At 40.5% G+C, this 143,547-nt stretch overlaps 6 protein-coding genes and 1 long non-coding RNA gene across 9 annotated transcripts; 4 read left to right on the forward strand and 3 right to left on the reverse strand.

Moving 5' to 3' along the window:
• The first annotated feature begins 295 nt into the window (after positions 1-295).
• On the forward strand, positions 296-46,132 carry GGA3 (golgi associated, gamma adaptin ear containing, ARF binding protein 3). 2 transcript variants are annotated; one of them, XM_070739942.1, is made up of 17 exons: positions 296-405; positions 13,566-13,650; positions 15,035-15,110; positions 19,956-20,054; positions 20,621-20,744; positions 22,225-22,328; positions 24,801-24,881; positions 26,933-27,070; positions 27,240-27,321; positions 29,734-29,850; positions 33,662-33,943; positions 35,672-35,739; positions 37,394-37,716; positions 39,427-39,653; positions 41,617-41,786; positions 42,216-42,326; positions 44,097-46,132. In XM_070739942.1, the coding sequence occupies exons 1-17, from the start codon at positions 366-368 to the stop codon at positions 44,205-44,207; spliced, it is 2,238 nt and encodes a 745-aa protein (XP_070596043.1). In that variant the 5' UTR covers positions 296-365; the 3' UTR covers positions 44,208-46,132. The 2 variants fall into 2 exon arrangements, with proteins under 2 accessions (XP_070596043.1, XP_070596044.1); XM_070739943.1 differs by lacking the exon at positions 24,801-24,881.
• Positions 46,133-46,529: 397 nt separating this feature from the next.
• NUP85 (nucleoporin 85) lies at positions 46,530-74,303 on the reverse strand. The gene is made up of 19 exons (XM_070739944.1): positions 74,142-74,303; positions 70,767-70,860; positions 68,781-68,943; positions 66,031-66,101; positions 65,214-65,257; positions 63,077-63,146; positions 61,690-61,811; positions 60,224-60,358; positions 57,742-57,864; positions 57,156-57,287; positions 55,160-55,266; positions 54,843-54,926; positions 54,409-54,474; positions 51,371-51,522; positions 51,167-51,284; positions 50,116-50,216; positions 49,279-49,430; positions 48,290-48,376; positions 46,530-46,730 (listed from the first exon to the last, which is right to left on the reverse strand). Exons 1-19 carry the CDS (start codon positions 74,172-74,174, stop codon positions 46,629-46,631), a joined length of 1,956 nt encoding a protein of 651 aa, XP_070596045.1. The 5' UTR covers positions 74,175-74,303; the 3' UTR covers positions 46,530-46,628.
• A 14,675-nt stretch (positions 74,304-88,978) lies between these two features.
• LOC139161171 (uncharacterized) lies at positions 88,979-91,876 on the reverse strand. The gene is made up of 2 exons (XR_011558078.1): positions 91,360-91,876; positions 88,979-89,434 (listed from the first exon to the last, which is right to left on the reverse strand). It is a non-coding gene; the product is annotated as an uncharacterized lncRNA (long non-coding RNA).
• SUMO2 (small ubiquitin like modifier 2) lies at positions 91,617-99,629 on the forward strand. The gene is made up of 4 exons (XM_070739947.1): positions 91,617-91,888; positions 94,326-94,457; positions 96,554-96,625; positions 97,458-99,629. The coding sequence occupies exons 1-4, from the start codon at positions 91,868-91,870 to the stop codon at positions 97,518-97,520; spliced, it is 288 nt and encodes a 95-aa protein (XP_070596048.1). The 5' UTR covers positions 91,617-91,867; the 3' UTR covers positions 97,521-99,629.
• Positions 99,630-101,554: 1,925 nt separating this feature from the next.
• On the forward strand, positions 101,555-120,686 carry JPT1 (Jupiter microtubule associated homolog 1). Its single transcript, XM_070739948.1, has 5 exons — positions 101,555-101,750; positions 112,037-112,182; positions 112,919-113,013; positions 115,670-115,691; positions 119,643-120,686. The coding sequence occupies exons 1-5, from the start codon at positions 101,695-101,697 to the stop codon at positions 119,807-119,809; spliced, it is 486 nt and encodes a 161-aa protein (XP_070596049.1). The 5' UTR covers positions 101,555-101,694; the 3' UTR covers positions 119,810-120,686.
• Positions 120,687-127,122: 6,436 nt separating this feature from the next.
• Positions 127,123-134,540, forward strand: NT5C (5', 3'-nucleotidase, cytosolic). The gene is made up of 5 exons (XM_070739960.1): positions 127,123-127,370; positions 131,301-131,401; positions 131,483-131,543; positions 133,312-133,426; positions 134,212-134,540. Exons 1-5 carry the CDS (start codon positions 127,185-127,187, stop codon positions 134,352-134,354), a joined length of 606 nt encoding a protein of 201 aa, XP_070596061.1. The 5' UTR covers positions 127,123-127,184; the 3' UTR covers positions 134,355-134,540.
• On the reverse strand, positions 134,351-141,439 carry ARMC7 (armadillo repeat containing 7). 2 transcript variants are annotated; one of them, XM_070739958.1, is made up of 4 exons: positions 141,290-141,439; positions 139,516-139,617; positions 139,185-139,328; positions 134,351-135,302 (listed from the first exon to the last, which is right to left on the reverse strand). In XM_070739958.1, the coding sequence occupies exons 2-4, from the start codon at positions 139,604-139,606 to the stop codon at positions 134,929-134,931; spliced, it is 609 nt and encodes a 202-aa protein (XP_070596059.1). In that variant the 5' UTR covers positions 139,607-139,617; positions 141,290-141,439; the 3' UTR covers positions 134,351-134,928. The 2 variants fall into 2 exon arrangements, with proteins under 2 accessions (XP_070596059.1, XP_070596060.1); XM_070739959.1 differs by lacking the exon at positions 141,290-141,439 and adding an exon at positions 141,128-141,274.
• Positions 141,440-143,547: the final 2,108 nt, after the last annotated feature.

Here is a 143,547-nt window from a genome sequence, read left to right on the forward strand (position 1 = left end):
CAGCTTTGGGGTCTCATTTGCCAAGGGTGGAAGCAGGGATTTAAGGGGAAATCTTTCTGCTTTTTTTTAAGGCAGAATACTCCCCCCCCCCCTCAACCACACCCGACGAACTTGAAAAGGTGAACCGGCGATGCGGGAATATCAATCCTAGCAAGAATAATGATAACCCGGTCACAGAAAAAGTGGTAGTGACCAACGCCCGCCGCCAGAGGCCGCTGCCAAAGGACGAGACGCGGACCTTCTCCTCTATCCCGCTCTCCCCCACACATAAATCTTTCGAAGGTTAAGGCGACGCCTTGTAGGCTCGGCGCAGCCGTGGCGCAACCTGATCGGAGGGGGGCGGAGTCTCCGAGCCAGCCGGCAACATGGCGGAGGCGGAAGGGGAAAGCTTGGAGTCCTGGCTGAGTGAGTAACCCTTGCCCTCTTTCCTGCCGCCGTGCAAGTGGGGCGGAGGGGGGGGGGGGGCGAAGTGGCAGGAGTCTCACTTTGCCTTGGGAGGAAGGCGCGTTAGGAATGGGTGGCGGGCGGGCGAAAGGCAGGGGAAGCGTTTGCAGCGCTCGGAGAGGAAGGCGAGTCGGGGGATCATGACCAGCCCTGGAGGGGAAGTCTGAGCGGGTGGAGGAGGGCGACAGAGCCTGCTGGCTTTGACCCCCATCGGCTGAGCATCGGGGAAGCGGGGAGTGGAAACGACGGCAGGATCGGGTTGAAAATCAATGTTCTGTTGCCTCCAAGGGTTCATCAGGTGGACGAAAGAAAGCCCACGGAGAGCTCGGCTGGTTGTCATTTACCTCCGCCCACCTTGGCTTTTCATGTTTTAGGCCAGTGGCCTCTTGCAACCCGACCTTTTGGTTCCTTCTGATCCAGAGCTGGTGTGTTGGTTGTTGTTTTGTAGCTGCCAGGAATGCTCTTAATAAATGGAACACTTCCTCTTCTCTGGGACAAAGTGTAATTTACTTCTTTGGCGGTATGCAAATTATGATAATATTGCGTGGGTTACAAATTAGATCAACTGTCATGATTTGGACCAGTAGAGCTTATCCTTTAGGACAGATTTGTGCAATTCTCAAATTAGGACTTCTATTAGGACCGGAATTGCCACTGCTAAGTGATGCCACATAGCTCCCAGCGACCGACAAGGGCCCACAGAGTTGGCCTTCTCCAGGTGCCATCAGTTAAACAGTGTCGGCTGGCGGGGTCACAAAGAAGGGCCTTCTTTGTGGCGGCTCCAGCTCTTTGGAACCAGCTACCCCCAGAGATTCATACTGCCCCCAATTTGCTGGCCTTCCAGAAAACTGTAAAGATCTGGCTTTTCCAGCAAGCCTGGGGCTGTTGATCAAATGAGGTATCATCTTGGTCCAACCACAAAAAATATGCATAGTTCTAATGAGTTTTTAAAAATTAATGTCTTTTTTTTCTGTAAGCCACCCAGAGTCCTTAGGGAGTTGGGCGACATATAAATCAAATAAATAAATAAATAATAAATAAATGTGGTTGTAAAGCAATGTGGTCATCATGTGACCCCCATCATTTAGAGACGACATTGCAAGCTATCCTGAGTGTTATGATAGCTCCAGTAGTGTGGGTCATTAGGTGGGAAGTATAGAGTGTCTTGCCTGTGTTAGGAGTGCTTGCATGAGAATCAGAGAGAAACCTTGAGAAAGGCTTGTGATCTTTCCGGCCAGTTTCCCCCATTGACTTTGCTTGTAGAAAAGGTAGCAGGGAAGGTTGCAAATGGCATTCATGTGACCACAGGGTTTTGTAACCAGTCATAGGTGCAACCTGGTTGCCAAGCCCTTCAGTTTTGTTCATGTGACTGTGGGGTTCTGCAGCGTCTGGAGCTTTGAGAACCAGTCATACGTCCCTTTGTTCAGCACCATCATAACTTCAAATGGTTGTAAATCAAGAACTACCTGTATTTTTACAGTACTGTTTTTAATTCATTTACTTCAGAATATACCCAAATCACTTCACCCCCTTCACTTATACAATGTTCCCATTTCCTGAAATATACACTTTATTTCTACTATCCTCTTTCCATTCACTTATTTGTAAGTTATTCACTAATACTGATTTTGGCCGTGTTGCAATTTTCTAGTTTTGTAATTTCCTATCTGGCTCTTTTCAGAGTACAATATGTTGTAAAGTTTTTAAATGCTACTGGAGAAAAAATCCTTTCCCCCCTCTTTCTACATTGAACTGCCAATGAGGTGTTACATTTTGCCTGTTGCAATAAAGTAGGGAAGATAGATAGATTTCAATATACAATATAGATGCTCAGTTAAAAAAAACCTGAATTACATTGGCAGTAGTTGAAGGCTCCTGCAATTTGGCATCATTAAGAAGTGATTTGTTTTTCAAGAGGGGGAAAGTAAAATATTCTATATGCATTTCTGTTAAATAACTATAATATTTTGCTTGAATTTTCTATGAGTTTGCATTTGCAAGTTTCCTAAGTAAATTATTTTATTGTTTAGCATAGAAGGGGCACAATGGCTCAGCAGTTAAAGACATTGAGCTTGTCAGCTGGAAAACTGACAGCCTGGGTTTGAAACCTAAGTGCTTCACAACAAGGTGAGCTCCCATTCCTACCCCAGCTCCTGCCCATCTAGCACTTCAAAAGCATGCAGATGAAAATAGATTAATAGGTACCACTTTGGTGGGAAGATAACTGTGTTCCATATGCCTTTGATGTATAGCCATGCTGGCCACAGAGAATGTCTAAGGACAATGCTGCTATTTTGGCAAGAAACGGAAGGTGTGGCCAAGCATCACACCCTAGAGTAGTGATGGCGAACCTATGGCATGGGTGCCACAAGTGACACGTGGAGCCGTATCTGCTGGCACCTGAGCCATTGTCTTAGCTCATCTCCAATGTGCATGTGTGTGCTGGCCAGATGATTTTTGGCTCACACGGAGGCTCTGGGAGGGTGATTTTGGCTTCCAGAGAGCCTCCAGGAGGATGGGGGGGTATTTTTACCCTCCCTCAGCTCCAGGAAAGCCTTTGGAGCCTGGGGAGGGTGAAACACGAGCCTACTGGGCCCACCAGAGATTGGAAAACAGGCTATTTTGGGCCTCCAAAGGGCTTCTGGGGGACGGGGGAAGCTGTTTTTGCCCTCCCTGGGCATTGAATTGTGAGTGTGGGCACTGATGCAGGCACAATAGTGTGTGCACACGCTCTTTCGCCATCTGAGGAAAAAAAGGTTCACCATCACTGCCCTAGAGTCAGTTATGACTGAATACCTGTTCAGCACATATTCATATTACATCATTCTTCCAGGCATATTTTAAATTGTAGAAATGGCATAAGGATGGGGAACAAATGGATGAGAGGTTTAAGAATCCAAAAGCTTTGGTTAGTCTGACCAAAAGTCAATCTGGTTCAGCATTCTATTTGTTACGGTACCGATAGCTACTGGTGCAAAACCAACAAGTAATACCACATATGACAGCACCTTTTTCAATTGTTACTCCCCATGATTGATAGTCTTACTGTTATTAATCTTGTAGATGGTGTTGCTTGGTAGACTTCGACATGCATTGCTTGCATGTGGTATGTCCTTAGTTTCCTCCAAATGCTTCACATACATTATGTCAAAGTGAAAAAAGATTAATGCTGTTATTCTCATATAGCAGACAGAAGTCTGATGCTGAGAGATAATTGTTTGCCGGTTAATGCTTGAATGGGAGATCAAATCACCAGAGAATAATAAAGCTGTAAGTTAGACAATTGTGAGAAAAAAGCAATTGCAAACTGGTTTTGTATTGTTGCCAAGAAGAAAACCCTGCATAGTTTTGTCCAAGTGTTCCCCAAATTGGCATTCTTAACTCAAAAACTGCTTTATCATTTTTAAGGCTGCATAGCAAATGTATTGTAAAAATTGGGTTGGAAGGCATGAATTTACATTGTTCAGCCTTAGCCAATATTCCTTATCACTCCTTTTATATATTGAGTCATGGGTAACTGGTAGAGCAATTAAGATGAAATTCCTTTATTGGGTAGGCCTCAGGAGGCAGATACTGGAACATCATTATCATTTATTGGAGCAGCTCTGACTTGCTTTGAGTTGGCATAGAAAATTAACTTCCATTCATTTTGATAGGAAGAAAGAATAAATTTGAAAAAACTCTACTTGATTTTTTTTTTAAAAACTTCTAGTTCCTACACCAGTCCCTCTCTTTCCTCTTATATTTCTTTTATTTTAACCCCACCTTTATCATAGGTAGACCTCAGCTAACAACCACAATTGAGCCCAAAATGTATGTTGCTAAGTGAGACATTTGTTAAGTGAGTTTTGCCTCATTTTACAACCTTTCATGACATAGTTGTTAAGGAAATCTTGGCAGTTGCTACCATGGTTGTTAAGTGAATCTGACTTCCCTGTAGACTTTGCTTCTCAGAAGGTCACAAAAGCTATTACAGTGATACCTCTACCTAAGAACGCCTCTACTTACAAACTTTTCTAGATAAGAAACGGGTGTTCAAGATTTTTTTGCCTCTTCTCAAGAGCCATTTTCCACTTATAAACCCAAGCCTCCAAAACTGTAACCGGAAAAGGCAGGGGGAAGCCTCCATGGGGCCTCTCTAGCAATCTCCTGGGAGGAAACAGGGCCGGAAATGGTGGGGAGAAGCATCCATGGGGCCTCTCTAGCAATCTCCTGGGAGGAAACAGGGCCAGAAAAGGCAGGGAGAAGCTTCTATGGGGCCTGTCTAGGAATCTCCTGGGAGGAAACAGGGCCTTCACCCTCCCTGTTGTTTCCCCAATCGCACACATTATTTGCTTTTACATTGATTCCTATGGGAAAAATTGTTTCCTCTTACAAGCTTTTCTACTTAAGAACCTGGTCACGGAACGAATTAAGTTCGTAAGTAGAGGTACCACTGTATTAATATGATCTCGAGACACTACAAGCATCATAAATATGTAGCAGTCGCCAAGCATCTGAATTTTGATCATGGGAATGCTGCAGTGAAAACTGTCATAAGTCACTTTTTTCAATGCCATTGTAACTTTGTAAGTCTGTTGTAAGTTGAGGACTACCTGTTTTTTTATAAATAACTCAAGGCAGCAAACATGCTTTACACTTCTTTCTGTTTATCTCACAACAACAATCCTGTCAAGTGAGTTGGGTTGAGAGAGTGTAACTGACCAGGTACTCAACTGACTTCCATGCCTAAAGTGGGACTTTAAATAGCAGCTTGCAAGACTTTTTTAGTTCAGGTCAAACATAGAAATAGGTGTTAATACTTTGCATACTCTAAAGTGTTATGATGTATATATGTGAACCAATTATCACAAATAAACATCACAAATATATTGTTCATATTTTATTAAGAAAATACTTAATGTCAGAGTCCAATACAGATGAAGATAACATCTGAACATAATTGTTCTTTTACTGCTGCAGGTCTGTGTTGCTTGCCTTAAATATTTCATTTTTTTAACAGTGTCCCTTATTTCGATTTCTAATTACTGGCAAATAATTTTTGGTTGTAATTGGAATAGGAATTCACTAGATTAAAAGCGAATGACTGTTTCCCATATTGTCATAACTTCATTTTTGATAACTAAATTATTTTAACTAAAATGATTACATAATTTCCTTTGGCATTCCTTATTCCTTGCATCTACCTTCTAAACTAATAACTAGAAAATAATTACTAACGTCAAAGATTAAAGGGAGAGGGAAAGAAAATGTGTATAAAGATGCCCAGTTTCTCTGCCTTACCATAGTTCCTTTAATTTAAACCAATCTTGAATTGTGGCTCACACTTTCTCTGTGTCGGAAACAACATTCCAAAAAAAAGCTATGGCTGTGACAAAAACAGAATGTCTGATTAAAATTAATTGCTTATAAAATAATGTACCCCATAAAATTAATAAAATCTCCTAACATCAAATATTCTGCCTCTCACCCACAAACCACTGTGACATAAGACACATGCCCACATTTTCCTCCTCTTTTCCAGCAGAAGAAGGGAAAAAAGCAGAATGGAAATGGGGTGAACAGTTGCTGCATTGGCAAGAGAAAGATGGGAGGAGGGGAAACTAAACTGGATGGAAATGGGAAAGGAGAAATCAGTAGCCTCACAGGGAATGAAATAAGAAGAGAGAAGGAGCCATGTTTTAATGTTATGAAAGAGTTCTATTCACCAAACACAGTCTTTCTCAAGTCATTTTCAACGCTGTCCAGTATTTTCAGCAGAACTGTTTCCTATGTACTGGAGCTTCTCTTTGTATAACTCAGTGCTTCTCAATTATTTTCTGTTATGTGCCCCCCAGAAAGAAGTAAACATGTCCCAACTCTTTGTTGGGATGATTGCTTGCAATACAGTGTTCCCTCAATTTTCGACCGCTCGTGAAAGTCAAATTTCCGCGAAGTAGAGATGCGGAAGTAAATTCACTATTTTTGGCTATGAACAGTATGACAAGCCTTCCCTTAACACTTTAAACCCCTAAATTGCAATTTCCCATTCCCTTAGCAACCATTTAGATTATTACCATGTTTATTTATTAAAGTTTATTTTAAAAAAGTATTTGTTAAAGGCAGACATAAATTTGGCGATGACATATGATGTCATCAGGCGGGAAAAACCGTGGTATAGGGGGAAATCTGTGAAGTGTTTTTTAATTAATATTTTTGAAAAACCATGGTATAGACTTTTCGCGAAGTTCGAACCCGCGAAAATTGAGGGAACACTGTATTTGGAACGTTTTTACTGAAAAAAACTGAAGCGGCTTATCAGCGTGATTGGGTGTAATGTGTTTGAGTGAGGCCTTAATTTAGTTGGTTTCATGCTGTCCACTGCCCACATTTTTTGACACAGTCAACATACCGGTCTTTCCTCGTCTCCCACCACAGTCACAGTGAAACCAAGCACTATATACGATATGCTTCGTCATATTTTCTTGTTTTAGCTTTTGGGAGACTTACGTTTGTGTCATTATCTCTGTCTCGCTCCTCCTTTCTTTTCATTCTTCTTAAATATTTTTCCACGGTGTCTCTTTAAGGTGCACTTCATGTCTCCTACTCTGTGCTGTGTGCTATTATTCGGTGCAAAAAAACCCTACTCTGTGGCAAAATAAAAAGCATGTTCCCCGAGGGTCATGTGCTCCCCTGACATCGCTCCGTGCCCTCCCAGGGAGGCCCATCCCACTATTTGAGAAGCACTGGTATAACTGAACATAGTTGTTTTGTCCTGTCTTCCGGTTCAGAAAACATGTTCAGTGGTTCTCAACCTTTCTAATGCCGCAACCCCTTAATATAGTTCTTCATATTGTGTTGACCCCCCAACCATAAGTCTAGCGCCAATTCTCCCAATAGACCTTTAAGCTGATTGGCAGGAAGGTTAAAGAGACACTCCCACTGTAAACGCCTGATTGGTCGGATTGTAAAAATAGGTTCCAAGGCGCCAGAATAGAAACTTTAGTTCCCAACACCATGGGAAATTTGTCTTTCCCCATAGTCTTAGGTGACCCCTGTGAATGGTCATTCGACCTCCAAAGGGGTCCCGACCCCCAGGTTGAGAACCACTGATGTAGATGATATTGTTACACATCCAAAAAACTCTTACTGTGACCACTAAACAAAGTTGTTTGGAAGGACTGTGTGGAAACACTTTTGTATTTCTAAAACAAAAACACTTTTAGATTCATTGCATCCATGTTCTAATATTGAAGTTTTAAAATAAATAAGGAAATGAAGAGGAAAAAGAAGTAAAAAAAATTGTGGTCCCTTTAAATTGTTTTTCTGGCATAGACATGATATCTGTTTGGTTTTGTGTGTGTGTGCATCCAGTTAATATTCATTTCATTCGCAATTATTCTCTTGACCCAGGATTATATATGTTTTTCTCATGGCTGTTTTTTTCCCCTTATTATCATTTTGTTCTTCGGGCTTAAAATTTAATCTCCAAACAATCTGTGTCTTTTGCTGCCATCATCAAATTCTTTCATGGTGTTTTAATTATTTTTTTCTCCTGTATTTCATGATATATATGAGACAATATAAATAGGTGGATTTGAGAGAAGATATTGAACAACATAGCTTTGTTAATGTTTAAATAAGATTTGAACTAAATGTAACTACAGTAATACCTCATGATACGAACTTAATTGGTGCAAGGAGGAGGTTCGTAAGACGAAAGGTTCGTAAGATGAAACATTGTTTCCCATAGGAAACAATGTAAAGTCAATTAATCCGTGCAACCAAAACCCCCCCCACAAAAAAACGGCTTTCGGCGACTGCTGGGAAGCCGCGCGGCTGTTTTAAAAGGTGACAGCCGGCCTGGGGGGCTTGCCAGCACCCCCCCGAACCCGGGTTCGGGGTTCGGGGGGTGCTGGGAAGCCCCCCAGGCCGGCTGCGACCTTTTAAAACACCTGCGCCGCTTCCCAGCTGTCTCCTGAAGCCGAACGCTAAAGCCGAACTTCTGCGTTCGGCTTCGGGAGACAGCTGGGAAGCGGCGCGGCTGTTTTAAAAGGTCGCAGCCGGCCTGCGGGGCTTCCCAGCAACCTCCCGAACCGAACCCGGGGTTCAGCAAAATTTTGCCTCTTCTTACGAACTTTGTTCGAGTTACGAACCGGCGTTCGGGAGGCTTCTGGGAAGCCCCGCCGCCCGGCTGTCACCTTTTAAAACAGCCGCGCGGCTTCCCAGCAGTCTCCAAACGCCGGTTCGTAACTCGAAAAAAGTTCATAAGAAGAGGCAAAATTTTTCTGAACCCCGGGTTCGTATCACGAGTTGTTCGTAAGACGAGGGGTTCGTATCTTGAGGTACCACTGTATTTAAACCAGTTAACATGGTTTATAATGAGATTCTTTTAATAGCACAAAATAACTGTGGGCTGTCAAATCCTTGCTTTACCTGCATTAAATGTATACTCATAAAACTCTCACTTTGACAGATGGAGATTTTCTAGGACTAGGATTTGAAGTTTTCCTCAGACACTGTCCTTCGACCCACAGCTCCTAAATCCCTCTCTTCTGTTTTCGTCTCCCTCTGGAATAAAAGCCCTGCCTTATGAATTAACTCAATTTCTCCTACCCAGTGATCACATTCTGCAGACTTGATACAGTACGTCTCTGTTCTGCATTCATGGTCTGGTTTTCAGTGCCAATTGTCTTTTGAAACCACAGTTGCTTAGAATTGGTTTCTTTTTATTGCAGGTTTTCTGCATTTGAACACAAAATGTCAATTATATTTCAAATTTAGGGTTGACTACTGCTCAGTCATCCTTTTTGTAATTTAGGAAGGCACCTTTTAATCACAGGTATCTGCATTATAATTTGCTTAAAATATTAAATATTTCTTGGTTTACCCACAGTAACATAAGGTTTGTGATGACTAACTTTTCCCTTTTTTGGTACATAATGGACTTCTTATGTCCTATGAGTTCTCAAGGTTTATAGGACAAGTTGATACTGTCTGAAGGATATTATTCAGGATAGAAAAAATGAAGTACCAGTAGTAGATAAAGTTTCTGCAGGCCAAGGCTAAACTCTTATGATAAAGGGACCTTGGAGTGTTCCAAAAGATCCCTCCCGACTGGAATCTGTTTAAAAACAACATGGAGATTTTCTGGATTTTAGCAAATCTCACCAAGAGATTGATTACTCTTCCTGCCAAAGTAATTGGATATGTTTTATCCCTGATGGGCCCTGCAGCTACATAGCTTCAGATGTTTTCCAAGCCTCTTTTAAAATCCACACGTCATAGAGATTTCTTGAGCTTCTGTGCCGGGTTGGGTGATGTTAAAAATTACGTTAAGCATATGATCTTGTAGTGGCATGTCTAACGCGTGTCTTATTCATTCAGCCAGGCTTCTATTTAAGCAAGCAGCCGATTGCCTGGATCCAGGATTTTTACTTCGTATATTTATTTTTTACAAAATATTTAGCTTACCCCAATTGATTGACTCAATGCCAGTATGATGACATTCACATAACGTAAGTGCATTAAGCATATGATTCTGTAGTGGCATGTCACCAGCCAGTCACCATCAATTTAATTAATTAATTAATTAATTTCAGGTGGGATATCCTGTCTGTATTGATGTTGCTCCTACTCCACTTTTTATTATGCTACACACTAGGAGCCCCTAATTTTTTGAAAGTCCATGGTCACGTATACAATTCTGAAGGTGTTGTTTGTATGCGTTCTCTCAACATTGATCCTACCACGGCATTTCTATCAAAATTCTGGGCTGTAGCCACCCACAGTTTTATTTTGCAAAAGTGCTTCTGGAGGTTTGCTTGGAGTCATTGAAAACTCAGGTTATGCTGGAGGTTAGAAACATAGAAACATAGAAGTCTGACGGCAGAAAAAGACCTCATGGTCCATCTAGTCTGCCCTTATACTATTTCCTGTATTTTATCTTAGGATGGATATATGTTTATCCCAGGCATGTTTAAATTCAGTTACTGTGGATTTATCTACCACCTCTGCTGGAAGTTTGTTCCAAGGATCTACTACTCTTTCAGTAAAATAATATTTTCTCACGTTGCTTTTGATCTTTCCCCCAACTAACTTCAGATTGTGTCCCCTTGTTCTTGTGTTCACTTTCCTATTAAAAACACTTCCCTCCTGGACCTTATTTAACCCTTTAACATATTTAAATGTTTCGATCATGTCCCCCCTTTTCCTTCTGTCCTCCAGACTACACAGATTGAGTTCATTAAGTCTTTCCTGATACGTTTTATGATTAAGACCTTCCACCATTCTTGTAGCCCGTCTTTGGACCCATTCAATTTTGTCAATATCTTTTTTGTAGGTGAGGTCTCCTGAACTGAAAACAGTATTCCAAATGTGGTCTCACCAGCGCTCTATATAGCGGGATCATAATCTCCCTCTTCCTGCTTGTTATACCTCTAGCTATGCAACCAAGCATCCTACTTGCTTTCCCTACCGCCTGCCTGCACTGTTCACCCATTTTGAGACTGTTGTTTGTATTGCGTTCTCTCAACATTGATCCTACCATGGCATTTCTATCAAAATCCTGGGCTGTAGCCACCCACAGTTTTATTTTGTAAAAGTGCTTCTGGAGGTTTGCTTGGAGTCATTGAAAACCCAGGTTATGCTGGAGGTTAGTGCTTTGTTTTACAACATTCCAGCATTCATCCAGCATTCATTTAAAGAAAAATAAAATAAAATTACTGGGGGGGTGAGGGGGAGGAGAGAAAATGAGGTAGGGCAGAAAGGCTGTCTGTCTCCAGGAAACATTTTAATAGATGTATTGATTCCCCTCAGCTGCCAGGTGTGACAGAATAAAAATCATCATGGAAGCACCTGGTGTTATTTCCCCCACCCCCTTCCTCTGTACACACATAGCTCAAATTATCTCAAACCATTTCCAACTAGCTTTCTGTTGTGGTTAGCTCTGGCCCAGCTTCTGCCCCAAGGACTGTGGATGTGGGGGAGACATCCACATGCTGCAGGCCTGTTTTGCCCCCTCCCCCCGTGGAATCTGCTGATGAAGGCTCCTCTGACCAAGAAGACATGAGTGACAGGGAGGAGGAGAGTGTGGCAGACAGCTCAGAAGGAGATCAATTATCTAGCTCCTCCTTGGATTCAGAACAGGAGTTAATGATACAGCCACGCATGAAGAGAGCGATGCATAGGCAACAACAACTGAGAGATTATTATCAAAGAAAATGAGGCCACCTGTGGTTGGGTGGGGCTGTGGTGATTAGTGAGGCTGCTATAAATAGCAGCAGGTGGGTTTGGCCATTGTGGAGGATTATATGATTGTTGTGTTTAGTGACTGCTTTACTGACTTTGACCTTTTGTGTGCTGATTTTTCCCCGCTTTGAAACTAAACCAGAGCAAAGTGTGTTTCACTTTGTGAAAGAAGAAGGACTGTGAATTGCCCCACAGCTGCAAGCTATGTATCACAGAACTGATAAGGGACTTGTACAAATTACCAGTTTGTTTGGAGACAAGTGCTCTTTGCTATACCAAAAGAGGGCTTGGTTTAAGTGACTTTTCATTATAAAGAACATTGTTTTGAATTTTCAAACGTGTGTGTGTCTGAAATTTGTATTTGTGAATTTTTGGGAGGATTCTACCAGAGAGCCCGACAGAACACTTTCTATATATCTCAGAGAATGATGTTTTGGGGAAATGATTTCTTGCAAATATTTTTTGTAGGTGGATGTATGTGTGTGTTGTGACAAATGCTGTTGAATATTGTGTAAAGCCCTGAAAGAAAAGTGCTTTAAGACATATGGAAATCAGTGTGAATCACTTCATTTCCAAATATTTGACGCGGTGGTATCTTCTGAAGAGCTTGCATCACCGCCTTGGGTGCTACGGTGGCAGTCTCTTCATGCATGTTGATGCCCAACCAGTTTGCTTTTGTGGGAAGAAAATGAAGCAATCAGTTGCACATCCGCAGGTGTTTGGGCAACGGGGAACAACTTGTAAATCAGCAGCGTAAGCTGATTCGGGTAGCTGATTCACTATTTCCATGTATTTATTATATTTATATCATGCCTTTCCTCTGGAACAGCAGCCCTCAACCTTTCGGGCACCAGTTCCGTAGAGAGGGGTAATTTCCACGTACTGGAGGGGTGGTGGTTTTGCATGCTGCCTGCATCCCATCGGTTGGGCTTTGCTTCTTTGTGCAGCCTAGTTTCTGGCAGGCCATGGACTGGTGTTGCTCCATGGATCGGGGCTTGGGGACTAGTGGTGAGTTGCTCCCAGTTTGGCCTGGTTCTAAAAACCTGTAGTGCCGGCGGTGGGAGGCTCCGCCCATTTGCTCGGGATGTTTCTGCACACGTGCAGAACTGTCATGCACACAAACAAACCAGTAGTAAGGGTTTTAGAACCCACTACTCTTGGGTACCCTTGCTCTAGAACAGTGATGGCAAACCTTTTTTTCCTCAGGTGCCAAAAGAGCGTGGGCAAACACTATTGTGCATGCGTGAGTGTCCACACCCACAATTCAATGCCTGGGAAGGGCGTAAACACCTTCCCCCGGCCCCTGAAAGCCCTCTGGGGGCCGGAAACGGCCTGTTTCCCAACTTCAGGTGGGTCCAGTAGGCTTGTGTTTTGCCCTCTCCAGGCTCCAAAGACTTTCCCGGAGCCGGGGAAGGGTAAAAACGCCCTCCCCCATCCCCCTGGATGCTCTCTGGAAGCCAAAAACACCCTCCCAGAGCCTCTGTGTGAGCCAAAAATCAGCTGGCCAGCACACACATGTATGTTGGAGCTGAGCTAGGGCAACGGCTCGCATGCCAGCAGATATGGCTCTGCGTGCCACATTTCATCATCGCTGCTCTAGAAGCTCAAGAGGCTATGCATAACATCCCTTTTTAGTTTTTGTGATTGATAGTTTGGACTAAAAGACAGGCACAGGGTCGCCCAGTAAGTTTTCATGATTACCATGGATTTGGAGCTAGTATCACAGGTTCTTGGTCACTATGCTATTTGGTTTTTGGTTTTACACCAAAGCCTTTCTGAAGGAGAATGGGAAATAAGTGTACAGTACTAGCATATTACTCACCAACCTCTTCAGGTCAGAGATGATTTTTTTTAAAAACCATTAACACCTTTTCTTTTTCTTTTGTAACCAGACAAAGCCACCAACCCCTTGAATAGACAGGAAGATTGGGAGTACATTATTGGCTTCTGTGATCAGATCAACAAAGAACTTGAAGGGTTCGTATCCAAAACTCTCCAGACTGCATCACGAGGTTTTATTGAAAAAGGAATTTTTTGGGAAAGCTGCAGGATTTGATCCTTAGTGTAATACAGTTCATGCGATAAGCAATACTTGGATTTTGATAGATATTAATAGAGGTAATCATCGACTTACAACCATTAATTTAGCAATCATTCAAAGCTAGAAAAGTGATTGATGACCTGCCCTTATACTTAAAGCTGCTGTAGCACACCATGGTCACGTGGTCAAAATTGGGTGCATGGCAATTGGCATATATGACGGTTGCAGAATTCTGGGCTCCTATGATCACCATTTGTGTCTTTCTCAGCCGGCTTCTGACAAGCAGAGTCAATGGGAGGAGCCAGATTTGTTTAACAACTGATGTGATTTGCTTAACAACCGTGGCAGAAATGGTTGTGAGAACAGGCAAAAGTCCTTTAATAATCACTTTGCTTATTAACAATAGAAATTCCAGTCCCAATTGTGGTTGTAAGTCGAAGAGCATCTCTCAAACATGAAAACTATAGGGGATATTTTTTTATAGGATGTAGGATGACAAAGCACCCCAATTAATATGGCTGGTGGCTGATTTTAACTCCAGGGATAAACTTAAAAACATTTCATTTCATTTCCAATTCTGAAATCAGAACAGCTTTTGGAATATGAAGTATGTTAGTTGCTCGTTTCAACTGTTTCCTCCTCAAACTACTGCCGTTATTCGTTAATGGGCATGTGGGATTTGAATGTTTCTAGGGGGGAAATAGATTTCGGTCGATAAATGTAATAAATGGTAGCAGTTGGAATGAGTGGAAAATGTTATCTTTCCAATGTTGAGGAAATGAAGGGTGTTAAAACAGCTTTCTCCAGTCCTTAAAAAGTTTGCCTTGGGTTGGTCTAAGATGCTACCTTTTCTTTGCACTAAACACAACCTTGGTAGAGAATTTGGAGGCCTTGTTTGGACTGTCCTTTTATAAATCTACACGAGGTTGAGAAGATGACATACCAATGATCCCTTTGTTATTTTTGCATCATAAATCTTGGCATTTCCAGCTTTCTTTTCCCCCTCTGAAATGAGATTTTACATTTGTATTTAAAAATAGTACTCTGAAAATGAGATTGCTGCATATTGCAGGGCTAGCTAGGAAAATGAAATGTTTTCTATTATTCTGTATTTCCCAAGCCTTAGTGTGAATAAACAGAAGTATCTGAACAAAATCACAGATTGTTGCACTTTAATCTTAGTACTCTTTCTCTTCTGTCTTCTCTCAAATTTGAGATAATTTTTTTTTCAGGGACAAAGAACAATGGTCTCCTATCTTTCTCTGTAGGTGACCAGGTACTTGGGGAATGCTATTTAAATTAGTAACCTGTTTATTTCAGTCCACAGATTGCTGTTAGATTGCTGGCTCATAAAATCCAGTCACCACAGGAATGGGAGGCAGTCCAGGCCTTGACAGTAGGTCTTCCTTAACTCTCTTTTGAAATTCTGGATTTGCATGCAAATTATTATTGTCATGAAGTAGAATTATCAATGGTGCTACAAGTAGTTATTTAAATTAAGGAAAATTGTCTCATTGAGTCTTCGGAGAGGGGCGGCATACAAATCTAATAAATTGAATTGAATTGAATCATAAGCCTCTTCTGTGGCAAACTTTAGATTATTTTTCTTATTGTATTTCTCTCCAGCTTTTTAACTATGGAACAGAGATTTCCAAGCTGGCTTCGCTTATGAGGAAATGTATAGGATTAGACTATGTTTGCCTTAACATCTTGCTTACAATAGGTTTTTACTGTTTATGATTTTGAAGTAAAGAATATAAACTGCTCAAAAAAATAAAGGGAACACTTAAACAACGCAATATAACTCCAAGTAAATCAAACTTCTGTGAAATCAAACTGTCCACTTAGGAAGCAACACTGATTGACAATCAATTTCACATGCTGTTGTGCACATTCAGCTTTGTACAGAATTAAGTATTCAATGACAATATTTCATTCATTCAGATCTAGGATCTAGGAGTGTTCCCTTTATTTTTTTGAGCAGTATACAATTGTAGTTATGTCTAAAACAGCGATGAAATCTACTTACCTTCCCTACTGGTTCGGAAGAACGCGCTCCACCCACGAGCTTTTTGGCCTGCTCTCCAGTCATGCATGCACTTTTTCAATCTCAGAATGCTTTGCACATGCGCAGAGAGTTAAAAAAAGAAAATGGCGACATCCAGGTGGGTGGGTGGAGCCTCGCACTATCGCCACTACCAGTTCTCCGAACCATGCGCTGCCACCGCTATCAGTACACCCATACAAGGCCGAGCTGGTAAAATTTCACCCTGGGTCTAAAGTCATTGACTTAATTGGCATTAGCTAGGAAAGGATCGCCTCAAAAACTTTTCGGAGTGTAAGACATACCTGAGTATAAGATGCACCTTAGTTTTGGGGGAGGAAAACAAGGAAAAAATAAATTCTACCTTTGCCTACCCCCATCAGAATCAGCAGTGTGCTCACTTCCACTCAGATTTTGATAACGAGCAGAACAGATCTTTTTACAACAAACCCTATCATTTAACTGGAGTGAGTGGGGTGGGGGATAATTTTCGTGGGGACAGAAGAGGGAGTTGGCAATGAAGGCTCCACTCCCGCGATTCCCCCGCCTTTCTACCTATAGCCATAGGCGTTGAAAGCCTGGCTTTCTTGCAGCAAGGTCCAACAGAGACGCAATACTCCAGTCCTCCTGAACGCTGCCATCTTGTAAACCCAATGAGTGGCCCAGGGAAGTGCGGAGTTCGTGACTCGGTGGCGAAGCAGGCGCTGCGCAGGAGGTGTAAGGCGAGGCAGGTAGCCGCTCTGCCTGCCCCTTCTCCAGAGGACCCAGGCAGAGGCCGGTCAGCTTCTGCTCCTAGCCCAAGAGGAAAGAGAAGGTGAGTCTGTGAACAAGGAAGCGGAGGGCATGCAGTTCTGAGATGTGCATCGCGGACTGAGGTGGGAAGCATTTTTAGATGGCAGTGCTGGCTGGAACCGGCCACTGCCTGAAACGCAATGCACTTTTTTTTGCCTCTGCACACCCTATTTTTGGAATCAGGAAGGGGATTGTGGGTCTGCTGCCCGAAAACACTTTCCTCCTCATTACAAAAACGGGGTGTGCGGAGGCCAAAAAAGTGCATCACGTTTCAGGCGGCGGCCAGTTCCAGCCAGGGCTACCACCTGAAAATGCTTTCTTCCTCAATTCCCCACTGTACATTGCAGAAACATGAGGCCTCCTACTTCTCCACAGACTCCTCTTTCCTCCTGGCCAGATCCGCCACCTGAAACACGCTCTTCCAGGTGTTGGGGATTGCCAAAAACAAGCATCACATTTTCGGTCTCTGCAGCCTTTTATTTATTTATTAGATTTGTATGCCGCCCCTCTCCGAAGACTCGGGGCGGCTAACAACAATATAAAAAGACAATGTAAACAAATCTAATATTAAAAACAATCTAAAAAACCCCAATTTAAAAAACCACTCATACATACAAGCATACCATGTATAAATTCTATAAGCCTAGGGGGAAGGGAAATTTCAATTCCCCCATGCCTGACGAGGAGCTTGCGAAAGGCAAGGAGGGTGGGGGCAACTCTGATATCTGGGGGGGAGCTGGTTCCAGAGGGTCAGGGCCGCCACAGAGAAGGCTCTTCTCCTGGGTCCTGCCAAACGACATTGTCGATGGGGCCCGGAAAAGGCCAACTCGGCACACGGCTGTGAAAATTGCACTGGGAAATTGGGCCAATAGGCAGCGGTGCCTGGAAAGGATGGATGTTTCGCTTTCCGTGCTCCCGCTTGGCTTGGCTCCTGGGCACAGAGGTGGCAGCGGCTCCTCATATTGCTTTTTTGCCGAAGCCACTGGGCAGACCCCCCACCAAACCATCCCGAAAAGGTTCGTTCCTCGGGCTGTACCCTAACCCTCCTCCCAGTAATCTCAACCACCTATGCCCTCTTTCCCAGCCTTGTTTCTGACACACCTCTCACTTGCTGGAGGAGGAGGGCGGCATAAAGCAGCACCACCTTAAACCAAATCTGAGTAACTGGGTTCCCAGTTCCAGGTGACTCGGATTGCCAAAACAAGCATTGCCTTTTTGGTCTCCGCACGCTGAGAGATCAGTGGTGGCAGCAGTTACCGCTACCCCCATGTTTTCATGAGGACGCCTGGCTCTGCGAATTTCATCAGGGAGCCGGGGAAGAAAACACCCGAAAATCAGTCTCCACGTGGAAGTGAGGATCCCCCACTATCTTGAATCACGCGAAAGTGTGATGCACAGAGTGGGTGAGTGAGGCTACATTCAGAATATAAGACACAGCCAGATTTTCACCATCTTTTGGGGGGGAGGGGAGGTGCATCTTATACTCCAAAAAATACGGTATCTGTTAAGTCTTACAGGCTGACAACGAATTCAGTCCTCTTTCTTAAATGCATAACCTGAAAAGTCAGAAGTCAGTTCTTCCAGATGTAAAATGCATGTTTTCCTGAGATATAATGCACTAAAATGTTTTGATAATGTCTAATTGGTATCTTAGAAACATAGAAACATAGAAGACTGATGGCAGAAAAAGACCTCATGGTCCATCTAGTCTGCCCTTATACTATTTCCTGTATTTTATCTTACAATAGATATATGTTTATCCCAGGCATGTTTAAGTTCAGTTACTGTGGATTTATCTACCACGTCTGCTGGAAGTTTGTTCCAAGGATCTATTATTATTCATTTCATATGGCTGAATGGTGTCACTTATGGGCTATGTTTTATAACATGCTTATCTAGGCCAGTGAAGTTGGATCACTGTTTCTTTAGTAATATAAAAAAGTAGCCTTCTGATCCAGTAAATTAACTCTGAACGGTTACTTACTCTATTCTTTGGAGTTAGATTACTTCCACCCTGTTATCTAATAGTACTCCATCAATATTATTAACTCTTTTAGTGTCCACAATTGAGAGAATGGTAGCGGATTTTCATAAAAAGGGGATTTCTCTGGGCACTTCAATTCTTACAGATCCATGCGCAGTTATTATGGCCATATCAAAATGTCATTTCACACTGCCTTCTCAACAAGTTACTGCTTGGAGGAAAAAAAGTCAATGTTAGATTTAGAAGAGGTGGGAAAAGCTATTGATGTATTTACATGGGCCTACCTTTGAAGAGTGTTTGTAAACTTCAGATCGTGCAGAATGCAGCTGCGAGAGCAATCATGGGCTTCCCTAGGTATGCCCATGTTACACCAACACTCCGCAGTCTGCATTGGTTGCCGATCAGTTTCCGGTCACAATTCAAAGTGTTGGTCATGACCTATAAAGCCCTTCATGGCATCGGACCAGAATATCTCCGGGACCGCCTTCTGCCGCACGAATCTCAGTGACTGGTTAGGTCCCACAGAGTTGGCCTTCTCCGGGCCCCATCGACTAAACAATGTCATTTGGCGGGACCCAGGGGAAGAGCCTTCTCTGTGGCGGCTCCAACCCTCTGGAACCAGCTCCCCCTGGAGATTAGAATTGCTCCACCCTCCTTGCCTTTCATAAACTCCTTAAAACCCACCTCTGCCATCAGGCATGGGGGAATTGAGACATCTCCCCCGGGCCTATACAGTTTATGCATGGTTATGTTTGTGTGTATGTTTTTGCTTTTTAATAATGGTTTTTTTAGTGACTTTTAAATTATTAGATTTGTTGTATATTGTTTTATTGTTGGGAGCCGCCCCAAGTCTACGGAGAGGGGCGGCATACAAATCAAATCAAAGAAAGAAAGAAGAAAGAGAGAGAAGAAAGAAAGAAAGAAAGAAAGAAAGAAAGAAAGAAAGAAAGAAAGAAAGAAAGCTATTAGCAAGGAGAATATATTTCCATGTGCACTATCTTTGGCCTCTTCACAAGGAGGTCCCCAACAGATTATCCCTGAAGGCATGGGATTTTCAGAAGAAAACATTAGCCACTTTTGTCTAACATGAAACCTTGATGGTATAAATACCATTGGGTGATTTCATAGGCAACCTGGGATTTCTTGGAAATAAGTTGGAGGGCTTCTTTCAAATAGACCCAGGGATGAAATTCAGCAGGTTCTGACAGGTTCTGGAGAACCGGTAGCAGAAATTGTAGTTCAGAGAACCAGCAACTACTGCCTCTGGCTTGCCCCAGAGTAGGGTGGGAATGGAGATTGAGCAATATCCTTCCCTTACCATGGCCACCAAGCCACACCCACAGAAAAATGTTGAATTTCACCCCAATTAGACCCATCCTGATTCTTGATACTTATCTCATGTCTCTTTGCTTGACTTGTAGGTGCTGGAAGCTTGTATGAAGAACTGTGGGCACAGGTTTCATAGTGAAATAGGAAAGTTTCGTTTTTTAAATGAGCTAATAAAAGTTGTATCTCCCAAGGTTGGTATTAGTTCTGTATTTGTATTTGAATGTGGATTGTTCATATCCCCAAACACAGTTTTTTTCAGGTACATCCTTCAAAGATGCATCAGGCTGTAAATAATTGAATTGCACCTACACTTTAAAGGTGCTTCCCCCCACTCAAGCTGTTTTTAGTATATAAGGCACAAGTTGTAGGTAGAGGAATAATGCAGAGATAGGAATCATTCAAGGAGGATATGTGCAATTCAGATAATTAAAGAATTTTACATTGCAGTTCTATGTGTTTTAACCTGGGATTGAATTCCATTGAATTTAGTGATGCTTACTTTTGACACACACACACAAATACACACGCACACTGTCCTCAGTTGACAGAAGTTATTCTTAGAAATTTGTTTTGGCTAAGTAATTGCCAAAACAAATATATGATTTATTGATGTACAGTTTCTTAAGCTACTGCATCTGAAAATTAGCCAAAAAAAATCATTTGTAATGTAGTTAAAGAGATTTTATAGTTCAGAAATGATTCTTTCATTCGGGGGCAGAAAAACTGAAATCTTTTACCTTCTTGGGCATTCTTGCAGTACTTGGGAGACAGAGTGTCAGAAAAGGTCAAAACCAAAATAATTGAACTGCTGTACAGCTGGACAGTTGCTCTGCCAGATGAGTCCAAAATCAAAGACGCCTACTACATGTTGAAAAGACAAGGTAGAGAATTGTTGCCTGTATTGCCTTTTTTTTCCTCCTTTTGTACTTGATAGAATTTTGTAATAATGTAATAACAGGATTATACAGTTGTTGGAAGAAATGTCTGTCTAGCTTCAGTTCCAAGTGGGAAGAAAGACACTGAAAACATGAAGACTGCTTGGAAAGATAGTTTAATGGTGAACTTGACCCCACGGTTTTGAGGTAATGAGAGAGAAGCATAGAGAGATTTATACCCACCCTTGGGCCCTGCCTTGGAGTTTTCTATTTCTGTGAAAGAAATTATTCTGATTGGTTGTCAGACTCCCATGGGGCCGTGCAGGGGTAACTTTGTAGTGTCTTGAGTCTTAAACTTGGTTAAATTTTGCTGGGTGATGTAACACCCCCAACACCCCACCCCCCCCGCGCGCCATGATAATGTCCTGAGGGCCATGTCTTTTGTGTTGTAGATAAGCTGCCCCACCCTTTCTGGGGCTATTAGCAAAAGTGGGGGCTGCTTTCCAAGAGCATGTTTCTCCTTTTCTCATCCAGGTATAATATTCTGCCTTTCTAATATTTCCTAGAATATTTCATTATTCTAGGAGAGGGGGTGGGTGCTAACTTCCTACACAGTTATACATTATATACTTAGGAGCTTTTATGTTATAGAATAGTAAAGAAAACCTTCCCTCCACAAAATGTTCTGGAGTTCCCATTGCTATCATGATGCAGTTCTGATAGTGTTAACAGCCAATCCACATACTGGTTACTAATTACAATTTTGCCATTTTAATGTAAAGCTTCTTGGGAGTTTTAGATCAGATGACATACAAAATAACCAAGCTAAATGAAGCATGCTTAATCTAATTCAACCATCCCCAAATTACTACTCTTCGGATATGTAGATTTACAGCTCTTATCATTCCTTAATAACATTGTGGGTCAGATGAGTCAGAAAGTGCTAGTTGTACCAACCAGATACCATGAGGTTAAGGAAGGGTGGCCTGTATCAGATTTTCCCAATCTGAACCTCTTCCAGTTTGTAGATTTCAACTATCTACATTTCAACTTTCTAGCCAGGCTAGAAAGCAGGAGGCTATGAGTTCAGGTGTTGCCCTAGCCATAAGAGCCAACTGGGTGACTTTTGGGCTAGTCTCTCTCTCTCAGCCGAGTCCACCTCACAGAGTTGCAGTTGTGGAGAAAATAGGAGGAAGAAGATGTGTTGGATATGTTCACCACCTTGTATTGTTGGTAAAAATGAAGTGGGAAAACAATCGGTTCTCAGGTTTGCAATTCACACAGCTGGCAGGAAGCTCGTTTAGGGAAAACTGTATTACAGCAGAAATCCTGCTTGATGATGAGTTGCAAAGATTCAAATACACAAATCCCTCTGGAGGTGATGTGGCTACTATTATTCAAAAGCAGGGGGTAGAAAGAGAGAAGCAGAGTCAAGCCTTTCGGAGACCTTGGTATAACATTCCTGTTGCTTTCTGTTTGCTTTCAGGGATTGTCTTGTCTGATCCTGTTATTCCCATGGAGAAAACCCTTATTCCCTCTCCGCCATCTCGTCCCAAGAACCCCGTGTTTGATGATGAAGAGAAATCCAAGGTAAACTTGAAGCCTCAGCTATAATAATGTGCACAGGCAATTTCCATTGGGCTGCTTTTCGTAGAATAGAGCAGTGTTTTTTTCAACCTTGGCCGCCATTTAATGGCTGGCTGGGATATTCTGGGAATTAAAGTCCACACATTTTACAAGTAGCCAAGGTTGAGATACACTGGGATAGAAAATGTAAACCTGGGATTTAGAAGCTTTCCTGCTCCCTCTCCATCTGCAGCTTTAAAAATATTCAAGAGTGACTGTGTCTTATTTCCCATGAATGTTGTAGCACAACAACTCTGATTTTTGGAAGCAATTGCAGATACTACAAAATGTCGTGCTTCCTGATCTTGCTTGTTCTGAGCATAGGGACATTAAGAATTTCATTTTTAAGTGTAAGGAAACCCCACTCAGGTGAAGTGCTCATAAATTCTGACCTGTTATGTGATAATAAATCTTACTTTTGTTCTGAACAAGGTAGCATGGTTTTCCCTATTTATGGATAATTTCTCTATTTCTTTTTGGGTGTAGAGAATGTTTTAATTTGGTCATCCTCTACATTTAGTGTTGAATTAAATGCCTTCGATTGTGTGGCATCCTAGTATGCCAGACAACCTAATGTACTATGTACTATGAATATGATTATTTTTGTTTTAGAGAAGGAAAATGTGGAAGTGGCTGAGCCGACTCATTAAAAGGTCATCTACACATTTTGCACTACTCTAGTCTATTTATTTAATTCATTAGCAATAGCACTTGGATTTGCCGTGTTTCCCCCAAAATAAGACAGGGTCTTATATTTTTTTTTAACTCCGACATATGGACTTGGCCTTATTCTTGGGGGGGAGGCTTATTTTTGGGGTGCCAGAGGTGGGCCAGGCTGCATAATTTAATTTAATTTAATTTAATTTAATTTAATTTAATTTAAAATTTAATTTAAAATTTAATTTAAAATTTAATTTAATTTAAAATTTAATTTAAAATTTAATTTAAAATTTAATTTAAAATTTAATTTAAAATTTAATTTAATTTAATATAAAATTTAATTTAATATAAAATTTAATTTAATTTAATTTAATTTAATAATTTAATTTAATTTAATTTAATTTAATTTAATTTAATTTAATTTAATTTAATTATTTAATTTATACATCTTACTGAAATATGGCAGCTCCGTGGTGTACCTCAGCCAGTCTGTTTAGTTCCAGTTCCAATTCCAGCTCCAGTTATCACCATAGAGCAGGAAGCACACTCACATAGTGGCTGCTGCCCGCTGGGATTTAGAAGCCACAGAACCCGAATTTTGGGGTAGATAGAAAAAGACTTCCATTGGTTTTGCTTTTGTCTGCATGGAAAGGAATGCAAACACACATCCTACCTGGGACTTGTAGCTCACAGAGAGAGAGAGAGAGAGAGATGGGTGCACGCACACCGCGCGGGACTGGCTTGGCTCCTGTGGGCTCTGCTTCCGGTGGCATTTTCAAATGTGCTCCTGCTTGCGAGGAAGAAGCAGTGAGCCTCAATCCCTGCCTCACCGCTTTCTTACACGCAGTGGCATGTTTCAAAACTCCACTGGAGGCAGAGTCCAGAGGAGCTAAGCCAGTCCCATGCGGTCGTGCACCCGTCTCTCGCTTGCTTGCTCTCTCTCCCGGCCTAAAGAGTTCCCGCTGCAAAAAGAGCAGCTCCTAGAATGCCACCCCCCCTTTCCCCGGAAAACAGTTGGGTAGGCTTATTTGGAGGGCGGGGGAACTTATTTCAGTGCATGCACTGAAAAACCTGATTATCCTTAATATGGGGACATGTATTCTTTTCGGGGAAACACGGTATATACTGCTTCATAGTGCTTCAGAGCACTCTCTGAGTGGTTGACAGTGTCAGTATATTGCCCCCAACAATCTGGGTCTTCATTATACCAACCTCATTTACCAAAGGATGGAAGGCTAAGTCAACCTTGAGCTGGTCAGAATAGAACTTCTGGAGTGAACAGTGAGTTAGCCTGCAGTACAACTGTACTTTCTAACCACTCGGCCAAAATAGGTTTCTCGTTTTTTAGCTTGGTTTTTATTAAAGACAATTCCAAAGTTGAGTACAATTGGACAGCCCAATAAAAATATGTGGAATTCAAAAGTTAGACTCATTAAAAGTTGCAAGCGTCTTTTTCCTGCTAGCAAAATCTTGCCTTTGTTTACTTGTTATAGTTCCAGGTCTCTAGACCTAACATTCTTCAGAAATTATGGCAACCCAGAAGTGGCTGTGTCAACTCCGGGGCTGACTCTGAATACTTAGATGTTCTTTTTATTAAAGAGCGTAGATACATTCCAACAAGTTCAGTAGGTTTTGCTGTTGTGATTATAGGTCACATTTCATCCCAAACAGTATTCCAGAAGGTTGAGATCAGAATGCCAAAAGTCAGAATTTGATGCTTCAAATATGCATCAGATGAGCCAGTGATTTTATTTACTTATCTTTTCCTTCTTGCAGCTTTTAGCTAAACTCTTGAAAAGCAAAAACCCAGAAGATTTACAAGAAGCAAACAAGCTTATTAAATCTATGGTGAAAGAGGTGAGACTGAGCACTTCATAATACTGTGGAGGTGATAATTGCTTGGAATTTGTTTTACAGATTCACATATCTTAGAAACTTTTTAACCCAGGCCATTAGTTTATAGAAAATTAAATGTGCTGACCCTCTAGTAAAAAGATTTTTGTTTTCCTTATCACCAAGTTCTTAACTCTGTGTGAAATAATATCAGGAGGCTGTGTAACAAATAAGAGACGCTAGTCAATGATTTGTAACTCCACTGAGCCTCCCAACTCTTAAATTAGAGAGTTAATAGGTTCTATTATCTTTGGTTCACTGGCTCACTTCTTTACTAATGTCTGTATCATATAACAGAGAGCCAGTTTGGTGTAGTGATTAAGTTGCCAGGCTAGGAGATTGCAAGTTCTAATTCTACACAAAGCTAGTTGGGTGACCACAAGCCAATCACTCTCATCTGCAGGAAGGATTCAAACTACTTTCAAAAATCTTGCTAAGGAAACTGATGTCTAATCTAGGTAGTCACTAGGAATCCTCAGTGGCAACCCCACTTCCACTACCAAGTGACAAGATAGATGTGCTTCCATTAGTTCAATCAATGATTTGTGCCATTATTTCATAACTTGGTACCCTGCAGATATGTTGGACTACAACACTCATTCCCAGCCAGCATGGAATTTTCCTTGCCAAAATATCCACTCTCCCTTTCCTTTTTGTTATGACATTCTCTCTTGATTAATATCATGTAGTTTCTTGCTTTTATCCTTGGTTCCTCTCCCCCCACACCCGCATATTGTGTAGAATAGTATTTCTCCTTTCCTTTATTTATCGTTCCTTTCTCTTAGCTCTATGACGAAATTCTTAGCTTAAATAACTAAACGTGATTTAGACCAGTGTTTCCCAAACTTGGCAACCTGAAGGTATTTGGACTTCAACTCCCAGAATTCCCCAGCCAGCGAACGCTGGCTGTGGAATTCTGGGACTTGAAGTCCAGATATCTTCAAGTTGCCAAGGTTGGGAAACACTGATTTAGACAGATCAATCAAAACTAATTTTTTCTGCTGTTTTATATACTGCTATGAACAGAGTAATTCTTGGGACTTCCGGTTCCTCCTTCGGCGCGATCGGAAGCTGGGACCGCGACTTCTGCGACCAGCTCCGAACAGTATGCACCTGAGGGTCCGAATTCGGACCTAATCCCACTTCCCATAGAGGGGGGTGAAGCCAAGGGTGACAGCCAGGAGGGTAGAGGGGAGCCGCATCTCCCCTCGCCAAACTGGCAAGCCCTAGCCGACGGTGTGGAGCTAAGCTGAAGGAGAGCCAGGTTCAGTAAGATCGCGCAGGAGGAAAAGTGAGTGATTTGCAACTTGCGATGGAAAAGTCTGTTTTACTTATTAAATATCCCCAAAAATGCAAGTGGGGGGGAAATAAGGAAGCTGAAGAACAGCGGCAAATCAAGCATGTTAAAAACGTTTAACTAGAAAGAAAAGTTTATTTTTTGGAAACTTAGAAAAAAGAAGAGGTGGCAGAAGAACACTACAGGGAAGAGTGAAGTAAGAAGAAAGAAGGGGAGAAGGGAAGAGAGGAAGTAGAGAAGAGGAGAAATAGATGGGGGAGTAGATTGAGAAAAAGAAAGAGGAAGGGAAGGTAAGAAGAAAGAGAAGGAAGGGCTGTATAAGATAGGAAGGGAGGATGGTAGAAAAGCAACCTTGAACTAATCAAGCAATAAGACAAATATAGAATATATGTATAAAACTTTTGTAAAAGAATGAAATGAGAAATAAAATAATAAATATGTGAGAATGTAAAGGGATAAAAATAAAAGACTTTTATTCCCCCCCAAAAAAGAGAACAGAGTGATTCTTATGATCTGTTTTAAGATTTGTCTATCTACGTAAAATATTCCTAAAAGTTTTATTTAGAACCATGTCAAATAGCGAGAATTTGTAGCCAGAATTTGAGAAACTGTCATGGGAAATATGTGATCTCTTGAGCTCTTCAATCAGCCAGCTCTGAATTATAAGGTGAAATGAAAAGAATAAACTTAATTTTAGCTCTTTGTTTCAAAACTGAAGGATGAGGCGCGAATACAGAAAGTAACAAAGCGCATGCATACTTTGGAGGAGGTGAACAACAATGTGAAATTGTTGAATGAGATGTTGATCCACTACAGCAAAGAAGACTCTTCCGAGGCCGATAAAGAGCTTATGAAGGTTGGTATCAATCTTTTCCTCATACAATAGCTAGCTCTTGTCATGTGAGAGAGCTGCCGGCATCACTCAGTGTCTCAAACACTTAACTCACTCCATGGATACATATGAATATCGTGTATGTGTATGTGTGTGTGTCTTAATTTTTTTCTCTTCTCCTTTCTGCACACAGGAGCTCTATGACAGATGTGAAACCAAGAGGCGGACATTATTCAAGCTTGCCAGTGAAACAGAAGATAATGACAACACTTTGGGTAACTGGGACTGTTTGTTTGCAGGAAAAGGAATGACTGTTCCCCCCTACAACCCCACCCCCGTAACTGACCAAACAGCCCCAGGCTCCACTGGGAAACTCCTCCTTCGTTTTAAACATCTCTGGAGTTTTACGAGAGATAAACATTTTGGAGGGGTCCTTACATTAGAAAGCAGGAAACCTGAAGCTGCACACTCTCTTTATACTTCCTCTAATGTAGTGAAATTGCAATGGTAGAAGGAATCGTCTTAAGAAAGAGGCACAACTGAAAGAGTGGTTAAAGAAACCTGAGTTGGAGCAGAAGTATAATTTAAATAAGCATCTCAGACCGGACCTCCCTAGTTTTCATCAAGGACCAAGTGGGGAGGGGCATTCAGACCTACAAGGTCTGTTATTGTAACCCAAGGGTATCAAACCTGCATTGTCAGGTGGTCACATGATGCATTGCAATTGTCAACTCGCGAAGCTTCCCTAACTTGCTCCCGAGTTGCCATAGGTAGTGGGCTTTTATTAGGGCATCAGTGGTAACTCTGACAGCGACTTTCCCACCCTTTTTGCTAAGCTCAGGATGGGCGTGGCCAGCACATGATGCATCTGGCCTGCAGGACCATGAGTTTGACACTCCTGTTGTAACTTTATAAAAACCAGAAAGTTAGCTTTCATAACTTTGGTTTCCTTACCTGGTCAACATTGAAGGGATGACAGAATTAATAGAAAGAAAAGTTGTGAAACATTGAATATTCTCCTAATATTAAATTACGCAGGGTCTTTTACAAAAGCTTTAGCCAGGATTACAAATTCAGTGAACACAAGTGCTTGGAATTGATGAGGAAGAATACCTTATTTATTGATTGATTTATTGATTGATTTATTGATTGATTGGATTTGTATGCCGCCCATCTCTGGGGAAGACAATCTTCTGGTTTCCAGCATGCACAATGGCCACCTGGTCTTCCAGTTTGTGGCACACATGTATGAATGAAGAACAGCAGACTGGTGCACATGTTCATGCCGGAAACCAGAAGAGCAACCAATTGGAAGATGGTCTTCCAATTTCTGGCATGTGCACTGGGTGGATGCTCTTCTGGTTTCCTCTGTGCATGCATGCACAAAGACTAGCTGGGTGGTGTACATGCACACTCCAGAAACCAGAATATTATCTTTTAAGAATACACATGTGCACTAGGCGGCTGCTCTTCAGGTTTCCAGTGTTCCTGCGCACATGAAGACCAGTTGGCCTGCGCGCCAGCAGTCAGATAAGCAACAGGCCACGACTCGTGTGCCTGGAGAGATGGACCTGTGTGTCACTTCTGGCAGGAATGCCATAGATGTGCCATCACGGTCATAGATGAATATTAGAAGATGGAGCTACAGGTGCTAATTGTATTCAAACAGTAGTACTGTACCTCTATTCAATCATACAGTAATGCCTCTACTTACGAACTTTTCTAGATAAGATTTTTTTGCCTCTTCTCAAGAACCATTTTCCACTTACAAACCCGATCCTCCGAAACTGTAACCGGAAAAGGCGGGGAGAAGCTTCCGTGGGGCCTCTCTAGGAATCTCCTGGGAGGGAACAGGGCCAGAAAAGGCGGGGGAAAGCCTCCGTGGGGCCCCTCTAGGAATCTCCTGGGAGGAAACAGGGTCTCCACCCTCCCTGTGTTTTCCCCAATCGCACGCATTATTTGCTTTTATATTGATTCCTATGGGAAAAATTGCTTCTTCTTACAACTTTTCTACTTAAGAACCTGGCCATGAAACGAATTAAGTTCGTAAGTAGAGGTTCCACTGTACTTAGTTTCAGGAAGCTGCTGCCTTAAGTGCCTAAACCACAAGAATTAAACAGAAAAAAATCTTCAAATGAAACTTAGTTGGCAGTGTTGTTTTTAATATACCAGTTCTTTATGAACATAGAAACATAGAAGATTGACAGCAGAAAAAGACCTCATGGTCCATCTAGTGTGCCCTTATACTATTTCCTGTATTTTATCTTAGGATGGATATATGTTTATCCCAGGCATGTTTAAATTCAGTTACTGTGGATTTACCAACCACGTCTTCTGGAAATAAAACATTTCTGAACATTCAAAGCCTAAACTATAAAGGTAGTCAGCAGGGCATGCAGTTAGAATGGCTGGAATCAGATGGGCTGATTATTTATTTGTTTATGGAAATACTGTATGGCAGTATGGCACTTCAGGCAACCATAACCTGTGTAAAGGAAACAACAGTCATGGCAGTAGTGCAACATAATAATGCACATACATGAACATTAAATTATGGGAAGAATTATGGCACCAGGATCTCTATGACACATATCCCAAAGATAGGTTGATAATGTTTTTAGACAGAAGAGAAGCTTTCTTGAAAATTCAGTGGGTTATATCTACGCTATATTTTTTTCCCCTTACAGGAGATATTTTTCAGGCTAGTGACAACTTATCACGAGTAATAAATTCCTACAAAAAGATTATTGAAGGCCAAGTCATCAATGGTGAAGTAGATCTTTCAATGCTGCCTACAACAGAAGGTGAATCGTATTTATTTGTTTGTTTGTTTATTTAATTTGACTTCTATGCCGCCCAATCTTGATGGACTCAGGGCAGCTTACAACAATATAAATTACAAGTAACAATAATAGTAAAAAGAAGTCAATAAAAACAAACTAATTTCCAAAACCCTAATTAAAACTTGAAAACAATTCAGTAACGTGCATACTAATCATTCATATCAGTTCATGCACATGGACAAGCTAGTGGTTGATTTAGGGCCCCCAGGCCTGCCAGCATAGCCAGGTTTTCGTGGCCTTATGAAAGGCTAGCAAGGTGGGGCCGTAGGGACCTTGGGGGGGAGTTGATTTCATAAAGCCGGGGCAGCAACAGAAAAGGCCCTCCCCCACGGTTCCGCCAACCTTCATTGTTTAGCTGACAGGATCTGGAGGAGGCCAACTCTGTGTGCTCTAATTGGTCTCTGTGGCAGGAGACGGTCCCATAAATAATTTGGCCCTGAGCCATATAGGGCTTTATAGGTAAAATGTATATAGGGCTTTATAGGTAAAATTTCTCAGAAGATACTTAGTTTGTTCCTTTATTTATTTGTTTGTTTATTTATTCATTTATCTATTTGTCTGTCTGTCTGTCTACCTGTCTACTTATCTACCTACCTACCTACCTATCTATCTATCTATCTATCTATCTAATTAGATTTGTATGCCACCCCTCTCCGAAGACTCGGAACGGCTTTAATGACTCTGCTGCTGCTTTTATGTAATTTTAAAATAGTATGCAATTTGAAAGGAGGTTTTTTTTTCATATCCATAGTATAAATACACATCAGAATCAGTCATACTGAAGAACTGGCAAGAGAACATTTCAGGCTCCTGAAACATTATTACTTCCCATGTAATGGCTGGTCTTAAATCTGAAAACTTCAAAGAGAAATCCCAGCCTAAAAGCCCTAAATTAGGAAATAAATTACTTCTATCAGTAATGACCCAGCTACAGTAATAGATTCCCCCCCCCCATAATAGGATACTATTAAGACTAATTGATGGATAATTGTAATTATTTTGGGCAATTTAACATTCAGTCTTGTCAACTTGTATTTCCCTGTGTTTTTTCTCTCTGCTAATCTTACTGCATACAGACACTCTCTTTAAAACTCATGGTTCACATTCCTGCTGATTTAGAATGACATTCTGTTGTATTGATAAACTGAATTTTAATTATGAGATAGGCAGATTTCAAGCTTTGGGATTTTTTCTGTTTCTATTGGCATCCAAAAATCGCTGCAAAATAGTAATGGGTAAGAGAACTACATATCAAATTATATAATCTATGAGCTGTGCTTGTGTTGTTATATTCAAAAATGTATGTGAAAAGTATTACCATTGGATTTTGATCTGTTTTCCTCTTGCCATTATTTTAATCTATGGAAGCTTCAATCTTTAAAATCCATTAGCCTTCAAGGTGCCCTAAGAGAGAGAGAGAGAGAGAGAGAGAGAGAGAGAGAGAGAGAGAGAGAGAGAGAGAGAGAGAGAGAGAGAGAGAGAGAGAGAGAGAGAGAGATATATATATATATATATATATATATATATATATATATATATATATATATATATTTTGTTACATTTGTCGTGTTTTATTGGCTGTCCTGAACTTGAATATTCCCAGCCATAATTCATAAAACAATAGGGCACATTTCTCAGTAATGCTGAACGACAAAGAATAGGTGTGAGGTACAAGGGAAAGAGTTCATTCCCAGATCAGGCCAACACATGACAAAAGACAATGTAACCTAATATACTCTTGGCATGGAAGTTTCAATTGCTTTTTGGAATTTGGGAACAAAGGAAGCTCTTGTCTGTTGAAGAAATGGACAAGGCTAGAAATCTTGGACAAGTATCCAAGTATTAAAGCAACGCCCTTGTTTAACCCTGCTGTTCTGTTCGGGTCTGTGAGACCCGAAATCAAGGTTTGAGACCCTGTAAAAAATTTTCCCTGCATATCTGAAACTTGAAATTTCATGACTTTTCATCATTTCAGGGGTACTCTCTATGAGAATTTTTTTGGGGGGGTGGGAGGTTTCTTTCTTGCTGAAAAAAAACCACTCCCTAATGTTATGTTCCCGGGTCACCCTGACCCGGACCGAAAACTCTTCATTTGCAGTGCTTATGTTTGGTCTTTTTGAAAGCTTTTTTCACTTGGAAAGTAGTCTGAACATTTCTTCACACAATGGAATGAAAATTGAACTGAAAAAATTAATCCTTATTGGTTTATTTTGCCCATAAATGTGCCTCCCCCCCCCGTTTTTGTGAAAGTTTTTTCAATTTATGGATAGTTTTGCTTGCAAAATGCAGTCTATTTTACTGGAGTTGGTGTGGGAATGGTACCTTGAACATTTCTGAATATAAGAAAAATATAAAGGAACTGAAAAAAATGATTCTTACTGTTTTTTTAACATCAGAAATAAGGCCTCCCCCCCCCCCCTGGCTGCTTGCAACCATTTTCACTTTTTATTTTTTTATGCTCCAAATCCGAAATATTCTTTAAAATCTTACGCATTCATTTACTCAATTTAACAATGCTGATCATCAAAAAAATATTTGTGGGGGTGGGGGAAAAATTTTTTTCTTGGCAAAAAAAAAGTCACATTTACTCTGTTCGGGTCATATAGACCCGGATCAAAATGATTTTTTTTAGGTACTTGAATTTGGTCTTTTTGAAAACTTTTTCCACTGGAAAACTAGTTTGAACATTTATGAACATAATGATATGAAAATTGAACTGGAAAAATTGAGACTTATATTTTTATTTTGATCAAAAAGCCCCTCCCCCCATCCTTTTTGAATTTCGTGTCAATTTATATTTTTTAAGGCTACAAATCCCTAAGGAATTTTCCCCCAAAAGGTTTGATATACTAAATTGAACAATCCTGAACATAAGAAAAATATAAATGAACTGAAAAAAATGACTCTTATTGGTTTATTGTTTTATACTCGAGTATAAGCCTACTCGAGTATAAGCCTATTTGAGTATAAGCATGGGGGCCCATTTATGAGCAAAATAAACCAATAAGGATCATTTTTTCAGTTTAATTTTCATATCATTATGTTCAGAAAGGTTCAAGCTACCAATCCCACACCAAAATAGAATAGTAAAATAGAATGCATTTTGCAGGCAAAATTATCAATAAACTCAAAAGTTTTGATATACTAAATTGAACAATCCTAAACATAAGAAAAATAGAAATGAACTGAAAAAAAATGATTCTTATTGGTTTATTTTTGAATATAAGACCATATCATTTTATACTCGAGTATAAGCCTACTCGAGTAAAAGCCTATTTGAGTATAAGCATGGGGGCCCATTTATGAGCAAAATAAACCAATAAGGATTAATTTTCTCAGTTCAATTTTCATATCATTGTGTGCAGAAATGTTCAAGCTACCAATCCCACACCAACTTTAGTAAAATAGAATGGATTTTGCAAGCAAAACTATCCATAAATTGAAAAAACTTTCACAAAAACGGGGGGGGGGAGGCACATTTATGTGCAAAATAAACCAATAAGGATTAATTTTTTCAGTTCAATTTTCATTCCATTGTGTGCAGAAATGTTCAAACATGTTTCCAGGTGAAAAAAGCTTTCAAAAAGACCAAACATAAGCACTGCAAATGAAGAGTTTTCGGTCCGGGTCAGGGTGACCCGGGAACATAACATTAGGAACTTTTTTCGAACAGAACAGCAGGGTTAAAAGCAACTATCCAGTATTTGTGATGCATTTACTGAAAGCAGTTGTATCCTTTGGCATCTTTATCAATTCTCTCCTTTCCTTCCAGGAAGCAATTCTGCCGATAACGTCAATACCCTCATAGATTTGGGGGAACTGGAGGTTTCGAATGTGCCCCCACAACCACCACCACCACCATCACCACTCCTTCCATCAGCCTTGAACACAACACCAACTTTAACTCCAGCTCCAGCCTCATCAGAAATCCCCATCCTCCCACCCCCACCTCAGGCGACTGGTCACTCCAGGACCCATGCTGAATCCATTGCTGCTCAGTCAACTAGTGCTGCCAATTCCCTCTCTCTGCTTGATGAGGAACTCCTGTGTTTAGGTCAGTTGGATGTGGTTTGATGGTGTTTAATGTGGAGCTAGGGAGCCACTACTTTTTCCACAATATGGTAAATGGAAGGTCTTCGTCCCAATCCATTAAATAAGCCTGCTTTCTGGGCTAGATTATCCCTGAGAGCTAAGGAAGACAGCATAGGAAATGTAGTAATCTGTTTTGAATGCTGCCACTGTGTTGAGATAAAAAAAGACAGAGATGGAATGCCATAAGCTAAATGTTATGATTCCACTTTTCCATAAGTTATGATTCCACTTTTTCCAGCTGCTGTATCTACAGCAGGCGTTGTCAAACTTGGTTTCATTGAGGGCTACATCAGGGTTGCGTTTGACCTTAGAGGGCATGGCCAGCTCAACATTACTATGTTGGGGACATCTGTGGTGGCCCGAGGGCTCTGCCAGCGAAAACAGAGTTGTACCCTTCCCGAGCTCCATGTTTGCTGGCACAGGCACCATGGGCTGGTTCTTCGCTGTTCCTAGGGAGGCCCCTTGGGCCAGATCTAAGCACCCCATGGGCCAGATTTAGCCCACGGACATTAAGTTTGACACCCCTGATCTACAGTAATTGGATAGTATCCATAGATAGCATATGTATGTGAGTATTTAATAAATGTATATAAGGTACACATCTCATATACATCGCTCTGGGCAGCTCAGAATGAAAATGGAATATAAAACACAAGAGACAGCATTAAAAATAAACCAATAAAAATATCCTAAGAATGGCATCTGAGAACACTCATAAACACTCAAATTAGCCATGAAAAAAGCTCACTCATTTTATCCAAGCCCTTAGCAAAAGTCAGGTTAGTGTTAGGATCGGAGTGTCTCTAATTTTGTGTGTGTGTGTGTGTGTGTGTCAGGCAGGATTCCCTTGAGTAACATTTGTTGGGGGTCAAGGGAAAGGGAAGGTCTTGCCTTCTCTTTCTGCTCAAGATCCCCATGGGCAATTGGTGGGACACTGTGTGACACAGAATGCTGGACTCAATGGGCTTTGGCCTGATTCAGCATGGCTCTTCTTATGTTCTTGTGTGTGTGTGTGTGTGTGTGTTTGTGTTGTTCCTGAAGACAGGCACCATGGCAGAATAGGCTTTTCTGCTAAGTCGAGACAATATTCTCCCCAGACAGGATCTAGAATATATCTCCCTTTCACTGGGGCCTTTTGAGAAAATGTGATAGTATTTACGAGTTGGGATGACCTGGGAGCAGTAAAGTTACTCATACTCTGAGAAGAAAATCTGTAACCTGCCTTGTCATGCTTCTGCTCCTGGTTGTTGAGTTAACAAATGCAGTCTAAACAAGAATAGTTGTGCACTTAAAGAGCAGTAAAAAAATGTTAAGAAAAGGCTGCGTGAATTGGCCCATTGTCTATTTTTTAACAGGTTTTCAAAGAGTCGCTGAGCCGAATGTAAGCATGACATCTGTCAGGGAGAGGGTGATATTGCAATTAACTCCCCACCCTTACCCCCACCTCTGAGCTTCATCTCACAACACAGCAGTCTTGGATACAGAGAATGAGGGTTTGTTCAAGACCCCACAGGATAAGATATACCTAAACTTGTATTTGTACTTGGGTTTCCACCACCTAAATGCAAAATACCGCATGCTGCTTTCTCACAGAAACCTCATCAGCTTACTTAAAAGTTTTTCCCTACTAAAATGTGATTTGCATTTATCCCTTCCCATTCCTAATACTGTTTTTTTTCTCCCCACTCAGGCCTCAATGACCCTGCTCCAAGTTTAGTAAAAGAATCAACTGAAAGCAATCAGTGGAACCTGCTCCAGGTATTTTGTTTTCTGTACTGTGCTAGGTTCTAGGGCTGTGCAGCCATTTAGATTCGGTTCCAAAGAGATGCACTTAATTTGCCAGGCAGGTAAATATAGAGTTCTTGGATACGAGATGGGCAGCAAATACCGTATTTTTCGGAGTTTAAGATGCACCTTTTTCTTCCCTAAAAGAGGTTGATAATTAGGGTGTGTCTTATACTGAGAATGTAGCTTTTTTTTCTCCCCCCCCCCAGCCATAACTTGCTGCTAACAATCTTCCCAGCTCTTACCTTGCAGGCTCTTTCATTGCTTCTCTCTGCAAAGAATGTTTTCCAAACCCTACGTCTGTGCAGGGAGTTTTTTCATTGCTCTAACTTGCTCCAAATAAGTTTCTTTCCAGCCCTAACCAGGTGCTAACAATCTTCCCAGCTCTTATCTTGCAGGCTCTTTCATTGCTTCTCTCTGCAAAGAATGTTTTCCAAACCCTATGTCTTTGCAGGGATTTTTTTCCCATTGCTCTAACTTGCTCCAAATGTTTCTTTCCAGGTGCTAATGATGTTCCTAGCTCTTACTGGCTTGCAAGCTCTTTCATTGTTACTCTCTCCAAATAAAGTTTTTTTTAAAGCCCTAACTAAGGGATAAAATAATGTGCTGAAGCTGACCAGGTTAAGGATGCTAACCAGATGAATATCTGATAAGCAGATTCTTTTCCCTATTTTTCTCCCCAAAAACTAAGGTGCGTCTTATACTCTGGTTCATCTTATACTCTGAAAAATATGGTATATTTCATAATAAATAAAATACAATACCTGTCTGCAGTTCTTTAAAGCAACCACACCTTTTCGTGAGGTTTGTGACTATAAAGCAGCGATGTCAAACTCACATCATCGCGGCGATGTCACGTGATGTATTGGGACTTCCCCCCCTTCTCTCGTGGCCAGCACCTGACACATCTAGCCCATAAGCCAGGGGTTTGAAAGTCCTGCTAATAAAGAGTTACAGATAGATGCCCTCTTTGTTCTTTCTTCTGCTCAGAGGCACATTTTTGAATTAAATTTGAAATGTTGCTGTTTATACTTCAGAAAGTTTCTTAGAAAAGTATCCAGAATGAATCGGTCCTAAATTGTCCTTGATTTTTTCTGGCTTATTCTGTTGTTTGAGGATGCAGTAATGAAGAGCATCCTATTTTCCATAGGAGATACTAATTAGTTCCATAATGATTTCTATAGTTTGCTGTTTGAAATAGAGAAGAGCCTTTTTAAAGCCTGTTGTGCACTTGATCCCATTCCCCTCATCCTTTGTATAGAGCAGGGGTGTCAAACTCAAGGGTGTTTAGATCTGGCCCATATCACTCGTGTCAGGGATGCCTGTGGCTGGCTGAGCACTCTGCTAGCTAAAACGGAGCTCGGGAGGCTGTGATGTCCTCCTGCAACCCTCTGCCAGTAGCTCAGGAAGGTTGCACACAGAGTGGTGTCGAGCTGGCCACGCCCACCCTGGCCACGCCCACCTGGCCCCCAAGATCAAACACAACCCTGATGCAGCCCTCAACGAAATCGAGTTTGACCTCCCCTGGTATAGAGGAATACGCCCCACCTGTGGAAGGCCAGTCTAGAGTGTGATAACAGAAGAGAGGTGACATATTGCAGTGGTGCATCTCTTTCCTGTGTTGCAGAATGAGCCAGTAGATCTGGACTTCTTGAACCCAAAGCCAGTTTCTGTTCCTTGCAACTCTGCAGCGAACCCGCTATTTCCATCTGTGTCACAGCCCGGATGTGGAGCATCAGTACCTCTCCCTTCTACCTTCACAGCCCCTCAGCCTGTTTCCAGTATCTCTGCTCCTACCTCAACCTCTTTCATCTTCTCCACCGGACCACCTCCTCCGCTTGGCCCTTTAAGTACAATGCCTGTAGCTCCAGGCTACTTTGGCTCAGCAATGGGAGCGAATGAATTGCACAAGATAGACCCATTAAATCATCTTCTAGAAGAAACCAAAGGGTAAGGGTTTGTTTTTTTCTCCTGTTCTCTCTGCAACTGGAAAAATACATACTATATAGTCATGATTGTACTGCAAAAACAGGCATAGAAACTGGCAAACAAACGACATAATGTAATATGACATAACATGTCTAGACAAAATCAACCCTTTTGCTATTTCATAGGACGCACTTGGGTAAAATGATAATTATTTAACTATGTGTCAAACTAGCCCAGTTAAATTAATATTGAAACCAAATTTCAGAATAACACAAAACATTGATTGTGTAAGTGGGATCCCACAACCCCCATTCTAGTGCGGTGACTTTTAATCTTCCTGTTGCTGTGGTTCAGCTCCCGTGCTACTGAAAAGATTGTGTACAGGGGTCAATTCTCCATCCATCTTCCCCACCAACTAAGAATGTACAGTGGAACCCCGACATAAGAGCTGCTCTACTTAAGAGCAACTCGAGATAAGAGCTGGGAGGGGAGAGATATTTTTGTTCTACTTACAAGCCCAGATTCGAGATACAAGCGCCAAGGAGCTGTCTCCTGAAGCCAAACGCTAACTTCCGCGTTCGGCTTCAGGAGACAGCTGCGAAGCGGCGCGCGTGTTTTAAAAGGTTGCAGCCGGCCTGGGGGGCTCGGGGGGGTGCTTGCAGCTTTCTTTCTTGCTCTTTTTCTTTCTCTCTTTTACCTTCCCTTCCTCTATTTCTTCTTTTCTTTCTCCTTCCCACCTTCTTCCCTCCCTCCCTCCCTTCACTCATTCCTCTCTTACTCTCCCCTTTCATAAGTTTCCTTGCTTCCTTCCTCTGTTCCTGTCCCTTCCCTCTTTCCTTCCTTCCTTCCCACCCTCCGTCCATTCATTCACCCATTCCTCTCTTGATCGCTTAAAGCCGGTCCCTGGTGCAAAAAGGGTTGGGGACCTCTGTCCTACAGGATTGGGTGGCAGAGAAGTTGAACATATGTAAATTTAAAAGTTTAAGAAAGTTTACAAGTTAAGTGAAAGAAACTTCATTATTCATTTATATGTACATGTACATTTCTTCATTAAAAACATGTCTTTCTGCATAATTTAGACTAACTTTGTGAGTTTTTTGAGGGCTGGAACCAATTAAAATTATTTACATTAATTCCTATGGGGAAAAGTCGTTCGAGATAAGAGCTGCTCGACTTAAGAACCCAGGTCCGGAACGAATTAAACTCGTATCTCGAGGTACCACTGTATTTTATTGAGCACCACTGATGAAGTTATAATACAGTAGTCGTGATAAGGGTTTTATCTTCAAAGGGCCGTATTCTGTTACAGGAATTGATACTAACCATAAGCATTTCTAATGATTTGTGTGTCCCCCCCCCCATTAAAACAATATATGAACAGAGGATGACAATAGCTGTCCTGTCTATATTTTAAATTTAGATTCAAGATGCTCTGAATCCAGTTTGGTGGCCTTCTAATTTAAACAAATCATTTAAAAAATATTTTTATTGATTTTTTACAATATAAATACAACATAAAACAAGTGCTTTGTGAATTGTGCCCACCACCAGACAAACATTACCACCTAATCAGGGGTGTTTCTTGTATAAACCATTTTAACCCAAGAGCAAAGTATCTATTTACATATTATAAAGTGATTCCAATTTGTTTCTTGTAGCTTGGTGCTTTAAATAAATCAGTGTTACTATTAGCCTGTGCGTTCATTTGGTAATTATCTGGAATCCTTTTAGGTCTCCAGCTCCAGCAGCCATAATGGCTTCTACAGTCCCTGCTGCTACTTCTGCACTACTGACATCTTCTACAGGATTGCCGGTCACTGGTCCAGGAGTCCCTCCAGTTCCATATCCAGGAAGTCCCATCTTCCAATCAGCCCTATTCCAGCAACAAGGAAGTCCCTTGAAAGGACCTGAGATCTCCTTGGCCAATGTCCATGTTCCACTGGAATCAATTAAACCAAGTATGGGTCATTGCTGGCCGGTGTCTGTTTAATGGTGAAGTAAAGGGTGCATATTTTTATTCTCAGGGGGGGAAAAACCCAACCCCATAGTTCTTCACACACACACCCCTTCTGTCTGTGTCAAAGTGTGTCCTTCATTCTAAGTAATGAATGTGTGGATTATTTTATTTTTAACATGGTTTATCCCTTTAGTTTCTAAAAAACAAAAACCTTTTATTGTGGGAGCAAATAATCCTATATGTACTCTTGATTGCAGTTGATTGCAATTGATTGCAATTTGACACTAAATGTTACAGGTTGTTGTTTTTTAAAAACATGTTGTTGGAACGAATGGAAGAAAAAAAAATTATAGTAAAGTGATGCTATTTTTGAGGCAGTTCTTCTATTTGTTTAGGGAAATTTAGAAAAAATAGGTGTTGTCCAGCTAACATTTTTGCAACATTTATCCTTAAATTTGTAATCAACGAGAGCTATTTACCGCATTTTTTGGAGTATAAGATACACTAGAGCAGTGTTTCCCAACCTTGGCAACTTGAAGATATTTGGACTTCAACTCCCAGAATTCCCCAGCCAGCTGACTGGGGAATTCTGGGAGTTGAAGTCCAAATATCTTCAAGTTGCCAAGGTTGGGAAACACTGCACTAGAATATAAGCACACCTTAGTTTCTGGGGAAGAAAATAAGAAAAAAGCTGATTGGGGGATGGATGGCCTTCCTGAATACCCTCAGTCAGCTGTTCCCAGAGGTGAACTTTAGCAACAAGTTTATTGGTTGTGAGCTCTGTGCCTTGCTCTTTCAGCCTGTGAAACCTCTGTTTGAGAGGTATTTTCCAGCCTGTGAAACCTCTGTTTCAGAGGCTTTTTTACAGCCTCTGATACTTTTGTTGTAGCCCCGTCCAGCCACTCAAATGGAGGTTTCAGAGGCTGAAAAAAAAAGCTTCTCAAACGGAGATTTCCGCATGTGCTCAAAAAAAAAAAATCACTAAAAATCGCCGAACCTGTCTTCTTACCAGATTTTGCTTCCTGCGCATGCACAGAAGCCAGATCTCGCTGCAACAAATGCACCCACCCAACGGTCACCCAGAGCTGTGCGCGCAGCTCCATTTCCGCTACTGGTGCACCCCCCCTCCGCAATACTGGCGGAGGGCATGGGCTGTTATAATTGTTATGAGATGAAGACTTGATGGTGCTTAGCATATCTGCTCTTCAGGAATGATACGCGTTTTTCAAGGATGAATGTCGTTTGGCGGGGCCTAGGGGAAGAGCCTTCTCTATGGTGGCCCTGTCCCTCTGGAATCAGCTCCCCCCAGAGATTCGTAATGCCCCCACCCTCCTCGCCTTCTGCAAGGGTCTTAAGACTCACCTATGTCGCCAAGCCTGGGGCAATTAGATCTTACCCCCCTGACCAATAAATGTGATGCATGGTGTGATTGGATTGTCTGATTGAGTAATATACAGTATAGGGTTTTTAGCTGTAGTTTTTTAATGTATTAGATTTGTTTTGTACGCTTTGTTTCTATATTTATTCTGTGAGCCACCCCGAGTTTTTGGAAAAGGGCGGCTTACAAATCTAAATAATAATAATAATAATTATTATTATTATTATTTATTTATTTATTTATTATTTATTATTTATTATTTATTATTTATTATTTATTATTTATTATTTATTATTTATTATTTATTATTTATTATTTATTATTTATTAGTAGTATTATTATTATTTATTAATATTATTAGTATTATTAGTATTATTAGTATTATTATTAGTAGAGGGAAACTCAGACCGTGGAGGCCCTGGCTTAATTCTTTTTAGGAACCATCTCATTAGAACTGGCTATGGAACACAAGTTTGAAAGCTAGGCTGCAACTTCTGTTACGACACGGTCACCCTGTTCATACTGTTTATTCTGTCGAATGGCATGTTGCTTTTCTACCATGTAAACAACTTCCTTCGCCTTGCAGGCAGTGTTCTCCCTGTGACCGCTTACGACAAGAACGGTTTGCGTATTCTGCTGCACTTTGCCAAGGAGTGTCCTCCCGGGAGGCCTGACGTGTTGGTGGTGGTGGTATCGATGCTGAATACAGCACCTCTTCCTATCAAGAATATTGTGCTGCAAGCTGCGGTGCCAAAGGTGGGGGGAAGAAGACAACAGTTGGCCAAGAATCAACTGGAGGAAGAGTGTAGAATTCTTTTATTGGCGCTGGCGGAAGCTAAGATTTCCCAGCAAGGAATCCCTCTGGATTATAGGGCTGAATCCAAGATAGATACTCCTGAAGAGAAACAAGGTTCTCTGTGTTACCATTTAGCAGACTTCCTGTCCCCAATTACTGCCTTAGGATATCTTTGGATAATGTTGATTTCCATTGACTCTCTGAGAATCTTCTCAGCTGATCCTAGATTAATTATATCAAGGCAGTTACAGTACACTGGACATCTGAGTGATTTGGCCTTCTCTTAGAAAATACTTCCATGTTTCTAAATATGCTTATACGATAAAATGTGCTAGGTTCTACAGAAGCAGGCCTTGCCTTAACTTTTGTTTTTGCTCTTTTCCTTACAGTCCATGAAAGTCAAGTTGCAGCCACCTTCAGGGACAGAGTTAGTTCCATTCAATCCCATCAAGCCACCAGCTGCTATTACCCAAGTCATGTTGCTTGCAAATCCTAGAAAGGTGGGAAGACTTGTGTTCCAGATCCTCTTCCTCCTCCTCTTAAAAGATATAATCATTTTCCTTATATATGTTTTGTATGTTTTTATCACTGTTTTCTTGGACTTATGTAATGGTTAGCAAACAGACTTTGATGTTTTTCAAGGTTAGGATAAATAAGAAATAGAGCATGAAGTATTATTTAATTCTGCCAGACCTTGTTTTTCCCAATGCTTCAGTAAGACAACTTTGAGTAAATCTGAGAAATTAGGGGACATACCTCAACTTCTCAATTTTCTGTAGTATCATTGGAACTGTTAATGTCATAGTAATTATGTTAGGCTGTAAGTGGAGGGTGAGGGGTTGGCTTTTTCATTTTTTTAAGGGAGGGGACCAGGGCTGGGTACCAGATTCTGCTACTGCTGGTTTATTCAGGGGTGCACTTTGTGGGTGTGTGTTGCATTCTGAGCAAATGCAAATGCAAATTACAGTGGTACCTCATCTTACGAACACCTCTTCTAACGAACTTTTCAAGATATGAACCCGGTGTTTAAGATTTTTTTGCTTCTTCTTACAAACTATTTTCACCTTACGAACCCAAGCCGCTGCTGCTGGGATGAAGGGGTTTCTTCCCCCCCCCCTTTTTTTGAAGAAAGAAAAGGGAGGGGCAGCTTGGATGGGGAAAGACTTTGCATTAACGAAAGCAGGAGAACAGCGTGCTTGCAGGCACTGAAAGAGTGTCTTTTGAAGAAAGAAAAGGGAGGGGCGGCTTGGAGGGGGAAAGACTTTGCATTAACAAAAGTAGGAGAACAGCGTGCTTGCAGGCACTGAAAGAGTGTCTTTTGAAGAAAGAAAAGGGAGGGGCGGCTTGGAGGGGGAAAGACTTTGCATTAACAAAAGTAGGAGAACAGCGTGCTTGCAGGCACTGAAAGGGTGTCTTTTGAAGAAAGAAAAGGGAGGGGCGACTTGGAGGGGGAAAGACGTTGCAGAGAACAGCGTGCTTGCAGAGGCACTGAGTGTCTTTTGAAGAAAGAAAAGGGAGGGGCGCCCCCCTTGCCTTTCTTCCTTCCCACTCACCCTTTAGCCTAGCCTTGCTTCTTCCACCCACCCCCTTTAGCTGCTCCTCCCTGCCCTCTGTTCGCCTCCCTTCTAAAGTTTGGGATTTTCCTGAAAGATTTGCATGCATTATTTGCTTTTACATTGATTCCTATGGGGAACATTGTTTCATCTTATGAACTTTTCACCTTACGAACCTCCTCCTGGAACCAATTAAGTTCATATCATGAGGTACCACTGTACTAGAAAAAAGCTGTGCATGCGCAGAAGAAAAACAAGATTGCAGCACCATAGAGAGAACCGGCTTGGGGTGTGGCAGGCCCGGGCTGCTGCCTGTTCCAGTGACCCAGGCTGCCAAGTTACTACCAGTTCTGTAGAACCGGTCAGAGCTGGTAGGAACCCACCTCGGGGCAGGACTATAAACAGAAAGCCCCAAGAAAGTAATAGTCCTTTACATTTCCTCCATAGAAGAGGCCAAAATCATGAGCGCAGCTATGGGCCATTTGGGGAGGGATTTAAAGGTGGGGAAACTATCCCAGCAAAAACCAGTCCTTTTATCCACGAATCAGACACAATTGAGTGGAAGAAAAAAAATCTCAGAGTATTAGGATAGCCAAGGGCTCCCCATCCCTGACTTAAAGGCTGATGTGGCATGCATTATGTACTCTTATTTAAGTGCTCTTTTGCTCCATGTTCTGTGGCTGGCTGCTATATTTGGTTTTCCTTTTTTCGTTGCAGGAGAAAGTGAGGCTGAGGTACCGACTGACTTTCACATTGGGAGACATGCCCAGCACTGAAGTGGGGGAAGTAGACCAGTTTCCTCCAGTTGATAATTGGGGAAAGCTATGACCCAGAGCTATTTCATGGGGACTGGAATGAATGCGACATGACAAAGGCACCGGCGGTATCAGTTAGTGATATTTAGCTTTGTTTACATGTCCCGTCCACTCCACTTGTAGCCGTAGTCCAGAATGTTTCCTGTACTCCGGGACGATAGTCTGGCGCGTAAATGCCAAGTGTAAACTTGTGGGAACAGCCAGGAATGGAGACCTGGTTCATTTCTTTACCTTGGCCAATCCAATTCTATCTTCCACTACATTAAAACTTGAAATATAAATGTTCTGGAGAATTTGATGAGAAGAAATTGAATACACTGGAACATTTATTTCGGTTAGGCTAGAGGTCTACCAAAGGCTATGATGCCTTTGCAATTCTTTTGGGGTAGTCCTAATGACCTTCCTGTACCCGATTCTTTTTACCTCTGTGGGATCAGAACTAGGATAACCTATAGGCTTGCTGAGCAATAAGATACACTCCAAGAACTGGAAGTTTTTGCCATGATCAAGCACTCCATTTACAGAATCTATTCCAAGAGCCCATAAAGATATTTTACACTTGCTACTTGAGAACATCAACAACACACAAGTCTCAAGTTGCTGCCTTCTAATTTTATACTTGTAGCTGACTTGCTCGTGTGCTTTCTCAGTAGCTGCTGAGTTTTGTATGCACACAGCTCTGTGTTTTTCCTCTACGTACACAATTGTCTCATTTTTGTCAGTTAGCTACAGTAAAAATCCACATATAGTTTATACACTGCTCAAGTGGGAAGCACGGAGCGATGGAAATAAAAATAGTATTGAGAAGGAACATTCATTCAGGTGCAGTTGCTAATCGGGCTCAAAGGAGGAAGTGATGGAGTTAAGGATCTGAGGCTTCTGAAGGCACTATTGTTAGTTAAATGTATGATATGTATATTAAGCTATAGGAATGTACCAGATCTGCAGACCAGGGGAAAGAGGAGCCATGGCCATGCATGTGCAGGGATGATATACTCCAGTTTTATTCTTTTTAGGTAATAGGTGGGTAAGTGCAATTGTCTATAGGAAGAAAGATCTTTTATGTTGAGACAGGCAGGCTTTTCTAAACAGTGATAGACACAATACGGTTCAAAAGCCATAGAGGGAAGTCACTGCTTTGAGTAATTACTTTCTCCTGTGTGTAACACAGTTTTGGTTTAACTATGTGTTCATCTGGAATGAATTGTTTTGTTCCCCAATGAAGAGAAGATCCTCAAAATCTATGCTACACTACAACCCAGGACTTTTTAGTATGGGAGTTTAAAACTTTGCAATTAACATTTTGGTATTAAAAGAGATGGGGGACAATCAGACCTCCGTTACAATGGCTGTGACTTCTTTGTGCTAAGCTTCTGTAAACAAGATAAAGTTAATGGTCACAGCAGAAAGAACCTCATTGGCTTTTGAAGGGATCCAGTTTCAAGTGTGTAAGGTGATAGTCCCTGATTAACCAAATTCGTGGTATCAGGGCCGAATTAATTATGTAACGCTAATGGGAACCCAACAGTATTTTTTTGCTCTTGATCTCGTCCTCTCTAATATTATTAGCGTTTTTGTTAAGCGTCTAAGTCTGCCCCAGTGCCATTCTTATTTGTGTAGAGCAGATCACTTAGAGATGGTCTGCAAATCATTCCGATTGAGGAAAACACACACACACACACACACAAAGCACAAGGGCTTTCTGCCAAATTGCTTTCATGCTATCAGCAGTGCCACTCTGTCCATGCTGTATAATCCAACAGAAAGATCTCATAGTCTCACTGTGTGGAAATGTACTCCAAAAGCTTTAGAAATTATTTATGAATGTTTCTGTTCACAGGCTGAATTTGCAGCTTTCTATCAAACACTCAAGATTGTAAATATATCTCTGAAGCATTTGTTATTCTGCACGCTCAATAAAAATACTTTCTCTACTCTGCTTTAGCTACCTTGCAGCCACTTCATACTACAATGTATTTTTGTCTGAAAATTATTGGAATTAACCATTTGTCCTACATTTCTTTACAGTAGCTGTGATGTAAACAGAAAGCGCTATGGCTAAATATCCACTACTATATATACCCAGACAAATATCTTTTGGTTTGTTTTTAAACCCTTGAGTAAGGAGAAATCAAGATTTATTGCAAGGATATCAGATTGCTCCTAGGTTTAAAACAAGCAAATGAAATGGTTTATTTCAACTTGCGTGAATAAAACAATGTGGGTTATTTTAATGACAAGATGGGTGTTCCATCTTATAAGATTGTAAAAGTCTCAGTTTGCAAAAACAGAGTTTCCTTCTTGAAATTTACCACAAAAAGAATGATAAAAGAAATGCAAAATATGAAATTTATTTTTATCAAAATAATAACAACCCCGGTATATACACTAAGTTAACAAAGTAAAGTTTAAGGACTATTTTAATTTGCTGCTCTCATGATTCTTCCAGTGTGCCCTCTTTAATAATAGCTCTTGCTAAGTTTCGTGCCAGAGCAAGTCTTAGCATTTCCACCTTCATTATCTCTGCATCATCATCCTAGAAACAAGAAAAAAGGGAGAAAAAAATGAATGACATCACTTGAAATCAATTTTAGAAACAAAAGAATATTTTATAAGTCAGAACATACCAGTCATGGCCATGTTACTTCTCATATTTAGTATGTAACTCAGTGGAGTCCCTAAAAGGATAGCTCAAAGGCTACTGAATTTTTTAGAGGTCTTCCTCCACGACTATGGATACAGTTCCATCTTTTAAATACTAATTTAGCATGATGCAATACGTATTCAGGATAGAATTAAAAAATATTAATTTAGAATGAAGCTGCTTGCTCATCAGTGTTGGGAGGAAGAACCCAACATTTATTCATTCAAAACACATCCAAAATATCACAAGCCACTTCCAGAAATGCACTAAACCTATCTAGATTGGTCCTCCTTAGTCCACTCAATTGTCGAATATTCTGCACATTCTAGTAGACATCAGTAATTCTCTGCCATTCCCAGAGAGCATTTGCAGCTATTTTTATTGTTTGGTCATAACAGTGAAAAGCACACACAACCTTCCCACTAGCCTCCTGAAATGTAGAGAAGCTGTGCTGGGAAGGACATTTGGTAACACTTTCATACCATTAGAAACAATATTTTATCTTATGCTCCTTTCCACAGGTTTTAGAGAATCTGGATGAAACACAACCAGGAAAAGCAGGCTTTAGAAGCAATAAAACTCTGAAATGGGAAGGATTGTCCCCTTGATTCAAAGAACAACTTTTCTGTCTGATACATCACTAATTATTATGGGTAATTTGTTCTTTAAACACAGAAAATACTCCTTTTCCCATTTCATCTTTCTCTAAAATGCATATTTTGTAACGAAGTAATTTAGTAAAGTTAGTCAAGATCAAAAAGGTTACAATTAACGTAAGTGTATCCTTATAAGTATGCACAAACATACATAAGGGAAATATACAAAGAGATTAAAACACATAATTGAGTTAGTGATGCAGCATCTAATCTGGGTCAGTCACTGGGACCAGAGCTTTTGTCTTCCGAGCTTTCAGACTCGTGCTGGAGCCCATCCACAGGGAACTTCTCTGTATGCTCTGGACTGTTGTGGTATTTATATGGCGGCAGTTGTGTATACCATGTAGATTGTGTTGTTGATGCCTGGCTATTAAGTCAATCACTGTAATTTTCTTGTGCTGCCAAGCCCCCCTCAACCATAAGTACTTGATAAGGTGGAGGTAAATCAGCACTCCTATTGATGGGTGTCTTACCATATAAATACTACACACAGAACAGAAATACACACACAGCCCAGAGCTCACGCACAAGTTCCCTGAGGATGGGTTCCAGCATGAGTCCAAAAGCTCGAAAGACAAAACCTCTGATCCCAAGGACCGACCCAGACTGGATCCTGCAACATTATTCTGGGACACATATATTCGCCTTCATTTGAGAGTTAAGGTTCTTCCCCGATGCACTGATCTCAACAAAAACTATAGCTTATCTAAATTACAGTAGAGGTAATTCATGCTCTGTCCTCACATCCTGAAACTGTGTCAGGCCCTTAAAACAGCAAACTTAAGATAAGATTACCTGGAGCTTCTCTTTTTTAGGCTCTGCTGCCATCACATCTTCTAAACATTTCATCAGTTCATATGTCTGATCAGCAGAAAATATCACCTGCAGAAAATTTACTATAAACTTCACTTACAAGGCAGGACCACATGAAAATCACTACTTACATTATCTGTCTACTCTTGAAAAAGATTCCATTAAACAATGTTGTTGGAATTGAGAAACTGGCACATACAAATTAAACAAATCAAATCAAATAATGAACTTCATTTAAGAGCAGGCATCAAACTTAATGGACCTTACCTATCTGCAGCAAGTAACCTCTTCTACTTACAAAAGCAGTAAACAATCAGAATGCAATACACACACACTCTTTTTAGACCAATATCCTTGTGATTACTGAGATTTGTGCTCTACTATCATTACTTGAATTTTGGTAACAATATAGCACTGAAGCACTTAGGAACACACAAATTCTGGCTCAACCTGGTTTTTCTCAGTTTAGATTAATACCACTGCCTAACTGGTATCAATCAATTCATGTTGTATACTGGTAGCCCTCAGCTTATGGCCACAATTGAGCCCAAAATTTATAATCCTAAGTGAGAAATTTGTTAAGTGAGTTTTGCCCCATTTTATGACTTTTTTCTTGCCACAGTTGTTAAATGAATAATTGTGGTTGTTAAGTAACACATTTGCTACTGGCTTCTCCATTGACTTTGCTTGTCAGACGGTTGGAAAAGATGATCACGTGAACCCCAGACCCTGCAATGGTCATACGTATGAAATAGTTGCCAAGCATCTGAATTTTGATCACATGATCGTGGGGAAACTGCAAAGGTTGTAACTGTGAAAAAAGGTCATCTGTCACTTTTTCCAGTGCTGTTGTAATGGTTGGAATGGTCACTAAATGAACTGTTGTTGGTTGATTACTACCTGTATTGTATTTCAACACCAACTCCCATCAGTTAACAAAAATACATAATCCACAGAAATACCACACTTGCCTCTTTATGTTCTAGGAGAGGAAGTGCATCGGTCAACAAAGTCATCCAGAAGGAGCAAGGAGCAATACGAGCTGTCATCAGCATTAATAACAGTTTGGCTGCTGCAAAGAACTTCTTCTCCCCATACATGCGATGAAATTCCCGGTACTTTCCTGTAAAACATGTTAAGGCAGTCGTTTCATATTTAAAACACCCATCAATTCTCAATCTTGTCTGTTTGTTTCTTTGGTTGTTTGTTTGTGTAGCAATTTTATGCTACAAAATTTCTGGGTGACAGCAAAAGACAAAATAGGCATTTGTAACTAAGATCCGTTTAAATCAATAACTGAAATCCCATTCATATCAAAGAAACAAACTGATAAATCATTCATTACTAGCTTGTGTTTAAAAGTATATGCAATGGTTTGTGCTAACTAGGACAACTTTGAAATAAAAGTCTAGCTTTTATTTGGAAACGAAAATATATTTTATTAACGCAATAGCCTTTGAGAAGGCAAGAAAAAGACACTGATATAATCAAAGTAAAATGTTTAGATTGAAGACTGTTTTTCAATCACATGGGCAACATACTGTCCCTGGCTAGCATAATATCTGAGCCTTTGAAACCCACCCTTCCAGTTCAGGAAAACAGGAGGGATATTTGCGAGGTTGGTGTTTTTCAGTTTTGGAAGTTTTAAGTGGGAACCTTTATAGTTTGAGCAAATGCTTCAAAAATGAAGGATTTAAATTTTTTAGTTTCACCCACTCTAAACAGCTTTCAATCAGGACAAAAGGGGAAAGTGTAACTCCTAAGCCAAACAAAATCACACCCTAATGTCAAAAGATGGAATTACTCACCAAGAAATGTTAGTCGATCGCTAAGCAACATGGATGAACCCAAGTTGTCAATAAGGTCCAAGTCTGAGAAAGTACCTCTTTCACAATATTCTTTCAAAAATCTAGATAACAATATGGGTAAAATGGCAGATTAGCACATACAGTCATTAGTATGTACTGTATATACTATTAATTCTTTATAAAAGTTACTTCCTTATAAGCAAAGATTGTAAGGATTTAGATATAAACATTTTCCAAGTTCTAATCAAGTAATCTGTTTTTATCTGCATGAAATTACATAACATTTCCCCCAAATTTTATATAATTGTAGTCAATGAGTACCCAAAAAATGAAAAAAAGAAAAGAACATAGTTCATGTTCCTAATCATATTTTAGGGGAAGAAAAACCACTATTTCTGTAGGCAATCTCTCCTGTACCTAATCTATTTTTCTCACAGAGAGGAGAGAAAGGGATTACAAGAGAATAAGGCACACAATGGCAAGCATACCACTCTGCATAGCCAAATTGCTTCCAGTGTGTATTCCCTGGTGGATACCTCTTATCCTCTTGTAATATTTTCCTCTCTAATTTATATAAATACGAACATTAATTCCCTTCTTATTAATCCAGGGCCAGAGTGGGCATTCCAAAGAACAGGAGTGTGGGAAAGAAGAAGCAAAGCAGACATTAAATAAATAATATTAGCAATGCAATTGCCAGTCCCAACTGTGCTAACTCTGCGGACTAGCTGAAAAACATTTTAATAAGAACAGCAGCAGTAATTCTCTGAAATGTAAAATACTTCTCTTATATATTAAATACTACAGATCATTGATGGAAATTGACATATTAACTGGTATCAACTTTTTACCTGTTCAGTTTCATCATTCTACTGCTTAGAGTGTACTGAGGAGCACAAATCCAACACTAACGATCACAATATCATCATTTATTAGGCTTGCCAAATTCAAAGGAAGCATTCTCTCTCTAGCAATTATATTATCCTAAATCTTTAGATATGTGTTGTACTTTGCTGTTTCTGCAAACAAATCCTGCTTCCCCAAATCCTACCTGTCTGATATGAGGGTAGCAAAAGCAGCATCTTTGGCACGGATGCTCCAGGATAGTGCTGAGCCAAGGCGATTGTTCCGGACAGCCTTCATGGACATGATTTTACAGATGCTACGAACTGGGGTGAGAAATGATGGAAGCACACTTGGTAACTGATTCTTTAGAAATGATTACATTAAAAAAAAAAGTTTTAAGGAAAGTCACCTTGTTCAGTCATCATTCTCTGTTCACAAATCCTCAGTACTTTCAGGGCTTTATGCTCCGTATCCAAGGAAATCCGTTCAATATGATGCTCCAGGTACGCTTTACCATATTCTGGACAATAGTCAAAATAATCAACTGCAAGTTGCCATAAGCTGCAAAGATGGAACCATAAATACTGAATTGTCACTTCTGCATAGAGTAACTACTTCAGCTACTAGCCTACACAACACATACTAAAACGGTGAATCTCCTATTAGTTTTGTACATTCACTTTACAGCTCCCATTACCTAACGCCATAAGGACAAACTTATGCCACACGTGCCAAAAGCGTCATGCAGAGCCATCTCTCCGGGCACATGAGCTATCACTCGTTGCTCTTCCATGCTCTGGCGCACCAACCAGCTGGTCTTTACACGTACAGGAGTGTCAGAAACCAGAAGAGCAGCTTCCTGGTGCGCATGCACACTCTGGAAAGATAATGTTCTTGTTTCTGGCAGACTCAGATGCACCGGCCACCTAGTTTTCCGGTTTCTGGCACGCATGAAGATCAGCTGCCCAATGCACATGCATGCACTGAACACATGTGCACAGGGCAGCTGGTCTTCTGGTTTTACACACATCTCCTATTTCGGCACTTGGTGCCAAAAAGGTTCACCAACACTGACCTAACTGCTTTTAGAGACATCTAAGATCCAGTAAGAAATTTATTGGAAAAGCCTTTTAAATTTGAGGAATTAAGTCAATATAATCATGAACATTTTGTTTAAACCAGTGTTTCCCAACCTTGACAACTTGAAGATATTTGGACTTCAATTCCCAGAATTCTCCAGCCAGCAAATGGGGAATTCTGGGAGTTGAAGTCCAGATATCTTCAAGTTGCCAAGGTTGGGAAACAATGGTTTAAACAATCTTATTTTTTTACTTTTTAATTCAACAGATTAAATAAAACAGTCTGACAATAACATCTAAAAGATTTGAGAGAAAAGGGACATATATGTAAAATATATGTATATACTACTTGAGCATGGTCACTGACCTATGATAAATTTTTGGCCAAGCGATTTTTCACAAAAAACTCTGTGGGAGGGAGAGTTTTGTTGTTTTGTCCAGTGTTGGTATATATATTTATTTTACTCATTCTGGGAACATGGTGAAGGTCTGGAATATGATCCACCCATTTTAGATTGCCACTTTAACCTCTTTTAACCAGCACTAATGTCAGAGAAATGGTGGTCACTGAACTTTCTACAGTAGCTGAAGTGGGAGAATGTTTCAAATTTACCCTGTGTTGCTGCAGGATATTTTCCTGGTGAGCACAATCTCAATGACTCAGCTAAATAAAATTATGTCTCATTGAACAAATGAGATTATTAGACTTAACGTATTGAATCAGAACCATTATGTTTTCTTATATCAGATACTTAATGAAATTGATTGTTTTATCATTCCAGATAATTGAGAATTAGATATGTTTCTCTATTCTTTAACATCAGGATATTCTAATTAATGCTAAAAATAACCACCCATTTTGTTCGTTTGGATGGTTGTAAGGATGATATCAACTAGCCTTGAGCATAAAACATTAGGAATTCAAATAAAGCTGAAAACCTTCAATAGAGAGAAACAACTAGTAAATAAAAAAGCATTTGCACATAAAACACTTTGATGTTTAAGTGATACAAAATGTCAATATATTATTTAAATTTCATTCACCAGGGAACCCTTAGTAAATGTCTTTTATCTTGAAGCCATTTGGGAAAACTATCTAAATATTGCCTTGCCTTCATTACAGATTTACTATATGCATTCTATTCTTCTACTTTAGATATTCTTCATTGTTCTCTTCCACTCTATTTCCCTTCCTTTTAAATCAATGGCACAGGGTGTATCACTGCCTGATCTAAGGTGTACAAGATTCCATGCCAGTTTGGAAGTGCAGTGGAGCCAATAGTAGGATATCCATGATATCACTTTATGGCACTTTTTCAGAGGAGAGGTAGGTACGTTTTCCAGTACAGTGGTACCTCTACTTGAGAACATCTCTACTTGAGAACTTTTCTAGATAAGAATCGGGTGTTCAAGATTTTTTTGCCTCTTCTTAAGAACCATTTTCTACTTAAGAACCCGAGCCCAGAAAAATTTCCTAGGAAATTTGAGAGTGGCATGAAGGCCCAGCCAGTTTCTTGCCATTCCCTCTTTAATCCCAGCCATCTTGGGCTTTTCTGGGCTGCCAGAGGAGCCTTTCAGTGGCGCTTAAGGAGGCTTTTGCAGTCCAGAGTGAACGAAGCATTTTCCTTTCTCTGGGTGCTTGGACAGGGAATAAACCTCTGCCATCATCCAGAAAAAAGAAACGCTCCCTTCACTCTGGGCAGCCGAGGAGTCACCACAGTGAAGGAAAGGCGCCGACTACAATGCAACTGAGCAAGAGGAGAGGGGAGCCCTTCAGCATGGGAAGGAAGAGGCAGCAGGTAGCAGCAGCAGCAGCCAGTGTATGGGATGCAGTGTATGGGAGGCAGCCTCTTGCCGGGTGAAGCACGTGCTCCTCCTTGCTGCCTCAGAGTCCCTCTTTTTTTTTTTAAGCCTTAAAGTTTTGGATTTTTTTGATTCCCCTCACCTCACTTTCTTCCTTCGGCAGCGACTCTCCTCCTCCTCTTCTTCCTCCTCCTCCCAGCTTTTATTTATTTCCTAATGGGTTTGCACGCATTATTTGCTTTTACATTGATTCCTATGGGGAAAATTGCTTCATCTTAAGAACGTTTCTACTTAAGAACCTGGTCACGGAACGAATTAAGTTCTTAAGTAGAGGTACCACTGTATACATATCAGTTTTCTTTATTTGAACTCAGAGCCCATATCCAACTTCAGAAGAGGAAATTTGACACATCAAAAGATGTGTCTAGAATTGTAGAGCTCCTACTGTTATTGGAACCAATGACTCTCTGAATCATATGGTTTTTTCCCTTGCCTTTTCATTACTGGCAATACAATACTGTCTATCGATGTGTGAGTGTGTATTTACATAAACAAAAATTCTTACCTATGATGGGCAAAGAGCCCAGAAGCATATTCTAGCAGGAGGTATTCACGCATATTGGAACCAAAGCTAAGGAATAACATAATATATCAATTTTCTAACTGACATATAGTATTTCTGATATAATTTCTTTCAATATCAAATATTTTATGCTTCAGTAAAATAATTAAAACAGAAATTAGTGGAATATCATCATCATAAATATGAGAATTATTTTCAGTACAGTCACACGTGCATTAAATAAAATTCATTCAACCTCAGCCTTGCTTCTGTAAAATGGCAATAATACTGTCTCTTCTCTTTCAGGAATTACCACACTAATGTATATGTTATCCCTATAGATGAGTTTGAAGGATTACATAAATTATTCTAAAACAGAAATTTGAAATTAATAGTTGTAAAACTGAGCCTGATAATGAGAAGAAAGGGAAACTTACTAAAGATTGTGCGACTGGAGTAGATTGCAATGGTCCAAGAGATCTGTCAGATGAGCTACAAACCACCAGTTGCTCAAGGCAATGCTGCAAGAACAAAATCAGAAGGAATCTAGGATTGCAGTACAACAATATAAAATGTATTTACATTCTCAGAAAAACAATAACCCCTATTTTATTACACCTGCAGAATCCTACTTGTTTGCTGCATACTTTTCCCACTTTTTAATTTTTAAAAGCTTTCTGGCTTTTTGTTTGTATGTTGCTTTGTCGATCACATACAAATTAAGAATTAAAAACACAAAGATGATACAACTCACCTGCATTCTTTAATCACTTGGTGGATATCAAATTCAAAAGCTGCCAATAGGATAATGTCTAATGGTTCTGGACTGCCTTCTCCTCCAAGAAACATGTCCAGGCTGGACTGTGGAATAAAGATGTAAAAATACTGAGGTTGTGTCTAACTATTACCAGATATGTTCTCTTTCAGTAAAAGACCACTGGGATTTCTCAAAAATAACAGATTACTTAAAATGCACACTCAACTGCTTTTTAAATTGAAATTGGCTATTTTCCCTCATTTTGAAGAAAAAGTCCAGGGTCAGGTTACTCTGACCCCATAGCTCTATGGAGTGGGTTGAATTTTCTGAGGATCTGCTTCCATGATTATGTTTCCCCAGTTGTTCAACTCAGTTGTCAGCCCGTGGACACTTTATTTCAGCTCCTATTACTTTTACATTCATCCATTCTGGACTTTACCTGAAATTTTTTCTTTTTTTTCTTTCATTTGGAACAATGGTTTCCTATGCTTCCCTAAGAAATCACTCTTCGCTGTGAGTGCCAGCCTTGTGCTGCCTTTGGACACCTGAGTGGACTTTCTTTATCCTGGTGGCTGGCTGCAAGGAAGCTCTAGAGTGAGCGGTTAACATCCTTGCCCTATTCACCTTTCAAGACCATTTGCCTGGCAAGGCAGACTGTCAGTGCCGCCGCTTATTTTACAATCAGTTTCCAGCCGCGAGGTTACTGGCGTTTCACCAGTTGTAGCCAGGACGATCAGCCTCCAGCATGCTTTAGTCAGCTCGACTCCAGCTTCCTGCAGTTTTGGCACCGATGCCATTTTGCTTTCAATGGTCGATCTGCTCGCGGTCTCAGCCAAGGCCACCATTTTATTTTTGCTGCAACCACCACTTTGAGGCCTCTGCCTCCCCAGCCTGCCTTTCCATCATGACCGCCATTTTGTTTGGAGTCACGTTAGAAATGATTCTCTGAGGCGGCAGCAATAAACATTGGCACCTTCAAGGTGCATAATTGAGCCCTCCTTTTGCCTCCGTCGGATCCCTTCCCCCATTGCTCAGCAACTGGGCGGGGTTCCAGTCTTGATTGACAGCCAGCTATGGTTAAGTGATCACTTTATGGTCCCCAGCTGCCCCAACATTCAGGCCCTGGGCTGCTGCCCTATATCTGCAGGTGAAGGGGTTCCTGGCTGCTACCATACTTCTTTCTCCATTAGCGCAGGAGCAGCAGCTTTTTGTGTAAGTCTGCCTTCTTCTCTGATATCACAAATATTTTAACAGGTTGGCCTCCATCTCCCATCCTGTTGATTTCTGGCCTGGTGGACCAGTACTTCCTGATGCTCTCTGACTAGCTGTTCGGCCCAAATTTCCCAGACTCCAGCACACACCATTCCTTAGGCACATAGCAATTTATTTTTATTTCACTATTTAGGATGGACAAGGAAGCTATGTCATTGTTCTATTAATAGGGGGTCTTGGTCCCTCCTGCCTCCGACAGAGTGCCCAGAGCTATGGTTCAGCCCAGGCCTGCCTGCCAGTCTGGTGGCTAGGGAGAAACTTAAAACGAAGGGCCCAGGCCCTACAAAGGCTTCTAAGGTGGATTTGAAGGCAGCCCTGAAACACCAAAAATTGTTGGAAAAAGAATTTGCAAGGGCAGAGGGGTCCTTAGAGTGGCACTCCTCATCAAAGGGCTCCTGAGGCAGCTTCTGGGAGGCCTGCTTCTGCTGGTTCTCACCTGCTCCTTTGGGGGCTTCCGACTGCTCAATCTGACCAGATCATGGACGGCGGTGCAGTGTCCCAGGAGGCACTGCCTGCCTCTGATCGTCTGGAGGTTCTGGATTCCTGCCCTGCCCAGAATGTGTCAGCTTCCAACAGTAATTGTTGGGCTTTCCCCCTCGGCCACCTTTATCCCTACCACAGCGGGGTTCCACCAGGGAAGGGTTTTGGACCAGGACAAGGTATAATCACTTGGCTTCCTATTGGACGTAGGCAACCCTGATCTAACGGCAAAATATGTCACCTGTGCATAAAGATGGAGTTCCACGTGCTTCACAGTAGGATGACAATATAATAGCCGGGTCACAAGAAAATGGTACCAGGTTGTCATTAGTTCTTTCTTTTCCAAAATGGCATTCTCATCTCCGAGTAGGATCTAAAAAAAATGAACAAGAGTTCTTAAGGATTCGGTTTTGACCTAAAAAAAACCCACCGATCAGCTCAGGGTTTTAATATATAGTATGCCAATTGTGATCTTATCAGGCTGAAAATGATCATCTATACCTCAGTTACCTAACATTGAATAAATTTAATTCACGTGCTTACCAGACATTTGTACTACAAGTAGTCCTCATTTAACTACCATTCGTTCAGCAACCAAAGTTATTGCAGCTAACAAATGGTAGTTGCAACTAGTCCTTGTAACTACAAATTCCAACCCGTAGCACACCCAGAATCACATGATCAAAATTTGGGTGCTTGGTAACCGTTTAGCCCACAGCTAAACTACATAAAGACATTATATTCCAAATTCCATCACTGGCTGACCAGATAACCATATTCTTAAGACCATATGCATAGCTTATGTTTATGTATGCACATACACACACCTTACAGAGATCTTCCATGTGAGAATTAGAAGCAAATGTTCCATCTTTCAGAAACCTGTCACATTCCTCATGCCAGTGCTGCCATTTCAACTCCATCTCTGTCAAAGTCTGGTTACTGCTAGGCTGCAAAGGGATATATAATGAAAAGGTTTTTGAAATTCTTATTGCAGTGTTTCTTTTACTAATTTCACATGAAAACTAAATTGTTTTGGTGTATGTTTATCAAGCGTTTTAAGAGATTTGTGCAGAATAAAAGATAACGTTTATCCAAGTAATGGAATATTTAAATTGGAACTTGAAAGAATACATAAGAACATAAGAAGAGCCAGGCTGAATCGGGCCAAAGCCCATTGAGTCCATCATTCTGTGTCACACAGTGGCCCACCAATTGTACATGGGAATTTTGAGCAAAAAGAGAAGGCAAAATCCTCCCTTTCCCTTGACCCCCAACAAATGGTACTCAAGGGAATCCTGCCAGTGTTACAGATATTTTTACAGTAGAGCAGGATAACATGCTGGTGACAAATATCTATCTTTAATTTACAGGAAATTAATCTTCACAACTTAACCAGTTGGTGTGGGATTGGTGTGGGATTGGTAGCTTGAACATTTCTGAACATAATGATATGGAAATTGAACTGGAAAAATTGATGCATATTGGTTTATTTTGTTCATGAAATGCACGCCCCCCGTTTTTTTAAAATAGTCTTCACTTTATGGATAGTTTTGCTAGCAAAATACATTCTATTTTACTAAAGTTGGTGTGGGATTGGTAGCTTGAACATTTCTGAACATAATGATATGAAAATTGAACTGGAAAAATTGATGCATATTGGTTTATTTTGCACATAAATGTATGCCTCCCCCCATGTTCAATTATTTCAATTTATATAAAAATTATGCTGTTAATTTCAAACTTACATACTTTTTTTAGTAAAATGGATTTGTTTCATAAAATTAGTTCTCTGGCTACAATGTGGTTGATTTTCAAAAGGATATTCCAAATATTTCTAGCCAAATATGTATAAAAAGTGACAATAATGGCACACAGCAAGGCCGAGGGGGGGTGGGGTGGCCCTTTTGTGGCAAAAATAAACCAATAAGAACCATTTTTTCCAGTTCATTTATATTTTTCTTATATTCATAAATGTTCAATTTAGTATATCAAACCTTTTGGGGGGAAATTCCTTGGGGATTTGTAGCCTTAAAAAATAGAAATTGACACGAAATTCAGAAAGGATGGGGGGAGGGGCTTTTTGATCAAAATAAAAATATAAGTCTCAATTTTTCTAGTTCAATTTTCATATCATTATGTTCATAAATGTTCAAACTAGTTTTCCAGTTGAAAATTTTTTCAAAAAGACCAAATTCAAGTACCTAAAAAAAATCATTTTGGTCTGGGTCTATATGACCTGAACAGACTAAACGTGACTTTTTTTTTGCCCAGAAAAAAAAATTTCCCCCCACCCCCACAAATATTTTTTTGATGATCAGCATTGTTAAATTGAGTAAATGAATGCCTAAGATTTTAAAGAATATTTCGGATTTGGAGCATAAAAAAATAAAAAGTGAAAATGGTTGCAAGCAGCTGAGGGGGGGAGGCCTTATTTCTGATGTTAAAAAACCAGTAAGAATCATTTTTTTCAGTTCCTTTATATTTTTCTTATATTCAGAAATGTTCAAGCTACCAATCCCACACCAACTTCAGTAAAATAGAATGCATTTTGCATTTTGCAAGCAAAACTATCCATAAATTGAAAAAACTTTCACAAAAACGGGGGGGGGGGGGGGGCGTGCATTATATCAGCAAAATAAACCAATAAGATTTACTTTTTTCATTTCAATTTTCATATCATTGTGTGAAGAAATGTTCAGACTACTTTCCAAGTGAAAAAAGCTTTCAAAAAGACCAAACATAAGCTCTGCAAATGAAGAGTTTTCGGTCCGGGTCAAGGTGACCCGGGAACAGAAGATTTGTAACTTTTTTTGCCCAGCAAAAACTAAGCCCCCCCCCCCCCCCAAAAAAAAAAAATTCTCATAGAGAGAACCCCTGAAATGATGAACAGTCATGAAATTTCAAGTTTCAGATATGCAGGGAAAATTTTTTACAGGGACTCAAACTTGGCTTCGGGTCAAATAGACCCGAAACAGAACAGCAGGGTTAAGTGGAAATTCTTTCCAATTTTTTTTTTCATGAGTACAGCCATTCTAGAGAAACAGCATTCTTCTTAATGCCCTGTCAATGATTTTATAACATTATTTGGCTGATGCAAGACACTTATCTTCATAGTAGTATGAAAAAAATGAACATGGAGAGATCTCTGCTGGAGTCTTTGAACCACTCAAAAAAAGAGCGCTGAAAACTTAGTAATACAAACCAATGATTCTGGATTCAGCAAGTTTTATATGTTTTTGAAAATACATGTTTACTATATCATTACAGATCACCCACGTAATATTACAAAGAAAACTGCAAACATACACTGAGAACAGGCATCTTCTTCATCAATTCATCTAAAACTTTGCACATGTGCACTGAAGTGGGATTGGTGCTGGCTTCTTTAGAAAGCAATTGCCGAGCCTCATCCATTCTACCCTGAAGTACATAACCAGTTACCTGAAAAATATACAAATGGTTTTACATATTATTATTATTATCATCCAAACCATGCATGCATGGTTATACTGACACACACCTCATAAAAAAGAGATATAAAATTTCAACAAGTAAAACAGGTTTAAAATGCTCTGACAGAAATAAGTATGATGGCGGAAGCCATTTTTCCTGTTGACCAAAAAAATTGGATTGTTACCATGCAGAGCTAATCATTAATACATTAAGCTCGATTCTAGGTCTACAATAATTGTAAATAAGGCAGCCTTACAGTCAACTTTTAGGCTGATTCTAATGGGAGAGGTGGTGGGGTTTTGTTTTTATTTTTTTGTTTTTGCAACCTTCAGATACTACATAGGTGGCTCAAACACTATAAATTTTCTGTCATCGTTGATTCAGTGTAATAACTTGGGAAAAAAACCCTTACATAGAAACATAGAAGTCTGACGGCAGAAAAAGACCTCATGGTCCATCTAGTCTGCCCTTATACTATTTTCTGTATTTTATCTTAGGATGGATATATGTTTATCCCAGGCATGTTTAAATTCAGTTACTGTGGATTTATCTACCACATCTGCTGGAAGTTTGTTCCAAGGATCTACTACTCTTTCAGTAAAATAATATTTTCTCATGTTGCTTTTGATCTTTCCCCCAACTAACTTCAGATTGTGTCCCCTTGTTCTTGTGTTCACTTTCCTATTAAAAACACTTCCCTCCTGGACCTTATTTAACCCTTTAATATATTTAAATGTTTCGATCATGTCCCCCCTTTTCCTTCTGTCCTCCAGACTATACAGATTGAGTTCATTAAGTCTTTCCTGATACGTTTTATGCTTAAGACCTTCCACCATTCTTGTAGCCCGTCTTTGGACCCGTTCAATTTTGTCAATATCTTTTTGTAGGTGAGGTCTCCAGAACTGAACACAGTATTCCAAATGTGGTCTCACCAGCATTCTATATAGTGGGATCATAATCTCCCTCTTCCTGCTTGTTATACCTCTAGCTATGCAGCCAAGCATCCTACTTGCTTTCCCTACCGCCTGACTGCACTGTTCACCCATTTTGAGACTGTCAGAAATCACTACCCCTAAATCCTTTTCTTTTGAAGTATTTGCCAACACTGAACTGCCAATACAATACTCAGATTGAGGATTCCTTTTCCCCAAGTGCATTATTCTACATTTGGAAACATTAAACTGCAGTTTCCATTGCTTAGACCATTTATCTAGTAAAGCTAAATCATTTACCATATTACAGACCCCTCCAGGAATACATTTTACACTGTATTCAATTAAAGAGCTTTCTGAGCAAAAATGAATAAAAACATGCCTTACCACATTCCAGAAATTTTCATGTTTTGCTGGATTCTCACTCCCCAGAACATCGCAAACCATGTTGTCTACTTCACACACATGAAGACGTACCCAATCAAGCAGGTGACATAACACCAAACCCGCTGGAAAAATAAAATAAAGATACATGTTTATGAGCCCAAAGAACTGTCTGAGATACTATTTTTAGAAGATATAATCCCATTTCTATATTCCATGTCCATTGCAGACAACATCACAAATGCTATTTCCTATACTGATGGTATTGTCTTATAGAGAAGATGTAGTTAGTTAGTTATGTATGTATGTATGTATGTACGTATGTACGTATGTATTTACGTATTTGATTTTTATGCCGCCCTTCTCCTTAGACTCAGGGCTTACAACATGTTAGCAATAGCACTTTTTAACAAAGCCAGCATATTGCCCCCACAATCTGGGTCCTCATTTTACCCACCTTGGAAGGATGGAAGGCTGAGTCAACCTTGAGCCGGTGATGAGATTTGAACCACTGGCCTACAGATATACAGTTATACAGTCAGCTTTAGTGGCCTGCAGTACTGCACTCTACCTGCAGCGCCACCCCAGCTTTTATAATCCCCAGTTATAATTATATGGTGGAATGATATTGTACAGATTTATCTGACAATTACAATTAGGGCACCTAGAAACTAGCTGCTGAATCAGAGCGTGATAGGAAGTAGTCCGCTAGGCGATACAATGCTGCTCCTACTTCCTTACTCACTTGCATGCTGGTGGAGTAGGGCTGCTCAGTTTTGTAGTGGCAAGGACCAGATCCAGAAAATAAGGCCTGTGAGCTGCTGTAACCTGGGCTCAGCCAAATAACAGCTCAATGCACCATGCATCTTTTTGTGATACATTGTAAACTTCCTATTCTCATACTACAAATAGATTATTTTGTTGCACTAAGTCAGCTACCAAAACAAAAAGTGAGCACCAGAAATTAATCATGTCTCCACACCAGTAACAGTATGTTACACCAGTAATAGTATGTTTGTCAGCAGCAACAGCCTTTTCCTCACAACTGTTGCAAACAGTTTTATCCTTAAATAATAAAGGGAAAAGCCATTGTCTTCAATGTGAGGAATGTGAAGGCAGAGAGGAATTTTTTCTCAGCTCAGAAAAGTATTATGAAGATACCTAATTAGAAAATATAGCATGTGAATTCTAAGGGAATATGTGAAAAACATGAAAGTAATCTTGATTTCATTATAATTCAACATTCACCTGGAGTGTTGAATTTATATTTACCAATTTTTGGTGTTGAATTTATATTTACCAATTTTACACACACACACATACACACATTTGGGTATAACAGGTTGTCCTGATAGACTGGTCTCACGGGAAAGAAAAAAACAACATTCACCTGGAGCAGTTTCAATAAACATGATTTCACACAGATTCCAGATCAGCTCCATTGCGGACAAAACAGAGACCTAAGAAAGATAAAGATCAATTTACTAGAGATTTCCATTATAAACCTTTATTCTTGAACTCTTCCTAACATGAAAAATAACAGTCAAAAAGTAAATAAATTCAATTATATTGAATTTGCTGCAAATAGACAGGATATTATTAAAATAGGTTTTTAGATTCTATTATTTACTAGCTGAAGAGCCATTTTGGTGTAATGGTGAAGGGCTAGAAACCAGAAGACTGTACATTCTAGCCCATCTTAGGCACAAAATTCAGGTGAGTCACACTCTGCATATACCGTAATCTCAGGCGAGTCTGTCTCTCTCAGCCCTAGAAAAGAGGCCACTGCCATTATATTGCCAAGAAAACTGCAGTGATTAGTCAAATGACTCCAAGGCACACCCCTCCAAAAACAAAAACACCAGCAGGTTCAGAATGTTCAAGCTCAACGTTTAATTCTTTATTCTGATGAGTATGAACTTCTGTGTATTTACATTTTTCCATAACCTGGAGCAGAAAAGAGGGATTACCTGTATCTTCTTTGGAACTAGTTTAGAAATTCAGCATTAAGCAAAATTAACATCTCCTCATGTGAGAAATGGAATCAGCAGAGAACATACAAATCTATGAATCTTTGAAAACGGCACCCACCATACTGTAATAGTAATATGACATCAATTTTCCCCATAGTATGTTCTCTGTTTTCAAAACTTTTAACAAACTTTTACGGCCACAAAATGTTTTTAAAACAGAAATAGCATTGAAATGGCATTTTAGACAAAACTGGCTTCAATCTGCCCTATGGAACATAATTCACAATTTAGGATCGTATTTATGGTATGACTTGCAGAAAGCAACTGTTTATCCTGTTAGTTCAGGGGCTCAAACTCAATTTCATTGAGGGCCACACCAGGGTTGATTTTCATCTTGGAGGGCCAGATGTGGGTGGAGGGTAGATGTGGCTATGGTGGGCGTGACACGGAACCACACCTCCACAGATATGGTTTTACAAATTTATAAAAACAGGGAGGCATACATTTCTGTGATTTTATTTTTTAATACTTACTTGATCTATTTGATCACCTTATGGACTGCTCCAGAGGTCCCATTTTGAGCCTGGAAGGCCTCCTGGACCACTCTGGAGGCTAACAGCTGTTGTTGGGGGGTGGGGCCTACTCATGTCCCATTTTTGGTTGCAGAGGCATTGTGGGCCGGTCCTTTGCTATTTCCAGACTGGCCCCGCAGGCTAGATTTAAGCAGCCCTTAAGGCAGATCTGGCCCATAGGCCTTGTGTTTGGTACCCCTGTGTTAGTGGTAGGAACAATACACATCCTTCCACCAAAACCTTTTTAGGTGCAATTAGTTTAGAGTTAAAATCAGTGGAAGTAATGCATGTATAAGAAAAACAGTTGCTTTTCCAAATTAAAGGAACTTTTAGGAAGAAGAATTGGAGCAGTATAAAAGGATTGTGTAGCTTTTTACTTCATGACATTATTCCAAATCACCTGCAAGAAGCGTATTCATTCTCACAGGACAGCAGAAACATTTCGAAAAGAGTAAACACAGATTGGCAAATGCATGTACATACAAACCTACAAGTGGGCAAGTAACCTGGAGACAGAATTCAGAAATATAACAATTTGGGTAATAATTAAGCCTCTACCATGTTTTACTTCTCCATTATCTTTGGAATATAAACACAATCGACTAGCTATCCAAAGTTACATTAGCATTTATAATTATACTCGGAACATTCAATTTTCAAAATTGATTGATATTATAAAAGATACATCAGTGGAATCTATAGACAATTATTGGAATATTACAAAAATCAAGGACTAAATATTGTTGGACAAAATAACAGAGATGATATAAATTTAGAACTACGATTAAGAAGTAGATACATTCCTGAACAAGCAAATTTAATTCAAAGCAGATTGTAGCATTGTGTCTGCTATTGCAGATAACAAATATTCTATCAGAACTCCAAAATAAATTCAATGGGCTGCATCGAAATTAAAATAAAGGAAATACTAGTAGTAAATTGTTCTCCAATAGTCTTATCAAAATAAAACTATACACATTACCTGTGTACTGTAGTGTGTGTTCATTGCAGGATCCCGTGCAGATACTAAATCAAAGAAAAATACAGAAATCAATATTTATTATTATTCAGCTTTACCATATCAAAACCATTGTTTAATCCAGCTCCACTATACATTGCAAAAAGATTTGTACATTGTTCATTTACCATTTTAACTAGTTACATTCAAAACACTATAATTTTTCATCAGATATCTAAGCAATTAGTGTCCCCTCGATTTTCGCGGGTTCAAACTTCGTGGTTTTTTTCTATACCACGGTTTTTTCTCGCCCGATGATGTCATACGTCATCAGCAAACTTTCGTCTGCCATTGCTGATTGGCCGAAATTTCGGCCAATCAGCGTTGTTATCACAAAAAAAAATATATTGTTAATAAATAATTATGTTTATAAATATCAGGATCACTAAGTGTCTTATTCAATGGTGAGTACCAGTAATAATGGTGAGTAAATGGTTGTTAAGGGAATGGAAAATGGTAATTTAGGGGTTTAAAGTGTTAAGGGATGGCTTGTGATACTGTCCATAGCCAAAAATGGTATATTTACTTCCGCATCTCTACTTCACAGAAATTCTACTTTCGCGGGCTGTCTTGGAACACATCCCCCGCGAAAATCAAGGGAACACTGTATAGCAAATGCATAAATCTTAATGGGTTGATTAACTATTCAGTTTTGGAACCAACTCTACAGCCAAATGTCACAAGAAGTTTTGCAAGTACTTGTTCAGACTATGAAGCATTCTGATTTGTTTTAAACAGTCTATTGTAGAGGTTTCCATTTAATAAAAAGTAGAAAACTTACTAGCCATCTGATGTGAATCTTCCATGCAGGCTCTTATAACTGATCGATAACTTTTGCTTATTCCAATCAATCTATCAAAAAAAAGGAGAATAATTTGATTTTGTTTTAAGCATCATATCACCTCGACAAATGCCAGGTTTTTTAGTACAAATAAGCAATATCAGATCCCAACAGCCTCTAGACACTGGGATAGGACACCATAGCATCATTCAAAAGGTTTGAGTGGGTATCAGTTGCTACAACTGTGCAGGTAGTCCTCAATGTATGGCCATTTGATTCTGAACAAATGATGGCTACAACTCAGTTGTAATGATGTACAATTACATCATTACAACTGAGGCGTCCTCAGAATTCCAGCTTCTACAGCATCAACATGACAGCAATCTGAGGGCTTTGCAATACTCCACAATTATGTTATCACAATTTGCATACTTCTTCAGAAACTCTTTGAGGAAAGGTTGGAAGTTGCTGGAGTATGTCTCCCTCAAGCACACATCCTCCTCAGACCCTTCAAACTCTTGCTGCCCCAGCCATACACACACACTATTTACAATGCTCACTCTGTCTTCCTTGCACACCCCCATGGACCCTCCTTATCCTCCTTCGCAGCTTTGAGCACCCTTGCTGACCTTTGCTTCTACCGCACCCCCTTTGCACCCTCCTCACTGGGCCATGCCACATGTCCCTTCTATAGAAACATAGAAGACTGACGGCAGAAAAAGACCTCATGATCCATCTAGTCTGCCCTTATACTATTTCCTGTGTTTTATCTTGGGATGGATATATGTTTATCCCAGGTATGTTTAAATTCAGTTACTGTGGATTTACCAACCACGTCTGCTGGAAGTTTGTTCCAAGGATCTACTACTCTTTCAGTAAAATAATATTTTCTCACGTTGCTTTTGATCTTTCCCCCAACTAACTTCAGATTGTGTCCCCTTGTTCTTGTGTTCACTTTCCTATTAAAAACACTTCCCTCCTGGACCTTATTTAACCCTTTAACATATTTAAATGTTTCGATCATGTGCCCCCTTTCCTTTCTGTCCTCCAGACTATACAGATTGAGTTCATTAAGTCTTTCCTGATACGTTTTATGCTTAAGACCTTCCACCATTCTTGTAGCCCGTCTTTGGACCTGTTCAATTTTGTCAATATCTTTTTGTAGGTGAGGTCTCCAGAACTGAACACAGTATTCCAAATGTGGTCTCACCAGCGCTCTATATAAGGGGATCACAATCTCCCTCTTCCTGCTTGTTATACCTCTAGCTATGCAGCCAAGCATCCTACTTGCTTTTCCTACTGCCCGACCACTATAATCATGCACAGTGAGCATCCTCCCCAACTGTAGCTGTTCCTTCTCGCACACTCTTCCCAGGCCTTGCTTCCCTCATACTCGGGTGTCCCGTCTTTGCATTTTTCCTCTCCCCAACTCCGGCCATGCCTCCGTTGTGTCCCATCTCTTGCTGCATCTCCCTTACACTCCTACGCACCCTGCCAAAGTCTCTTCTTCCTTGCACACCCACCATTCTCATCTGCCTTGCCTCTTCACACACACCCTTGCACACTCCTACACCTGTTAAATGCCTGATGCCCTACTTCCAAATGACTTGCAATTTGCAACTTTCTGTTTGCTCTCACAGTGATTTGGTCGTGGGAGATTGCACTGCCTAATGACAATAGGATTCAGTTAATGACGTAACTGGGACTGCAGGTATTGCTGTGATCGCTGTGATACAATTACAGTAGAACCCCGACTTACGAGACTAATTGGTTCCGGAAGGAGGCTCGTAAGTCGGAACGCTCGTATGACGAAACATTGTTTCCCATAGGAAACAATGTAAAGTCAATTAATCCGTGCAACAACAAAAAAAACCCGCTGCCGCCGAATGCGGAAGTTAGCGTTCGGCTTCAGGAGACAGCTGCGAAGCGGCGCGGGTGTTTTAAAACGTCGCAGCCGGCCTGGGGGGCTCGGGGGCTTCCCCCCGAACCCCCCAGGCCGGCTGCGACGTTTTAAAACACCCGCGCCGCTTCGCAGCTGTCTCCTGAAGCCGAACGCGGAAGTTAGCGTTCGGCTTCAGGAGACAGCTCCTTGGCGCTCGTATCCCGAATGTGAGCTCGGGAGGCGAACAAAAATGTCGCTCCCCTCCCAGCTCTTATCTCGAGTAGCTCGTAAGTAGAGCTGCTCGTATGTCGAGGTTCCACTGTATGCTTTATGACATTGCTTAGCAATGTCAGTTGCCATCATAAATCAAAGGCTACCTATATTCTGAAACGTATATAAATGTTTCTTTTATGCCAACAAATAATTACATAGAATAGAGCTTAAACGTTTGTGAACACTTTTACATTTTCAATATTTCTGTAAAAATGTGATCTAAAATATGATTTCAGTTAAATTCCTGCAAGTCAATAGGCAGGAAAGATCTAGTTATTGGAAACATATTGTTGCCTAAGATCAGCATACCAATTACTGGAAGGAATGCTTCACGTATGTTTGCCACACATAAATATATAGCTTTGGATCATTTTCCTCAATAAATGAATAAATGAACAAGTATAATGTTTTCAACTCATTTTGTTTATCTAATTTTAGGATTTGTATGGAGAAGAGGTCAACCTTTAGGTCACACTGATGTAGAAATATTGAAAATTCAGAAGTACAGTATTCCCAAACTTTAAACACTTCAGTGCACCAAAATACAGAAAACAATGCAAAATACTTTTAAAAACTCAATACTTTAGATAATTACTGTGCAGTTTTCGGCTTTCCAGCCTTTTCTTTCTCATTCTTCTGGAGTCCAACAAAGATCCCATGTGATTCATTGAAAAGCTTCCGCAAAGTCTGAGAATAAACATCCTGATCTTTGCGTACCACATAGACAAAAGGACAACCTGGAGTCTTCTCTTTAGCCTCTGAAACAAATGTTGTAGAAGTTTCTATTTTAATTGTGCAGTAAATGCTATTATTTAAAATTGGAATTCTAAATATATTGCAAATTGGTATTATATGTCAAAGCAAAATTTGAGGAAAATAATATAGAGATTAAGTTGGTATTCTCATTGTTGACTGTTAAAGAGACAGTAATTCTGTAAGGACTTTAGGGAATATTCATAATTACATTTACAGCTTCATATCAGTGTTATTGATATTTATATTTTAGTGTTTTATACTGTATTGTAAATTGTCAAAATCATTTTTGTTAAATGTGGTAGCATATATTCAAAATATCTATATAACCAAATAAAATAAACATGTTATTTACAAAATTCTAGAAAACTCATCTTAGAACAAGAATAAGATATATTCCTCAATAAAGCAGAGGCAAATAATTAAAGGTTCAGAGCCCTACTATTACACCATGCAGGCTTTTCTAATAAAATCTGTGTATTGCATAAAGAGACATAAGTATTATCAGGCAAAACAAAAATGAGTAAGGTCTAACATACAATAATCTATACAATCAGTTAATAACATAATAGTAAATCTGGAGATTACTGATAATGGAAGACCATCTATTTATATGTTTTCCTTTTCTTTCTAATTTTATTTTTAAAAACCTCTCTTCCATGCCCCAAATGCTTCTCTATCTTCCAATCAGAAATAGTCAGAAATTAGAGACAGTACTGACCCTTTAACTGTCTATGGTAATATGGAGACATACGTGATGAGGAAGCAACCCTCTACTTCCCTCAGGAATTGCTTTGGCTTTTGATGACTTGTCAACTTTGGGCATAATAGAGGAATTTCCTGGAAAGAGACTCCAAGAAAACTCATAAAACTATGGATAGGTTTTGAAGCAGTCAAACAAATCTTGCAAAGAATATCATTGTTTTAGTACACTGAAGAAAGAACTTTTAAGGTGCTTTCCAAAAACTGCATTCAAAAATTTTATATAGTCCTAGAAAAATGTGATCAAGGAGCTGTGAAATTCTCACAAATTGCATCTCTATTAACCAAACTTAAGTAGCTAATTTCATTACACTTCATATAAGCTCCCATATTCTTAGGAGGCTTAATATCCAAATAATACTTTTAAAAAGGTGGTCTTCATTATTACATCCTCCAGGATACAGCAGACCACACTGTTATTAATATTAGTAATTTATATGCTAACTAACCCCCAGGGACTCTGAGTAGTTTACAAATGGTTAAATATATTTAAAAGTAAATAATGATACAAGAAATATTTAAAAAGAAAAAAGACAGCAAAAACAATCTGGATGGAAATTAAAAAAGTTAAAAAATGGGTATCATTAATATAAATACTGTATAAGCACTAAAAATTTAAATTTATTTTTGCTAAACTTTTTCCTTCATGTGTTTTAACAATCACTTGTGTTGTTTTATTTTTCTATTTTCTTTTTCCTATACCCTGTTTTCCCAAAAATAAGACCTTATCTTACATTTTTTTTGAAAATTAGCACTTGGCCTTATTGCCATGCACTCAAAAGCTCGATTGGTCTTATTAGAAAGGGATGTTTTATTTTTGGGGGGGAAAGGGTATTTATTTATTTTTAAAGAAGAAGGGCTAGGGGTAGGGAAAATGTTAAAAAAGGAATGTAGTTAACAGAAGAAAGGATACCAAAAAGAGGTCACTGACAACCATTGGCTCAAAGCTTCAATTCAGTTCAAACTAGTTCCAACAGTTAATCTACTCCAGTATCTTGCTTTTGTTTATTCATATCATGAGCCTATTAAACAAAGAAAACTACATTTAATAAAACATATTGCCAACCTGTTGGCCTAAACAAGGTTTCGCACACCAACATCTCTGTGGGTCCCCATGTAAAGCATAACTGTTTTTGGTCAGAGTTCACTCCTGGAATAAGCTGTTTAATTAAAAAGAGAAAGAATTGGACAATATGATATTGATGCAATCAAAAGCTATTTAATCCATCAATAAACATTTTAAATGCAGTAACTACAGCTGAATGTATATATATATTGCTGTAATAAAAAAAAACAGGTACAGATGATCTCCAAAAAAAGAGAAGCTATAAGTTATATGGTAAGTGTAGAGGATTCTGTTAGGTTATGATCCATTAGATCAGTGTTTCCCAACCTTTTTTGAGCCGCGGCACATTATTCACACTTACAAAATCCTGGGGAACATTGAGGGGGGGGGAGCGAGGGGGCTAAAAAAGTTTGGACAAAAAACCCCTCTCTTCCTCCCTTTCGCCCTATTTCTCTCTCCCTCCCTCCCTCTTTCTTTCCCTCTCTCTTCATCCCTCTTTCTTCCTTCCTTTTTTGCTCTTTCTCTTGCCCTCCTTCCCTCCCTCTTTCTCTCTTTCTTGCTTTCTCTCCCTCTCTTGCATTCTTTCTCTCTCTCTCTCTCTTTCTCTCTTGCTATCTCTCTTTTATTCTCTCTTTCTCTCTCCCTTGCTTTCTCTCTCTCTTTCTCTCACTTGCTTTCCTTCTCTCTTCCTCTTTCTCTCTTGCTTTCTTTCTCTCTTTCTTTCTCTCTCTCTTCCTCTCTCTCTTTCTTGCTTTCTTTCTCTCTCTCCTTTCTCTCTCACACACACTCTTTCTCTCTCTTTCTGTCTCCATTGCTTTCTCTCTCTCTCTTTCTCTCTCTCTTTCTCTCTCTCTTGCTGTCCTCTTTCTCTCTTGCTTTCTTTCTCTCTCTTGCTTTCTTTCTCTCTTCCTCTCTCTCTCTTTCTCTATTTCTTCCTCTCTCCCTTGCTTTCTCTCTCTCTCTCTTGCTTTCTCTCTCTCTCTTTCTCTCTCTTGTTTCCTTCTCTTTCTCTTTTGCTTTCTTTCTCTCTCTCTCTCTTCCTCTCTTTCTTTCTTTCTCTCTCTCTCTCTTGTTTTCTCTCACACACACTTTCTCTCTCTCTCCCTTGCTTTCTCTCTCTCTCTCTTCATTTCTCTCTTGCTTTCCTTCTCTCTCTTTTTCTCTTGCTTTCTCTCTCCCCTCCTTTTTCTCTCTCTCTCTCGTGCACCACGCCGGCAACAGAGAGAGAAAGAGAGAGAGAGAGCGAAGAGAGAGTGGAGGGTGGCTTGCCGGTCCGCGGCCCCCTGGATCAGCGGCCCCACATGGTCCCAGCGCGGACTCCGCCATCACCTTCGCCTCCGCCTAAGAGGCAGCAGCCACATTCAACCCTTCGCCCTCCCAGGTGTCCATGGCGCTCAGTGCCCGGCTACGCGCCGCCTCCGCCTCCCGGTACCCCGCCCGACTTCTACCTGCAGGAACGGGTGGTGGGGTGCCACGAAGGGCGGCACTTGGAGGCCACCACGGCACCGTTGTCATTACGGCGCAAAGCCACGCAGTCCCGAATTGCTCGCTTCTCCGGCTAGCAAGCCGGCTGCCTGGGAAAGCAGCGCACTTTTCAAACGCGCGCTTTTCAAACGCGGCGATTTCTTGGGCAGCCGACTTTGCTGGCCGGAGAAGGGAGCGATTCAGGACTGCGTGGCTTTCCGCCACTTCAAAAATTTCTGCGGGGGCAGGGGGTTCCTAATGGCTGTGCGGGCGCACGCCCACGCAGCTTAGAAACAACAGTGGCCAGCGCCCTCTCACCGGGCCCCAAAAGATCACTTCCCGTCACCGCCAGGGAAGCTCCAGCCAGGCCGGGCTCGCGGCACACCTGACCATGTCCCGCGGCACACTGGTTGGGAAACACTGCATTAGATCACTTAGCAATTGCAATGTAAAGTGCTTGGATCAGAATCAAAATTATCACATGGCATCTCACTTATCAACCATTTCACTCAATGATGGAGACTCTGATCCCAATTATGGTCATTAAGTGAGAACTACCTGTAACCCATTTCAAAAGAACATTCCATAACTTGGGCTAAGTGGTGTCAAGCAATTTCATCCAGATATTGGGAAAGTTAAATTATCCTGACATGCACAAACTGAAAACTACAGGACCAAATTCTTTCATGTCTGTACCTATAATGAAAAAATCTCATTTGATGCAAGAAAACATACACAGTATATCTAAAGCTTTTATCAGTTCCACACAGCATGAGCTACATTTATGTTTGTCCACAGTTTGAAAGTTCTACTTAGATATTAAGTCAGCTTTCTGGGTGAAAAACTAAAACCTTGGTTAGACGCAGCCTGTCACTCAAAAAGTTTTTATTCATTTTTATTCCACCCCACCTTTATTCTCTTGAAATTTAACAGGGATGCCGTGACATACCAGTTGCAACAGAAGAGTCTCTTCTATAAGGGTTCACACATTGTCTAATTGAAACAATTCATTTCGTTAAAAACTGCTGACACCTAATCGTCCATAGAATGGAATAGAAAATAGAATAGAAAACAGAGAATATAGGATATACCAGTAATAGAAAATAGGGTAGAATAGAATATAGAATATATATTGCTCAAAGAAATAAAGGGAACACTGAAACACATCCTAGATCTGAATGAATGAAATATTCTCATTGAATACTTTGTTCTATACAAAGTTGAATGTGCTGACATGTGAAATTGATTGTCAATCAGTGTTGCTTCCTAAATGGACAGTTTGATTTCACAGAAGTTTGATTGACTTGGGATTATATTGTGTTGTTTAAGTGCTCCCTTTATTTTTTTTTGAGCAGTATAGAACAGAATATAGAATATAGAGAATACCAAAGAACCTTTACTTGTTTTCACAACCTACAATGCAGATAACGGCAACTTTCTAAATATAAAGACGTTCAAATGTCTTCTTTCTGCCCCCCCCCCCAAAGTCGACCAGAAAAGTCGGCAGTTCGAATCCCCAGTATAGGTGAGCAGGGGGTTGGACTAGATGACCTCCAAGGTTCCCTTTCCAACTCTTGTTAGTGTTAAGGTTCTCTATTCTTATCAGCTTTGCTTTTCCAACAACTTTTGTATAGCCGGTATTGCCTATTTACGGCATCTCCTAGGATTGTCCATCCATGACTGTGTCGAAAGCAACCATATCAATAAAACGGGGCTTCGATTCCTTCAGTGACGGCTGAGCAGAGGGCTCTGCAAGCCGCTTTCCGTCCCTAACGGGGAAAACCCCATCAAGCGAAGCTTTCCCTTCTGACGGTGGAGGGCGCCTTCCTGCCGCCTCTAATTCTTTCCCTAGTGCTCCTCTACGACGGTTCCCTGAGCGCCAGACGCCATTCCCCCGGCACAGAAACTCACCGTGACCGAGGGCTCCACATCCAGCTCCTCCATGCCGCCCGGCGGGAAAAGGCCGCACTCCGGCCTCCCTCGATTCCTTCTCGTCCTCCGCGCCTCAGCGGCGGCGCTCTCAACCAATCGCCGGGCGAGGCAGGTCCCGCGCGCGCGCGCCCGAGGCCGAAGGACCCCATTTTTCCCTTTCTCCGACCGCTAGAGTTAGAAAAAGTAGAAGTGTCCGCCTCGCCAGTTTTTAAAACTCCAGAGCCAATTGCTCGTATTTTCCCGTGGTACCGATTTCGGGCAAGATGCTGAACTGGGTACATCTCTCAAAAATTTGCTAGGAGATGGGTTTCTTGCTGCCCGGTTCCTTTACAGCAACCCTATGGTAATCATTAAGTGTTGTACTTCATGATTCTTGACAAATGTATTTTTTCTTTTATAAACACTTAGAGCATGTGGACCAAAGACGAATTCCAATCACACTTGGCCAATAAAGAATTCTATTCTATATTCTATTTCCTATTCTGTTCTCTATTTTTTATTCTATATTCTATTCTATATTCTATTTTCTATTCTCTATTTTCTATTCTATATTCTATTTCCTATTCTCTATTTCCTATTCTATTCTATACTATTTTCTATTCTATTCTATATTATATTCTATAGTCTATTCCAGTGTTTCCCAACCTTGGCAACTTGAAGATATTTCTGGCTGGGGAATTCTGGGAATTGAAGTCCAAATATCTTCAAGTTGCCAAGGTTGGGAAACACTGGTCTATTCTATAGCAGACCCAACAAGAAAACCGAGCTGCGGAATGAAAAAAAACCAACTTAATGGTTTTAGGAACTGTCTTTAATTTTAATGGATATCAGAAAATAAATACATGATATAAACCTGAAAGGCCTTACGTTAGCCATTCGTCTTTTGAACTCCTCTCCACACTATGCTCCACAATCGAACGTCTTTTGCAAAACAACGAAGCGAGACAAATCGAACATCATTTTACAAAATCACAGTTCGATAGTGTTGTGTCACTCCCGAATCCAGCAAAAAAAGAGAGAGAGAAGCAGCAAGAAACAGAAACTCAGATCCATGTGTTGTGTGCTTGTGAAAATTGGAGCTGGGAGTGTCAAAGGACACTTACACGAATATCATATTTCTAAAACAGATGGTTCGTTTTTCCCTTCCATCCCCTTTAACAAAAACCCCTTCATCGTGCAGCGAATAATCGTTTATTTAAATTATCATCTCACAGCTCAAAGCTGATGGTTGCTTGCAAGAAGCCATTTGAGACCTCTCTCTCTTTGCCACATTTTGCATGCGATGGAAGAGTTTACCGCAGAAGTTTCTTCGCTTTCAAGTTAATTAGTTGAGCCCCTGTGCCCAGCAATGCAGGAATCCTGGGATTGTTTTTCTGTACGATTGACACTTCCATCTGCGCCCAGAGGAGGACCCGTGCTTCAATGGAAACGCAGGTATTAAGTACACGTGACTCCATCCTTCACGTTTCTTTCCCCGCCTTTGTGGCTCTCTATCGGAGTGCCTGAGGGATTATGAAGTTACTGGTACGATGCTCAGTGTCAAGTTCTTGCGGTGATCGTGGATGCCTCTTTCGTAAAGTTTGTGTTTGATCGGATTCGGATTTGAGTCGAGACTGGCGCTTCATTCCACATCGAGGGCAAAGGCTTTTATTCCCCAAGCTACATTGACTGAACGACAAATTAGGGGGAGTTGATGCTGCACCACTGCGGGTGGCTTTCTCAAGTACTTGGCGGTGGATTGAAAAAAAGAGAGCTTTTCCATCACGATGGCTGATAGTTTAAGAAATGGGTAGAATCAAGATCACGCAAAATGTTAATACCACTTTATAAGTCCTTGGTAAGACCACACTTGGAATACTGTATCCAGTTTTGGTCCTCACAATGTAAAAAGGATGCTGAGACTCTAGAAACAGTGCAGAGAAGAGCAACAAAAATGATTAGGGGACTGGAGGCTAAAACATATGAAGAAAGGTTGCAGGAACTGGGTATGTTTACTTTAATTAAAAGAAGGACTAGGGGGAATATGATTGCAGTGTTCCACTATCTCAGGGGTTGCCACAAAGAAGAGGGAGTCAATCTAGTCTCCAAAGCACCTGAGGGTAGAACAAGAAGCAATGAGTGGAAGCTGAACAAGGAGAGAAATAACTTAGAACTAAGGAGAAATTTCCTGACAGTTAGAACAATTAACCAGTGGAACAGCTTGTCTCCAGAAGTTGTGAATAATGCTCCAACCAACACCAGAAGTTTTTAAAAAGATGTTGGATAACTATTTGTCTGAAGTACTGAAGGGTTCCCTACTTAAGCAGGGCGTTGGATTAGAAGACTGCCAAGGTCCCTTCCAAATCTGTTATTTGTTGTTGTTGTTGTTATCAACAATACAACACAGCAAACTAGATCACTATGTTGGATTTCGTATTTCATCAACAGTCGGGTGCTTCCCAAGCACCTAGGACTGCGTGATGTAGCGAATTATGTATGCCGATCCCAGTAAAGGGGTCTTTTGCAATTGACAGATGGAGATGATGATGATTATTTATTTAATTATTTGTTGTTGGTGTTGTTACAGATTACCTGTAGCAAGAAACTTGCAGAGGTCTTCTAACTTGGCAACTTTAAGACTTGTGCACTTCAACTCCTAGAATTCTGGAAGTTGAAGTCCAGAAGTCTTAAAGTTGCCAAGTTTGGGGACCCCTGAGCCTCGCCACTGAGCAGGGGGGGGGAAAAATTGAATAAATTCCTGATCGCAAACCTGCTATCTTCCTGATTGGTTTTGATTTCAGACAGCCTCTAAAGTTTATTAGGAATTAATTATTACATTTTATTCCTGACATTCTTCCAAGGTATTCTGAATTTCAATTTATTTATTTATTTATTTATTTATGTATGTATGTATGTATGTATGTATGTATGTATGTATGTATGTATTATTTACTTACTTACTTACTTACTTACTTACTTACTTACTTACTTACTTACTTACTTACTTATTTGATTTTTTATGCTGCCCTTCTCCTTACAACATGTTAGCAACAGCACTTTTTAACAGAGCCAGCCTATTGCCCCCACAATCTGGGTCCTCAATTGCATGCAAAGAGTTTTTGCCTTGCGCTGCTTCCATCTATCATGCTTTTTAATGATATACTGTATGATAAAAACTGAAGAATATCTTTGAATTGTTTCCTTCTGGTGTTTAAAGAATAGGGAACAATCTCAGCTGCTCAGGAGGGAAAATGTTAAATTCATATCAAATTACAAAATGTTAATAGAATCTGTTTGATAGACCTGTAAATATCCTGCTGCCCCAAAATCTGGATTATTGTTGCAGTGCTTTTATTTTAATCACTTCAGCTTTGGTTTAAATAGTGATTCTCTTACATGATTGGGAGAGTTCAAGCAAATGGAAATAAACACATCAGAAAAATGAATGGATATGAATCTAATTTTTGTTGAAGATTTCACTGCATGCCCTGGTTCATTATGAGCAACTTGATTCATAATACTGTGATATTCATTTCTGAGCAAACCTGAAATTGTACTTGTGTCAAGTGGTGGGCGACTAGCCGGAACGCTAAATTACACTCACTGCGGCGGCTCGTAAGTGCTTGCGGGGCCGGAGCGATTTTGCTTCTGCACCTGTGAAGGTAGCAAAATTGCGCATGGAACTGCAGGTGCACCCATGTTTCAGTGAGGTTTTTTTGCTTCCGTGCATGCGAAAACATGGGCTCACCTGCAGCTCCGTGCGCGATTTTGATACCTCCACAGGTGCAGAAGCAAAATCGCGCTGGCCCCGCAAGCACTTACGAGCTGTGGCGGCGAGCGCAATTTAGCATTGGGGCTAGTAGCCCACCGCTGCTTGTGTCATTTTCTTACAAAATTAAAAATATGATTTACTACAGATGTAATTAGGAGCAAACTTCATTATATTATCTAACACAGTGTTTCCCAACCTTTTTTAAGCCGCGGCACATTATTAATATTTTCAAAATTCTGGGGAACACTGAAGGGGGGGCGGGGGGGGGGCTAAAGAAAAGTTTGGACAAAAAAAAATCTCTTCCTCCATTTTACTCTATTTCTCCCTCCCTCTTTCTCTCTCTTCCTTCCCTTCTTTCTCTCTCTCCATCCCTCTTTCTTTCTTCCTCTTTTTTGCTCTTTCTCTCTCCCTCCTTCCCTCCCTCCATGTCTTTCCCTCTCCCTCCTTCCCCCCTCTCTTTCTCTCTCTTGCTTTCTTTCCCTCTCTTTCTCTTGCTTTCTTTCTCTCTCATTCTCTCTCCCCTCCTTTTTCTCTCTCTCTCTTTCTCTCTCGTTCACCATGCCGGCAACAGAGAGAAAAAGAAAGAGAGAGAGAGAGCTGGAGAGAGAATGGAGGGCGCCGTTGTCTTCGCCTCCGCCCGCCGGCTCTGCAGCTAAGAGGCAACAGCAGCCATCAGCCTCCTCGCCCTCCCAGACGTTCCCAGCGCCCGGCCACGCGCCGCCTCCCGTTAGCCCAGCTGACCTTTCCCTGCTGCCGTTTTCTCTTCATGGCGCAAAGCCACACAGTCCCGGACTCCCGGATCGCTCGCTTTTCCGGCCAGCAAGCGCGGCGCTTTCCTGGGCAGATGGCTTTGCTGACCGGAGAAGCGAGCGATCTGGGAGTCCGGGGCTGTGTGGCTTTGCGCCATGAAGAGAAAACGGCAGCAGGGAAAGGTCGGCTGGGCTAATGGGAGGCGGCGCGTGGCCGGGCGCTGGGGACGTCTGGGAGGGCGAGGGGAGCCGGCGGGCGGAGACGAAGACAACGCCGCCTTCCATTCTCTCTCCGGCAGCGAAGGAGAGGGGGCGGATCACGCCCCAAGACAGGAGGCGGCGGCGGCGGAGGAGGAGAGTGGGCGGATTGGGCGGGCAATGGGGCAGGGCAGAGAAGCCAGGGGCGCATTTGGCCAGAGGCACCGTGGGGAGGCAGGGGCGGCCGCGGCTCCCTTTACTCCTACTGCCGGACCTCCCCGCCCCTGCCTCCTTTTTCCCGCCTTCCTTCTTTGGGGCCCAGCCGGAAACAGCTGCATCGGGCAGAGTGGGAGCTCCAGGTCGGAGGCACTGGCGGTCCGGCACTGGCAGTGCCCCGCCCACCTGGAGCTTCCTGCGGCACACCTGACTGTGTCTCGCGGCACACTACTGTGCCGCGGCACACCGGTTGGGAAACGCTGATCTAACACCTCTGGCTAACATATAGCCTATTGTTTTTGATAAGCAGCATTTTGCTCATTTTTGTCAAGTGGGTCATTTTATTTCAGAGAGAAATGTTTCTACACAATATCAATAATACATGTCTAAAAGTTAGCTCCATTGAATGCAGTGGAACGCAAGTATACAGTAATAGAAGTTGAGCTGTTATCAGTTAACTTTAGTTTGGTGTAACTTTAACTTGTACTTATGAATTTCACATTCTAGATACATATTTTTCAAATAGTGACATTTAATCAAAACACATGCCTGACAAATACATGTCTTTATCTTGATGTCTCATGGCAGTTGAGTAATGATCTGATATTAAGGAGCTTAGAAACGCTGCCTTTATCATGGTCAGATCATTTCCTATTGTGGCTTGATTTTAAGGCTCCAATCTTTCCCCGCAGGGAGGCAGAACCAATTAGGAGGTTCCGCCCCAGACGCCTGATGGATCCAGGGCGCTTGCGGTTTTGCCGGATTCGCTTGTACACAGTTTGGTGGAGTCTCTTGCTGCAGCCTGGAATACGGCTGCGACAGAGCCTCTAGACCGAATTGCGCCTTTGTGATCTCTCTGTGGCAACAGACTCTGGAGATCTCCTTGGTTCACCAAGGAGGTCCGGGGAATGAAACGCCAGAGGAGAAGTCTAGAGAAGCGTTGGAGGAAAACCAGATCCGAATCTGACCGAACACTTATAAAAGCTCATATTAAGATTATAAAGATTAAGATTATAAAGCAATGACATATAAAGCAATGACTATTCCCAAACTGGCAGCAGCTTGCTTAGCACCACCACCTCATTGCTTTGTCTCGCCAGAGAATGGGCCGATACCTGGTTGCCCTCTGGTAAGAGGTGCACTGGCCCTCTTGGAAGAAGTGGCGGGGGGTGCAGGCGCAGGGTACAGGCGCATACATGTACAGTGAGGGGTTTGCATGTGTGCATGTACAGTGAGGGGTGCATGTGCAGGGGGAGTGCAGAGGAGGGTCAAGCGTGCATGCACAAATCAGGACACACATTCAATTATGGCTGCCACATGTGTGAGCACAACAGTGCTCACACGTTTGGGCTTTTGGCACACAACACCAAAAAGGTTCACCATCACTGGTATATAATTTGTTTTGTGAAGGATTAGAACTTTGCCATCTTTGGTCCGAGCTAAGCATAACACATAAGGTTATCTGCTATAATTCCTACCTGGTGTTGTGGTTAGCTCTGGCCCAGCTCCTGCCCCAAGGACTGTGGATGTGGGGGAGACATCCACATGCTGCAGGCCTGTTCCCCCCCCGCCGGTGGAATCGGATGATGAAGGCTCCTCTGACCAAGAAGACATGAGTGACAGGGAGGAGGAGAGTGTGGCAGACAGCTCAGAAGGAGATCAATTATCTAGCTCCTCCTTGGATTCGGAACAAGAGTTAATGATACAGCCACACATGCGGAGAGCGATGCATAGGCAACAACATCTGAGAGATTATTATCAAAGAAAATGAGGCCACAGGGTGGGGCTGTGGTAATTAGTGAGGCTGCTATAAATAGCAGCCTGTGGGTTTGGCCATTGTGGAGGATTATCTGATCATTGTGTTTCGTGACTGCTTTACTGACTTTGACCTTTTGTGTGCTGATTTTTCCCCCGCTTTGAAACTAAACCAGAGCAAAGTGTGTTTCACTTTGTGAAAGAAGAAGGACTGTGAATTGCCTCACAGCTGCAAGCTAAGTATCACAGAACTGATAAGGGACTTGTACAAATTACCAGTTTGTTTGGAGATGAGTGCTCTTTGCTGTACCAAAAGAGGGCTTAGGTTAAGTGAATTTTCATTATAAAGAACATTGTTTTGAATTTTCAAACGTGTGTGTGTCTGAAATTTGTACCTGTGAATTTTTGGGAGGAGTCTACCAGAGAGCCCGACAGAACACCTGTCAACGAATACTTCAGCTTCAACCACAACAATAAGCAAGCACATAATAGATACAAAACTTTGGTAAACCGCACAAAACTTGATGGTAGAAAATATGACTGAACCCTTCAAAATCTAAAACTTTAACCTTAGACTGTCGAACTCACCCCATTCCTAAGAGGTCTTTAAGGGGCATGCATAGGTGCACCAACGTGCACACCATTCCTGTCATAATATTCCCTTTTATTCATATCATAGTTATGTTTATACTTAAATGTGTTATCTAATACATGCTTGACAAATTAAACATACATGCATATATGCATACATACATACTGGTACATAAATAAATATTGTGGATGTACACTGGAAGGGCAAAGAAAAATGACAATTCTTATTGCATAAGAATGTCTATTTGAAAACCTCATATTGTTGGAAGAAATATACAACTGGGTTCAGTTCCAAGGGGAGAGAAAGACACTGGAAACATGCAGGCTGCTTGGAAGGATGGTTTAATGGTGAACAGGCCACATCAGTTTCAGGTCCTGGGCAACTGAACACATGGAGCGGAAAGCGAGTGTTATTTATACCCTCTCATGAGCTTTCAACTTGAGCTTCCTGTTCCTGTGGCAAGGACAAGTATCCTATTGGCTCCTAGGGTGTGGGGCTCTTGTAGGCTGTCCATGTCCCAGGCTTGGTTGAATCTTGCTGGGCGATGTGATGAAGGGACTTTGGGCAATTCCTATTGTGGCTGAGAGCTAATCCTACCTTTTTTGGATATTGGATGAGGGTATTTGCTTAGGAATAGACCTAGCTATCTCTTTATCGCTTAAGAGCTGACCTCTGCGGTGGGCTATTGGAGATGGTGGGGGCTATTAAGAGTGAGTCTGTTTCCTGCCTCAAAAAACATGCTTCTCCATTTCTCATCCAGGGAAATATAATATTCTGTCTTTTTAATATGTCCTAGAATATTTCATTCTTCTAGGAAAGGGATGGGTGCTAACTTTCTACAATATGTATATATGCAGCGGTGTGCTACAAGCTGGAATGCTAAATTGCGCTCGCCGCGGTGGCTCGTACATTCTTGCAGGGCCAGCACGATTTTGCTGCTGCACCTGTGGAGGTAGCAAAATTGTGCATGGAGCCACAGGTGCGCCCATGTTTCAGCGAGGTTTTTTTGCTTCCGCGCATGCTGAAACACAGGCACACCTGCGGCTCCGTGTGCAATTTTGCTACCTCCACAAGTGCAGCAGCAAAATTGTGCTAGTCCCGCAAGAACTTATGAACTGTGGCAGCAAGCGCAATTTAGTGTTCCGGCTCGTAGCCCATCGCTGCATATACAGCACTATTCATTTAATATAATATGTTTTCCATTGCCCATTCCATTCATTGTTATTAGTCCCTTAGTCTATGATGGTAAGTAAGATATAAACTGAGATTTTAACTCAGTTTCTCATAACTGGCCTGACAGAACAACCCATTTTCTAAAACAGGAATGTTTACTACAAACAGGGACTTGGACTAGATAAGCTCTAAGGTCTCCTCCAAGAAAAGGGTCTGTCAAATGGTCAAACCAGTTGGGCAGCTCTACACTCTACATTTATTTGTTAAGCGAATTGAGAGTTAGAAAGTTGCTATGGAAACTAATTTTGATGATTGAATTCAATTGACTTGCCAATGGGCCCCAAATATCTGAAGGTGGAAGTGTGTCCCTTATTTCCCAGCTGGGGATAATGTAATTAAACTATTGGCCTTTGGAAAAAATACATTTGGAATGAGAGATCATTTCAAATCATGCCATGACATGGTTTGTTGAATTTGGTTGGCTAGGTTCATACATTCTGTTAACTCAAAGCCAGCAAACCACATGATACTGCTTGAAGTACAAATTAGACTTACACACTGGAGAAAGAGCTCCTCTATGCTCAGCAGCAGGGGTGGCCTTCTTAGCACTTATAAAGGAAACCAGTAACTTCCAAGAACGTAGATTATATTGCAAAGTTGGCAAAAAAACAAAAACAAAAAACACAAACACCCTGGGTAAAAGCATCCATATAGTCAGAATGAATTGGGCTCAATTAAAAGAGAGATACTTGAATATATCCTGGAATGTTTAAGTTGTGCATTTATTTATATATAGCCTATATGTCTGTACATGAACTAAGTATTATAATATTCCTGGTAACTTCTAAGGCCTTTCAAAAGTGGTTGATTACACACACTTGTTAAAAATGGAATGTACACATAAAATACCTATACAGTATATCACAAATAAAATACATGTACAAGTAGTCCTTGACTTACAATCACAATTGAGCCCAACATTTGTTGCTAAGTGAGACATTTGTGAATTACAGTACTTTATTTTACAACCTTTCTTGCCAGAGTTGTTAAGCAAATTACTGCAGTTGTTAAGATGTTAACATGATTGTTAAGTGAATCTGGCTTCCCCTTTGACTTTTGCTTGTCAGAAGACTGCAAAAACCATCACAAATACGACCCAATTGCCAAGTATCCCAATTTGATCATGTAGGGATTCTGGAAGGGTCATAAGTATGAAAAACCGGCATTAAAGCCACTTTTTTCAATGTGTTGTAGCTTTGTCCCTGAAAAAACCTGTTGTAAGTGGAGGACTACCTGTATACCACAAAGTTAATTCAAGTATGGTATAATTCATTGCTTGCTTCTCCAAGCTTAATTCGCTGGATTCATGCTATGATATACAGAACATAAAACATGTTTTAAAAAAACAAATTAGAATGGCTAGTTTCCTATAATAATGCATGTTAGGCAGAAATGAAATTAATAAGTTACTTCAGCAATGTAGCAGCAAGACTGGCTTTCTGTTAAAACAGATTCAATCTCCAAGACATAAACATAGAAACATAGAAACATAGAAACATAGAAGACTGATGGCAGAAAAAGACCCCATGGTCCATCTAGTCTGCCCTTTTACTATTTCCTGTATTTTATCTTACAATGGATATATGTTTATCCCAGGCATGTTTAAATTCGGTTACTGTGGATTTACCAACGACGTCTGCTGGAAGTTTGTTCCAAGGATCTACTACTCTTTCAGTAAAATAATACTTTCTCATGTTGCCTTTGATCTTTCCCCCAAAGATAAAAGATACTCAATGGCTTGTCTGCTTTTGTTCTTGCCTTCTTGCCATTTTTATTTTGCTTAACATCTTTCTTTCATCTTCAGAAGTGCTGTGAAATTGGGCATGGAAGATTAAAACAGAAGCTGTTTGGATGACAGCACAGTCTGCATTGTTAAAATTGGTGACATTAAAGCGCAATGAGTCAAAAAGCAACACATTTCTGGACACAGTTGTACATTCTGTACTGTACCATCCAGGATGTTCAAAAATGTTCAAGTATAAAAACTTAAATGATCATTTTCCCTTTCTGTATGTCTTTTTAATATTTTGTATTATTTTGCACTGAAATATATGGATGTACAGTATATCTAATATTCACAATCTTCCCAATAACAGGTAACATTCTCCTGAAATTTTTATTAATGAAGTTCCAATAAACTTCCTTACAAAACAGTAGCTAAACAGATCATTATTGAAATCACTAATTCATAATCAAGATAATGCATTGCTTTTTTTAACTTTTTTAATTAAATGAAGAATTACTGATATCAATCCACACTGCACAACTGGGAAGTGTCATGGTTTTTTTAGCTTCCGGTGTAGCTCAATTATGTAGGATTCATATAGTGGTTTGATTAGTTCAGCAAATCCAGGAAATGAAATAAACCATGGTTAAGTTAATCATAGGTGAGTGTGCAAACAAAATCAATAATTATAAGGGGGGGAAATTTAAAGCCAATGCTGGATTTTTCTATAATCCTATGCCTGTAAAAATTGAATCACCATCATCTTTCATTCATCACAAAAGATAATATCAAAAATCTAGCTTTTTTTTTTGCTTCTTGGGATTTGATGTGCTACTTTTAAGAGATCAAAAGGGTAATATAAATCTTGCATATTCTTAAGAAATCTAATTTGCCTTTTTAAATTGAAAACAATATATGAAATGGGTTCTTTCCTACTTACTTTCAGAAAACAATCCTTACATGCCACATAAAGTCTTTGGAGAGTCTTTGGAGAAGGGCAGCATACAAGTCTAATAAATAATAATAATAATAATAATAATAATAATAATAATAATAATGACTGATAAATGTCTGATAATGAGATTACAGTATTACTTCTACTTGTAGAGTTCTATTAACTGAAAACTAAATCAAATACTGTACCTGCATTTTATCTTTATTTGCCCTTATTTTCATTTGCTTGGTTTAATTTAATTTTTAGCAAGTACAATTGTTATCATCTAAAGTACAAGTACAATTGTTATCATCTAAAACAGCCTTGCAAAACCACAGACCAGGAAATCTAATGTTTTTAAATCAGAAAGTGAGTTCAAGTTTAAAGTACAGTATTTGATTTTAGAAAATTGGGCTAAGATGGTGAAATTAACCATGATTAAACACTGTTCAGGTACAAGTTGGTTAAAGTCTCCTGAGAGGTGGCATGTGGCTGAATCCAAGTGGTGGTTAATGCCGCTTTGAAGATTGGATATTCCCTTCTGGAGAAAGGTTGTTGAAAGGGCAGTTGGCATGCAGCTTCAGAGGACCCTGGATAAAGCAGATTGTCTGGACCTTTCTCAGTAGGGGTTCAAGCAGGGTTATATCACCACGATGGCATTGGTCATGCTTGCTGATGATCTCTGGAGAATCTGGGATGGGGATGGTACAACTGTTCTGAATTTTTCGTCAGCTTTTGATACCATCAACCATGATATCATTCTGGACTGAACTGCAAGGCATGGTTTTCTGGCGGTTCTCCTTTCTCCGTGGCTAATTCCAGCTGGTGTTGGTGGGTGGTCATACGCTAGGTCTCCACAGCTTAGGATGCCTCAGGGATTAAGTTTCTCTCCTCTCCACTTTAAGGTCCACATGAAAGCAATGGGGGTGTCACCTGATGGCTCTGGGTACAGAATCATCAGTATGCTGGTGATATTCAGTTATACAGCCTGATGCTGTTGCAGGGCTGGATGGGGATGAACTAATTTCAGATCAAACCTAGCAAGATGGAATAGTCTGGGGTTTTAGAACCTCACTGTGTCGGGTGACTTCTCAACTCTGAATTTGAGGAGGGTTGCATTTCCCTTGGCCAACCTGATATGCAATTTGCAGCCGCTTTTGGACTCACGGCACTGCTTGATGAGAAGTGGTAGGCATGGCTAGGAATCCTGTGACCAGATTCATCTTGTGTGTCAATTATGCCCTTGCTTGGGAGGCCTTGCTTGCAGTCAGACTTTAGTCAGCCCCCTGGCTGGATTATGGCAATGCATGTTATATGAGGCTCCCCTTGAAGACCACTCAGTGTAACAACCAATCCAGAAAGCAATAATGGATATGGTATTAGGTGCCCATGTTACACCTGTGTGAGCTGCGCTGGCTCCCTTTTTTTTCTGGGTTCAAGTTGTTAGATATTATCTTCAAAGCCTACTTAGCATGGAACTTGATGATTTGCGGGACTATATTTACCTAGAACAGTGTTTCCCAACCTTGGCAACTTGAAGATATTTGGACTTCAACTCCCAGAATTCTCCAGCCAGCGAATGCTGGCTGGGGACTTCTGGGAGTTGAAGTCCAGATCTCTTCAAATTGTCAAGGTTGGGAAACACTGACCTAGAATATCCACCTGTTCCACTAGATAAATAAATATTTTAAATAAACAATAAAATAAATAAAATGTACTTATTTTATTATTTACCCAATAGACAAAATAAATAAAAATAAATGCATAAATAAAAATAAATATATAAGGTAGGCATGTTCCAAGCCCTCTCTGAGATTTTACCATCTAATAGTACCTGGAAATGTGTCCTTGCCATGGCTGTCCCTGCCTTCTCTCTTGTGGAAGAGTGGAGGCCTGTCCAAGTTTTGACAAGCCCCTATCCTTTAGCCTTCTGGATGTCTCTGAAGGCCTGGCTTTTTCATGAGGCTGTGAGAGTGTATGGGTAGAAAATATGGAGGGAGGTTGGCTGTGCCTGCTGTAGGGCATGCCAATGGGCAGGATTACAATGCAGGATTTTTGTTTTATTGTTTTGATTGTTTTCCAGATTGAGTGTTTTATTTAACAATTATTATGTTCTTGAATCTCCTTTAACAAGTGCTATCAAAATTTAATTGTTCCATTTTTACATGTGATTATGAAGCAATGAGATCCTGCCTGTTTGCTCAACATATGTATACAGGTAGTCCTTGACTACACTATAATAATTCCTTTATTGACTTTCAAATTTACAACAGCACAAAAAACCCTGACTTAAAAGTGGTCCTCACACAACTGATGAAGCATTTGCATAGTCATGTGATCAAAATTTGGGTGCTTGACAGCTAGCATGTATTTACAATGGTCGTAGCATCCTACAATCATGTAAATGCCATTTGTAATCTGGCTTTTGACAAGCAAAGTCAGTGAGGCAGCCAGGATTACTTAACAACCACATGATTCACTTAAGAACTGCAGTGATTTGCTTAACCATAAAAAATGTAAAATTGGACACAACTCACATAACAAAGACCCGAATTAACAAGAGAAATTCTGCTCTCAGTTGTGGTTCTAAATTGAGAACTACCTTAGTAAGTTTGTAGTTTATACAATTTAATTTCCTGAATTTGCATGACATCCAGCAAGTTTTTCATATGTGCTGAGTTTACACAGCAATCTACGTTTAAGCACAGATGGTTAATGTGAAATTTAGCATGCTGGGGGAATATAACCACAACATAAGGTAAGAAGATTAAACAACAGGCTCCCACAAGGTTCTGTTACAGTGTTTCTCAAATAGTGGGGTGACCCCCCCCCCTGGGGGGGACCTGAAGCAATGCCGGGGGGGCGTGACCCCGGGGAATGTGCTTTTTTTCCCACAGGGAGGAGGGATTTTTTGCACTGAACAATAGCACATAGCACAGAGTAGGAGATATGAAGCGCATATAACAAACCCTTAAGAGACTCCCTGGAAAAATATTTAAGAGGGATGAAAAGAAAGGAGGAGAGAGATGGAGATAATGAGACAAACGCAAGTCTCCTGAAAGCTAACAGGAGGAAATATGACCATGTGTCTGTAGCACTTGGCTTCACTGTGACTACTGCGGGAGACGAGGAAAGACCAGTATGTTTACTGTGTCTAAAAATGTTGCCAGCAGATAGCATGAAGCCAAATAAATTAAGGCAACACTTAAACACATTATACCCCAATCACGCTGATAAGCCGCTTGAGTTTTTTTCAGCAAAAACGTGATGAATATTGTAAACAATCGTCCTGTCAGAGTTGGGGGGGGCACGAAATGTTTACTTCTTCCTAGTGGGGGCGTAACAAAAATAATTGAGAAACACTGTGTTATGTCATCTACACTATTCAACTTATACATATCAGATATGCTGGTGTCAAGGGGATACAAATTTGGATTCACTGAAGATTTGGCCATAACAGTACAAGAAAAACAAGTGGAGATGTGTTTGGACAGCCTCCTGCCCAAAGATCTTACAATGGGTATGGAAAGTATTCAGACCCCTTTAAATTTTTCACTCTTTGTTTCATTGCAGCCATTTGGTAAAAGCAAAAAAGTTCATTTTATTTCTCATTAATGTACATTCAGCACCCCATCCTGACAGGAAAAAAACAGAAATGTAGATATTTTTGCAAATTTATTAAAAAAGAAAAACTGAAATATCACATGGTCATAAGTATTCAGACCCTTTGCTGTGACACCCACATTTAACAAAACATGCTGTCCATTTCCTTGTGATCCTCCTTGATATGGTTCCACTCTTCATTGGAGTCCAATTGTGTTTAATTAAACTGACTGGACTTGATTAGGAAAGGCAAACACCTCTCTTTGTAAGACCTCACAGCTCACAGTGCATGTCAGAGCAACTGACAATCATGAGGTCAAAGGTCAATCAGATCTTGCCAAGGTTACTAAAGAATTTCTGCAGCACTCAAGGTTCCTAAGAGCACAGTGGACTTCATAATCCTTAAATGAAGATGTTTGGGATGACCAGAACTCTTCCTAGAATTGGCCGTCCAGCCAAACTGAGCAATCGTGGGAGAATAAACTTGGTGAGAGAAGAAGATCACTATGGCTGAGCTGCAGTAGAGAGATGGGAGAAAGTTAAGACATATTTTGTGTGCCGCCCTGAGTCTTCGGAGAAGGGTGGCATACAAATGTAATTAATAATAATAATAATAATAATAATAATAATAATAATAATGCACTACACCCCCACAGTGACATTGACAGGCTGTATTGTTAGATTTGTCATAAATTGTTTTATTTTGTTGTGAGCCGCCCTGAGTCTACGGAGAGGGGCGGCATACAAATCTAATAAAATAAAATAAATAAATAAATTTACCAAGCAAAATAGGCGGCAGAGGACTTTTGCAAGTGAAGCACACAGTGGAAGAAGAGAAGCATGCGTTAGCTGACTATGTGAAGGAGAGCAAAGAGTCAGTATTGATGGAGGTCAACAATAGGAAACTTCTCAAGGTGAAGCAAACTAAGGACCAGTACAGAAAAACTGTAACTCAATGTCGTATGGACTGTTGGCGGAACAAAGCATTGCATGGCCAGTTCTTGGAGAAGATTGAAGGCAAAGTGGGTAAAGAAAACACCTGGTCATGGCTTACAAGTGGAGCACTCAAAAAGGAGACAGAAGGACTAATACTGGCGGCAAAAGAACAAGCCATTAGAACAAATGCTGTCAAAGCTAGAATTGAAAAATCAACAGATAATCCAAAGTGCAGACTCTGTAAAGAAACAGATGAAACAATCGATCACATACTTAGCTGCTGCAAAAAGATCGCACAGACTGACTACAAGCATAGACATGCTGCTGTGGCACAGTTGATCTACTGGAACTTGTGCCGGAACTACCATTTACCAGTGGCAAAGAACTGGTGGGATCATAAGCCCGAAAAAGTGGTCAAAAATGAGCAAGCAAAACTACTGTGGGACTTCCGACTTCAGACTGACCGAATTTTGAAGCATAATACACCAGACATCCTGATTGTGGAGAAAAAGAAAGTATGGATCATCGACATCGCAATCCCAGGGGACAGCAGAATTGAGGAGAAGCAGCTAGAGAAATTAGTGAAATACGAAGATCTAAAAATCGATCTGCAACAACTCTGGCATAAGCCAGTGAAAGTGATCTCAGTGGTACTTGGCACACTGGGCACAGTGCCAAAGGATCTCAGCGGACATTTGAAAACCATCGGAATTGACAAAATCTCCATCTGTCAATTGCAAAAGGCCGCTTTACTGTGATTGGCAACTACATCGCTACATCCCGCAGTCCTAGGTGCTTGGGAAGCGCCCGACTGGTGATTAAATATGAAATCCAGCATAGTGATCTCGTTTGCTGTGTTGTATTGACATAATAATAATAATAATAATAATAATAATAATAATAATAATAATAATAATAATAATAAAAATAAAAATAAAAATGACACCACAAAAAAACATGCCACGCTTTGAACTATATCAGCAATGGATAGATTTGCTCCTCACACGACATCTGCTGGGACTCAATGTATACATTGGGCTTAGTAACCTCTCTTCAATGTGACTTGTGGAGTCCCACATCAAACTGTAGATCACATTGTGACTGGATGTAAGCTGAGGGCATATATTGGTCCAGCATCTGATTTTATTTTTTTCATATAAATGATGTTGCGCTTCAAGGGTTAGCCGGCCTGGAAAATACTGGTATTTGAACATAGATCATTTTTAACATTTATATTTTACATTTTACTAATCATGTATCTGATATACCATATGCTAAATAACCTGATGTATTTTTATAGCATTACGGGTTAAATAATATGACTGACAAGTTTATTATTTCCATAGTGCATTATAATGGGATATAAATTGGTATAACACAATCTAGGCTATATGGGTCGGTAACCATATCTTGTATTACTTGGGAGTTAGTAGTTAACTTTTGTGGTTTCAAATGGGGGACATAAAATGGAGACAGTGAGAATAAATAAACTAAGCCCACTAACCAATTAAAGCCAATTTCTAGGCAAACACATTATCTGCAATCTGTAATTCACAAAGAACATCAAGTTATTGAGAAGACCATAAAGGGTGACTTCTCCAAACTCACAGGCCCGGCGGCCATTTTGAAAAGACAATGCCCTCCTCGCGAGCGAGAGTAAAGCTCCCTGCGCCCAGCAGGGTGCGCGCACGTTCAACAGGAGCGCGGACGACGCCCCTGGGTGCGCGCACGCACTCCGGCTTTTTCCTCGCGCCGCCATTCTCTTCGGAGTTATGTAACGGAGCTGCGCGCTCTCGCCAGCCGAAGCCCAATGGGGAAGTGGCTTAAGGGGGAGGGGAAAGCCGAGCGTGCGCGCTCTCGCAAGCCAAGGCGCGGCCCCGCGGCATTGCGTGCGCGTTCATTCGCCCCCTCCCCCAGTCTTTCTGTCTCGGCCGTTGCGGTCGCTTTTTCATCTTTCCGTCTCCCCACTTGCTCTGAGGTGCTTGGAGCGGAGCGGACCCCGCCGACTCGCTATGGCTGACGAGAAGCCCAAGGTGAGCAAGCGAGCGAGGGAGAGGGAAAGAGAGGGAGAACGGCTGCGGGCCGGTACGGGGGAGGAGGGGGGGGGAGAAGAGGAGGAGGAGGAGGAGAAGAAGGGGAAGAGCGGAGCGCTGGCTCTGCCGCGCCGGGTCTTGCGCGCCATTTTCCTCCCCTCCCCCTCCTCCCTGTCTCGGTCTGGGCTCTTTCCGGAGGGCGGGGGAGGAATAAGGGCGCTCTTTAAAAAAAAAAAAAATTACCCCCCCCCCGTTCGAATCGGGAGCGCTCTCGGGCTTTGCGAAGCAATGAGGCGGCTTCGCCTTTCGTTCTCCCTTCCCACGCCTTCCTTCCAAAAAAAAAAAAGGCGCTAGTCCGTCTTCTGCCGGGTGCCGCCGTCCTGCAGCTTACGGGCCGGGAAGCGGGTAGGCCTCTTTTGTGTTTTGCTTCTTTCGCAGCCGCTCTACGCGCTTCATGAGCCGTCCAGTAGCAGGTAATCCCTCCCCCAACCCCCCCTCCTCCTTTTATGCTAGCGACAACCGATGATCGGCTCTTCTCCCCTTCCTCCTCCTCCTCGTTTTAAATACGACTTTGGAGGCGCCAATTTTTTTTTCTGATGGGTTTCAGAGGGAGCGCTCTCTCTCTCTCCCTCTCTCTGGGACTGGCGGAAAGGCTTTGTCGCTGAAGGAAGTGGAAGAAAGGAGCCCTTTCCAAAGGGGACGGGATTTATGAGCTTTGCTTTGTTGCATCGCAGTGGTGTGCGGTGCGTAGTAGGGAGGAGAGATCGGGGCGGCGCGTGTTTTCTGGGAGATGGGAGAAGGGCTCGGCCGTGGGAGCGAGTGGTGTTTTTGAACAGAAGTGGTGGCATGCGTGTCTGCGGGGGCAAAATACACTGCTCAAAAAAAATAAAGGGAACACTCAAAGAACATCTCCTAGATCTGAATGAATGAAATATTCTCATTGAATACTTTGTTCTGTACAAAGTTGAATGTGCGCAACAGCGTGTGAAATTGATTGTCAATCAGTGTTGCTTCCTAAGTGGACAGCTTGATTTCACAGAAGTTTGATTTACTTGGAGTTATATTGTGTTGTTTAAGTGTCCCCTTTATTTTTTTTGAGCAGTATACTTAAGATCCGTTGGAAGGGAAGCCATCGGATGTCTTGGAGTGGAGCTCTGCAAGGGGTGAATGGAGACATAAAAATAAAGACCTACATGGGCAAGGGATGCTTCTTGAAGCCCTCTGCAGGGTCTTGTCTTAAAGAAGGGTTGTATTTATGTTAAATGGTACCTTTTAAATTGAAATGACAGTGTAGCTTTCGCCTGAAGTAGCATTGAAGTTTGCTGGAAAGGGGTTTTTTTATATGAAAAAAGTGCAAACCATTTTTGTAATAAAGACCATTTGCAAATTTCTTTATGCTACTCCCAATTACTTGGAATTGTTTCACTTACTTTTTCATGTCCAATGGAAGCTTCAGAGTTTAAGAACCTTGTAGAACGCTTTTGGGCCTTATTTGAATCTTATTAGAATGTTAACGTATTTTCAATTCTTAAATCTCACCAAAATTAATAAATTAGGTTTATTTTAAGAGGTGGTAATATACAGCAGTTGGTTAAGAACAAAAATGGCACTACTTTTATGTGCTTCCCTTGGTAAAGAGCATAAAATTTATGTTTGAGAAATGTGTACATTAAATATATTAGAATAAGTTAAAGTAATAACAATGCTTAGCTTATTTTAAAAAATGGTATTGGCAACCAGTGCACTGAACTTAAAATTCAGATCATTTAATTATGTAAAACTCAATGTTGCTATCTTTAAAAATTTCCTTTCAAAAACATCCCAAAGGTGCTTATGCCAATGGTAGTGGGACTTTATTGGGTTTTTTCTTTGAAAACGTTTCACTTCTCATCCAAGAAGTTTCTTCAGTTCTAACTCAGAAAAAACAAGGACATCCAGTTGCCTTTTGGAAAAAGCACCTTTGGGATAACTAACCTGGATGATTGAGAATCTACATAGATGTTCTCCTTAAATTGGAAATAACTTATTTTACAACATTAACAATGGCATTCTAGTTTCCAAAATTGCCCTATGCATTTTCACGTTAATTATTTGTTTTATGAGTTCAGTGGAATTTATTCCCATATGTGTGTGACTGTAATGAATCTTGTTAATTTAGCACTGCTGTATATCCATAGTACTATGTTAATCAAATTAACTCATATTGTTTCAAACAAAGCATGGGATTTATTGTAATTATCTGGCATGATCTTTTGTTCTTGTAAATTTTGTTTACAAGTTGAAAACTATCTAATTTTATTTCTGAATTTGAGAATTATAATGTTTACTGCTTCAGTAATCCTACAGCTATAAGATGTAATATGAATATTGAATTTGATGACATTTACTAGATGAAGTAAATTGCTTTTAATATTTTGTCTCTTTCCCCCCTTTACAGGAAGGAGTGAAGACTGAAAATAACGATCATATTAATCTGAAGGTTGCAGGGCAAGATGGATCTGTTGTGCAATTTAAGATTAAAAGGCATACACCACTTAGCAAACTAATGAAAGCTTATTGTGAACGACAGGTGAGAAGTCATATGGAACTTATTTTGAACCATTTTTAAATGATTTGTATGATATTAAAACTCTGTAATTATAATGAATATATAGAGCTTAGCATTATATTAAAACATCTGTGTATGTAACTAACCAAAGGTGGAAAAAAAGTTATCTTTTTTAAGTGCAGATTTTCTCAGTGGTGTGTATTCTTTATAATTATTGGATAAAATAAAATGTGATTATAGATCCACTGCAATTGGTACCTTAAACATAATCTGGAAAAATATAGTGCCTCTTCCATGTTGTTTCCAGGATTTGAGATTCACTTGAGAGAAACATTACCTTTTAAAATCATAGTACAAAGAAATATAATAGAATTATGGAGTATCAAGAAACATAGAACCGTTTGTATTCTTAAACATTAACATCATACTCAGTGGGGTTGAAGTTAAACAACTGTTGCTCACAATTCCAACATAGTTACTTTGGTGAATGGAATTACTTGTTATTTTATCATCAGTTCCCTAGCTTTGGTATTTGAAAAAGATATTTATTAGTAATATTGGGATCAAGTACTCACATAAAGCAGCTTGGTATAAAGAAAGTCTCTACTGAATCATATTATCTGTTAGCATGATAGTTGATAAAAGATCTTCTCTCCCCCCCTCCCCCCCAGGTTCTGAGAGTTTTGGAGGACAGATGACAGAAATCTGTATTTTGCTGTGTTTTAAGAATAAATTTCCTGTCAAAGGATGGTTTTTAACTGATAATATACAACAACATTAGATCTGATGGCATAAATGGCCAATTTGTATCTTGTTGAGTCTGGCCCTCCCTTGTTCAAATACTGGTTGCACAGCATAGATCCAGGAAGGATTTTTAACTGTATGTTTGTGCAAATACTTTAAACTACATTTATTTCAAGTCTCAAGTTGGTTTAAGTAGGCATCTGGTAAAACTTTTTCCAACTAAAAGGATATTAAAAGGCATAATGTGTGCTGCATCTCATTTTATCAAATGTATAGTGTTATTAAACTGATGCAGAATGGAAACTAATGTAACCTAGCTATATGAAATGAGCTGCAGCTCAGAAAGGTTTTATATCTGTTAATAATCTTTGTTAGTTGGAAAAAGAGCTGCCAGAGATTTTTCCATTATAGACTAACCTGGCTGTCCTACAAGATACTCACTTAATATGAGTGCTTTGGCTGAGCTGCTGTGCAATGCTTGCACGAAATTTACATTTGTATTTTTCAGTTAAAATCAAATTATCCAGAGATTATGGAATACTGAACAATATTGCAAAAACTTAATTAATGGATCTCAGTTTAGCAAATACTGTAATTAATGGACAAAATCTACTGAAGGATTTACTGTGCTAGGATATTGGTAGCAACTTAAGGGGAAGCTGGGAAGATGTAATGAGAAGCAATGGGTTATGCTATTGTGGCAGCTGCCATAGGCACACACCGGCCTTGTTTTGCTTAACAGTTTTGCTTTACTTACTGTTAGGGTTAGGGCAAGGGCAAACCCCCAATGGCAATTTCATTGGTCTTTTACCCATATCCATTCATATATTAAATATGGGAATTTGCTACAATTGGCTTTATACATTCCGATAAGCTTCGGTTTCGTTCATTCATGGGTTATTAGCTAAGTTACAGTAGATGGTTTCCCATAACTTAGTTTGTTATGACGTATGAAGTATGTCTGTAAACATTCTTCAATATTTATAAAATTAAAAACAAAAGATCACCTGTATTTAAGCAATGTGAACTTGTTATACAGAATACAATGTTTGGGGTTTTTTGAGAGGAAGGTCATTTAAAACATATAAATACAGTACTACTAAAGCATTTCTATGCAGCAGTTTCCTTAATTTAGGAAAGTTTGATGATTATAAACTAATAGCGTGACTGCTATCATTTCTCAAAGTTGGTCCTAAACTGCTTTACTCTTGGGTCTCTGGTGGTTCTGAGGTAACTGATGAACAGCAAGGCTCAATAAACTGAATATCTATTCCATTTTTATAATTTAGATAGGAAGTAGTATGCAGTTTTGGAAGAAATCTGGTTGTTTGCTATTTCAACTCCATATTTTTCTTATTTTTGAATTTATGTAGGGTTTGTCGATGAGGCAAATCAGATTCCGGTTTGATGGGCAACCAATCAATGAAACAGATACACCTGCACAGGTAAAAAAAGCATTATTAAAGAACTTGCTGGTGTGAAAAAGTAACATTTGGTTAGAAGTATAAATCCCCAAAAATATTTTAAAAGTAATCCTTACATATTTCTTTGTATCTAAACATTGCTTTTGTCTGAAAGATAGTTGAAGTACAAATGCATGTAAAATATTTGTACCACTAATCACTTGATGCAGCAGTTAAAAAAGCAATATTGCAACGTCTTGAAAAACTGTTTGAACACCCAGGTTCCCCTTGTGACATGGCTTTCAGGTTGGGAATGGGATATTATTTCTTCCTATTAACTGAAGATCCAAATTAGTTTGGATCTAAAAAGTAATTTTAATTACCAAGTGAATTAGTAAAATTAACTCTGTATAATAAAAATCTATTGACTTGTATCTAAAAATGCTTTTATTCAAAGAAAAAAGCCTGCTCTGAATTCTGTCAGTTCCTCTGCTCTGCTTATAGTAGAGGTATTATTTTTAGCTATTCCAAGGAGACTTTTAACTGAAAGGAACAGCTTTGGAGGTTTACAAGGTCTTCAGTTAAAGTAAGATGTAAGAAAACCCCATTGGCTGAGATATTACACTTATATGCTTTCTTGAATTTAGCCTACATAATAAAACGTTTCTTTCCAAATAGAGTTGAATTGGGTGGTGGAGTTTAAAGGAACAGAAGAAAATTGAGTATTAAATTTGTATTACTTAGCAATCCAACTAACTACAAGTTGATCTCTAGTTATGCTTTTTTGTTGTTATACTTATATCACTTCAGGTGTCATGTGATAACATGATTATATCACTTATACTTTGAGCTGACATAACTTTTTTCAATACAGTTGGAAATGGAGGATGAAGATACAATTGATGTGTTCCAGCAGCAAACAGGAGGCGTGAACTAAAAGAAAGAACCAAACTTCCTTTCCCACAGGCAACATATTCACAGTTAGAAAAAAAGAGACCTGATTCAGCAACATCTTGACTACTGCAGTATAGCTTTCTCTCTTCTCTGATTTCTTTTCTTATTCCTTCTATTGTACATAAAGTAACTGGTGTATGTGCACAGACATGCATATTTTTTTCACTAAATAGCCAATTGTATGTTTTGATCAACATCATATGGAGAAAGGGTGGTAAAAACAATCTGGTCTGTGAAAACATCCCATTTCTCCGCTAGTGGCATGCTCCTCTAACTTTTATCTTTATATTCCAGTAAGTTATTTTTTGCTCTCATTGTTGGAAAAAAACAAAAAACCTTACATACTTTGTTTGATTGGACAATTGTTTTTCTTTTATCGTTGTACAACCAAGGACAATTTTATAACTTTTTTGTACGTAGCTGTTACATGTAGAGCAATCTGTCTTTAAGTAGGGGTAAATTACTCTAAAACAAAAGTTTGATCCTGGATAGTTTTCCCTTCCGTCTTGTTGTTTAAATAAACTTCTTGTTTAAAATAAAACAGCTTATTTTTCTGTGCTGCAATCATGCTCAGCCTAGAATCAGTCACCTGATAAAAAGAGAGAAAAACTTCCTTGCTATTTCATCAGATTTTAATTTTAGTTTTTATATTTCTGCTGACGGTCTAGACAAGTTTTAAATTACCAATTACAGAGAGGCTGACTGGATGTGAAGGGCACAGTAAATATCACTTCTTGCAGTGAAAATCTTGGCAAGAAATGAGGGTTCTAATGTAAATTGCTAGATTGAAATACTATGTTTCTTTTTGAGTGGAAATGTTTGGGATTGAAAGCAACATGTTCTTCCTTTATAAATGTAAAATTGAGCGGTTATTTGGGAAGACAAGATCATACTGTGCCCAGTGCAACTGATCTGCAGTCAGATTCTTGTGTTCTTGTATAGATAAGTTATGTGATTAGCTGATGCAGGACTGCAGAAGGGGAATGCAAATGGAAACCCTATCCCTACTTGTTTTAATATTGGGATGTGAGAGGCATAAGGTACTGAGGTTGTAGACAGAGCTAATCTTAAGGGATTAAAGGGAAATAGTATGAGAAATATTTGAGGTAACTCTCTTACAGTTTTCAAACCGGCAGTATAGAACTGTAAAACCGATATATATCGTACCTAGTTTGGCACAACAAATATCTCTTTCAGATATTATAATAGAAAGCAATGTGGAAAACAAATATTATTTGTTATAGTAGAGGAACTTGGTCAACTACTGGTGAAGTAAAATTGCTATATTAACAATAGGATAAAAAGATATATTTGAAAATTTTCAGTTCTTGGCTATCTTATGCATTATATTTCTCATCAAGTGTACAGCATTACTTCACATCTATTGGGATGTCTTTTTAATACCTAATTGGGTATTGTTGGTTTTTGTCAAGCTTAGAATTAGTAATGTAGGTCCAGTACTGGTCTAGAACTCTAGCAGTAATGTGAAAGGCTCATTCATTTTATGTTAATATTTGAGAAAGATGGAAAGTTGCCAGAAGTCCCTTACTCATGGTGCAGTTCTGCTGCACTTTATGGTTAAATTGCTTTGTTCCTTTTGGTTTGGAGGGAGTTCCCATAAGTATATTGCCAAGATTGCCGAAATGAGACATGCCATTTAGCTAATAGTTTAGAGCTATCTTCTGTAATATGTTGATAGTTAGACATCAGGTTATATGTGTCCTGCTTCTATTATACTTTTAAACAGAAGAAACTGTCGGGCAAGATTCGTAATGCCATGATTGTATTTGGAACACGTAATCTACAAAATAAATTTTTTACAACCCTTTCCCATGATGTATGGTAATGCCCTCTAATATATATCAATTGTTAACTTCTGTAACACAATTTCAGAATTTGAGGGAATATTTAATCTTACCAGTTTTTTAAATTTCCCTGGTGGGACCTAGGAAGACATCCAGTATATTTTAAAAATACCTCAGTCTTAAGGAGTTTACTGAATTGCTTCAAGTAAGAGGCGATGGCTACATTATGAAATTGTGTACTTTCCTTGTTGCAATATAATAATAAAATAATATTTTTGTTCCATAAATGGTGCTGCATATCCTACTCTGCGTGTGTGCAGTCCATGTTTTCAGAACTTGGAAGTAAATTCATACTGCTTATAATCTTAATTATCATTTGTCAGTATCTGTTCTACCTAGTTTCAGAAATATAATTTATACAACATAACTTCAAAGTAAAGTACATGCTGGATAATGAATCAAGTGACTTTTATTATGTTTATAATTTGCAACCAAGCACCTGCACTGCTGAGTTTTCAGTTCTTGTTTCTTGAGCACAGAAGGAAAAGAATAAATTATAATGTGGGGACTGTATGTTGGAAAAATAGCCAAGTTACAATGAATAATGTTTCAAGGTCCAAAATGCCAAAGTGTAATTACCTCAATATATGATACATGGAAAAAAATGAACATTCAAGGAATGTAGAATATAATAAACAATTTTAGTTATTTCTCCTTTATGGAAACATCCATGATTCAAGATGGATTGTATCACTGAAATCATCTTTTGCCATAACGTGATTTGTTTGCATCTTTGTGGATCTGATTATTGTAACTTGTAAAGATTACTATTTTACATGAAAATCATGACTTAGCATAATATATGAATTTATTTTACCTTTCTCTACCAACACTTTCCCCCCTTTATGATTCCTGTAAACATCAATTTACCCAAAAGAAAGTTTTGTAAGGATCGTCCATGAATGTGGACATTTTTATCCTAATATCTGCCTTTTTTGCAATCCATTTTACTGAACACTTTTTATAAGAGACTAAGCTTGAGACCATTGTGTAACATGGAGTAACAGGATTTTGAAGCAGTAGAGTAATGCACGTGTTTTCAATTTTTATTAATACTGTACAGTATATTGTTTTATTATACATAGACACACATCTATGATTCTTTTCTGTTCAAACACTCATCAGTTCTTGGGTATAGACCATAACATGTTGTATACATAAATTTTCAAGTAAAAGATGTTGAAAAATGAATCTCTCCTTCAGGAAAATAGAACTACAGTATTTTAATAGCTTTCTTCACACACAATATTGCAGGTACGGTATTTACATTTCTAATCAGAAGTAGGTCCTGCTGAAGACATTGAGAATTACTCCATGGTAAATATGTTTGGATTACCAGGCAACTAGTAGAATAGATACTTTAAACGTTTAAGCAGGTTTTTTAAAACAGTCTCTCATTTTATTTAAAAAATGGACTTGTAAAACAGCTTCATATGTAGAATTAGAACAGGTTTCTCTGGCAAAATGTCATTTCTGATACCTTTCTGAAAAATTGCTTTTATTTCATGGGTCTGCCATTTACCTAGGGATGTTTCTCCCATATCATCCAGATTGATCCATACATCAGTACAAGATACAGTACTGTATTTGTATTTTTCCTGTTCGTGGTGTGCCCCATATACACCATAGTTAAACGTGGGACTGAGGGCATCATTTTCCTGGAAATGAAGATATGAGGCGCCCTGCTAAAGGAGCGATTTGGTAGCAGTATGTTACATGATATATCTTGTGATACATTTCATATTTTACTGCACTGGCGTTAATTTTCATTCGATTCCATCCGGATCCCAAGAAGGATTGGAGAGTCCTCGCCGGTGGGGCTCGCTTAGTTTATGCCACTCCCTTTGACCGGATCCCCTCTAACTGCCACTCCATAAAGAAAGCCTGAGGAAGTTGTTGCTGCCTCATGTGCTGTCTAGCCAATGCTAACCCATTTTTATTTAAACGACGGCCTCGTCGTTAAATCGCCTGCCAAGAAGCGGGCAGGGAGCGGCGACCAATGGGCGCGAAGCCACCGCACCCGTCGACGAATCGACTTCCACTGGCGGCGGCGAGTGAAATGTTGCTGGGGTCGGAGGCGGGGCCACGCCCGGAGTGGCACGAGGCTCCCTTAATCACGTCAGGACAGGGCGTTCAAACTATCCAATGAGGCGAGCCGAAGAACGAAGCCTATAAAAGAAGCTGCCAAGCGCCGAGTGGCTATTGCAGTTGTAGCCGGCAGGAGCTGAAGGCGGAAATATCATCTTCCGCTGGCCTTGCACCCGGGCGGTTTCCTCCAAGTTCCTCCCTGTCATGACCACCACCACCACTTACACGGGGATGGACCCCAGTGGCCGAAGTAGCTCCAGGTTCGTGGGTGGGAAGGCGTCTTGTCCGAAAGTTGCTTGTTCCGTTCACTATGCCTGTCTCCCTCGACGCGGGGCTGCCTTATTAAGCGCCAAGCCTCCCCCGTTTTCTCTGGGAAGGGACCGTGCGGCGAAACGCCCTGGATTTCGGGGAGCCGCCCCGTGCTGGGGCTGCCCTCCATTCCTGGCTCGCCGAGAGGCGGAGGAGTAGCCCCTCTCCTGCCAACCCTGGGTGGGATTTCTTCCCCTCCTGCAGGGAAGGGATGGGGGGGACGGGACCTGCGGATAATCGTTTCCCCCACCGCCGGCCCCCTTACAACCCCTGGCCGCCGGAGACGAGGCGACGAAAGGCCGCCGGGACTATTGTCAAACCCGGCGCTCCCGCTTGCCGGCACACGCCCGGCGCCTCCATCTGTTGAGTCGGCGAGACGGGAGCAAGCCTCGTTATCGGCCTGGCAGGCGTAATCTGCGCATGGCTTTTCTCCTAGGCCTTGGTACTCCGAGGATCCGGGGGCTTTCTCGCCCCTTTGTAAGGCGTCTTGAGCGGGGCCTGGCGGTGGTGGGGGAGAAGGAAGGGAGAAACCCTGAGCGGGGCTGTTGCGTCTCTCCGTCGTATCTTTCTGGCTTTCCTTCTGCTTAGCGACACGGGATGCTGCTGGCAAGTCAAGGCGATGTTCTTTAGCCCCGAGCGCCCTTCGGCTCTGGTCGGAACAAAGGGAGGCTCTTACTCCGGGTAGTTGAATTACAGGCTTTGCATCCCTTCTCTCTCGCTCAGCCCCGGCATGGTTATCGGCTTATCTTTTATGCCTGGCTGCTCGATGTCTTAGTCTGGTAGCTGGGCTTCCCTCCGCTTAAGTGGTGGCTCTCGCTGGGTGGGGCTAGCCACACTTCTTTTGTCTTGCATCGATCGCTGCCTCTCTACCTGTTAACTCAAAGCCTTTGGGGCTGGGATTCGGCCGGCAACTTCCAAGGGGGTCTTTGAAAAGCTGCTTCCTCCTCGGGGCCAACTTCTGCCAGTTAGTGAGTTCAGGGAAAGGTTGGTTAAGTAGAACTAAAGGTGTAGGGATGTGTGTGTGTTTACTAAACTTGTGTATTGTTACTCTAAAGCAGTGTTTCCCAACCTTGGCAACTTGAAGATATTTGGACTTCAACTTCCAGAATTCCCCAGCCAGCGAATGCTGGCTGGGGAATTCTGGGAGTTGAAGTCCAGATATCTTCAAGTTGCCAAGGTTGGGAAACACTGCTCTAAAGGGATTGGAGTTGAAATATGATGGAGTGGGGGCAGTGGTGTGTATTTGTAGTCTCTTAATGCAGGATGGATTTGCTACAGTGTGCATATGTTTCAAGGGGTGTCCTGGGAGAGTTGGTGGATGAATGTTTCAATTGGGGGTTTGTTTGTTTTTTAAGTTAGCCAAAGAAAGGTTGAAATATTTTTGAGTTCCCCTCTTAGAGTAGTGTGCAACAAACAATCATGAATGTAACATTAACCATAATTATACCAAGTGGCTCTAGCCTGAAGAAATGTCACATCCAGTTTTCATGAAGGATTGCCTCCCCCTGTTATATGCTGTCCAAAAGGCCATAATATATTGCAAAGGTGAAGGACCTCTGTCCAGAGATGTTGTGCAGCAGTAACAATTGTAATTGGCATGGAAGGTAGTCAGAAGTGGTGAGAATTAAAGGCGAGGGATAACTGGATATTAGAAATTTTCACATACTGATGCCTCAGTAGGAAGGAATGAGTGTGCAAATTTCCATAGGTATTGGTAGGGACATCCATGTTCAAAGGCAATCAGAGTAGAACCTGAAGAGATCTTGGAGGTCGTTTAGTCCAATCCTCTGCTATGTAGGAGACCCTTACATCATTTCAGACAGGTGGCTGTCCAGTCTCTTCCTAAAAACCTCCAGCAATGAACTTCTGAATGCAAGCTGTTCCACTGGTTAATTGTCCTCGCTGTTAGGAAGTTTCTCCTTAATTCCAGACAGCTTCTTTCTTTGATTAATTTCCATACTGTACATTGTTTCTTGTCTTGCCTTCTAGTGCTTTGGAAAGTGAATTGACCCTTTCTTTGTGGCAACCCCTCAAATACTGGAACATTGCTATCATGTGACCGCTAGGCCTTCTTTTCTCTAGACTGGCCCTACCCAATTCCTGCAACTGTTCTTCATATGTTGTTGTCTCCAAACCCTTTATCATCATAGTTTCTCTTTTTGCACTTTTTCCAAAGTCTGCAGTCTTCGGACAGAAATGCCAGAAATATGAAGTATGTTTATAGGTCTTTTGGATAATGAATTAAACTATTATGTGGTGCCAAGCATATCTCAATATAGTTGGTATTAAGATTACATTGAAATTAATCTAGAAAATTGTAATAAATGTTCTTGGGATCTTGTAAATTGTATGTTCAAATAATTGTGGTCCTACTTGGTTTTCAAAGAATGACAGGCATGTTATCTATAGTGCTGCTATCATATTGGAAATAACTGAAGCAATAATTGGGTGAAAAGCAACTGGGTGACAGATAGGATAAAAACAGCTTTAGGCAACACAAAGCCAGAACATATTTTATTTCTACCACACATCCTACATTTTTATGACATGACATAATGTAAGCAAATAAGTATACAAATCAATTGTAGATAGATATGATAAAATCCAGTTTTACCATATATCTACAACTGAATAGTGTGAGAATTGTCCACTCTTTGTTCTCTAATTAAGATCTCTTTCTGCTGATAGAAACATTACATTCCACTCATAATTAATGATGTAAAGTAGAAAGTTCTGCGGAAACATTTGCAAGACTGAATTGTTATTTAGTAAACAGTCTCTAAATGCTTTCTTTCTGGATCTGGTGATCATTAATTAAGATAATCAAATTTACTAAATTATGTAATTGACAACTTTTTTACAACTTGCAGTTGACATAAACCAAGTTTGTATTTTTGCCTCTAGAGCAGGGCTGTCAAGCTTCTGGCCACACCCGGTTTAGCAAAGGGGGGGAAGTCCTGATACATCACATGGAGATGCCATGGCTTGAGTTTGACACCTTTCTAGAGGAGCATAGTATAGCCTTCCATATACTGTATTTTTCAGAATATAAGATGCACCTTAGTTTTGGGGGAGGAAAAGAAGGGGGGAAAAGGCTTTGTCTCCCAGCAAACAGTGCAGATGATATACACTGTTTGCTGTGTATTTCTGTGCATGTGTGTCTGACTCATAGAAATAGCAAAGAATTGGAGAAATGTACATTACGGTAGTATATTAATGTCAGAAAGCTTTCTTAAATGTAGTCATACTGACTCCTCCCAATTATTTAAATAGATCTACTCCAAACATTACTAAGTCAGGGTTTAATTCAGCTACCTTATCTTAATACTAAACAGGAGACTGTTACATTTTAGATTATACTTTAATAGATCTTTAAATTTGATGTGACTTTCTGGAAGTATATATGGCATTTTTTTCAGTGTGTTGGAAACCTGGATTCATATAGTGACCATTTTAAATTACATGGCCCTGAAAAAGTGACAGTTTTTCACATGACTGTTGCAGCATCCCCATGGTCATGTGAATCAACTGGCTTGGCAAACTGGTATGTAGTTATAAAGTTTCAGTCTCCTGGAGTCATGTGATCACCTTTTGTAACCTTCTGATAAGCAAAGTCAATGGAGAGGCCAGATTCACTTAACCGTGTTAGTAACTGCAATGATTCACTTAACAAGTCAAGTGTGACAAGAAAAATCATAAAATGGAGCAAAACCCACTTAACAACTTTCTTGCTTAGCAATGGAAATTTGGGCTCAACTGTGGTTATAAATCAAGGACTATCTGTATAGAACCTGTTGCTTTTTGGTTTTCTTTCTTAGAACTCCAGCTCTTATACACAATCTGCTTATCAGATAAGATGGGCCAGAATTTTAATGTTCAGCCCAGATCTTATTTTAAATTTAAGAATACGCTTGGTTTGTAATAGTGCAGCTCACAATCAATCCAAAAGATTTATGGTTGCTATCATGCTTTTTATTACTTAGCTTAAATGTTACCATATTGAAAATGATGACTCCCGTTTTTATTATTTTATTATTTGGATTTGTATTACTTAGCTTAAATGTTACCATATTGAAAATGATGACTCCCGTTTTCCTGCCTTTTTTTTGTACTCAAGGAATTGTTAAATTATTTTTTTAAAGTATGATTAAAAACTTAATTACAAAAACCATGATACTGAGTCTAAAAGCTGTTTGCAGCATATACACCTAATTGAGCATTACTATAGACCAGTGTTTCCCAACCGTGGCAACTTGAAGATATTTGGACTTCAACTCCCAGAATTCCCCAACCACTGAATTCCCCACTGCTATAGACTACAACCTACAATATGTAGTGAAAGAAAAGTATTGGAACATAGCTACAGTGGAACCCCGACATAAGAGCTGCTCTACTTAAGAGCAACTCGAGATAAGAGCTGGGAGGGGAGAGATATTTTTGTTCTACTTACAAGCCCAAATTCGAGATACAAGCGCCAAGGAGCTGTCTCCTGAAGCCAAACGCTAACTTCCGCGTTCGGCTTCAGGAGACAGCTGCGAAGCGGCGCGCGTGTTTTAAAAGGTTGCAGCCGGCCTGGGGGGCTCGGGGGGGTGCTTGCAGCTTTCTTTCTTGCTCTTTTTCTTTCTCTCTTTTACCTTCCCTTCCTCTATTTCTTCTTTTCTTTCTCCTTCCCACCTTCTTCCCTCCCTCCCTCCCTTCACTCATTCCTCTCTTACTCTCCCCTTTCATAAGTTTCCTTGCTTCCTTCCTCTGTTCCTGTCCCTTCCCCCTTTCTTTCTTTCTTTCTTTCTTTCTTTCTTTCTTTCTTTCTTTCTTTCTTGCTCTTTTTCTTTCTCTCTTTTACCTTCCCTTCCTCTATTTCTTCTTTTCTTTCTCCTTCCCACCTTCTTCCCTCCCTCCCTTCACTCATTCCTCTCTTACTCTCCCCTTTCATAAGTTTCCTTGCTTCCTTCCTCTGTTCCTGTCCCTTCCCTCTTTCCTTCCTTCCTTCCCACCCTCCGTCCATTCATTCACCCATTCCTCTCTTGATCGCTTAAAGCCGGTCCCTGGTGCAAAAAGGGTTGGGGACCTCTGTCCTACAGGATTGGGTGGCAGAGAAGTTGAACATATGTAAATTTAAAAGTTTAAGAAAGTTTACAAGTTAAGTGAAAGAAACTTCATTATTCATTTATATGTACATGTACATTTCTTCATTAAAAACATGTCTTTCTGCATAATTTAGACTAACTTTGTGAGTTTTTTGAGGGCTGGAACCAATTAAAATTATTTACATTAATTCCTATGGGGAAAAGTCGTTCGAGATAAGACCTGCTCGACTTAAGAGCCCAGGTCCGGAACGAATTAAACTCGTATCTCGAGGTACCACTGTATTGCCATAATAATGTAGAGTACAGTACTATGACTGTATGATCCCAGACATATAATATTCTAGAGGCCATGGGAATTGAAGAGAAGGAAGTCTTATAGACATCAAGGAGCCCCCTCCCCTTCCCAATTCAGTTTATTTTTCCTGTAGATCCTATGCTATAGTCTTAAAATTAAAAACTTTGTGGTTGTATAAACAGTATCATCTGCAAGAAGGAAATGGATATTGATGTCATCTGAATGGTTGGAGATTGCTGCTAAAAGTGAACATAAAATATTAGTGCATGCATCTAGAACAGTGATGGCGAACCTATGGAACGTGTACTACAGGTGGCACACTGAGCTATATTTGAGGGAAACGAACTTCCGGTTGGACTGTTTTTCATTGTCTCCAGGCTTCAGGAGACTTTCCTGAACCCTAGAGACTGGAAAAAATGGCCCAGTGGGCCTACCAGAAGTCCAGAGGCTTCAGTGAGGCCTGTGTGATGTGGAGGGAGGGCAGCATAGGGGTTTTGTGCGCATACATGGTGGGGCAGTGTGCATGCATTGGGAGGGGGGAATTGAATTATGGGTATAGGCACACGCGTATGTGCTATCGTACATGCACACCCTTTTGGCACTTGAGTCAGAAAGGTTTGTTTGTTTATTTGTTTGTTTGAGTTGAAAGGGACCTTGCAGGTCATCAAGTCCAACTCCCTGCTTAAGCAGGAAATCCTACAGCACCCCAGCCAAATGACAATCCAATCTCCTCTTGAAAATGTCCAAAGCTGGAGAGTTCACAACCTCCGCTGGCAGGCCGTTCCACTGGTTGATCGCTCTGACCATCAGGAAGTTCTTCCTTATTTCCAGGTTGAATCTCTCCTTGGTCAGCTTCCAACCATTGTTCCTCGTTTGGCCCTCTGGTGCCCTGGAAAACAGTGTGACCCCCTCCTCTCTGTGGCAACTCCTCAAGTACCTGTAGACTGCTATCATGTCCCCCCTGGCCCTTCTTTTCTCTAGACTATCCATGCCCAGTTCCAGCAATCTCTCTTAATAAGTCTTGGTTTCTAGTCCCCTAATGATTTTGTTTGCTCTTTTCTGCACCTTCTCCAGAGTTTCTATGTCTCTTGAGGTGTGGGGACCAGAACTAAATGCAGTACTCCAGATGTGGTCTGACTGGGGCGTTATAGATTGGTATTAATGCCTCTCTGGTCTTGTAGTGTATCCCCCTGTTGATACAGTTTAGGATTGTGTTGGCCTTTTTAGCCGCTGCTGCACAATGCTGGCTCATATTTAGTTGATTATCCACCAAGACTCTGAGATCCCTTTCACAATCACTACTGCTAAGTAAGGTTCCTCCCAGATTGTATCCGTGTCTAAGTTTTTTTTTTACCTAGGCGTGAAAGACTTTACTCTTCTCGACGTTGAACATCATTTTGTTTGTTTGGGCCCACAGCGTTAGTCTGGCAAGGTCTTTCTGTATTTTAAGCCTGTCCTCTAGGATGTTGGCTATCCCCGCCAGCTTGGAGTCGTCTGCAAATTTGATTCATTCCCCTTCAATTCCCTCATTTGGGTCATTGATAAAAATGTTGAAGAGCATGGGGCCCAGGACAGAACCCTGTGGTACCCCATTGCTTACCTTCTTCCATGTGGATTTGGAGCCATTGAGGACGTGTTGGGTGCGGTTGGTCAGCCAACTGTTTATCCATCTGCATGTGTTGTAGTCTACCCTGTTTTTTTCTAATTTGAGGATTAGGAGATTGTGATCTACTTTATCAAAAGCTTTGCTGAAGTCCAAGTATACGAGGTCAACTACGTTGCATTGGTCTATTGATTTGGTTATGGTGTTGAAAAATGATATGAGATTGGTTTGTTTCTGACAAATCCATGTTGGCTGTTGGATATTATCTTATTTGTTTCTAGATAGTGGCAAAGTTGTTTTTTGATTATTTTCTCAGGTTCCCCGTCACTGATCTAGAATGTTGAAAGCATGTGGGGGTGGATTCATAAAATGGCTACCCTTGGCTGTTTAGAAAAGGACTGACATAATAAGCATGTCCACTCACAAACATCCATCCACATTTTAGAAATTGCATTATCCCTATCTCCCAAGATGGTCTACATCATCCAGAAAGGCCATTGTGGAGCCCAAAGGCACTCCTGGACATAACTTTGGTACTAGAGGTGGCGTTTTGCTTTACATCATGACAACTTCTCTGTTTAAAGGGGGGGGGGGATTAAGATGTAAGATGATTTTTACAGTCTACTAAACACCAAGGAGATGCCTGGGATTCTTTGTCTCTTTTTTGTAAGTTCTCTTTCTAATAACTTCACAAAAGAAATAATTCTGAAAACACATCTTTGTTTTTAACCAAGCTTTATCTATGGTGTATTGGCTTATCATATAGTCTGAAAATCATATAGTCTGAAAATAATTATCAATGTCCTTAGCTCTATGTTTGTTGGAATTACCTATCATGTGCACATGTAGCTCAATGCTTCAGAAAGATTGTAGGAAGCTGCTCTCTACACTTCGTCCATTTGTTCACCCTGCTGGATCTGGGACCTACAGCAATCTGTGTAAATGGTTTCCCCTTTTATTTATTCTTCATTTGTTCTTTATCCTTTGTCGTCTTAATTATACATTTAAAAGAGTAATTTGTGTGGGAATGTCTATTACCATATTTTTCAAAACAAAATACGCACCTCCCCCCACTCCCGAGGGTGGAAATGTCAGTGCATCTTATACACCGAATACAGCTATTTTTGGCCTCTTACAGCCCAGCCCCCGCATCCCATTTTTGCAAAAAATGCGCCTGTATTTTGCAAAAACGGGGTGAACAAGAGAGTCTGGGAAGTCTGCAGAGAGCTCCTGGGGACAGAGGGAAGGGAAAAGTGCCCCAATTTTTGTGAAAAAGTGGCCTGTTTTTTTGCAAAAATGGGTGCATTTTTGCAAGCGCCCAAGAGCTCTCTGCAGGCTTCCCAGATCCTCTGCCTACCCGATTTTTGCAAAAAAAAAAATGGGCAAAAACCAGCCCATTTCCCACAAAAACGGGGGTGTTTTTGCCTTCTAATTATCCCATCTAGTATAACTGGAGGAGGAATTCTAGGAGTTGAAATCTATTAGTCTTAAAGCTGTCAAGTTTAAAGACCCCTGGGCTGGGGATTAGGGGTGCAAGGGTCTTTAAACTTGGCAAGTTTAAGACTTATGGACTACAACTACCATTCTTGAGCTAGCATGACAGGAGGAAGAATTCTGGGAGTTGTCCACAAGTCTTAAGACTGGGAGTCTTTGGAGAGGGGCGGCATAGAAATCTAATAAATTATTATTATTCTTAATGCTATCAAGATTGAAGTTTGTAAAAAGTGTTGAAAATAGTATACATGGTTGTAAAAAGTATTCTGCCCCACTGGTATTTTATTAAATAATATAGTACTACACCATTTGGTTCAGAATACTATTTTCTTTTGTTTTCCTCCTCTAAAATCTAGGTGCGTCTTATACTCTGAAAAATATGGTGAAAAATTAGGGTCATAGGCCCTTGTCTCTTTCTTTCAGATGTGATTGTACATGAGTATTTCAATCATTGCCCAGGTATTTATTTATCCCAATCTTTTATCAGACAGGAAAAGGAATGAATTAAATCTATACTGTCAAATCAAAGCAATTTTCAGGGTTTTAAAATTATAAGGACTTTGTTCAAATCCCAGCTACGGAACCTGTGGACAGCTGGGGGATTTAGAAGTGCCACCCTCAATGTTCCCTCTAAGCTTTGCGGCTGCACCTTAACGAAAGAACGACGTGCAGTAGTTTCTAACTGCCATGTGCCATTTTCTAATATGGGAGGCTGTAAGCCTGTGCTATTGCGCAAACGCCGTGCAGCAGTTTCTAATTGCCGTACACCTTTTTCTAATGTTAGAGGGATCACTGTCCATCCCCCCTGCGTCTGCCATCACTACCCATCAAAAACATAAGCATGTTTTAACATTTTCTCAAACTGGGCCTGGAAAAATAGGCTGGATTTCCTCTCTGGCTTCCATAACTATTTCGCCATAGTTGGGTTGGTCCTATCCTTCATGCGATGAATTGGAGTAAAGGATGATCCTGGGAACACAGGCCGAAGCTGTGAGGTGGGGTCAGACAAACCGCTTAGGCCATCATGTGCTCAATCAAAGGCCTCTGTGCTGGGCTAATCAGGCTCCCTTCGCTTCGTAGGCCTCCTGTGTGAGGGAGGCTTAAGCCTGAGTTGGGGCGAAGGAGAATCCTGGGAACACAGGCCAAAGCTGTTTGCTGTGAGATTGAGCTACAGTGGTGAAATGGGGGAGGGCTATCCGTTTAGGCCAGGGGTAGGCAAAGTTGACTCTCCTATGACATGTGGACTTCAACTCCCAGAATTCTTGAGCTAGCATGATTGGCTCTGGAATTCTGGGAGTTGAAGTCCATAAGTCACAGAAGAGCCAGCTTGGCTTACCTCTGGCTTAGGCCATGGCACTCAATCAAAGGCCTCTGTACTGGACTAATTAAACTCCCTTCATAGATCTACAGAAAAATGCTGAGCTAGGTGATTGTTGTTCCAAAAGGCAACCACTAAGGGTGCTAGTAGTGTCTTATCTCCACAGTATTTGTCACCAGATAGTAAGCCACATATGTATACCAAGTTTGGTTGAAATTGCTCCAGGCATTCCAGAGTTATGCTGGAACGAACATACATGCATGCATGCATACATACATACACACACACAGCCGTTTTTATATAGATAAAGATTATATTAGTTAGATGGATGGATAGATACCTATATAGATACATATATAGATACATAGATAGAAGATATGTAAGTTCTCTCTAATACTATTGTTTCCTAATACAACTAAAATGCTTTATTCTTTTTGTAGGGTTCTTCGGCCCCCAGGTGGTGGTTCTAATTTCAATTTAGGATTTGATTTGCCAAAAGACCAGCAAGGAGGAAAAAGGAACAAAATGGCATCTTCCATCTTTGGGACTCCAGAAGAAAATCCACCATCTTGGGCTAGGTCAACAGGTAAAAAGTTCCTTTCTTAAGACAATTGTGGATACTTAAAATATTTACATTTGGATTTAGCCCTTCTATTAAAAATAGACACAATATTGCAGATGAGATGGACTTAAACAACTTGAACTGGTTCAGAGGATTTATATTCCTTCCTTTTATTCCTAATAATCCTGATCTTTAATTCGATCAGATGTTGTCGAATTTGGTCTCTTCTCTTTTCAATTTTGCCTTCTCCCATCCCAAAAGCTTCTTTGAGGCTTTGGTAAATCCAATGAAGTTATTGATCAGATTCTTCTCGTGGTTTATGATTTGTTTTCACATTAATTTTCAAAACTTTAACCAAGTTCAATATTCAGCATAAAGTCTTTATTTGTGTCATTCTCTTAGCTGTCATTTCTGTTTCCCACTTTAGCAGCCTTCTTTGTGCAAAAAATCTTCATTTTGTTTTTATCATTTACTGTTTCTGGTTGTAATATTTCTACATCATACAAAATTTGTTTCACATCTGTCACACCTTCATTAATATTTTTCATCACCATTCTCAGCATTGTAGTTGTGAATTTTTGACTTTTCTTCAATTTTCTGAGACTTTTCAGAAGTTATAAGCTCATTTCTCCCATTATTAGAATGCTTGCTCTTGTTAAAATGTATTCACGTACACTGTTTTACTGTGTAAAACAGTGGCTGAATGCCCCCGATTATGCTTTGCTGTTCTTGACATATCTCATCCAATGGTAACTTGCAGCCAAGTCCACTGAAGTCGAGGAGAATTCTGAAGCAGTTGAATCTGAAAGGAGAGATTCTTCTGATGCAATCTCTGGTGACTATGTAATTCCAAAGGTAAGTGGTGCTTTCCTTTTAATCATGAATATATTGCAGTGGCTAATTATTTTGCCTGGTAGTACATCCCTTGTTCTGTCTTGAATTAATGTATATTCTTACTATGACTGAGATGAGGAATGGAGACTCTTTGGTCACCAGATGTTGCTGAACTACAGCTGTAAGCTTTGCTCCCCATTGAGAATAATGGCTTTGCTGCTGGGAATTGTAGTTCTGTAAAATCTGGAAGCACAAGATAGTCCATCTCTCTTTTATATATCTGTTCAGGTGGGGGAATAAAACAGAAAATCTGTGTTCTGCATGTACTATGCAGCATAACGAAAATGATACACATTTTTCAGTTTGTGAGAAATGGTTTTAATCTGGAACTTGCTCTCCTATTGGTACAGGTGACCATTTATTCAATAATATCCCTATAATCTTTGAAGTCATTTATCACTCTTTGCATTTTTAATGCTTGATATATTTTGCTTTAAATAAACAGATAGCTCACATTAACATTAACAACAAGAAGAAAAATTTGGTTATGTTTTGGGACTTATTAGGACTTGACTTTGCAAAATAAAAAGTAGAAGTGGAATATTGATCAGTTAAATGTTACTCTGCATCCTTCTAAAACCATTAATTTTTGATAATGCCATTGTATAACATGCCTCAATAGCAGGGGTGTGAAACTGGATTTCTTTGAGGGCCAGATCTGCATTGTAGATTTCTGCAGGCCAGCTGGGAGTGTTTTCGCTAGGTGTTTTTGGCCTGGGTGGCCTCCTGAAGCACTTTAGGGCCAAAATGCCACCACCCAGACAAAGTGCTTCAAGAGGCCATCCAAGCTGAAAACAGGCTGCGTGTTGACAGTGCCCCGTTTTGGCCAGCAAAGTGCTTCAGGAGCCCGTCCAGGCTAAAACACACTGTTTAGGCTGTGAGAGGCACTGCGGACCAGATTTAAGCACCCCATGGGGTGGATGCGACCCTTGCGGCCTTGAGCTTGATACCCCTGCTCTATCATGCTAAAAGCAACCTGAATTGATAAACTTGTTACTATTGGCAACATATTTAATGTCCCTCAAATTAGAGTAGGTAATTAAGAATTTGCATTATAATAGCTATCAGAACATGAGGCTGTTGGCTGATGATACTATAGTTTTTCTGAAACTAGTGTTCCTTTTGGTTATAACAATTTCTAGTTGTTATAATTTATACATTTTAGTCTTTCTGTGAACTCTTCAATTCTTGAATGAATCATCTAACATAAAAGTGGAAAAGAATTGCTATCATTCTCTCTACTATTCCAATGCACTGATCCAGAAACCGTGAAGGGTAGTTGCTGGCCCAATAGTGAATATTATCTAAACTGAATCTGTATATAATATAGTCTCATTTATACATTTAGACTTTATCCCTTCTTCTGTTCAGTTTTAAAATGTTGATTAAATCAAATTTGTGTGTTTTTTTAAAGTTAAATTCCTTGCTTTCATTGTGTAGTTCCTTTTTGTAATTCCTGTGAAAATGGTTTTATATGCTAATTCAAACTCTTTGAACACATTATAAAAATGTAGGACAGGGGTGGCATACAAGTATAATAATAATAATAATAATAATAATAATAATGTAATATATAATTGATTTCTCCTTCTTCTTAAGTTATAAATATTACATTATTGCTATTAAATGAGATGTTTGCTATTCCAGCTTTCAGGGCAATACATTACAATTCCTTGAGTATAGTTACTTAAACGACCTGATCTAGAATTTTGCTATATAAATCCTGTAAGCAGCAAAAGTCTAGTATTGTATGTCTTGTAATTCACAGACAATACACTTGAAAAATGTATAAGGGCAGAATTCCGTTCAGGAAATCCTTTCCTGTTGCTGGTAGTGATTGCATAGCTATGAGGAGCGTATCCTTGAATGTAGTACAAGTAATCCCTATTTAATAACTGTTTCATTTAGCAACCATTTGCAGCTGTGATGATTAAAAAATAATTTTACAGTTAATCCTCTCACTTATGGCCTTCATATGTTGTAAAGCAAAGGAAAACTGAAATAAAATCAAAACACGGTTAGTTTCACTGAGTAACTGCTTTGCTTAACAACCACATTACCAGTCCCTAAATAATTGTCACTAATTGAGGATGACCTGTAATGCATTTAAGGAGTGTTTGAATGAGCCACTGATTCCAAATAGCCTTGGTTGCTCTCAAACAATTGACTGTTAAGAAGACCAAAACATAAATTGTACCAAGGCCCAGAGGACAACTTATCTAAATGTCAGCATTCAAAAATAATTATTCTGTAAATGTAAGTAGTTTTCCTGTCTGGCTCAAGTTTTAGAATTAGTAGTCTAAGATTGAAAAATATGTGTCCATTTTATGTAATAGAATAGAATAGAATAGAATTCTTTATTGGCCAAGTGGACGCACAAGGAATTTGTCTTGGTGCATATGCGCTCAGTGTACATAAAGAAAATATAGATTTGTCAAGAATCTTTTGAGAGCTTTTCACCGAGGCAGCCTTCATTGGCACCATCTTGGATAGAACCTCTAATTGCACTTTTGGTGCTGTATTGGTGCTGTATTAAAAGTTAAGATATTCAACTGTAAACAATCTCTTTGATAATGAATAATTACAAAACCTAAGAAATAATTTGTTTTGTTTGCAGGATTTGGAAAGAGAAGCTCCTGGTAAGTATCTCTCCCTACCGCTTTTGCTTCTAAACTTTTAAAAAGTTCTTCCCAGCTTGAAGAAGTATCACTGATTGAATGTAAGAACTGTATGGGAGGCTCAAAGAATGAATTTATTAAGACAGTCTAGAAAGAACTGTGAAAGATTGATGTTGTCACATTGCAGTTCTGTCTGTCAGTTCTATGGATTCTTGGTCTTTTGCTAAGTAGAAATAAAAGATTTTGAGAAATGGAATAGGTTATTTGCATATTTTAAATTTTGTATTGGAATCCTTCTTAACAAAAAGGAACCATTAGGTAGTTTAAATTAACCCTGTAATGCTTTCATTGGAAGAATAGCATAATATATACAGTGGAACCTCGACATACGAGCAGCTCTACTTACGAGCTACTCGAGATAAGAGCTGGGAGGGGAGCGACATTTTTGTTCGCCTCCCGAGCTCACATTCGGGATACGAGCGCCAAGGAGCTGTCTCTTGAAGCCGAACGCTAACTTCCGCGTTCGGCTTCAGGAGACAGCTCCTTGGCGCTCGTATCCCGCATGTTTTAAAAGGTTGCAGTCGGCCTGGGGGGCTCGGGGGGTGCTGGCAAGCCCCCCAGGCCGGCTGCAACCTTTTAAAACACGCGCGCCGCTTCGCAGCTGTCTCCTGAAGCCGAACGCGGAAGTTAGCGTTCGGCTTCAGGAGACAGCTCCTTGGCGCTCGTATCCCGAATGTGAGCTCGGGAGGCGAACAAAAATGTCGCTCCCCTCCCAGCTCTTATCTCGAGTAGCTCGTCAATTAATCCGTGCAACAACAAAAAAACCCGCTGCCGCCGAACGCGGAAGTTAGCGTTCGGCTTCAGGAGACAGCTGCGAAGCGGCGCACGTGTTTTAAAATGTCGCAGCCGGCCTGGGGGGCTCGGGGGCTTCCCCCCGAGCCCCCCAGGCCAGCTGCGACGTTTTAAAACACCCGCGCCGCTTCGCAGCTGTCTCCTGAAGCCGAACGCGGAAGTTAGCGTTCAGCTTCAGGAGACAGCTGCGAAGCGGCGCGCGTGTTTTAAAACGTCGCAGCCGGGCTCGGGGGGAAGCCCCCGAGCCCCCCAGGCCGGCTGTGACATTTTAAAACACGTGCGCCGCTTTGCAGCTGTCTCCTGAAGCCGAACGCTAACTTCCGCGTTCGGCGGCAGCGGGTTTTTTTGTTGTTGCACGGATTAATTGACTTTACATTGTTTCCTATGGGAAACAATGTTTCGTCATACAAGCGTTCCGACTTACGAGCCTCCTTCCGGAACCAATTAGTCTTGTAAGTCGGGGTTCTACTGTAGTCTGATCACAGAGGAAAAGGATGGTAGGCTACACTAAATCCAAAAAAGCATAGCCAATTTTATGACAGAGTACATAGAATGGAATTAGCCTAGTTTTCTATCAAGCAGAATATCTATTTTTGAAGTGTAATGACTTAGACACTTCGGAGCTTTATCAGGTGTGAAATAGCACACTTTTCCTCGGCAGACACAGTTACCATTACTCATTTAGTTCCCCTACAGGCCTAATCTTAGTTAGTTTTTGTATGTATGAATGCCTTTCCAAAATGAATGATCTTCAAAATTCCAGAAGAGAGATCTTGCTCGTTTCTGGTCTCAAACCAAACACGTTTGACTTTGCTTTCTTTGTATTCAAAGTTAAAATATTTCTTATGAAGCTGTATATAACCTGGCATATCGAACTTAGTTTTGAAAATCAAAGTTAAAAGGGCAACCTCACTTAGTAATAAATGTGTAGGATCAAATTTATACCTCATCTCAATGTTAATTTCATAGACATAGTTACGATTCAAGAATGTGATTTTAAGTACTATAGGAAGGGCAGTTCTATATCATTGACCACTAGGCATTACATTAAGACTGATGGTAGAATGGAGAACATTTATTCAGTCAATATATGGTCAGGGAAGAACTAGGAAGGACCTGCTCAACCTAAAAGGAACAGTGTGGTATTGTGTGCTAGATTCCAGAAGAGATTCTGCCTGATTCCCTCATCTTAAAAATGACCTTATCAGTGGTCAGATGTTATTTTGCCTTCATAGCTGAGGAGTTTCAAATGTTCACTATGTTTTGGGAAGTTCTAAATGATATTTAATAAAGATCTTAACTTTTGAAATTAAAATATTTGCTATGAAGAATTATATATACCAGTGATGGCAAAACTGGAAGTTTGGAAATGAACTTCTGGTTGGACCATTGGGTCCTTTTTTTGCCATCCACAGGCTCCGGAGGCTTTCCAGAAGCCTGGGGAAAGCTAAAATGACCCCTCCCCCTGCCCTCCGGAAGGCCAAAAATAAGCTGGCCAGCATACACATGTGCTGAAGCTGACATAGGGCAACACCTTGCGTGACCTCTGAGATGACTCCGTGTACCACCTGTGTCACGCGTGCCATAGGTTCGCCATCACAAATACATACTGTTTACTGTATTCCATTGTGGAAAGGTAAAATAGTTTTGAAATTGAAAGGAAAAAAATAGGATGTAAACAATTGTGTAAATAACATACTGTAATAGTAAATGTGGCTTACCATTATTGTAACTTAAAAATAGTACCCATATGTTCTGAGCATCTGGATCATGCAATTCACATCACCTCTATCCAATGGAAGACCTTTTATTAACGTTCACCCACTTACTGTGATGATTTCTGTTTTACTAATCTATTAAGTACCTATAAATATCAAAGTTTGCTATTCATGTATCCTAGTCTCTTTGATTTCCTTGAGCCTGCTAGGAAACGTGGGGTTTTAACAGTGTATTGCCCCCAACAATCTGGGTCCTCATTTGGAAGGAAAAAAGTCAACCTTGAGCCTGCAATACTGCATTCCAACCACTGCACAGTTAAGCTAGCGTATACAGTATATGCAAGCTAGAGATTTCAATTAATGTTTCTATTCTTATAAGAATTATTTTAAGGGAATAGTTCAGATACCTTGGGTTCTGGAAAAGACAGGCATACAAATAGCATATGTAGGTTCATTACAGTAAATCGGTGATTCCTACTGACTTTAGGACAGTGATTTCCAGCGTGGGGCTTACGCCCCACAAGAGGACAATTTGAGGGCAGGGAGGGGTATTAGGATTTTAGTGATGCTTAAGTGGGGCATGACCAAAAAAAAAAAAAAAAAAGGTTGGGAATCGCTGCTTTAGGAGTTCTGAGGGTTTCCCATTTTCTTGCCAAAAGTGAACCATACTCCAATTACAGTTTCTATTTCTATTCTTGGGAAGGATTTAGGGGTAGTGGTTTCTGACAGTCTCAAAATGGGTGAGCAGTGTGGTCGGGCAGTAGGAAAAGCAAGTGGGATGCTTGGCTGCATAGCTAGAGGTATAACAAGCAGGAAGAGGGAGATTGTGATCCCCTTATATAGAGCGCTGGTGAGACCACATTTGGAATACTGTGTTCAGTTCTGGAGACCTCACCTACAAAAAGATATTGACAAAATTGAACGGGTCCAAAGACGGGCTACAAGAATGGTGGAAGATCTTAAGCATAAAACGTATCAGGAAAGACTTAATGAACTCAATCTGTATAGTCTGGAGGACAGAAGGAAAAGGGGGGACATGATCGAAACATTTAAATATGTTAAAGGGTTAAATAAGGTTCAGGAGGGAAGTGTTTTTAATAGGAAAGTGAACACAAGAACAAGAGGACACAATCTGAAGTTAGTTGGGGGAAAGATCAAAAGCAACATGAGAAAATATTATTTTACTGAAAGAGTAGTAGATCCTTGGAACAAACTTCCAGCAGACGTGGTTGGTAAATCCACAGTAACTGAATTTAAACATGCCTGGGATAAACATATATCCATTGTAAGATAAAATACAGGAAATAGTATAAGGGCAGACTAGATGGACTATGAGGTCTTTTTCTGCCGTCAGTCTTCTATGTTTCTATACAGACATTGTCTTTGTTTTGTTTTTCCTCAGAAAACACAGAAGACACTGCTTCAGGCTTATGTGAAGAAAAGCCCCTGCCAGCTGCACCTCTTCCTAGCCCAGAAATTCCAGTACCTGGGAGGAATCCTAGTCCAGTAGCTCCAGCACCATCCAGGAGAAACCCACCAGGGGGAAAGTCTAGCCTAGTGCTCGGTTAAGCTCCATTTTCCTTCACTCCTTAATACTTGGAACTCGTGTCTGTCATCTTTGTGTTTTTTTCATGCTTGTGAACTGCACAACTTGATCTTGACTGTACTTCTAAAACTACCATTAAAGGAAGCACTTTATGTACTTCATATTTTTTGTTTTGTTTTGTTTTTTTCAGCCAATCTTTTCTCAAACTTCTTTGTCTTGTCTCTCTTGAGTCTAAAAGAAGTGACATGTGTAATTTTTTTTGGTAATGGTAGTCAGTGGTATTTGCTATACAGCCCATGGCTGACAAAATATTTCTGAGGTATATAGTAGTGTCTGAAACGAAGCTGAATTAATTCTGAGTATACTAAGTGGCATTTTTGTCCTAAAATTTGTAGAACAGTCTTAGTTGATTTAGAAAGGTTGGAAACTGGGATTGTACAAGTAGTGGATGAGTGACAAATGTACTCTTTCTGTACACAACTTTGCAACATATTTTTCCAAGGTACCATTTAATAATTAGTAAATGATTGAAGTCCTCTTGTGCCACTGAAGAACTTATCAAGTTGTGATGATATAAATTAACTATACTCCCTTCAAAAAGTGGGATCTTGATTTAGTTATAACAGGATGAGATCAGTGCTGAAGATAAACCTATAGATGTGAGATTTTGACTGTTCTCTGACTATCAGGTCCCATTGTAAATGATGATTGAATGCATCTTACAAAAGTATTGGTTGGATATAATTTTGGGGACACATTCCCTGCCCAAACGTCTCCAGTTCTATGCATGATCATGCTGGTGCTTAAACAGAAAGTGGAAAAACTTAGCCTTCTAAATGTCTACTGTACCTTGAAGGCTGGATTGTTGCTAAAAATAATAAAAGATATAGAAATTTTGAATCTGCGTCAGAGCCTTATTTTCAAATTTACTTGGTTTCCTGCTTGAATAATTTCTGAAATGAAAATCCAAAAGAGAAAATGCATGGACTTTTAAAATGGTATTATAATACATAGGTATCAATGGAAGTAACACTGGTGTGCACAAGAGCCTTTCTCACTTATTGGCGCGGTCAAAATAATGTGTGTCTACATTTTGTACTAAAATATCTCTGCATACAGGAGTGGAGAACACATTTTTCTGGAAAATAGAGGGGTTTTCTGGCAATTTTTCTCAAATCCTTTTAAACATTAAATAAATTTAACCTACATTTTCTACTATTATCATATGAAAAATCTAAAGTTTGTAAGGGTATCCAAAGAAGAAAAAAAAAACTAGGAAAAAAAGATGAAAGTTCCACAATTCAGAAAGTTCTTTTCCTATATCCCAGCCAAACAATTCAAGTAATGGAATTTAGAAAATGTTTGGAGTGTTCATATTATATAGAAGAGAGTTATTGTGTTAAGTATCCCAATGCCAAGCTGTTTTGAAGTGGAAAAATACCACCATCTCTGGATACTCTGTTTTGACTGCATTGGTTTGCTTTGCCTCCATCAATGCCATCTAATGAAACTCAAAAAAGTAGGGTTCCCTGCCATAGAATCTGTTGTACGGAATACTTCCCTCCAAAGATTAAGACAGCATCATCTTGCCTGCCTTTAAAATCTCTTTTTTCATCTTCCAAACTATGGGATAGACTAGAGGTTGATGTGGTTGAGGATTACTGTACTTTTTAGAGTATAAAATGCACCTTCTCCCCCCTAAAAGAGGCTGCAAATTTGGGTGTGTCTTATACTTCGAATGTAGCTTATATTAAGCATTTCTAGCCCTAGTGATCTTCCCTTTGCCTTCTTTCATTGCTGCTCTCTACAAGAATCAGCTGAGCCTTTTTTCAGCTCTAACAGGTGCTAACCAGTAATCTGTGCTTTGCTAGCAAAGGGATCATCCCTTTGCCTGATTTTCTCATTGTTTCTCTCTGAAAAGAGAGAGAAGTGTTTTAGAAACTGTTTATCCCCAACCAGGAGATAAAAAGCAAGCACATGGGCTCAAAACCAGCAAACTAACGTGTTAAAGCTGACCAGACTAAGGACTAGTCAGATTAATTCCTTGATGGGCAGATTATTTTTTCCCTATTTTCCTCCCCCAAAACTAAGATTTTATTTTATACTCCAAAAAGTACAGTATGTTGTTCCTTACACATTGATGGTATTTTTTTAACTTTTCATTTAAGTTGGGAAGGTGTCCAGAGCCTTTGGAGTTCAATAAATTCAATGAACATGTACTATATCCTGGAACTCCAGACTTGGATACCTGTGCTTTTACACTACAATATCTTTATTTTGGTCTTTGATTAGCATGATATAAAAACAGCTATGAAATCCACCATTATAATATTAAAACAAACTGGCTAAAATGTCTAAGTACAGCGACTTATAGATTTACAAAGCTGAGATAACAAGAGCATAAAACCCAAATCTCTTAAGTGCTAGTGGTTAACTAAAAATGTAAGTTTTAGTGTTGAATGAAATATTACAAGAAAACGTTCTGTGCTGTCTAAAAGAACAAGCTGTGGCAACAGAAATAGAGGTAGTCCTCGACTTAACAATCACAACTGAGCCCAAAATTTCTGTTGTTAAGTAAGACATTTGTTAAGTGAGTTTTGCCCCATTTTACGATCTTTGTTGCCACAGTTGCTAAGTGAATCACTGCAGGTTTTCCCCCCACTTTTTAAAAAAAATATTTTTATTGATTTTTTAAAAATATGAACACATACACAACATAAAACAGGTGCTCTGTGAATAGTGCCCATCCCCAGAAAAGCATTCACACCCCACCACCAAATTGGGGGTGTTTCTTATATATACCATTTTAACTCAAGGGCAATGTCTCTATTTACATATTATAAAGAGAATCCAATTTATTCCTTGTAGCTAGGTCTCGGATTCTACTCGCCATATATCGTCTTACCATGTCCCATTGTCCCATCAGTTGTTGCAAATCAGTTTCATTAACCGAATTCATCCTTTTATCCATAATCTCAAATTGAATATGGTCCACCATGTACCAGTACCAATTTTGCATTGTCCATTTTGTCGCATCCTTCTAACCCAAGACTATTACTGCCTGAGCGCTTTCTATCGCTGCTTGTTTTATTTCTCTAAATTCTCCCATCGCATTGCTTTTAACCAATGCTGCCATTTCCTTAGTAATTATCCATAGTATATTTGACATCCTATTAATATCCTCTTGCACTTTTTGCCAAAAATTCTGCACTACCGGGCATTCCCAAAATATATGCATGAACACTCATTTACCGAAAATCACTGCAGTTGATAAAAGTTTCTAACCCAGTTAAGTGAATCTGGCTTCCCTATTTACTTGGCTTGTCAAAAGGGGGCAAAAGATGATCGTATGACTCTGGGAGACAACAACGGTCATAAGTATGAACTAGTTGCCAAGCATCTCTATTTTGATCACATGACCATGGGGCTGCTGCAAAGTGGTAACTGAACAGGGCATAAAACACTTTTTTCAGTGCTGTTGAAAATTTGAAAGGTCACTAAATGAACTATTGTAAGTGGAGGACTATTGTAGAACTGAATAACTGGAGGCTAAAAACAAACAATAGAAGCTGTGTTGAGATTGAATAGCTGGCAGTCAATAGTTGCCCGCCTCTGTTAAGTTAATCATGCCTAATTCTTTCAGCTGTTCTTTAGAGGATATAGCCACCAGATCCCTTGCTTATGTTGCTCTTCTTTGTACTGTTTCTGGGGTCCCAGCATCACTTTATACTGTGATCAGAAATGGATGCACTACATTGAAGGGTGTCAAACTGGTGGCCCACAGGCCGAATGCATCACATGCATCAGCGGTGGGCTGTTCCCGCTTTGGCCTGGTTCTAAGAACCAGTAGCTCCAGTGTCAGGAGGCTCCAGCCACCTGCCTAGAATGTTTCTGCCCATGCGCAGAAGCATTGGTGAGCACATGAACCATTCGTAAATTATTTTAGAACCCACTACTGATGGACGTGCATGCCACGCCACTCCAGCTCCGCAGAGGCAAAAACTATCATGATACGACACGTGATGTCATGTGATTTGATTGAGTTTCATACCCGTAGACTACAGTATTCCAAATGGGGGCTTCACCACTGCAGCATAGAACAGTACTATCACTTCCCTTGGTCTCCATACTGTCCTTTTGTTAATGTAGGCATTGCAAACATTAGTATGCACCAAGACAAATTCCTTGTGTGTCCAATCACACTTGGCCAATAAAGAATTCTATTCAATTCTAATATATTGCTATAGCATCCATCATAGAACATGTAAATGCTGACTGTCTGGATTATGCAATGGCTGTACTTTAGATATGACAAAATTGCACTATATAGACCCCCACCCCAAACACGGCAACTTTAATTAGAATGGATTTTGACTCCCAGAATTGTTCAGCCAGAAGGGCAAATTCTGGAATTTAAAGTCCACACATCTTCGAGCTACCAAATTTTGAAAGATACTTTACAGATCAACAATGAAGTTGTACAGTATATAGATTAGAGTAAAATAATGCACTGTTCTGTACCGTATAGCAGTGTTTCAAAATCTTGACAACTTGAAGATGACAACTTGAACCAGGGGTGTATAAAGGTCTCCTACCGTCCCTCTCCTAAAATCCCCATATACGTATTAGTAAAATATCATGTACTCAAAACCATGCTGGTACTGTACTTCTTATATATTCATTGATTAAATATACTTTGTCTGTAATCATATACACGATGGATGGATGGATGGATGGATGGATGGATGGATGGATGGATGGAAGAATGAATGCCTGGACCAAACTCTCTAGTTAGTTTTGCTGGCTGAGGAATTCTGGGAGTTGAAGTCTACACATTTTCAAACTGCCAAGGTTGAGAAACTGTTGTATAGTGATTCTTTCCATGACAGATTCTTACACCCATGAATGACTAGTTTGTAGCTCTGCGAACTCAACCTGTTAAGTTTTGTTTCAGTGTTTCTCTTAATTCAGATAACTCTGTTTTCAGATGAACCCATCTAAAAATTATACGAAATCAGGAAAATACATGTTTGACTTTTAAAGGTCAAACCCAGTCCCAGACCTTAGCAAAATCAAAACTGCAATATCTCACAATAAACGTTAGGAATCTAATTTAAGTGTAATCGTTTACCAGTTGATACCCGCTATATTTTTTTAGATAAGAATTTTTTTTAAAAACAATTGTGTGGGATTAAAACTGGGAAATCTTTACCTTTTGATGCTATTTTACACAAAGTATCCTTGCATTCCCTTGAATAGAATAGAATAGAACAGAATAGAATTCTTTATTGGCCAAGTGTGATTGGACACACAAGGAATTTGTCTTTGGTGCATATGCTCTCAGCGTACATAAAAGAAAAAGATACATTTGTCAAGAATCATGAGGTACAATACTTAATTATTGTCACAGGGGTCAAATAAGCAATCAGGAAACAATCTTAACGATACAAGCAACTAGTTACAGTCATACAGTCATAAATGAAAGGAAATAGGTGATAGGAATGATGAGAAAAAAATTGTAGTAATAGAAGTGCAGTCTTAGTAAATAGTTTGACAGTGTTGAGGGAATTATTTGTTTAGCAGAGTGATGGCTTTTTAAAATGGTTATATATATATACACAATGTATTAAGTCAGCTCGTGGAATAATGGGATCTTAAAAAAGGCTCGGTACATAAGTGCACCAGAGTGCCTACCGTCCCCTGTCCTATAGTCTCTCCTATATCTCATATATTTTCTCTTCTATCTTTTCTATCCATCATTTTATTTATTTATTTATTTATTTAGTCCAATACAAATGGAAAGTTAAGGAGAATAAAAACGTGTAGTAGTAAATATCAGGGAAGGGATAGAAGAAGAGATATGAGAATAGAATACATCAGTGAAGAGAAGAGGAAGGATATATGGATGGGAGAAAAGATATATAAAATATAGGAGAGACAATTGGACAGGGGATGGAAGGCAAACTAGTGCACTTATGCTCGCCCCTTACTGACCTCTAAGGAATCTGGAGAAGTCAACCGTGGAAAGTCTAAGGGAAAAATGTTGGGGGTTGACACCACGGAGTCAGGTAATGAGTTCCACGCTTCAACAATTCGATTGCTAAAGTCATATTTTTTACAGTCAAGTTTGGAGCGGTTGATATTAAGTTTGAACCTGTTGCGTGCTCTTGTGTTATTGCGGTTGAAGCTGAAGTAGTTGTTGACAGGCAGGATGTTGCAGCATATGATCTTGTGGGCAATACTTAGATCATGTTTAAGGCATCGTAGTTCTAAACTTTCTAGACCCAGGATTGTAAGTCTAGTTTTGTAGGGTATTCTGTTTCAAGTGGTGGAGTGAAGGGCTCTTCTGGTGAAGTATCGTTGGACCTTTTCTAGGGTGTTGATGTCCAAAATTCGGTGTGGGTTCCAGACAGGTGAGCTGTATTCGAGGATAGGTCTGGCAAAAGTTTTGTAAGCTCTGGTGAGTAGTGTGAGATTGCTAGAGCAGAAGCTACGTAGGATCAGGTTGACAATTTTAGAAGCCTTTTTGGCGATATTGTTGCAATGGGTTTTGGCACTTAGATCATTTGATATTAGTATTCCAAGGTCTTTTACTGCGTGGGGATTGGCTGTGAGATTTTATTTATTTATTGTATTGTATTTATTTATTTTATTTATTTATTGTATTGTATTTATTTTATTGTATACGAGGTTCGGATTCTTTTTGCCGATGTGGAGAGCAGAGCATTTGCTAGATGATATTTGAAGTTGCCAAGTATTAGACCAATCTGAGATGAAGTCAAGGTCTTTTTGGAGAATAGTTGTGTTGTCTGTGGTATTGAAAAGTTTTACATCGTCGGCAAAAAGAACACAGTTGCTTATGATATGATCTCAGAGGTCGTTGATGTAGAGAATGAAAAGAGTAGGTCCTAGTACGCTCTTCTATCATCTATCTCTTCTATTTCTTATATTTTCTGCTATTCTCTCTAGTTATATTTTACTCCTATATTTCTCTTCTATACTCTCTTTGATACATTCTACTCGTATATATCCTCTATAACCTTCATTGTGTATTATTGTGTATTGGATAAAACAAACAAACACACAAATAAATAAATAATTGAACCTGAAAACGGAACATAGAAGGCACGGCAGACTAAGCGAGGCCAAATTCCCTTCAACCATCGATGAAGGGGTTCGGATTTGAGGGTCTTCTCTTGCTTTTTGCCTGAGCAGAGGGTCGGATTAGAAGACCTCCAAGGGCCCTTCCAACTCTCTGCTGCTTCCAGCTTTCTCCGGCTTGATTTGCAGCCCGGCACTTGTAACGCGCAATTCTCCCTCTCTCCTCTGGTTCGGCCTCGAGTTGAGGTCTTGGGGGCGGCGCTGCTTCCTTCGCCGCCTCTTTGCCGCTCGAAAGACATGGCCGGCGGCGGGGCTTCCTCTCTCCGGGTGCTGGTGGACATGGACGGGGTCTTGAGCGACTTCGAGGGCGGGCTGCTCCGCGACTTTGTCGCTTCCTACCCCGGAGAGCCTCACGTGGGCCTGGAGCATCGGAAGGGCTTTTTGGCGCTGGATCAGTACCGTCGCCTGCGGGAAGACCTAGGGGTGAGCTTCTGGTGGTTTAATCCCGGGGCAAGAGGAACTTTCAACCGCCTTCCCCCTCAGCTGGATTGTTCCTGCACCTGAAGGAGAACGGGCAGAAATACCGTGCAGGGCAGAGCTCAGGTTTTTTCTGTATATGAAGCGCCTCGCACAGGGGTCTCCAACTTTATCAACTTTAAGACTGGCGGACTTCAACTCCCAGAATTCTCCAGCCAGGCTTAAATGCTAAGGTTGGAGACCCCTATGCAAAGCTGGCTGGAGAATTCTGGGAGTTGAAGTCTGCCAGGCTTAAAGTTGCCAAGGTTGGAGACCCCTGGCCTAGCATGTTAAAAATCCGTAGTTTCTGGGTTGAGATAAACATAAGGACTTAAGGGACTTTTACACACAAAAAATACCTCTGCCTGTTTTGAAAATGATTTGGAAGATTTCCTATTCAAACCAAACACAGATCTGGTGTTCTTTAACTTTTGTCAGGTTCCCACATCGTTTATTGTATATATATATATATATATATATATATATATATATATATATATATATTTTGGAGACGTTGTTTTAACGATCCCTTCATTAATCCCCCTCTTAAAGAAGTGGCTTGAGGGTTGTTTTTTTTTAATCTAGCAAAAGGCTGCACAAGTTTGAGCTGCTCCATTGAGTGTCAGATTACTGCCACCGACCAGGCCCAAAGCACTTTTGCCTATAAATGAGTACTGTACAACTATTAGGTATTATAGCAATAGCTTTTAGACTTATATACCGTACTGCTTCATAGTGCTTTTACAGCCCTCTCTAAGAGGTTTACACAATCAGCCTCTTGCCCCCAACAATCTGGGTCCTCATTTTACCCACCTCGGAAGGGGGGAAGGCTGAGTCAACCTTGAACAGGTGGTGAGATTTGAACTGCTGAACTACAGCCAGCAGTTAGCTGAAATAGCCTGATATTACAGTATTATGAGGCAGGGAAGAGCATTTCTGCAGTACAGGTAAAATTGGCAGTTTTAAAGTTTTTAAATTTTAGCTGAAGCATTGTAAATCTGCTTCACGTTGCGAGATTTTAATTGGCGGAGTGCTTAACAGTGTGGCCATGTGTAATTTGTGAAAGCACGGTATTGGCTACATAAAATTCTACTCGTTTGAGAATAAAACCTGTTGCTTCACTGCTGGTATTATTCTGCTGTAAACCTTCCCTTCAGGAGATGGCAGCCTCCGGCTCTCCTTCTCTGGGTTTGAAAGCCGAGCAGTGTTGTTTGTTTAGGACAGTGTTTCCCAACCTTAGCCACTTGAAGATATTTGGACTTCAACTCCCAGAATTCCCCAGCCAGCGAATGCTGACTGGGAAATTCTGGGAGTTGGAGTCCAGATACCTTCAAGTGGCCAAGGTTGGGAAACACTGGTTTAGGATTTAAATCAGAGGCTGCCAGGGCTGTGACTAAGCTAAGAAGTCAAGATGCATCCCAAAAGGTGGAAATGCCAAACCCCTTTTCAAAATTGTCTAGGACTTGAGGATGGCTTTGCTTTTTATTATCTCCTGCTTTTATGTCACTGTGGAAACATAACATTGGTTTCTTAGGTACTCTCCCAGATCTTCATTTCTGCCAGATAGGGTCTCCCGCTTGAGCAGGGGGTTGGACTAGATGACCTGCAAGATCCCTTTCAACTCTAATAATAAAATAAAATAAATCTTCATTTCTGCATCATATGTCTTTATATTGAAACAGGAAGAGAAACCAGAACAGGCTTGTAGTAAACTTACTTACTGAACTTACTGAAGCCTTCAAGATCACAAAGTAAAAGGAGTGTTCTCAAACTTGGTGACTTGAAGATGTATAGATTCAATTCTGGGAGCTAAAGTCCACACATTTTCAAGCTACCAAGCGGGTTCTCAATGTATGCCTAGTTCTTCCACTGCTTATTCATTCTAATAATTACAAGGTATAACAAGCAGGAAGAGGGAGATTGTGATCCCACTGTATAGAGCTCTGGTGAGACCACATTTGGAATACAGTGAACCCTCGATCATCGCGAGGGTTCCGTTCCAGGACCCCAAGCGATGATCGATTTTTCGCGAAGTAGCGGTGCGGAAGTAAAAACACCATCTGCGCATGTGCAGATGATGTTTTTACTTCCACCGCCGCCCGCCCTTCGCCCGCCCACCCCGGGGTTTCTCCAAGCGCGCGCGCGTTGCTGGGGCCGCTCCCCAGCTGGGGAGCGGATCTGGGGTTTCCCCAAGCGCGCGCGCGTTGCTGGGGCCGCTCCCCAGCTGGGGAGCGGATCTGGGGTTTCCCCAAGCGCGCGCGCGTTGCTGGGGCCGCTTCCCAGCTGGGGAGCGGCCCCAGCAACGCGCGCGCGCTTGGAGAAACCCCGGCTCCACTCCCCAGCTGGGGAGCGGCCCAGCAACGCGCGCGCGCTTGGAGAAACCCCGGCTCCGCTCAGCTGGGAAGCGGAGCTAGGCTGCCCCAAGCTCGTGCGCGCCGCCCGCCCGCCCACGCTGTTGCCGGCTCCGCTTCCCAGCTGGGAAGCGGAGCTAGGCTGCCCCAAGCTCGCGCGCGCCGCCCGCCCGCCCACGCTGTTGCCGGCTCCGCTTCCCAGCTGGGAAGCAGAGCTAGGCTGCCCCAAGCTCGCGCGCACCGCCCGCCCACGCTGTTGCCGGCTCCGCTTCCCAGCTGGGAAGCAGAGCTAGGCTGCCCCAAGCTCGCGCGCGCCGCCCGCCCGCCCACGCTGTTGCCGGCTCCGCTTCCAGCTAGGCTGCCCCAAGCTCGCGCGCGCCGCCCGCCCGCCCATGCTGTTGCCGGCTCCGCTTCCCAGCTGGGAAGCGGAGCTAGGGTGCCCCAAGCTCGCGCTCCAGCCCACCGCCGCTGGGGTCTTACCGGGGCAAGAGGGGGAAGACCCAGGGAAGCCTCTGCCCGGCGGGGAAACTCCACCATCTACGCATGCGTGGAAGGGCACGCATGGGCAGATGGTGGAGTTTACTTCCGGGTTGAAAACTAGCGAAATAGCCCTTTCGCGATCCTTGAGGACGCGAAACTCGAGGGTTCACTGTACTGTGTTCAGTTCTGGAGACCTCGCCTACAAAAAGATATTGATAAAATTGAAGGTCTACAAAAATGGTGGAAGGTCTTAAGCATAAACTTATCAAGAAAGACTTAATTGATTCAATCTGTATAGTCTGGAGGACAGAAGGGAAAGGGGGGACATGATCAAAACATTTAAATATGTTAAAGGGTTAAATAAAGTTCAGGAGGGAAGTGTTTTTAATAGGAAAGTGAACACAAGAACAAGGGGACACAATCTGAGATTAGTTGAGGGAAAGATCAAAAGCAACGTGAGAAAATAAATTTTACTGGAAGAGTAATAGATGCTTGGAACAAACTTCCAGCAGACGTGGTTGGTAAATTCACAGTAAGTGAATTTAAACATGCCTGGGATAAACATATATCCATCCTAAGATAAAATACAGGAAATAGTATAAGGGCAGACTAGATAGACCAAGAGATTTTTTTCTGCCATCAATCTTCCATGTTTCTAAAGCAGTTATAGTTACTTAAGCAGTGTTTTGCAAGGTTTGAGAATCATTTTTTAGTGCCATCCCTCAATTACAACAATGTTCTTCACCTTACTGAGTTTTTGAGTAAGGAACAGATTCAAGACTATATACTTCATTTTATTTGAAAAAGAATGGATGAGAAAGAAATTTTAGAGTGAAGCTTGCTATTTTAAATGATATCTTGCACCAATGACCCATTCTTAATTTCTTGCTTTAAAAAACAGCCTGGCCAGTAGTGCTACTTACCTGATACCTTGGAACATGGTTTGAAATGAACTTAAAACATGACATCTAGTTTCTATATACAGTATATGATCTTTAAAGCTACCTGAATTTTAAACATTAATTAAATTGTCTTAACCATAATTCTGAATATGTATTTTTTTTAGGACAAAATAGCCAAGGTCTATGAGTCACCTGGCTTCTTTCTGAATCTGCAGCCCATCCCAGGAGCTATTGAAGCGATGCATGAGATGATTCAAATGCCCAAGTAAGGACCATTTAATATTAAGAACATTTTGGAATCAGCATACATTTTCTTCTTGTAATGGAGAATGTCATGTCTTTTCAGCACTGAAGTTTTTATTTGCACCAGTCCTATACGGAAATATGAACACTGCGTTACAGAAAAGGTTGGCAATTGTCACTCTTCTTTCACTGTTAACATGCAAAGCACCTATCAATCCATATGTTTTAAAACTCTTTTCTTTCTTTGGCTTTCTTTCCTTGCCTCATCCCTGGTCAGTGGCTAATAACAAGACAATGTCAGAGCAGATTTGGGTGGCTTTCATACCATGCCTTGGCTTTAGTTCTTCTGAGATTATAGAAAAGTTCTGTCTTAGTCCAGAATGCTAAACTCTTAAGAAGATTACTAGCCATTAAAATCCAAATCCTCCATTGCTCTTTACAAACTGAAATCTTGCCAGTACAGTACAAAGCCACTAAAGATTCAGAGCCCTTTGAAGGGAAAAAATATCAAGTATATTTACTTCTTAATAAACAAAACGTATGCTCCATTTATCAAAATATTAATATGGTGCTAATCAGAAAGGGTAGCTCTTTCAAATCAGCACAGGCCATCTGGAAAGTCTACTGCTATCTGATTTTAATACTTGTAAGTGGCTTGTAAACTTGTAGGATTTATGATGAGAACAAATTTGTAAACATGCCAATATAGATGAAAGGAATTTATGGATTATTGATGTTATTGAAGCAAATAAGGCCTAAAAGTGAACAAGAATAAGAATTATTAACTTGAGATTTTAAAATGAGTTGAAAAATATATGATGATGACTGGTTGTATTTAAATGCTTATATAAGATTTGTTTTACATTTTGTAATTATGCCAATATAAATGAAAGAAATTTGTGGATTATTGATGTCACTGAAGCAAATAATATGTAAAAGAACAAGAATTATTATCTTGAGATTCTAAGAAAATTATAATAGGGATTATGCATTGGGCGTTTGGAATTGCTTATAATGAGGGGGAAAGATAAAGATAAGTAAAGATACTAGGAAGAGGGAAAGCAATAAGTCAGAAAATTAAGAGACACAAGAGATTATAATTAGTGACTAAAATTAAGGTATAGCAATATGTTAAGAATAAAAATTGAATTAATTGGTGGTTGTCCCACAAGACAAAACTAGAGGATTAGGTGGCATTAGAGGGGGGTTACATATGCCAAGGTTATAGAAACTGTAAACATAGAAATGAAACAAAATAATTGTTTGAGAAGCGGCACCACTAGTATAAAAATAAGGAGAATAATATCAGCCTGTTAACTATAAGTGGACTGAGGTTGGGAGACACTCAAGGAATGGTTTTAGAGGGAAGAAGAGGAAGTAGAAAGGGGCGATAGAGAAGTGGAAAGAAGCAGAAAATTTAGAGAGTTAATAGAGAGACGATGAATGGAGAGGAGTAAAAAAGTAGGAAGAGGGATGAAGGTTGGAAGAGGAGACTTTTAGGTTAGATAATAGGTGTTGAAAAAGGTGCAAAATAAAATATTGGTTTATGAAATATTGAAAATGCATATGTATTTTATTGATATATTTTAAGGCGTATGTGTTTAGTTGTAAAAATGAAATTTGTGGAAAGGAATAAAAATAAGGAAATCTTTTTTAAAAAGTAAGTTGCATTTTAGAAAGGATTATATTGTCCAAGTTTGTATATACGTAATTATACATATGGATCTTATGAAATATGCATAGTTAAGATGCTGAAGTTTAAACGTCTATTTTATCTGATTTGTATACTAGTTTCCAAAGTTTGTCGCAGCCATGTTTCCCCAAAAACAAGACCTTGTCTTATATATTTTTTTGAACCCTGAAAGTAAAAAGAGCTTTCTTGAAAGCTGTAAGTACCTTTCTCCTAATAGCTGCTTTCTTATCACTTGACAGTACCTATGGGTTGAAAAGCACTTAGGCCCTACATTTGTGGAGCGGCTAATTCTGACTCGAGATAAAACAGTTGTTTCAGCTGATCTGCTCATTGATGACAAGGACACCATTAAAGGTATAAGGATCTGTGTTACCACTTCAACTTTTCATCCAAGTGCTGTATTATATGGTTATACAGTGGTACCTCAAGATACGAGCCCCTCGTCTTACGAACAACTCGTGATACGAACCCGGGGTTCAGAAAAATTTTGCCTCTTCTTACGAACTTTTTTCGAGTTACGAACCGGCGTTTGGAGACTGCTGGGAAGCCGCGCGGCTGTTTTAAAAGGTGACAGCCGGGCGGCGGGGCTTCCCAGAAGCCTCCCAAACGCCGGTTTGTAACTCGAACAAAGTTCGTAAGAAGAGGCAAAATTTTGCTGAACCCCGGGTTCGGTTCGGGAGGTTGCTTAGAAGCCCCCCAGGCCGTCTGCGACCTTTTAAAACACCCGCGCCGCTTCCCAGCTGTCTCCCGAAGCCGAACGCGGAAGTTCGGCTTTAGCGTTCGGCTTCAGGAGACAGCTGCGAAGCGGCGCGGGTGTTTTAAAAGGTCGCAGCCGGCCTGGAGGGCTTGCCAGCACCACCCCGAACCCCGAACCCGGGTTCGGGGGGGGGTGCTGGGAAGCCCCCCAGGCCGGCTGTCACCTTTTAAAACAGCCGCATGGCTTCCCAGCAGTCACCGAAAGCCGTTTTTTTGCGGGGGGTTTTTTGGTTGCACGGATTAATTGACTTTACATTGTTTCCTATGGGAAACAATGTTTCGTCTTACGAACCTTTCGTCTTACGAACCTCCTCCTTGCACCAATTAAGTTCGTATCATGAGGTATTACTGTATTTTTAATGTCCTTCTCCAATTCTTCTCAGGGGTAGACCCAAACCCAAAGTGGGAACACATCTTGTTCTCTTGTTGTCACAACAAACATCTAAAGCTACAGCCACCACGGAGGAGACTTGAGTCTTGGACTGATGACTGGAAGGCAATACTGGAGAGCAAACGCTCCAATTGAAGCATAAAGAAAAGAACATTTATTTCAGCCACCATCAAAGGCTCTGGGAAGTATTTGCTAATCACCAATACCAACTGGAAACAGAGACAGGCCCTCCAAATCAAATGATCCATATGGGAATAGGATTATATCTTAATTCTAAATGCGCTTGAATGATTTGAGTTATTAAAATGTTAAATCCTTGGATGGAATGTTTATTATGTTTGCCAATTAATTAAATGAACAAAAGAGCTCTAAAAATGGAAGACAGCTCTTTGACTCATTATCTTTCCCCCACTAAAAATGTATTCAGTCAAAGAACATGTACTGTATTTCTATTATCTCAGCTCAGTCTTGAATATTTACCACAGCCCTTTAGCAACTAGTTTATGGGAACTGGTTCATATTTTTAAATAACGTGAAAATGAATAGAAAAGCACATCAGAGTACGAAAGGAACCCGTCTGGTCCAAAAGTCCACCGTATTGCTTCTGAAGGGAAACTGCAGACTATTTACAGTCATTTCTAAAAACTTCTAAAAGAGAATTTTTTTCTCTTCTGGAATGTGTGTTAGGAAAAAAATTCCTGCTCTTCACTCAGGGAGGATCTTGTTGGCTGCCTCCTGGGCTGCATTCATCCTTGGGCAGTGGAATCCCGACTGCCGTGTGCCTGGTTAGGCCCCGGGCCTGCTCTACCTGAAGGGGGCTGCAATAATCTTCAAGGAAAATAGTGGCCAGGTTTTTCAGCCTTCTGTTGTTTGAGAGGGAGAAGCGCAGCATGCACTCGATCACAGGGAGGGTGGTGATCTCTTGGCGGGATTGGGATGTGGACAAGTACATCAGAGTGGTAACTGCAGACAGGACGGTCTCTTCGTTGGCACTGGCCAGACAGCTGACAACAGCTGACACACCACCAGCCTCTAATATATAGTCTTTGTTGATTTTGTCCAGGCAGAGATTACACAGGCCTCCTGAAAAATAAGAGAATGAGGTGGTAAGGAAACATAGAAACATAGAAGTCTGACGGCAGAAAAAGACCTCATAGTCCATCTAGTCTGCCCTTATACTATTTTCTGTATTTTATCTCAGGATGGATATATGTTTATCGCAGGCATGTTTAAATTCAGTTACTGTGGATTTATCTACCACGTCTGCTGGAAGTTTGTTCCAAGGATCTACTACTCTTTCAGTAAAATAATATTTTCTCACGTTGCTTTTGATCTTTCCCCCAACTAACTTCAGATTGTGTCCCCTTGTTCTTGTGTTCACTTTCCTATTAAAAACACTTCCCTCCTCGACCTTATTTAGCCCTTTAACATATTTAAATGTTTCAATCATGTCCCCCCTTTTCCTTCTGTCCTCCAGACTACAGGGTGGTTTGGTTCATTTCACCTTAATAATAATAATGTGTATTCCAGTAGTTCTAAAACAACTTGACTCTCTTGCTTCTATCCATAAATGGTTTGGGGCTAAATATGATACACGTACAGCACTGAACTGCTCATTTGGTCACCATTAGGATTTGCAGTGACTTATTATTGGCAACCTTCAGTCTTGAATGACTATGGTATTGTGCTCTGGAAAGAGTTCCTAGAACAGCATCCAGTGTGGCTAAAAAGGCCAATCCGAGAGTGGCAGTCCCTTCCACACCGAGGGCAGATCCATTCTGTCCCCCTGCCTGGTCCCCGGATTTCGCTGGTTTCGGGACTGCCTCTGCCTGCCGAACAAGTGTCTCCTCAAAATGGAGAAGCCCATTCTGCATCTTTAGCCCCCAAGCTGAACAATCAGAGGTCAAGGTTTCCCAGCTGTTAATGTCCATTCCCAAAGCCTTTAAATCCCTCTTACAGATATTCTTATATTGTAGTTGTGGTCTCCCTCTGGGGCACTTTCCCTGCACTAATTTACCATAAAAGAGATCTTTCGGAATCCGCCCATCATCCATTCTCACATGCCCAAGCCAGCAAAGACTTCGCTGCTTCAATAGTGTATATATGCTAGAAATTCCCATTTCGAGACGTTTCGAGACTGTGCTATTTGGAACTTTGTCATGCCAGGTGATACCAAGGATACATCAGAGACAGCAGTGACTATAAAAATGTATTATGATTAATCCTTGGAAGTTGCAGCCATCACAGAATCTTGCAATTAAGTGATCACAATCCAGCTGCTAGACAACCATCACATATTTGCAACTTAAAATGTGTGATCGCCATTTGCAGCCAGACAAGCAAAGTCAATGGGGAAGCTGGCAGGAAGTCAGAAGCCATGGTCACATGATGATCCATATTTCAAAAAAACACCCATGGGTAGTTCACTTTACAGCAACAACTGGAACTGATATTGTAAGTTGGTGTATTCATCTCATGTTTCACTTTGCAACTGTGTTGTTTAGCAACAGTTGACAGTTCCAATTGCAGTTGGTACCTTAGGTCTACCTACAGTATATAGCAGGGGTGTCAAACTCACGGCCCGCGGCCCCTATGCATCATATGCTGGTCCCACCCAGTTTAGCAAAGTGAAACATGACATGAATACACCAACTAGTACATCATATGATGCCACCGTGATGATGCAAATTTGATACCTTGGTATATAGTACAGTATAAGTAAACTTGACAGCAACTTATATGAATGCTGTCCATCAAAAACAGCTTTCAGGAGATGCAAAAACATGTCTGCCTCTGCAGAATCCTTACATTGGGAAGCATGCTGAGAACTAAATTAAGAACCATTACTCATCAGTCACAGTATGGTCATACTGACCAGTAGAACCAGTCATAAATACTATCCTGACAAATGGGAAGACACAGCCGAGAAGAACCAAATTTCCTCAGTTCAAATGACCAACTTATAACAAAAATACATTCAGAATCTTAAAAGTCATAAAATACTGTTTGTAGATTTTATATAGAGATGATGAGCTTGTGCAAATGTTGTGGAGAAAGAACAAAACAGTACACCTCATGAATTAGAAATCCATAACATTAGGATTATAATGTACACATTTGGAAAACCTGTATTGTACTTGCAAACTAGCCTATACCTTTGGATATTCTTTTTTTTTGGCCAGAAGGAGGAAAGGCTGGTAAGAGAAATGATGCAGAGTTGACAAGCAACCTCTAAGAACCCATATAGTTCATGTTTAATAATTTTGACATTGCCAAAAGTTCTTCTATGCAAGAAATATTGCTGAATATATATTATAGTGTCTCCTTTACAAAAAAATCCTACTTATTTTTCTAAAGTTGGAATCTCATAACATGCAGATGTTTCATTAAAAAATTAAGTCATCTACATAATTTAGTTTTAACCACAATAGGTTATGAGAACCTTTTCTTTAAAATGAACTGATCAGGCTAATCTCAAACAATACCAGAAATTCTAGTTTGCAACAGTCATTGCGCAAGAGAATGTTTATCTGGAAAGTAAAGTTACAAGGCACAAAACATTTAAATATGTTAAAGGGTTAAATAAGGTCCAGGAGGGAAGTGTTTTTAATAGGAAAGTGAACACAACAACAAGGGGACACAATATGAGGTTAGTTGGGGGAAAGATCAAAAGCAACATGAGAAAATATTATTTTACTGAAAGAGTAGTAGATCCTTGGAACAAACTTCCAGCAGACGTGGTAGATAAATCCACAGTAACTGAATTTAAACATGCCTGGGATAAACATATATCCATCCTAAGATAAAATACAGGAAATAGTATAAGGGCAGACTAGATGGATCATGAGGTCTTTTTCTGCTGTCAGTCTTCTATGTTTCTAAGCTCTCATGGGGAAAATTGGTATTACTATCGTATAGTGGGAAGCCAGTGGAAGAGAATGAGCAGTGCCAATGGTCAGTAGATCATTAACTGGCGTTGTGGTGAAGGTTAAAGATGAGCATCCTCATTCTGTTTCCTTCCAAGTGTGAAGTGCATCCTGTAATATGCTACATGAATGCTAAGGGCATGAACGCTGCTGAGATGGGTACCCAAGATGCTTACCGAAGCTTACAAAATCGACAGAGTCAGTGTGTCCTGAGAATTTCTTGACAGTTTTGAGATTGAAGGCGAGGCATTTCTCAACTATCTAGTGACAGAAGATGAAACTTGGGCTTATCACCATACTCCAGAAAGCAAACGTCAATCAATGCAGTGACCCATTCTCTTTCAGCCAAAACTCAGCAGTCGGTGAGAAAAATTGTGGGCATCCATCGCACACAAATCTTGGGCAGACATCACAGCTGCGTTCATGCCCTTAGCATTCAGGTAGCATATTACAGTATGCACTTCGCACTTGAAGGGAAACGGAATGAGGATGCTCTTCTCTAACCTTTACTACAGATGCCAGTTGATGATCTACTGACCACTGGCACTGCTTGTTCTCTTCTGGTGGCTTCCTGCTACACAATAGTAATACCAACTTCCTCCACGAACATTCTCCGTGAGAGCTACGTGCCTTGTAACCTTACTTTCCAGATAACCCTCATATTTTATACTACTGCTCTCAAATGTATTCTGGTTTTTGTTTTGGTGTATTTTGCTAGTGTCCCCTTGCCATCATTTTCAAACTCTATTTTCTATCCTATCCAGTTCTTCAACATACTTGCATACATTTGCCAGGTGTTCTTACGCCAAGGATAAAGAAACTAGCTCTCCCACTTCTCTGATCATTGCTTATGCAGAGTAAGGCTTCTGGAACTTTTAGTTTTGTAATAAATTGCATAATTACAGGCTCTTCTTCCTAGCCTAAAGTGAAGACAGAGTTGAACACTGCAATGGAATAGGCTAACATGCTAGCTTCTCCTATGTCGTAACTATTGAGAAATGATTCTAATTCATGGAAAATATTGAAATCCAGGTCTTACCAAGTGCAAATTCTACAAGATTGTCATTGTCCTCGGTGAGCATGTCCAGAAACAGATCCAAGACCTTGAGCTGCCGCAAATATTCATAATTTTGGGGGTTATAAGCAAAATTGGCCAGATTAGCCAACACTTGCTCTTTGGCATCTGCAACATAAATAAAAACTCAATATTAAAAAGCTCCTGTAAAAGTCAATGTGGTAGTACAAACTGACCAATAAATTACATGCCGCTCTGAGTCTTTGGAGAGGGGCGGCATATAAATCGAATAAATTATTATTACAATTATTATTATTACAATTATTACAATTACAATTACTATTATTACACTCACCTGAACTATCTGTCACTTGGAATTCAGTGACTAAAGCCTGCAAATATTCAAGTCGACTCAGGCCTACCAACTCCTTCTGATTTTGGGACATACTGGTAAATGCTAGATAAATAGAAGATAAAACAGTATTAAGAACATCATTTGGTGTTATGGCATCATTTGGTGTTATGGCATCAATTCAATTTCAATTATCCCAATGTGTGTTATTCAATTCCATCTTCAGAAATACCAGGGTGGTATATAAAAGGGTTGCTAGGTAACTGTGGACAATAACATTAATAATTTTGACATTAAAATTATAATGCTTCTCTTCCAGCAAGTTCATGTAACTGATGGCATTCGTTATTTTATTTTTAAAGTAGAAAATTCTAATTCTAATTATTTTTGCTATTGTTTAGGATCCAAGCTTAATTAATTTCTCCAGATTTAGATTTATTTAATATCTTAATTAAATCTTCCTTCCACCTGGATCACAGTAAAGTTGAATTTGCCAAATAGTTATAGTTATAGTTTAGTTATAGTTTATTAGATTTGTATGCTGCTCCTCTCCGAAGACTCGGGGAGGCTCACAACATAATAGTGATACAATACAATCTTAGCATATAGCACATTTCCCCTAAACCAGTTGCACTGCTATAATAAAAAGAAGATTAATCCTGCTCTATCACTATTTTGAAATACTGTATGATTGTAACTGTAATGATTAAGAGAACTCTGGTATTGCCAGTGCAATCACAAAATCAATGTGTTGAGCATTTGATTATGCTGGTGACATTCAGGTTCAGGATGATTTATTAACTTGATCTGGGAATAAACACTAACGAATCTTTTCCTTTAATATCCCATTAAAATACAAGCATTGTCACATATTTTATTTATTTATTTATATCCCGCCTTTATTATTTTTCTACAAATACTTGTAACTCAAGGTGGTGAACAGATCCAACAGATCTTCCTCCTCTTTCCCCTACAACAACATCCCTGTGAAGTGGGTTGGGCGAAAGGAGAAGAACGGGTGACCCAAAATCACCCAGCTGGGTTTCATGGCTAAGGCAGGACTTGAACTCAAGGCCTGTTTTCTAGCTCTCCATTTGTTAACTAGTTAACTTGTTCACATGATAGCTCTATAAATCTTACCATAACCTTGGCATGTTTCTAACGGCGCTCCTTTTGTACCCATGGCAAATGAAATTTCATTTTCAGCTCCAAGTTTTAACATAGCAATTTAAGTTTCTAATATGCTGCTTCAGACCGTGCTTTAATAGCCCTCTCTAATCAAACATTCAAACAACAATGACAAAGATTCAGTCACACGGTCATATAGACATTCAAATAACAACAAAAGATTCAGTCATTTAGTAGGGTTTTCTAATTAATGTTTTTATATTATTCTAAGAACTGTTTTAACTTGTTGGAAGCTGACCAGAGTCCTTCGGTAGTTGGGTGGCATATAAGCATAATAATAATAATAATAATAATAATAATAATAATAATAATAATAATAATAATTCATTATTATTATTATTATTATTATTTTAAAAAATCTAACTATGGTAAGACCCCAAGGATCTTATTCATTCATTTAGGGAACTAAGCTAATACAAATATTTACCTTCGTTTGCATATTCTTTTCATATAAAAAGGAACCACAGTAATTATCAATACTACATTCGGGAGTGTAATGTTAATACCAGGGCCTTGGTCCAAATGATGCCACGAGGAAGTCCCTTAAAAGGAAACGGAGCCACCGCTCTTCTCCCACCTGCTGCATTACCTGAACTTCCCAACCATGCGTCTCAATTTCCATCAAGCCCTTGGAGGGAGGGAGGGGTGGAGGAGACAAGAAATCAAAACAGAATATGCCAGCAAAGACCAGCAGAGTTAAGTTAAAGCGAAACAGGAAGTCGAAGTTACGTATAAAGGACCAAGGGAAAAGTTGCTCCCAACGGCGCAGAGGAGCTTCGTTCCCACGTGCTATAAGTTCCGTGTTTGGTGCGGGACCCGTCGGAAAGATTCGGTGCGGCGGAGCCTCTGCAGCTGCCGCCTCTTCTTGGCGGCGGCGTCTGGTTTGATAATGGGTTGTGCGGGAAGCATCGATGATGCTCTGGTGGTCGCTTTGGTGCAAGGGATGCCCCAGACCCAGTGGGAAGAAGTCATGGACCCGTGATGTTTTGAAAATAAAGTGTCATATGTGTGTGTGTGTGTGTGTGTTGTGCGCTTGCTTTGTCGAGTACATATTGGAAGTATGTAACGATATAATAATGCTTATATACACGATACTAGCAAGAAGGACCGATCCGAGTAAAAGCTCAACTTTCGCTAGAGATTGACCGGGACATCCTAGGTGATTCTCAATCATGATTCAAGTCGCTGGTTGTCCAAAGGTGCTTTTCCCATAGGCAACTGGACTGCATTGCTTTTTCTTTGAAGACGTTTCACTTCTCATCCAAGAAGCTTCTTCAGTTCTGACTAGGGCAGGGTCGGGATTGCTATTACTAGCCCGCTACCGGTGTGCTGCGTGTGCAGCTTCGGTTGTTTGCGATGTACATGTCTGCTATGCAATGCGCATCCTCCTAGTGTGGTTTTTGCTATTGTGCATATGCGCAGAAGAAAAAACACCGACATCTCAAGAGGGGACACACATGCTTGAGAGATTTAGGGAATTTTTTTTGCTTCCATGCCGTGCGTGGAAGCAAAAAATCACTGAAATCTCTCACGCCGAGTCCCCCTTCACAAAAATTTTACTTCTGCCCATGGCACAAAAGCAAAAAAATTTGAAAAATTTAAGAAAAATTGGTGGTGCCCCATAGGACTGCCACTGGACGCAGTCGTGCACAAATTGCGCAATCTGGCGGCCACTGCTGGTGCGCATTGGCCTACCACACACAGTACCAACCCCACTACTGGACTAGGAATTTGGGGAATGGAATGATTTATACTCTCTTGCAGAGAGCTGGTCAGTTGCATTCTTTTAGCAAGTCGTTGAAGCCACCTGGAGGTTTATATCTCTGTCCAGAGTCAGCTGAGTGGTACAAATGGATGTGGACTCTTCTTGGAACTGTTGTAAGGACTGACTTTCTCAACAGAAGGGGAAAGATAGGACATGATATATGTGCAGTCTGCAACACAGTTTCTTCCAACAATTTCAAGAAGACACCACTCCCATTTGTACCACTCAGGTGACTCTGATGCAGGGGGTGGACTGCTGCCTGGATGGGGGGGTGGGGGTGGGGGGGGAGGGGAACGCAGTGGGGTAGCAAAAACATGGAGCTCCACCCCAGAGCACCCAATTTGCACTGAAAGATGTTGAAAGAAAATCCAGGGCGAACTGCATAAGCCACGGCCATAGTATGGTAGTAAAAATTTTGGTAGCCCTTCCACTGCTCTGATGACTCTGATAAAACTCCAGTGGCCTCAAGTAACTCTCTAAAACATGGGTGTCAAACACCGTGGGTCACATTTCAGTCACATGATGTTTCACAGCTTTATTTATTTACCTTACTTATTTGTATATGTGCTGCAAAGCGAGCACAGTTTTACTTATTGGACTTGACTTGATTTGTCAATGAGCCCGGGGTGGCGCAGCAGGTAGAGTGCTGTACTGCAGGCCATTGAAGCTGACTGTAGATCTGAAGGTCAGCGGTTCAGATCTCATCACCGGCTCAAGGTTGACTCAGCCTTCCATCCTTCCAAGGTGAGTAAAATGAGGACCCGGATTGTGGGGGCAATAGGCTGGCTCTGTTAAAAAAGTGCTATTGCCAACATGTTGTAAACCGCCCTGAATCTAAGGAGAAGGGCGGCATAAAAATCGAATGAATGAATGCTGCCCAATCCCGTAGGACATTTTCCCTCTTCACAGAACTGGGGTGGATGGTGGCCTCTATGTGACTCCTCCAGCCCATGGGCCGCCAGTTTGACAAGAATGCAAATGACCAGCTCTCTTCAAGGAGTATTAATCCTTCCATTCCCCACCATCCAGTCAGAGTTGAAGAAGCTTCTTGAATGAGAAGCAAAACGTCTTCAAACCCCCAC

The sequence above is a fragment of the Erythrolamprus reginae genome, chromosome 2 (genome assembly GCF_031021105.1).
Source record: "Erythrolamprus reginae isolate rEryReg1 chromosome 2, rEryReg1.hap1, whole genome shotgun sequence".
Taxonomy (NCBI): Eukaryota; Metazoa; Chordata; class Lepidosauria; order Squamata; family Dipsadidae; genus Erythrolamprus; species Erythrolamprus reginae.

Excerpts from the sequence above, each read along its gene's own strand:
- NT5C (XM_070739960.1), top strand. The coding sequence starts at position 127,185 with ATGGCCGGCGGCGGGGCTTCCTCTCTCCGGGTGCTGGTGGACATGGAC. Across the intron at positions 127,371-131,300 it reads GCCTGCGGGAAGACCTAGGG|GACAAAATAGCCAAGGTCTA; the intron begins GTGAGCTTCTGG and ends TATTTTTTTTAG. Across the intron at positions 131,544-133,311 it reads AACACTGCGTTACAGAAAAG|TACCTATGGGTTGAAAAGCA; the intron begins GTTGGCAATTGT and ends ATCACTTGACAG.
- SUMO2 (XM_070739947.1), top strand. The coding sequence starts at position 91,868 with ATGGCTGACGAGAAGCCCAAG. Across the intron at positions 94,458-96,553 it reads AAGCTTATTGTGAACGACAG|GGTTTGTCGATGAGGCAAAT; the intron begins GTGAGAAGTCAT and ends GAATTTATGTAG. Across the intron at positions 96,626-97,457 it reads AAACAGATACACCTGCACAG|TTGGAAATGGAGGATGAAGA; the intron begins GTAAAAAAAGCA and ends TTTTCAATACAG.
- JPT1 (XM_070739948.1), top strand. The coding sequence starts at position 101,695 with ATGACCACCACCACCACTTACACGGGGATGGACCCCAGTGGCCGAAGT. Across the intron at positions 101,751-112,036 it reads AGTGGCCGAAGTAGCTCCAG|GGTTCTTCGGCCCCCAGGTG; the intron begins GTTCGTGGGTGG and ends TTCTTTTTGTAG. Across the intron at positions 112,183-112,918 it reads ATCTTGGGCTAGGTCAACAG|CCAAGTCCACTGAAGTCGAG; the intron begins GTAAAAAGTTCC and ends GGTAACTTGCAG.
- NUP85 (XM_070739944.1), bottom strand. The coding sequence starts at position 74,174 with ATGGAGGAGCTGGATGTGGAGCCCTCGGTCACG. Across the intron at positions 60,359-61,689 it reads ATGAAAATTTCTGGAATGTG|GTAACTGGTTATGTACTTCA; the intron begins GTAAGGCATGTT and ends TATATTTTTCAG. Across the intron at positions 54,927-55,159 it reads CAAGTGATTAAAGAATGCAG|CATTGCCTTGAGCAACTGGT; the intron begins GTGAGTTGTATC and ends TTGTTCTTGCAG.
- ARMC7 (XM_070739958.1), bottom strand. The coding sequence starts at position 139,606 with ATGTCCCAAAATCAGAAGGAGTTGGTAGGCCTGAGTCGACTTGAATAT. Across the intron at positions 139,329-139,515 it reads CCAAGTGACAGATAGTTCAG|ATGCCAAAGAGCAAGTGTTG; the intron begins GTGAGTGTAATA and ends TTTATGTTGCAG. Across the intron at positions 135,303-139,184 it reads TCTTGTAGAATTTGCACTTG|GAGGCCTGTGTAATCTCTGC; the intron begins GTAAGACCTGGA and ends CTTATTTTTCAG.
- GGA3 (XM_070739942.1), top strand. The coding sequence starts at position 366 with ATGGCGGAGGCGGAAGGGGAAAGCTTGGAGTCCTGGCTGA. Across the intron at positions 15,111-19,955 it reads AGGCAGTCCAGGCCTTGACA|GTGCTGGAAGCTTGTATGAA; the intron begins GTAGGTCTTCCT and ends CTTGACTTGTAG. Across the intron at positions 22,329-24,800 it reads ATGATGAAGAGAAATCCAAG|CTTTTAGCTAAACTCTTGAA; the intron begins GTAAACTTGAAG and ends TCCTTCTTGCAG.